A 128642-nucleotide genomic window follows, 5' to 3' on the forward strand; every position below is an offset into this window, starting at 1 on the left:
GAAGAAGTGGCGACAGCCATCTCTGCCCTCACAGAATTCCTTACAATGAACTTCATCAACACGCTGTCTTGTCTCCTGTGCTTCGGTGAGAAGCATATTCCTTATAGGGAAACAAACACTGATTACTAACCTAGCATAATTACAATAAAACACATTCAAACTGATTACTAATCTACAACTCGCATCGTAACAACTGCCTGATTACTAATCTAGTATATAATTACAATAACCCACCCCCCCCCGCCTCAAATCGTTGCACCTGATGAGTTGATGAGTTAATGATGACGTCACCCTGCTGCTGCTGCTCTATATAAGAACGGGAGATGGAGCAGAGCCTCACCATTCTGGCGAATTGCCCGATGATGCTGGATGCAATTACCAGCGAAACGTCGTACTCAAAAATTGTAAATGTTGTGGTTTCACGCTTCAACACACCGGTGGGCTAAAGCAGTGAACTATTTGTCTTTTGTCAACGTGACACTTTTTTACTGATTGGCCGTGTCGGGTGGTGGAGGGTTACAACACATTTATAAATAACGCGATCTAAACCCAAAAACGTTGATTATGAATAATATTGGTCGCGAAAGCCTGCTACGTGTTTAACTGAGAAGCATAACGTTTGAACCCCCCCCCCGCCCACGCGATCGGGTCCTTCCACCCCCCTCTTCGTGCACGTTTACCGCATTCTCCCACACCCAAGGCGCTGTAATACGACATGAAAAGCGGACACTGGGAAGTGGGCGTGTCTTTGCCCACACGTGGTGTCATGGCGGCAAAGGGGGGCGTTGCTGCTTTAAGTGCTTGGGGATTGCTAATTGGACACAAACTCTTTGGTTCTTTCGGTAAAGTCACGTAGGTAGAAAAATAAAACTAAATAAATATAATATAATAGAAATAATAATAAAAAAGTTAATGAAATACAAATTAAAGAAATATTCAATCATACTTTTTTCTATAAAGAATAATTGTATTGCTTTATTTGATTTGATACATTTTTATTTCAGTAAAGTTAAGAAAAATGTATTTATTTATTTTATATCAACTTAATTTTTTTCTATCTACGTGACTTCACCGAAAGAATCTAGATTTGAAGCTTTCGTGACTGCAGGAATCCATACTCTTTGGTTCTTTCGGTAAAGTCACGTGGGTAGAAAAAATAATAAAAGATCACCACGTTTCGATCGCAACACAAGCGGTCGTCCTCAGGCAGATAAAATAATAATCCAGCAGTGGGACTGCTCAACCAGCGAGAGAGCTGTTACAACAAGGTTATAGAATCTAGATTTGAAGCTTTCGTGACTGCAAGGATTCATACTCTTAGTTTTTTCGGTAAAGTCACGTAGGTAAAAAATGAAATTAAAATTAATAAAAAATAAAATAAAAATCACGACGTTTCGGAGGCAACACAAGTCTCCGTCATCAGGTGGGACCGTCACAGCCAGATTTGCTGTATCTCACTTGATACAGCATCTCACTTGATACAGATTTGCTGTATCTCACTTGATACAGCAAATCTGGCTGTGACGGTCCCACCTGATGGAGACTTGTGTTGCCTCCGAAACGTCGTGATTTTTATTATTTTATTTATTTTAATTTCATTTTTTACCTACATGACTTTACCGAAAAAACTAAGAGTATGAAGGTTATATATGTGGCAATTTCTTGTCCATCGCCACATATATAACCTTGTTGCAACAGCTCTCTCGCTGATTCAGCAGTCCCACTGCTGGATTTTTTTTTTCCTCCGCCTGAGGACGACCGCTTGTGTTGCGATCGAAACGTCGTGATCTTCTTCTTGGTTCTTTCGGTAAAGTCACGTAGAAGGGAAATAATAAAATAATAAAAATAAAAACATAGTAAAATAATTCTCACGACGTTTCGGCCACAACGCAAGCAGCCGTCCTCAGGTGAAGAACAGGTCTGTCGGAAAGACAGCGTCTGAATGAAACACCACCAGGCTTGGAGCGTATATTTAAGCTGGGATGGAGGGGGAAGAGCGCCTTGACAAAAGAATTTGCATATCAAGAGGAATTTAGCATATTTATGGGAAATGCAGATATGGGATTAGTCATTATTTGTGGAATTCGTAGGAGGTGGGCGGGGGGTTTCAAAGTCATATGCCCATGCATTATGCAGGATTAGCAGCATCAAAGGGAGGGAGTAAGATTAGCATTAATAAAGGAAAGGAATGTTAATAGTATGGAGCTGCAGCAACTAATATGCTTAGGATGACCGCTTGTGTTGCGATCGAAACGTCGCGATCTTTTATTATTTTTTCAACCTACGTGGTCACTTTACCGAAAGAACTAAAGAGTATGGATTCCTACAGTCACGAAAGCTTCAAATCAAAATTGGACACACTTTTGGTCTATAAACAGACATCAAATAACATGAAAAAGCAAGGACTTTAACACCTGTTTAAGATCAAGTAAGTATTTACACTAAATAAATACCCTATTTCTGCTTAACAGCAAGAGCGGGGGCATGGATCGAGACTCGTGATCGAGTGGCACGCCCCCTTATTTCCCTTCCTTTGATTGGCTAAGACGCCGTTCTTCGCCGGGGCTGTAATACTATAAAAGCCGACATGAAATAAAAGCGGACACTTAGAAGCAGAGGTCGCAACCGGGTACCCGATACCTGTACCCTACCCGATACCAGGCTACCTGTACCCGGCCGGGTACGGGTAGCCCAGGGGTCTGCAACCTTTAAGACATAAAGAGCCACTTGGACCCGTTTCCGAAGGAAAAAATAGACTGGGAGCCGCAAAACCATTGCAACATTTAAAACAAATATAACACTGCATATATTGTTTCTTACCTTATTGCTATATACAGGATCGTGCAGTCAGCTGTCAATCTGAATAAAAAAAGGACTTTTTCACTTAACAATGTAAAATATATTTTTGCAAATAGCTAAATTACCTGGTTAATGGGATTTTTGCTCCTGAACCTCAGTGCACAGTGTCTGCACATCAGGGCTGTAAGACGTCACCTTCATTTTCACACAGGCTTGCAAGCTGTCATCTGTGAGGCGTGATCGATGTTTGTTTTTAATATAGTTCATGTTGGAGAAGACCTGCTCACATACATATGTGGAGCCGAAGATCGACAGGACTCCAAATGCATACTTTTTCATGTTTATATAAGTGTTGGGGATGGCATTCTATGTTTCGAATACAAGTTTGTCCTGTTTGGGAAGGTTTTCAATATCACTCCATTTATGATTCTGAGCCAGAATGGCCTTCTGACGGGCAACATCCTCAAGAGTAGCGGTCAAGCATTTGAACTTGGACACCCATATATCTTTGTCGGCTATATCGGCCAGTTCCATCTCAAGATCAGGTTGACTTACACCTGCAAATGCAGTCATATTCAATAGGGATGGATCGATCGCCAGGGGAGTGACAGGGAAGGATAATGTCGTTTTTTCCTCTCTGAACTCACAGAATCGTTTCCCAAACGAACTTTGCATTGTGGTGATTGCAGACTTGAAATATTCCAAATTTATCGTATCATGACTTTGTTTGAACTCTCTCAAAGAGGGAAAGTGAGACAGTGTACCTCTCTGTAAATCTTTGACAAACACTGTCAACGTGTGCTCGAATGCCAAAACCTCCTCCAGCATGTGCAGGGCTGTGCCTCCTTTCCCCTGAAGGGTTGTATTTAGCGTGTTTAGATGTGCTGTCATGTCTACCATAAAATGTAATTTTTCCAGCCACTCTGGCTGTTCCAGCTCAGCAAAGGTGAGCTCTTTGCTGCCCAGGAAGGTTTTTACTTCTTCCAAACATGTGACAAAGCAACGGCAACGTTATTGCCTGTCACCGGGCGGGCAGTGTGGAGCGGAGCGGCGACCTGTCAGCAGCGGCAACGCCACAGCAGGTGTCACAGTGCGCCTCCTCCCCTCGCTAGCATCCGCCCCGGAACCGCGGTCAAGGTTCAAAAGAGCCGCATGCGGCTCCGGAGCCGCAGGTTGCCGACCCCTGGGGTAGCCGTTTGCGACCCTGGTGCGGCCGGGTACGGGTAGGCCGCGAGTCACTGGTGAGTCACCGTTTGTCACTCATTTCGGGTAGGGTACGGGTAGGGAACGGGAACCCATTTGCGACCCTGGTGCGGCCGGGTACGGGTAAGGAATCAAAACCCGTTTGCGACCTCTGCTTAGAAGTAGGCGTGTCTTTGCCCACACGTGGTGTCATGGTGGCAATGGGGGCATGCTTTGGGCGGTTGGGGATCGCTAATTGGACACAGGAACAAGAGCGGGGCGCGGATCGAGACGGTTACGTCGTGGTCGAGAGGCACGCCCCCTTATTTCCCTTCCTTTGATTGGCTAAGACGCCTTCCACATCGACGAAGGTCATCCCCCCCCACCCCATGCTGCTACGGGGCGCATCATCTGACATTGACGTCACCCTCATGGGCCTCCCTTGAAGTGTCGCGGGCGGCATGAGAGCCATTGATGCGGTGTTAAGGGTTTGTTGTTGGTATTTTTTCAAAGAAAAGCCTAACAATGTCTTCTCAATTGTACAGCCGTTCTTTATTTCTATTTAATTGCCCGTTCTTAAGTCTTTTCTGAACTATATGCAATGGTACCAATAGGTCAGGAAATATCTGAGACTAAACTGTTTAAATTTAATCTGGTATGGCCAACCACTGAGCTATGTAGCTGGTTTTTTTTCACAGCGACCTGGCTATCACAAATGATAGATCAACGAAGTGGCTGATATCACCACGGGCAAATTTATAGCAGCAGCCAAATACTCTAAATGTGGAGGGGAAAAAAAACTGAGAAAAATCCACGCATGGTGATGGGGGGGCGGTAGGCTGGTGATACATCTCAGAGTGGCGGGATGTTAACTACTTCGCCTGGTGTACAGGAGGTTCGTGGGTTCGATCCCAAACCCTGACGCCTATTTGGAGTCTGCGTCTCTCTCTCCCAGTGGTGGCCGTGGATTTTTCTCCGGGTCCGCCGTTCTTTTCCCCCTTTTCACATTGAGAATCGACGTCACCGCGGTTTCGAGTTTTCGCCCCCCCCCCCCCCACCTGCTGTACATGTCCACGCGACGACGATGACATCTTCCACTTTGTTGAGGTGCTGTCATTCACGATAGCCAGGGTCCCCCCTTCCGAAGAGGAGCTACGTAGGCCTCACGCCCGCTAACAATGAACAGAGTTTCATAGTTGAATGGCTGTACCTTCGAAGCCGACCTTGTCTCAGCTGAGGACTCTCTTTGGAGTTCCCACTTCGTGACGGATTGGGGCTATGGGAAGGCACCGGACCTTCTGATTCTGCTTTGACTGCCGGCCGTGCCTCACAGCCGAGGGCTCTCTTCGGTTTCCTGATTCACGACGGACGGAGCGACGGACGGCGCTGGAATTGGCGCCGGAACTGGTGCCGGAACTGGTGCTGGAACGTCCGCTTTGACGACTTCTTCCTCTTCCTCCTCTTCCTCCTCCTCTTCCTCCTCCTCTTCCTCCTCCTCTTCCTCCTCCTCTTCCTCCTCCTCTTCCTCCTCCTCTTCCTCCTCCTCTTCCTCCTCCTCTTCCTCCTCCTCCTCTTCGGCTTTCCCCTTCACGGTGGGCCGGCCGTCGCGCTCCGCCTTCGGCCCCGAGTTGTGTCCTCCTCCACCCGCCACGAACGCGGCCGCCTTCGCCGCCACCGCCTTCGCCTTTGCGCCCCCCCCCCCTCCGCGGCTTGCCGTCGCCCGCGTGGATCCGGGCGTGCACGACGAGCGTGCCGGACTGCGTGAACGCCTTGCCGCAAACGCCGCACCGGTAGGGCCTCTCTCCCGTGTGCACGCGCTGGTGCGTGACGAGGTTGTCGGAGCGGGCGAACGACTTGCCGCAGGCCGAGCACCGGTACGGCCTCTCCTTGGTGTGCACCCGGTTGTGGCTGCGGAGGTGGTTGGTGCGCGTGAACTCCGCGCCGCACACGCTGCACTGGTAGGGCTTCTCGCTCACGTGCACCCGCTGGTGCGTGCCGAGCGCCTCCGCGTAAGAGAAGGCGTCGCCGCACACGGCACACACGTGACGCTTTTCATCCGCGTGCGCCCTCTGGTGGACGCGGAAGTCCTCCGACACGGAGAACGCCTCGCCGCAAACCTTGCACTCGTAGGGTTTCTCGCCCGTGTGTGTCCTCTGGTGGTTGATGAGGGCGACTGCCTTGTCCGTGCTGTACGGGCAGTGGGGGCATCGGAAGAGAGCGGGCTCCGTCCAGCCCTTGTGGCGCTTCATGTGGTCCTCCAGCGCGGGCAGGCTGACCACCACCCAGTTGCAGACTGGGCAGAAGATCTTCGTGTCTTCCTCCTCATCGTCTTCGTTCATTTTGGGGGAGCACGAGACGGAAGTGAATCCCCCTCCCTCCCCTTCAATCCTTCGTGTGTAGTACCACAGTTTAGCACGAACCTAGAAAACACAGACACGAGAAGGGCATTCATTTATCCTCGCAGCGGCGGCGGCGGCTTTGGGCTCACCAATAGCTTCCGGTCGCCACTTCCACAAAGCAGCCTTAATAACGAACACGTTAATCAGGCCGCACTCATTACACGCACAAAGCAGAGGTCGCAAACTGGTTTTGATTCCTTACCCGTACCCGGCCGCACCAGGGTCGCAAACGGGTACCCGTACCCTACCCGATACCCGGATACCCGTACCCGGCCGGGTATCGTGTAGGGTACGGGTACCCGATTGCGACCTCTGGGATGATGCCATATTGCAGGCACGGGTGGGTTGATTCTAGGAACTTGAATTGTGAGAAGAGACAAAACGTTGGGAAATGAGTGACAAACGGTTACTCACCATTGACTCACGGCCTACCCGTACCCGTACCCGGCCGCACCAGGGTCGCAAACGGGTACCTGTACCCGTACCCGGCCGGGTACGGGTAGCCGGGTATCGGGTAGGGTACGGGTATCGGGTACCCGATTGCGACCTCTGGCACAAAGTGCTGGCCGCCGGAAATGGATCACAACACCTCACTGCTGATCTCGTCAAGGAGCGTGGAACCATCATCACGCGAGCGGCAACTTTTGGCTGGCCGACGAACAAAGACGGTGCGTTCACATGCGCTGCTGCTTCTGCGGCCGTCTGGAACGCTCTTCCCTTGTGATATTAGGAGGCCACTGGGAGCCAACACCATGTGAGACTAGGCTCTAAGGAAAGCTGTCTTGGGTGTGGACCAATCAACTTCAAGGACAGTGCATACATTATCAGAGTTATGTTTTTTGTTTGCATTCCGACCACAGGTATTGTTGTCTATGCAAACATGACTCCTTGTGTAAAAAAGGTGTCAGTTTTGTTGCCATATAAAAGGGTAAAAAATTTTTTTCATATTTTGCTACTGGCAAATGAGGTTCCAATGGTGGAGCTATGATGCACTTTTACATCATCAACGATATTGACGAACTCGCTCGTAGCACGCTAACCGCTACACTACCGCTCCCCACACACACAGACACCACAGAGGCAGGCACAGACAGACAAGCACAGAGGCACACACACACAGAGACACACACAGAGACGCACACAGACACTCACAAACACACAGAGACACGCAGAGGCACAGAAACACACAGACACACACACAGAGACACACACAGACACACACAGACACTCACAGACACACAGAGGCACAGAAACACACAGACACACACACAGACACAAGGACTCTCAGAGACATACACACAGAGACACTGAGAAAAATACAGACACAGAGACACTCGGATTCTCAAAAGTAATAATAGTAATAAAATAATAAATCACGTTTCGGAGGCAACGCAAGTCTCCGTCATCAGGTGGGACCGTCAGCTAAAATTACTGCATCAAGTGAAAAAAAACCTAAGAGTATAGACCACACACACACAGACCACACACACACACAGACCACACACACACACAGACAGACCACACACACACCACACACACACAGACAGATCACACACACAGACAGACCACACACACAGACCACACACACATACAGACCACACACACACCACACACACACAGACCACATACACACCACACACACAGACAGACTACACACACACCACACACACACAGATCACACACACACACAGACCACACACACAGACCACGCACACAGACTACACACACCACACAGACCACACACACACCACACAGACCACACACACACACAGACCACACACACACACCACACACACAGACCACCCACACAGACCACATACACACCATACACACAGGCCACACACACACAGACCACCCACACACACACCACACACACACAGACCACATACACACCACACACACACCACCCAACTTGCACTTGGTTTAAGGCTGAGTCGACGTAAGGGAAGGCCGCATTCAAATATTCGACACAGAGGGGGCGGTGGTGGTGGAGGTAGTGGAGGCGGTTCGTGGCGGTGATGGTGGTCGTAGTGGAGGTGGTGGTAGTGGTGGTGGTAGTGGATGCGGTGGTGGTGATAGTGAAGGTGGTGGTAGTGGAGGTGGATGGAGGAGGTGGTAGTGGTGGTTGGAGGTGGTGGTAGTGGTGATGGTGGTAGTGGTGATGGTAGTGGTGGTGGTAGTGTTGGAGGTGGTGGTGATAGTGAAGGTGGTGGTAGTGGTGGTTGGAGGTGGTGGTGGTAGTGGAGGTGGTGGTGCTGGTAGTGTTTGTGGATGGAAGTGGTGGTAGTAGTGGTGGATGGAGGAGGTGATGGAAGAGGTGGTGGTAGTGTTTGTGGTAGTGGAGGTGGTGGTGCTAGTGGAGGTGGTGGTTGTGCTGGTAGTATTTGTGGTGGTGGATGGAGGTGGTGGTGGTAGTGGAGGTGGTAGTGGAGGTGACGGTGGTAGTGGTGGATGGAGGTGGTGGTGGTAGTGGAGGAGGAGGTGGTGGTGGTAGTGGTGGTGGATGGAGGAGGTGACGGTGGTAGTGGTGGATGGAGGTGGTGGTGGTAGTGGAGGAGGAGGTGGTAGTGGAGGTGGTGGTAGTGGTGGTGGTAGTGGAGGTGGTGGTAGTGTCTGTAGTGGTGGTGCTGGTGGTGGTAGTGGAGGAGGTGGTGGTGGTGGTAGTGTTTGTGGTGGTGGTGGTGGTAGTGTTTGTGGTGGTTGTGGAGGAGGTGGTGATAGTGAAGGTGGTGGTCGTGGATGGAGGAGGTGTTTGTGGTGGTTGTGGAGGAGGCGGCTCGTGGCGGTGACGGTGGCCGTGAGCCGCAGGCCCCGCTGGGCACGCGGGGGGAGTCGAACCGGGTCTCTTGAGGCGGCTTCGTTCGCGGTCACTGCCGCAACCGCTGCGCCACCGCTCTCCCGCCTCGCTCCACAGCGAAACGGCGCACGCCGGTGACGTCACGGCTCGCGCCGACGAGCGTTCTGACGTCACGACTCGCTACGACGAGCGTTCTGACGTCACGACTCCGCTACGAGCGTTCTGACGTCACGACTAGCTACGACTCGCGCACGCCGACGAGCGTTCTGACGTCACTGTTCGCGTACGCCGACGGCAATGTGACGTCACGCGTGCCGACCGACGGCAGGAGGCGTTTTGACGTCACGTCTCGCGTACGCGAGCGAGTGACGTAGGGACGAGTCGCACCGATGCCCTTTAACTGACAAAATGGTTACGTGACGTCACGTTCACAACAACAGGCTACGTCATCATCACTGAGCCATTTTCAATCCACTGTTGGATGATAGGGTGGGGAGGGGCTGGGTGGGGAGGGTGGGGCTGGGTGGGGGGTGGGAGGGATGGGGCTGGGTGGGGAGGGTGGGGAGGGGCTGGGTGGGGGAGGGTCTGGGTGGGGAGGGGCTGGGTGGGCAGGGGCTGGGTGGGGAGGGTGGGGAGGGGCTGGGTGGGGAGGGTGGGGAGGGGCTGGGTGGGGAGGGTGGGGCTGGGTGGGGCTGGGTGGGGGGTGGGAGGAGTGGGGCTGGGTGGGGAGGGGCCGGTCACCCCGTGGTGCCCTTATAAAACTCAATGTTTAACCTACTCAAGCCGGATTGTGCCCGCCCTCACAGTCGGCCATATTTGCGGAATACACCACGCCGCCGTTGACCCTGGCCATTGACCGAGCAACCCAACGTTCCTACCAGCTCCCTCCGCAGGAATGTGTTGTTAAACTGCAATGGCGGGGAACCTTTTTTCTGCCAAGTGCCATTTGGATATTTCTGTAACATCATTCGCGGGCCATACAAAATGCTCAACTCAAAAATTCGCCCGTGAGATTTGGTCAAACATTTCATTAACTCACCCCTAATGCGATGGGCTGGAACTGCTTCTCTTTGGCGAGGCGTGGTGATGATGTTAGCTGCTGGTATTGATGATGTCGCTGCTACTCGCAACTGCTTTTCCAGGTTTATTGAATTTCGAGTCCTGCGTGTGGTTGCCTTGGCAGGGCCAGACCCGAATGATTCCGCGGGTCTTATACAGCCCACGGGCCGGACGTTCCCCACCCCGTTTGCACGGTTGGCGCGGTTGGCAACGTTGGCACGGGTGGCACGGGTGGAAAACGTTGGCACGGTTTGCACGGGTGGCAACGTTGGCACGGTTGGCACGGGTGGAAAACGTTGGCACGGGTGGAAAACGTTGGCACGGTTTACACGGGTGGCAACGTTGGCACGGGTGGCACGGGTGGAAAACGTTGGCACGGGTGGAAAACGTTGGCACGGGTGGCACGGGTGGAAAACGTTGGCACGGTTTGGACGGGTGGAAAACGTTGGCACGGTTTGCACGGGTGGAAAACGTTGGCACGGGTGGGACGGGTGGCACGGGTGACGTACTCAACACCGCTGCTATCCGTGCCAATAACCCACCGCTCGCTGGCAAAGTGACAGACTCACTCCGTGGGCCTCCGTGTTTTACGATTGTTTAATAAATAACGCGTGCACCAATATCGATGTTCGAACATCGGGGGCAAAACAACAGCGCGCACGTGTTGTGTGCGTGTGTTGGAGAGTTAAACCCACGTCGACAAAACGTGGCCAATTCTTTACCGGTTACAGCGCTACGCCGGTTGTGTGTTGGGAGAGTAAACCTACGACAACATTTACAAATATAGTGTAGTATATAGTGTCGTGTATAGTGTAGTGTATAGTGTAGTGTATAGTGTAGTTTACTAGTTCCAGCACTGCACCGGTTGTGTGTTGAAGAATACATCCACTACAACATTTACAATTATAGTGTAGTGTATAGTGTAGTGTATAGTGTAGTATACTAGTTACAAAACTCCACCGGTTGTGTGTTGTAGAATACATCCACTACAACATTTACAATTATAGTGTCGTGTATAGTGTAGTGTATAGTGTAGTATACTAGTTACAGAACTCCACCGGTTGTGTGTTGTATAATACATCCACTACAACATTTACAATGATAGTGTAGTGTATAGTGTAGTGTATAGTGTAGTGTATAGTGCAGTGTATAGTGTAGTGTATAGTGCAGTGTATAGTACAGTGTATAGTGTAGTGTATAGTGTAGTGTATTGTGTAGTGTATAGTGCAGTGTATAGTGTAGTGTATAGTGTAGTGTATAGTGGTGTATAGATTCGTGTATAGTTTAGTGTATAGCGTACTATACTAGTACAGCACTACACTATTTGTGTTGAAGAATACATCCACTACATTTACAGTGTAGTGTATAGTGTAGTGTATAGTGTAGTGTATAGTGTAGTGTATAGTGTAGTATACTAGTACAGCACTACATCAGTTGTGTGTTAAAGAATACATCCACTACAACATTTACAATTATAGTGTAGTGTATAGTGTAGTGTATAGTGTAGTGTATAGTGTAGTGTGTAGTCTAGTGTAAAGAGTAGTGTATAGTGTAGTGTATAGTGCAGTGTATAGTGTAATGTATAGTGTAGTGTATAGTGCAGTGTAGTGTATAGTGCAGTGTATAGTGTAGTGTATAGTGTAGTGTATAGTGCAGTGTATAGTGCAGTGTATAGTGTAGTCATGTATAGTGTAGTGTATAGTGTAGTGTATAGTGTAGTGTATAGTGCAGTGTATAGTGTAGTGTATAGTGCAGTGTATAGTGCAGTGTATAGTGTAGTCATGTATAGTGTAGTGTATAGTAGTGTATAGTGTAGTGTATAGTGTAGTGTATAGTGTAGTATATAGTGTAGTGTATAGTGTAGTGTATAGTAATGTATAGTGTAGTGTATAGTGTAGTGTATAGGTTGTGTGTTGGGGAGTGTAAACCAGCTACAACATTTACGATTCGAGCAGCCGTGACGTTTCGCCGGTAATTCCAGCTCAGCATCATCAGTCGGACAGCCACAGACTCCCTCCCGTTTTCTTCTTAAATCGACGGGGGGGATAAATGTGACGTTCATATTCTCGGTTCTTTTGCTAAAGCCGCGTAAACAGAAAACAAAAAACTCAAAGATAAATTTCGATTTAAAGCTTTCGTGACTGCAGGGATTCATCTTCTTGGTTCTTTCGGTAAAGTCACGTAGAAGGGAAATAATAAAATAATACAAATAAAACATTATAAAATAATTCTCACGACGTTTCGGTCCCACAACGCAAGCAGCCGTCCTCAGGTGAAGAACAGGTCTGTCGGAAAGACAGCGTCTGAATGAACACCACCAATCTTGGCAGCGTAACTGTTGATATGCAAATTCCTTTGTCAAGGCGCCCTTCCCCCTCCAACCCAGCTTAAATATACGCTCCAAGCCTGGTGGTGTTTCATTCAGACGCTGTCTTTCCGACAGACCTGTTCTTCACCTGAGGACGGCTGCTTGCGTTGTGGCCGAAACGTCGTGAGAATTATTTTATTATGTTTTATTATTTTTTTATTTCCCTTCTACGTGACTTTACCGAAAGAACCAAGAAGACTCAAAGATAACACAAGCGGTCTTCAATCAGGCGGAGAGAAAAGCGGGTGCAAGCCTCCAAATGTAGCTGCTTATCAGGGCCATCATTGGGATTCAAGATCGGCTGGCAGGGAGAGGCATCTTGATCTCCACGTTCTAACTCCACCCCATTCCTTCGGCCGTGTCTCAACTGAGGATTTCCTCCGGTTTCCGCTTCACACTCAACAGGGAGACGGAGGAGTTCTGAACCTCCGTTGTTCCAACTGTCCCCCTCGGCAGTTGTCCCACTACCGGGTGAGTCATTGGGACTCCCGATTCACGATCGGCTTGCAGGGAGAGGCATCTTGATCCCCACGTTCTAACTCCACCCCATTCCTTCGGCCTTGTCTCAACTGAGGATTTCCTCCAGTTCCCGCGTCACACTCAACAGGGAGACGGAGGAGTCCTGAACCTCCGTTGTTCCAACTGTCCCCCTCGGCAGTTGTCCCACTACCGGGTGAGTCATTGGGACTCCCGATTCACGATCGGCTGGCAGGGAGAGGCATTTTGATCCCCACGTTCTAACTCCACCCCATTCCTTCGGCCTTGTTTCAACTGAGGATTTCCTCCGGTTCCTGCTTCACACTCAACAGGGAGACGGAGGAGTCCGGATCTCCGCGTTCCAACTTTACCCGCGGCTCCGTCTCGCTCCCGTGGCCGTCTTCCGGCTCCCGCTTCACGATCGGCAGAGAGGGGGGGCGGCACGGAACGACCTCGCCACCGGGCTCCACCTTCACCCCCGGCCACGCCTCGAAGCCTCCGACGTCCCCTTCCCGTTCCTCCTTCACCTTCGCCGAGGAGGCGTCTCCGCCTCCGCTCTCCGCCTTCATTACCTCCGGGCGTGTCTCGACGAAGCCGGCGGGCTTTTCCCGGCTTTCTTCTTCCGACGCGGCGGACGCAGGAGGAGGAGGGCTCGCCGCCGCCTCTCCGGGGAAAGTCGCGCGCTCACCCCCAGAGTCAGGCGGCTCCGGTAGGGCGGCCGTCGCCCCCTTGCTCGCGATGCATCCCCGGCGTTTCCCCTTTCCCGTCACGCTCCCTCCGTCTGCGCCCTCGGGAGCGCCGCCCGACGGCATCGTCGACGCCTCTCCGCCCTCGCCGCGGGGCCCCTTCCCCGCCGCGGCCGTCGCCGCCCCGTGCACCTTCTGATGCACGACGAGGGACCTCCGCTGAGCGAACGAACGGCCGCACGCGCCGCACGCGTACGGCCTCTCTCCCGTGTGCGTCCTGCGGTGGACCGCGAGGGCCCGCCGCTGCGTGAACGTCCTCCTGCACACCGCGCACCTGTAGGGCCTCTCGCCCGTGTGGACCCTGCCGTGCGCACGAAGGGCCCTGGGGTCCGAGAAGGCCCTTCCGCACGTGCCGCAAGCGTACGGCCTCTCTCCCGTGTGCGTCCTGCGGTGCGTGCTCAGGGCGCCGGACCGCTGGAAGGCCATGTCGCACGTGTCGCACTTGTACGGCTTCTCGCCCGTGTGCACCATCCGGTGGGTGTTCAGCGCCCCAGCGCACACGAACGCCTTGCCGCAGACGGGGCACGCGTACGGCCTCTCGCCAGTGTGGATCCTCTTGTGGATGTAGAAGCCACCGGGGTTCGTGAACGCCTTGCCGCACACGTCGCACGCGTACGGCTTCTCGCCAGTGTGGATCCTCGCGTGAGTCGACAGGGTGCCCGGGTGGGCGAAGGCCTTGCCGCAGGTGACGCACCTGAAGGGCTTCTCGCCCGTGTGGGTCCTGTGGTGGCTGCGCAGGTAGTCCGAACGCGTGAAGTTCTTGCCGCAGACCGTGCACCCGTAGGGCCTCTCACCCGTGTGGATTACCTGGTGGCTGCGGAAGTGGTCGACGCGGGTGAAGTCCATGCCGCAGACGCCGCAGCGGTACGGCTTCTCGCCCGCGTGGAACCTCTGGTGAGAGCGGAGAGCTTCCGGCTCAGCGAAGGCCTTCTTGCACACGGGACAACGGTGAGGCCTCTCCTCCACGTGGACCCGCTGGTGGGAGCGGAAGTCCTCCGGCTCGGCGAACCCCTCCCCGCACACGCGGCACTTGTAGCGCCTCTCGCCGCCGTGAGTTCGCTGGTGGCTCATCAAGGTGAAGGGTTTGTCCGTCCGGTACGGGCAGTGGGGACACTGGTACATCACCGGTTCGGTGCGGCCCCGGTGACGCTTCATGTGGTCCTCCAGCGCCGGCGGGTTGACCACTACCCAGTCGCAGACCGGGCAGTGGAGCCTCGTCGCTGATTCGTCGTTCATTCTGGGTGCTGGGGGAGGGCGGAGGAAGGGAATTAACAGGAATGATGTTGATGCCTTCGTGGTGAGTGCCGGGACACAGAGAGGGCAGACGCTCACAGTGTAATAGTAGTGTAGTGTATAGTGTAGTGTATAGTGTAGTGTATAGTAGTGTAGTGTATAGTAGTGTAGTGTGTAGTGTATAATGTAGTGTATAGTGTAGTGTATAGTGTAGTAGTGTAGTGTATAGTGTAGTATATAGTGTAGTAGTGTAGTGTATAGTAGTGTCGTGTGTAGTGTATAGTGTAGTGTATAGTAGTGTATAGTGTAGTGTATAGTAGTGTATAGTGTAGTGTATAGTAGTGTAGTGTATAGTAGTGTAGTGTATAGTAGTGTAGTGTATAGTGTAGTGTATAGTGTAGTGTGTAGTGTAGTATGTATGTTCAACTTTATTGCACTGTACATAGCCAACCGCGCAACAAACGGAACACAACAACAACAAGCAGCAGTTCTAGATAGTTTGTCAATCTCGATGATGATGACGATGATTTACAAGTGCATCGCAACTCCCAGTGGTACACTAATATCGGAAGGAAAAAACGTTCCAGACGGCCGCACAATCCGCAGCATCCGAAAGTGCCACACGATGCAGTGGCTGTTTTCACTTACAAAGACAAAGATCCCCCAGGTAGCCTTGAGCAGGCTGTTGGGGCAAGTGCTGTTAGTAGCGAGTAGCAGCAGAACCTACACACAGACAAAGGTCCCCCGTGTAGCCTTGAGCAGGCTGTTGGGGCAAGTGCTGTTGGTAGCGAGTAGCAGCAGCACCTATACACAGACAAAGGTCCCCCGTGTAGCCTCTAACAGGGCTGTAGGGGCAAGTGCTGTTGGTAGCGAGTAGCAGCAGCACCTATACACAGACAAAGGTCACCCGTGTAGTCTCTAGCAGGCTGCAGGAGCAAGTGCTGTTAGTAGCGAGTAGCAGCAGCACCTATACACAGACAAAGGTCACCCGTGTAGCCTCTAGCAGGCTGCAGGGGCAAGTTCTGTTAGTAGCGAGTAGCAGCAGCACCTATACACAGACAAAGATCCCCCGGGTAGCCTTGAGCAGGCTGTAGGGGCAAATGCTGTTGGTAGCGAGTAGCAGCAGCACCTGTACACAGACAAAGGTCCCCCGTGTAGCCTCTAGCAGGCTGCAGGGGTAAGTGCTGTTAGTAGCGAGTAGCAGCTGCAGCTATACACAAAGGTCACCCGTGTAGCCTCTAGCAGGGCTGTAGGGGCAAGTGCTGTTAGTAGCGAGTAGCAGCAGCACCTATACACAGACAAAGATCCCCCGGGTAGCCTTGAGCAGGCTGCAGGGGCAAGTGCTGTTAGCGAGCATGAGGTGGGTGGCCAGCACCACGCCCGACCGCCTTTGTATCTCCGATGTCGACTACTACACACCGAGCCGCGTACTCATTTGAGGCCGAGTCAACCTAGGGGAGTCCCAGCCGTGAGCAGGGCAATCGAACCCGGGACCCTGCAGGGTCCGTAGGGCGGCAGCGCTGCGCTAACCGCTGCACCACCGCTCCCCAACTCACACAAAGACAAAGGCGCCCACCCACGCGCGCCACCCGGTATAGCCTCACCAGAATGTCGGGGCAAGTGGCACACGACACAGAAGGGGGGGGGTGGTGTGGGTGGTCAGCACCACGCTCGCCCGGCCGCCTTTGTCTCTCCGCCCCCCCCCCCCCCCCAGTGGCGATGTTTAACGACTACGATACACACCACGGCTCAACCACGTAACACATTTGAGGCTGAGTCGACCTAGGGGGCAGGTGGTCCAGGACGCGGTTGTCGTCTCGCCGGTGACGTCAATCCAGCCAGCTCGTGCGTGACGTCCACCCCCACACACCGACGGCGCCCAAGTGACGTCATGTCACCGTAACGGCGACTGGGAATAGGGTGTGACGTCACGGACGCACACAGTGGAGAGCGATTGGGTGGTTGGGTGAGTGAGTGGGTGGGTGAGTGAGTGGGTGAGTGGATGGGTGAGTGGGTGGTTGGGTGAGTGGGTGGTTGGGTGAGTGGATGGTTGGGTGAGTGGGTGGTTGGGTGAGTGAGTGGGTGGTTGGGTGAGTGGTTGGGTGAGTGAGTGGTTGGGTGACTGGTTGGGTGAGTGGTTGGTTGGGGGAGTGGTAGGGTGAGTGAGTGGGTGGGTGAGTGGTTGGGTTAGTGGTTGGGTGATTGAGTGGTTGAGTGAGTGGTTGAGTGGATGTGTAAGTGGTTGGGTGATTGAGTGATTGAGTGAGTGGTTGGTTGGGTGAGTGGGTGGTTGTGAGTGTTACTGTATCATTCCGCTTACTGCATCGTACCGTTATAAGTGCACATTCCACGTGGTAGCGGAGCTCATTCCACGTTGTAGTGGAGCAAAATTCCACGTTATAACGGAGCACATTCCACGTTATAACGGAGCACATTCCACGTTATAACGGAGCACATTCCGCTTTCGGGTTAGATTGCGTAAGTAGAAATGTGTCGTAACCCCCCACCGCCCGACACAGCCAATTAGTAAGTCTGTCGCGAAAGCAACACACCAATCAGTTACCTAACCGGTGTGTTGGAGAGTAAATCCACAACATTTGCGACCCAAAAACCTTTCCTCTTTGGTTCTTTCGGTAAAGTCACGTAGAGGGCCGTCCATAAATTACGTCACGCGATTTTGGACCATTTTTGACCCCCCCCCCGCCTTCGTCACACGACGTCACAAAAAGTCAGACCCCCCCCCCCCTCAAATTTGACGTCACAAAGCTCTGCCCCCCCAAAAAAATATAAAACACTAGCGGAAGTACCCGGCTTTGCCCGGGTGAAAAATATATTTCTTAAAAACCTTACATATATATACACAGATACTAAGGTATTGTCAAAGCCCGTGGGCTGTTTGTACATTTCTCCACCAACAAATATATGAGGCTTTCACAAGTCCAAAAAGTTGTAGAAAGTGTGGGGTAAATAGTTGATGTCAAAAGGTTTCCGAAAATTGTGGTCTCCCCCCCCCCTCAAAAAATATCTTTACCCCTCGTAGGTATATATACTAATAACACCTTACATATGTAATAAACGACTGGACCACGATGTCTGGCTCAGTGTCCTTTATTATTCGGTTCGTGCTGTACACCCACACGGCTGTCTTTACTCTGTAGCTTCTCCACGGTGCTGACTCCAATGTCGGCCCGATCCACAACAGCAGCTCCGCTGCTGTTTCTCTCACACAGCCCCCCTTGGCTGTACTCTCTGCTGCTCTTCTCCCTCCGCAGCTCTCACAGCTTCTTGCTCTCTCTCTCTCTCTCCGCAGCTCCTCCTGGCAGCCACACCGCTGCCTCTCACACGCAGCCCTCCTGGCTGTCTCTCCTCCCCAGCTGCACACCACTCCGCAGCTTCCTCTTATCTTCGGGGTTGGCTCCCGATGGCCGTCGGCGCCCCCCCCTCTCCACACTTGCCCGCGTGGCCTCACTCTTTTCCGCTCACACCCCGACTGCCTTCCCCTTCCGGTTTACCCGCTTAAGGCCCCCGAACCTTCCCCCCACGTCACATGACTCCACCCCCCGTGACGTCACCTCCGGAAGGTCGCTTACGCCCGCATTACACCACCCTCCCCCGTAGAAAAATCCCAGCCGACCTCGGCTGACCAATAGCAAATCGTAATGCGGCGAACCGAGCTTCCCCCCCTAAAGGACACTAAGCATATAGTGTAACAGCAAGAACAACAACAACGCAATTAACATCAACGAACGTACAAAAGCATGCAATAAATACAACTGTAAGAAAAAAATAACAAGACAGCAACAATCAACGAAACGTAAGCGATTTGGAACGTGTGCGGGTCGCCGGCCCGTCCCGGACGGTCGGCGGCCCACTCGCAGAACGGGAACGCGATGAAAGTCGAGGAATGACAGGGGGTAATCCCCCTGTCGTAGCCGGAAGTCCACCGACGTCCCGTGTCCCTAAAGAGTTAGTCTTGGGCTTGTCCTGTGACCGTGCCCGCAGCTGGGTCGGAAGAGCTGCAGGGCTCGAAGGTCCCGCAGACCTGGCAGGCGTCCTCCGAGCAGGGCCCCTCGTCCCCCGCAATGTCACGGCCGGCCTGTCTGGAACAGGTACGACAGGCGCTCTAGCGAGATCAATGGACGCAGGCAGGGGAGAGTCAGCAGCAACAGACCCCGGCAAGGCAACATTGGGGGATGACGCATCATGTAAGGGAGCAACATATGGTTTCAAGCGCGACGTATGCACAACCCAGCGACGAGACCCAATCTGGACGCGTGCTGACTGTGGGTTGGGAACCGCAATGAGGCGTACGGGACCATGCCAGGGTTTGTGCAATTTCGGCGAGGTCCCCGGACGTACCTGTGGACAATGAAGCCAGGCTAGGTCCCCAACCTTCCAAGGGCACTCCCCCTCAGACCGTCGCGCATATCGCTCGTTCCGGGCCTGGGCTTTGGCCGTAGCCACGCGGGCATTCTCCCGCGCCTCCGTGACTCGGCGAACCGTGTCCTGAATGTATTCAGGAAGTGGTTTACGCGGTCCCTTCACCCCAGTTCCCAATTGCACATCCACCGGCGGCACGTTTTCCCGACCATACATAAGGTAAAACGGCGAATATCCTGTAGCCGCATGAGGCGTCATCCTGTACGCCGAAAGCACCCCGGGGATGTGCAGATCCCAATCTGATTGTTGTTCACTCACGGTATGGCAAAGCATGGCAGACAACGTCCTGTTCAGCCGTTCAACCATACCATCCGTCTGCGGATGGTATGGGGATGTCCGTACTTTCTTAGTCCCAAGGCCCGCGCACACTTCCGCCAATAATTTAGAAGAGAAATTCCTGCCCTGGTCCGTGAGGAGTCTCTCAGGCGCCCCCTTATCCATAATATACCCAAACAAAAAGGCGTCGGTAATGGCCGCGGCCGACTGATCGGGCAACGGCCAGGCCATCGGCCAACGGGAGAGGTACTCAACCCCTACCAGCAAATATTTATTACCCCTCGCCGATGGTGGAAAAGGTCCCAATATGTCCAGCGCCACCAATTCATTGACTCGAGACACCTGAATCGACTGGAGAGGCGGCACGTAAGGATGTTTCGGCGGCTTACGTTGTGCACACGCAGGGCACGCGCGCACGTGCCCTACGACATCTGTCGCCATGCCGTGCCAAAAATAATGACGTTGCAACGTCAACAAGGTCTTCTGCACCCCTAAATGTAAGAGAGTGTCACAATGGAGGGTTCTAATCAACTCGAACCGCAAGGACGTTGGTACCACCAGGCGCCAACGTTCCTGGAACCCCTCCCGCCACATAAGCAGACCATCTCGGAGAGCGGTTTGCGGCCCCACAGCCGTACTCGGACTCCCATTGTCCTTAGCAGACCGCTTCCGCAAGGACACCAATGACTCATCCATCATCTGTTCCCGGATCCAGACAGACCGCGGCAGATTCAAAACCCCGTCAGCCGGTCCCGGTTCCATCGGAGTGTCCGACTTCTCGACAGCCAACGTGAGCGGCTGAGGGGGGTTTGGAATCGGCGAACACCTATGCGTCCCCGACTCACATTTACAAGGGGCGCGCCGCGGTAATCTGGAAAGTGCGTCAGCGTTCGCATGGCGCACTCCCTTCCGATGTTGAATTTGGAAGGAAAATTCCTGTAGCGTGTCCAACCAACGTGCTAACTGTCCGGATGGCTGGTCAATTTTAAGGGCATATTGCAAGGCCGCATGATCCGTACGCACAATAAAAGAACGACCGTAGAGGTATGGTCGAAATTGCCGTAGGAAAAAAACAACCGCCAATAGTTCTCTGCGAGTGACACAGTAGCGGGTTTCCGCAGGAGACAAGACTCGGCTACCATACGCCACGACACGCTCTACACCCCCTTTAGACTGTGATAACACCGCCCCAATACCTGTGTCACTCGCGTCCGTATCAAGAATGAATGGGTGATCGAAATCGGGATAATCCAATGTTGGGGCCGTGGCCAATAGATCACGCAGACTCCGAAAGGCCGCCTCCTCCGGCTGTCCCCAAACAAACTTCCGTCCTTTACCCGTAAGGAGATGCAAGGGCCTCGCAATCGTCGCAAAACCCGGCACGAATCTTCGGTAATACGAGGCAAATCCCAAAAACCGCCGAACATCCCCCACGGTGGCCGGAGTCGGCCAATCCCGGACGCACGCCGTCTTTTCCGGATCCGTGGACACTCCCTCAGCGCTCACGATGTGCCCCAAATAGCGGACGGACCGTTGCAGTAGGTGACATTTCTTTGGTTTGAATTTCAATTTGGCAGAACGCATCCTCGTGAACACTGTCTCCAGCCGCGTCAAATGTTCATCGAATGTGCGGCTGAAGACAATGATATCGTCCAAATATATAAGACATGTCTCCCACTGCAACCCCGTCAAAACGAGCTCCATCAATCTTTGAAATGTAGCAGGGGCCGCATTCAATCCCATCGGGAGACAGTTGAATTGAAATAACCCCTGCGGCGTACGGAATGCGGTTTTCTCCCGTGAGGACTCGTCAAGGGGAAGCTGCCAAAATCCCGAAGAGAGGTCCAGTGTGGAAAAGAACTTAGCCCCCGACAATGCGTCGAGGGAGTCATCCATACGCGGCAGGGGGTACGCATCTGCCACCGATATCTTATTCAATTTGCGGAAATCAACACAAAATCGCAATTTGCCATCCTTCTTCTTAACCAAAACGACTGGAGCGCCCCATGGGCTGTTAGATGGCGATATAATGTCCGCAGCCAACATGTCTTCCACTGCCCCCCGTACGTGTTCTCGCTCCGCAGGACTCATCCGATGCGAATTTAATCGAATAGGGGCAGCATCGCCCGTCTCAATGTGATGGTAAAGCAAGGAAGTGCGGCCCAAATCCAAATCATCGGAGCTGAACACATCGGAATATGTCAACAACAATTTACGCAGCGCACCACGTTGCTCCATGGACAGGGAAGAATTTTCGTCACATAAATGAGCAACCCAACGATCATCCGAACTCCTTGGCTCGGAAACCCCAGCAACAACTCCCCGGCTATGTGGACAATCATGGGTCGCAAACGCCGTAGTGGCATGTGCCACAACCGTACCGGCCGGGACACGGACGTTTTCTCCCCCCGCATTAAGCACCTGTAAAAACGGTAATTGATCCGGCCGGACGATGGTCTGTGCCCCCACTAACGCCAACCCGGTTGATATCGTGGCGGACGGTGACAACAAGACCCCTACTGCTCCTAGCCGATCAGGCAGGGGCTTCCGATACCGCAAGGGTATAAGCATCTGTGTACCAGGTGGGATGTCCACAGATGCGACGGACAGCGCCTGCACTTGTACGGCCGAAACAGGTCGCCCCCAGGGCGACGGCAGGAACGAGATTTGACGGCCCCCCGGCAGTTCAATACAATTCTCATTGATTTTGATCAAAATGGGCATCTTAGCCAAAAAATCGGTGCCTAACAAACAAGGAACCGCCAAAGATCTCGATATCAACACAACACCCGAGGCCGACACATCCCCAATAGATATCTTAGCATCCACCTGACCCACGATACCCATGCTACCCCCGTTCGCAGCGACGCACGACCCATAAACCGGACGCACAGCCCCCGACGGAATGCCCAACAGATGGAAAATGACATCCGATATAATAGTCGCAGACGCCCCCGAGTCAACCAAAATGCGCACGTCCACACCTTGTATGGACCCCGGTACAGTGGACGAACCCGTAGCGGCCGCGACAACTCTCCGTGCCAATTTGCGCCACTGCGTAACTGAATGAAAAGGCCCCGTCGATGGCCTTTCTTTAACAACAACAATAGGATCGCGCAACACAGGTGGTGGGTGAGGTGGAAAGCCTTGCCGAGTGTCTGGTGCGTGCCGACATGCCTGTTTCGGAGGATCTTTAGCCGACTTGACCGGTGCCGAGGCCTCCTGCTGCGGCGGAGCCGGGAAGCGGGCCCAGCAGTCTCTGGCGTAGTGGCCCCTACGCCCGCAGCGGAAACATTCGGCCTCGTTGCGCCGAAGCGCAGGCCTCGCCTCCTGACGGCCCCGTTCTGGTAGCACCGCGCGCGGTCTCGACCCGCCGCGTCCCGTCCATGGAGCAGAGGCGGCCGTCAGTTGTTGAGGGCCCCGGTCATCCGGAACATAGACGGCCTGCGCAGGGTTCCACCCCAGTGCCTCCCCTTCTTTGACGGGCCCCCCCGTCCACGCCGTCACTTGTTTCCAGCGACGGAGGTTGAATTGCGCATCGAGACACTTAGCAGCCATCCGGGAAGTTAGCTTCTCATGCCCACACACAGGCATGGGGATCCCTAGATCCCGAGACAGCTCCAACATTTTCCCTAATATGAGAGGCTCAAGCAGGTCCTGTGGCGTCTCAGGATAAGCTGCCATGGCCAGCTCCAGCACCGCACCCCTGAACGCCACGGGCGACTCCTCTGGTGCTCGTTGTCGTTGAGCGAATCGCCGATGCGCATCATCTGGTGGCTCATAAGCATCGGCCATTTCTTGAAAAACACCACATAAAGTTGCCTTCTTATCGGTCGCTATGGAACGGAAGAATCGGACAGATTCGTCGTCCAGGAGAGTCGGCAACACCTCCAAAGCCTCCGCATCGGTCCATCTTGCTGTGCGTACCGCCGCCAAGAAGCGGCAGGCGAACGCGCTCCAGTCCCCACCGACGGAAAATTCTTTAACGGTTGTAAGGTGGCGACTCCGACTCCTCTTCCCGCCGTCTTCCAATGGTGGTGGTTGTGATGGCAAATTCAAAATGGCGTCGGCCCGCGGCGTGGCCAAGATGGCGGTTTGGCGCCACGGAGCGCGCAAAATGGCGGCCTCTTGCCGCGTGGGCAATGGCGGCGGCAGGACAGGCAACGAGGCGGCCCGCGGAGCACCACTTGCATCATCCATCGTCCCTGGCGCGACGAGATGGCATAGATGCGCCAGGACGTCCTTAAGTGCCTCCAGTTGTACCGCCATCGCTTGCCATCGTTGATCCGCGTCTGATGATGTGGACGGACCCGCCACCGCGCCAACATCCTCCACTCCTGTTCCCGTGGTCGCCTCAGCCGGGCTCTCCTCCACCACCCCAACAGGATCCGTGGTTGGAGGGAGTTCGTCGTCGTCGGACGAAGAAGCCGATGCAGGCGCCGGAGTAACTTTCTTCCTCACTTGTTTCGACATGCCGTTGCACTTCCGACACCAGTGTAATAAACGACTGGACCACGATGTCTGGCTCAGTGTCCTTTATTATTCGGTTCGTGCTGTACACCCACACGGCTGTCTTTACTCTGTAGCTTCTCCACGGTGCTGACTCCAATGTCGGCCCGATCCACAACAGCAGCTCCGCTGCTGTTTCTCTCACACAGCCCCCCTTGGCTGTACTCTCTGCTGCTCTTCTCCCTCCGCAGCTCTCACAGCTTCTTGCTCTCTCTCTCTCTCTCCGCAGCTCCTCCTGGCAGCCACACCGCTGCCTCTCACACGCAGCCCTCCTGGCTGTCTCTCCTCCCCAGCTGCACACCACTCCGCAGCTTCCTCTTATCTTCGGGGTTGGCTCCCGATGGCCGTCGGCGCCCCCCCCTCTCCACACTTGCCCGCGTGGCCTCACTCTTTTCCGCTCACACCCCGACTGCCTTCCCCTTCCGGTTTACCCGCTTAAGGCCCCCGAACCTTCCCCCCACGTCACATGACTCCACCCCCCGTGACGTCACCTCCGGAAGGTCGCTTACGCCCGCATTACACATATGTAGTGGTGATACGTGCTGGCAGGGAGGATCGTGAGACAGCGCGTGGTGGGTGGCTACATCACGGTCCGCAGGCGGGTGCCCACATCGCGGTCCGCATAGGCCCCACCCCCTGGAGCGGAGGGCTATCTAAGGCGATGCGCGGAGGCACTCGGGGAGTTGGTAACCGGCGAAGACAGAAGACGGAGGAAGAGAGGCCCTGGGACCCCTAGCCCCGCTGCCCTTGTAAGGGCCAGGGCTCTGTGAGGCTCAGAGGCGAGGCCTTGGGATTCACGGCCCGACGCCGTTGTAAGGGCCGGGCTGTGTAACTCAGTGGTCGAGACCCGTGGCCTGGCAAGGGGAGAGCGTAGCCGGGGAGCCTGAGTGCAAGGCAGAGTTAGGCACGCGTACCCTACGGGAGAGACTGAGTGCGTGGCCGAGCCGGGCGCGCGTAGGGGTCTGATAGCTCCCCGTGGGGAGAGCGTAGCCGGAGAGCCTGAGTGCAAGGCAGAGTTAGGCACGCGTACCCTACGGGAGAGACTGAGTGCGTGGCCGAGCCAGGCACGCGTAGCATAGGCGTTATCTCGGTTGTGCCTGTCACTGTGCAACCATTGTGAATAAATAAGTGCTGCCCCCTCAACTCGTCTCCCGCCATTATTGAAGATATTTCACATACAACAGAGGAAGTGGTATCTATTGACTCTGTAGTAGTATCTACTGACTGTACCGTAGTATCTACTGAGCCAGTAGTAGCTACTGACTGTGTAGTAGTATTTAGTGACTGTAATAACTACTGACCATAGTAGTATTTACTGGGCCTACAGTAGTATCTACCGACTATATACTCGTAACGACTAACTGTATAGTATCTGCTGACTCTATAGTTGTATCCACTGACTATAGTAGTAACTACAAAATCTATAGCAGTATCTACTCACTCTATAATAGTATCTACTGACTCTAGTAGTTACTCACCGTGGTAGTATGTACTGACTGTATAGTAGTATATACTGACTGTAGCAGTATTGACTGACTGTAGTGGTGTATACTGACTGTTTTAGTATTTACTATAGCGGTATCTACCAACTCGATAGCAGTATCTACTATCACTACAGCAGTGTATACCGACTGAGGTCGTACCTGCTATCACTACAGCAGTGCATACTGCTGTGTTGGTACCTGTTATGATGACAGCAGTGCATATTGTGGTGGAACCTGCTATGATTACAGCAGTGCATACTGCTGTGGTGGTATCTGTTATGATGAGAGGAGTACATATTGTGGTGGTGGTACCTGGTATGATAACAGCAGTACATACCGAGTGTGGTGGCACCTGCTATGACGACAGCAGTAGATACTGTGGTGGTACCTGCTATGATGACAGCAGTACATACTGTGGTGGTGGTGGTACCTGCTCTGATGAGAGCAGTACATACTGTGGTGGTGGTACCTGCTATGATAACAACAGTGCATATTGACTGTACTCATCATTCACCCTCACCATTCACCACTCACAACTCACCCTTACCACTCATCCTCACCACTCACCACGCCCACTCACTATTCACCATTCACCCTCACAACTCACCACTTACCAATCTCCCTCACCAATCTCCCTCACCACTCACCCTCACCACTTACCCTCACCACTCACCAATCACCACTCACCCTCACCACTAACCCTCACCACTCTCCCTCACCACTCTCCCTCACCACTCACTCTCACCTCACCCTCACCATTCAGCCTCACCACTCACCTTCACCACTCACCCTCACCACTCACCGTCACAACCACCACTCACCCTCACCACTCAACCTCACCCTCACTACTCACCATTCATCCTCACCAATCACCACTGACCAATCACCACTCTCCACTAACCCTCACCACTCAACCTCACCACTCACCCTCAAAACTAACCACTCTCTCACCACTCACCCTCACCACTCAGCACTCACCCTCACCACTCACCCTCACCACTCACCCTCACCACTCACCCTTCACCGCTCACCACTCACCCATCACCACTCACAACCGCCACTCACCCTCACCACTCATTCTCACCACTCACCCTCACAACAACCACTCACCCTCACCGCTCACCACTCACCCTCACCACTCACCCTGACCACTCACCACTCATCCTCACCAATCACACCCTCACCAATCACCAATCACCACTCACCCGCACTGCTAACCCTCACCACTCACCACTCACGCTCACCCTCACCACTCACCCCTCACTAATCACCACTCATAACCGCCACTCACCCTCACCACTCACCACTCACCCTCAACACTCACCCTCACCACTCACCCTCACCACTCACCCTCACTACTCACCACTCATCCTCACCAATCACACCCTCAACAATCACCACTCACCCTCACCACTCACCACTCATCCTCACCAATCACACCATCACCAATCACCACTCACCCTCACCACTTGCCACTCACCCTCACCACTCACCCTCACCACTCACCCTCACTACTCACCACTCATCCTCACCAATCACACCCTCAACAATCACCACTCACCACTCACCCTCACCACTCACTCTCACCACTCACCACTCACCCTCACAACAACCACTCACCCTCACCGCTCACCACTCACCCTCACTACTCACCCTCACCACTTGCCACTCACCCTCACCACTCACCCTCACCATTCACCACTCACCACTTGCCACTCACCCTCACCACTCACCCTCACCATTCACCCTCAGCACTCTCCCTCACCACTCTCCCTCACCACTCACCAGTCACGCTCACCAATCACCCTCACTACTCACCACTCACCCTCAACACTCACCCTCACCGCTCACCACTCACCCTCACCACTCACCCTCACCACTCACCCTGACCACTCACCACTCATCCTCACCAATCACACCCTCACCAATCACCAATCACCACTCACCCGCACTGCTAACCCTCACCACTCACCACTCACGCTCACCCTCACCACTCACCCCTCACTAATCACCACTCATAACCGCCACTCACCCTCACCACTCACCACTCACCCTCAACACTCACCCTCACCACTCACCCTCACCACTCACCCTCACTACTCACCACTCATCCTCACCAATCACACCCTCAACAATCACCACTCACCCTCACCACTCACCACTCATCCTCACCAATCACACCATCACCAATCACCACTCACCCTCACCACTTGCCACTCACCCTCACCACTCACCCTCACCACTCACCCTCACTACTCACCACTCATCCTCACCAATCACACCCTCAACAATCACCACTCACCCTCACCACTCACCCTCACCACTCACTCTCACCACTCACCACTCACCCTCACAACAACCACTCACCCTCACCGCTCACCACTCACCCTCACTACTCACCCTCACCACTTGCCACTCACCCTCACCACTCACCCTCACCATTCACCACTCAACCTCACCACTTGCCACTCACCCTCACCACTCACCCTCACCATTCACCCTCAGCACTCTCCCTCACCACTCTCCCTCACCACTCACCAGTCACGCTCAGCAATCACCCTCACTACTCACCACTCACCCTCAACACTCACCCTCACCGCTCACCACTCACCCTCACCACTCACCCTCACCACTCACCCTGACCACTCACCACTCATCATCACCAATCACACCCTCACCAATCACCACTCACCCTCACTGATCACCCTCACCACTCACCCTCACCACTCACCCTCACCACTCACGCTCACCCTAACCACTCACCCCTCACTAATCACCACTCACAACTGCCACTCACCCTCACTACTCACCCTCACTACTCACCACTCATCCTCACCAATCACACCCTCAACAATCACCACTCACCCTCACCACTCACGCTCAACACTCACCCTCACCACTCATGCTCACCACTAACCCTCACCACTCACCCTCACCACTCACTAATCACCTCTAACAACCGTCACTCACCCTCACCACTCACTCTTACCACTCACCCTCACCACTCACCCTCACAACAACCACTCACCCTCACTACTCACCCTCACCACTCATCCTCACCAATCACACCCTCACCAATCACCACTCACCCTCACTGCTCACCCTCACCGCTCACCACTCACCCTCACCACTCACCCCTCACTAATCACCACTCACAACTGCCACTCACCCTCCCCACTCACCCTCACCAATCACCACTCACCCTCACCACTCACCCTCACCACTCACTACTCACCCTCACCACTCACCCTCACCATTCACCCTCACCACTCACCATTCACCCTCACCACTCTCCCTCACCCCTCACCCTCACCACTCACCAGTCACGCTCACCACTCACCCTCACTACTCACCACTCACCCTCAACACTCACCCTCACCGCTCAACACTCACCCTCACCACTCACCCTGACCACTCACCACTCATCCTCACCAATCACACCCTCACCAATCACCACTCACCCTCACTGCTCACCCTCACTGCTCACCCTCACCACTCACCCTCACCACTCACGCTCACCACTCAACCTCACCACTCACCAGTCACGCTCACCACTCACCCTCACTACTCACCACTCACCCTCAACACTCACCCTCACCGCTCAACACTCACCCTCACCACTCACCCTGACCACTCATCCTCACCAATCACACCCTCACCAATCACCACTCACCCTCACTGCTCTCCATCACTGCTCACCCTAACCACTCACCCTCACCACTCACGCTCACCCTCACCACTCACCCCTCACTAATCACCACTCACAACCGCCACTCACCCTCACCACTCACCCTCACCACTCACCACTCATACTCACCAATTACACCCTCAACAATCACCACTCACCCTCACCACTCACGCTCAACACTCACCCTCACCACTCATGCTCACCACTAACCCTCACCACTCACCCTCACCACTCACTAATCACCTCTCACAACCGTCACTCACCCTCACCACTCACTCTTACCACTCACCCTCACCACTCACCCTCACAACAACCACTCACCCTCACAACAACCACTCACCCTCACTACTCACCCTCACCACTCATCCTCACCAATCACACCCCCACCGCTCACCACTCAACCTCACCCTCACCACTCACGCTCACCCTCACCACTCACCCCTCACTAATCACCACTAACAACCGCCACTCACCCTCCCCACTCACCCTCACCACTCACCCTCACCAATCACCACTCACCCTCACCACTTACCACTCACCCTCACCACTCACTACTCACCCTCACCACTCACCCTCACCATTCACCCTCACCACTCTCCCTCACCACTCTTCCTCACCACTCTCCCTCACCACTCTCCCTCACCACTCTCCCTCACCACTCACCCTCACCAGTCACGCTCACCACTCACGCTCACCACTCACCCTCACTACTCACCCTAACCACTCACCACTCACTCTCAACACTCACCCTCACTACCACCACTCACCCTATTCCCGTTTTAAAAACTTACTTACGTGTCGCCAAGTATGCTTGAGGGTGATTGGTGATTGGTGAGGGAGAGTGGTGAGGGTAAGTAGTGAGGAATAGTGGTGAGGGTGAGTTGTGAGGGTAAGTGGTGAGGGTGAGTGGTGAGTGGTCAGTGATAGTGAGTGGTGAGTGATAGTGAGTGATAGTGAGTGGTGAGGGTGAGTGGTGATGGTGAGTGAGGGAGAGTGGTGAAGGAGAGTGGTGAAGGTGTATATATTTTTGCCTATGATGACAGCAGTACATGCTGACGTTTTGTATGTTAAATGTAAAAGCTAAATGTGTGAATGTGTGTGTCGGAAATGTTAAGCAAACGTGGCGACACGTAAGTATATTGAACGGGAATAGGGCGATCCTAATTATATTATTGCCCCGGTCAACGCTGGGTATATCGAGTTTATACCACAAAGTCGTCGCCTGAGACGTGTGGGGTGTCGAGGCCTAGTACCGTGCAGAGCCTCCGGCCTCGCCTAGATTGCCCACCCGGCCGAGGCTGGGTGTTGTGTGCGTTACCCTCCCCCCCACGCTACAATAATAATGTCTTATCGCTATAATTTTATTATCTACCGACTCTATGATAGTAATTGCACACATTGGGGTGGGGGGGGGGAGTGAAGAGGACGTGAAACTTTGATGAATTTACCTCAGCGTCGCGTGTTAATGAGTGCGCATATTTTTAACGGGAATTAAAAATGGCGTCCACCCCGCAGCGACGGCGTTGCTGCCCGTTGCCAGGGGCCACCGCCCGTTGCCAGGGGCAACCGCCTTCGCGCATGCGCAACGGCGTGCTTCGTTATGTGCCGGTCGGCAATAATAAATAAATAAATAAAGAGCAATCGCACTAAATCGATAATCGGTCTGATTTAAAGTTTAGAGACGAAAAATCGGAAATGCCTAAGTTTACCGCGGGGCCGGGGGCGTGCCCACCTGCAAAATTTAATCTCGGCGAACCCCACGGTCCGAGAGCTAAATCCCCCAGAAGCGAGCGTACGCAGACGGACAGACAGACAGACGGACAGACAGACAGACAGACGGACAGACAGACAGACAAAAAGTGACGTTTATAGGTAAGATTGCCGACCGGCACGTAACGAAGCACACCGTTGCGCATGCGGGAAGGCGGTTGCCCCTGGCAACGGGCGGTTAGCCCATGGCAACGGGCAGCAACGCCGTCGCTGCGGGGTGGACGCCATTTTTAATTCCCGTTAAAAATATGCGCACGCATTAACACGCGACGCTGAGGTAAATTCATCAAAGTTTCACGTCCTCTTCACTCCCCCCCCACCCCAATGTGTGCAATTACTATCATAGGGTCGGTAGATAATAAAATTATAGCGATTAGACAGTATTATTGTAGCGCGGGGGAGGGGGGGGGTAACGGCCACAGCACCCAGCCTCGGCCGAGTGGGCAATCTAGGCGAGGCCGGAGGCTCTGCACGGTACTAGGCCTCGACACCTCACACGTCTCAGGCGACGACTTTGTGGTATAAACTCGATATACCCAGCGTTGCCCGAGAGGCACGTCCCTTGCCCCGCGGTGGGAATCGGCATGTCCGTTTTTCATCCGTCACCTTTAAAGTGGTTTAATGATCGATTAAATGATATTCAACATTATTTATTTTCCCCTGCCGCTCCGCGCGCGACATTTGCGCATGCGCGAAACGCTGACCGGGGGTTGCCCCTGGCAACGCACACACGCGCCATCGGTGGAAGGGGGAGGGGGATTTTCATTCCGTGGACAAGCTTACAAGGTGAGTCGCGCTTATTAACAGCTCCGTTAAAACATAGCTAGATATTACTGTTTACAGTACTACTTTTTCTTACTCTGAATTATTAGGTAAGAAGATGATAGAGGTTGAGCAATGTTTGATGATCGTACACGATGTAACACGATTTTTTCCCCTGGGTAATCAATGTTACCTTTTACGTGCTTATGCCTCAAAAGTTCAAAAAAGGCTATAATTCCCCAGAAACTTTGCTTTTGTGACCAGGACTTTACGTGAAGGAATGACACAAATGCACACCGCGTTTTATCATTGAAAATAGCTATACAGTATTTCTAAATGTCACTGTCTTTGTCACAAAAGCTACGTTTGAGGGGAATTATAGTATTTTTGGTACTTTTGAGGCATAAGCTTGTATAAATTAACACTGACTACCCAGGGACTAAAACACTAATCACTTTTCTGTTGCAGTGTTTATTATCGATACAAAATTTGATCTTTTAAGAGTTTTTTTAAAAATAAATTATAAATAAATCTCTTTTTTTTTCGCTCCAGTTTATTCACACTTCCCTCCTCCTTGCGAGGGTTGGTCAGTGAGATTTGTTGATTCGGGTTTATTTGTGTGAATTTGGACAGTTACAGGTAACATAAGTTTATTAATGAGTAACTTTTTATTTCACACTTTCGCTCGCGGTAAATTTAAAAATCAAAATGGCGGATAATGTATTATCGGACTTAATTATTTAAAACAGGTGGCTTTCATTTTATATTTGCCTCTTTCGGTAATGTCACGTAAATAGAAACAAGTACAATACATTCAGTTTGTTTTAAGCATTTTTTTTAGGTGTGTAAGTGTGTGTGTAACGCTTAATACCCAGGGACTAACAAACGTGTACTTTTTGGTAAATAAATTGTAAATATTTACGATAAAATGTTATCACTGTTTGTGTCACAAAAACTAAGTTTGAGGAGAATTTTCGCCTATTTATAACTTTTTAAATGTCAGCGCATAAAAAGTAACACTACCCAGGGACTAACAAATGTGTACTTTTTGGTAACATTTTTTAAAATATTTACGAATAAAATTGTGATCACTGTCCGTGTCACAAAAACTAAGTTTGAGGGGAATTTTAGCCCTTTTTTAACTTTAGAGATGTCAGCGCATAGAAAGTAACACTTACTACCCAGGGACTAACAAATGTGTACTTTTTGATAAAAATTGTGAGGATGAGTGGTGAGGGTGATTAGTGAGCAGTGAGGATGAGTGGTGAGGGTGATTAGTGAGCAGTGAGGATGAGTGGTGAGGGTGATTAGTGAGTGGTGGTGGTGAGGGTGAGTGGTAAGCGTGAGTGGTGAGGGAGAGGGTGAGTGGTGAGGGTGAGTGGTGAGCGTGAGTGGTGAGTATTGTCAAAGCCCACCGGGCTTTGACAATACCTTAGTATCTGTATATATATGTAAGGTTATTAAGAAATATATTTTTCACCCAGGCAACGCCGGGTACTTCTGCTAGTCTTATATATAAAAGTCTCCGCGCGTTCGCGCTTGCGGGGGATTTGGCTCTCGGACGGTGGCCTTCACGTAGAAAAAAATTTGCCGGGCGGCACTCCCTAAACCCCACGGTGGGAACAGGCTATTCCGTTTTCCCATCCGTAAACGTTAAAGTAGTTTAATTAACACATTTGTGCCATTTCTATTATTAATTATTTACTTATTGCTCCACATCGACCATACCAACTGATGCCAATTGCGTGGGGGAGGGGTGGACCCTGCCAAGTGATGCGCCTTCGCTCGAGCTCACGGGGGACATTTTCTTTCACGTGTTTTACAGACAATACATACACACATAACGCTGCGGATATTTTTCACAGTGTCATGTCCTCTTGCCCCCCCCCCCCAACACGATGCCTCCAGTTTATACTACAGACCAGAGGTGGGACAAAGTCATTGTTATGCAAGTCCAAGTCGAGTCGCAAGTCATCAAATTCATGACTCGAGTCTGACTCGAGTCCAAGTCACATGACTCGAGTCCACATCTCATAGGTGGGACAAAGTCATTGTTATGCAAGTCCAAGTCGAGTCGCAAGTCATCAAATTCATGACTCGAGTCTGACTCGAGTCCAAGTCACATGACTCGAGTCCACACCTCTGCTACAGACTCCATAGATAATAATATTTTACTGCTTACATAACATTATTCTTGCACGGGCGGGGATGCTGGGGGTGGGTAGCGACCCAGCCCCTAGCCTGGCAACGTGCCAACTCTGCCGCCTCGCCAATGTAGGCCAGGACGGGGGCTACGCATGGCACAAGGCCTCAACATGGCTATGGTAAGTACAAATTTCCTTGCTTCTTACGCTAACAACTCAAGTCCATTGTTTACTATTGTTAAACACATTAGTTCACAGACATTACAATAATAATGTTTGTGTGCAAATAATTAATCACGTTCATTGCTTATTATTATTAAACAAATACGTTGCCAGATATTGTGTGCAGATCACAATTCAGGTTCATTGTTTACCATTATGAAACAAGTTGACAGATGTTACAATAATTATTTTGTGTGCACAAAAGTCTTTTTGGATTTTTACGTTGCTCAATTTTCCACGGTCTACTGCCAGTCTGTGATTTCTGATTATTTCTTCAATACATTTCTATTGTTTCCATTGCTCACGTCATGCTATTTCCTCATACGTAGTACTGCCATACTGATAGCTGTGCCATCATCGGGGATTGCTGTGCCCGTCGATGTGTGTGTCTTTGAGTCCATATGTGTGTGCGTGTAGAGCCATGCGTGTCTTTAACTCCATGTGTGTCTGTCTTTTTCGAACGGACAACACCCCGTGTGTGTGTACGTCAAAGTGTTTATGTATGTGTGTCAGTCCAAGTGTGCGTGTCAGTCCATTTGTGTGCATATCAGTCGCTGTGTGTGTAAGTCAATGTGTGTGTGTCTTAGTCCATATGTGTGTGTGTAAGTACGTGTGTTTACGTCAATGTGTGTGTGAGTCCACCTATCGCTGTGTGTGAGTCTGTGTGTGTGTGTGTGTGAGTCGCTGTATGTGTGTACATCCATATATGTGTGTGTAACTCCATGTGTGTGTATCTCAAGTGCATCTCTATGTGTGTGTGAGTCCATATGTGTGTGTGTGTCTGTAAGTCGATGTGTTTGTGTGTGTGACTCGATATGTGTGTGTGTGTCTCAGTCCATGTGCGTGTGTGTTAGTCGCTGTGTGTGCATGCCTCCATGTTAGTCAGTGTAACTCCATTTCTTTGCGTGTCTGTAGGTCCATGTGTGCATCTTAGTCCATGCGTGTGCTTTATTGACCTGCTCAAGGCCTATGATACCATCAGTAGGCCTGGCCTCTGGGTTGCTCTTCGTGCTTTCCGAGTCCCTGACCCACTCATCACCATCCTTAAGGACCTTCATGATGGTGAGCGGCCCCGCGTCTAACTACGTGGCCGTGAGTCAGAGCCATTCCCTTTACACCTGGGGTGCAACAGGGATGTTCTCTGGCTCCCACATTATTTTACATATATTTGGACCACGTAGTTCGTCAAGCCTTCAATGCCTGTGTAATATGAGGATACACCCGGGGGGTAACTGATAGGCTCTGCCGGCCTCAGCCCGCAGCCAATGGGACGGCGAGCCAGGGGCGTAGCCCTGTGGCTGCATAGCAACATCTGGAAGGTTCCAGGGGAAAGGCTGAGGATTGGCTGGGGGTATCACGTGGGCCAGGGGATATAAGGGGTGGAGAGAGACAGCACTTGGCGGAGTGGAGAGGGGCTGAAGAGAGAGACCACGTCTGTGCCTCCGACACGCCAGCGGCCACGTGGCAGACCGGAGGCTGTCTCCCACACGCTGTCAGCCGGCGGCGTGAGGGAGCGAGGAGGCGAGCGACGCCACGCTCAAGGAACGGGAAAAAGGGACCCGGCGTGTGAGGGAGCCGCGTAATTAGAGAACGAATAAAGAAAAGACAGCAAGACACAATATCGTCCGGAGGAGGTTTATTACACCTCTACCAGAACAATTCTGATCTGCTACAGATACAATGGGAGGCTGATCGATGCCCGGGTGCGGTCAAGGGATGGCTCCCTATTGCTCAACCACGTTATGTATGCCGATTATCTGCTAATTGCTGCTCACTCGGAGGAGGAGTTCGAGGTGCTGCTGCTGAACCTGGAGCTTGCCACCAACAGGTGGGGCCTAACCATCAGCCCCACCAAAGCTAAGCACCTGCCTGGCTATGTTGTACCATCGGACACTCCACCCCCACAACTTCTAATTGGTGATGGGGCTGTTGTGGCGACAGTGGAGAGTTTCCCATACCTTGCCAGTGTGCTAATGACCGGCTCCGGTTTAACAGCAAAGGTCTCACTCCGAATAAGTCGAGCTGCATTATCTTTTCATTGGCTGCGTAATGCTTTGTGGAAGCTACCTGCTCTATCACTCCGTACGAAGCTTCAGGTCTTCTCGGCCACGGTCATTCCCTCCGAACTCTACGCTTGCGAAACTTGGACCCCCCTAATGGAACATCTTCGCCGGTTAGAAACATTTAGGATGGCCTGCCTACGATCCATCCTGGGTTTAACCTGGCTGCATTGTGTGAGCTCACAAATCCTTGAAAGATGTGGACCAAGTCCCATCGGTGACCTCCGCCAGGCAAGGCTGCGTTGCCTGAGTCATGTAGCCCGCATGGCCAGCCACCACATGCCTAAACAGCTTTTGTCCGGCCGGATCCAGGGGGCTAAACGGGCGCGGCACGGGCTGGAGAACACATGGAGTTATGTGGTACAGGAGGACTTGGAGCTGAGTCCACTTGCGGATGACTGCTACCAGCCGTGTCAAGAGTGGCCTCTGTGGAGGAGGCTCCTGAAGGATGCTACTGGGCAGTTGGAGGCAGTCACCCTCCAACAACAACGGAGGGCGAAGGAGCGACGCTCACAACAATGAGCAGAGCGCCGGGTGTCTAAAGCACAGAAAGTTGCCACAGTAGGGGCCACAGGTGGTGCATCAGCCAGTCGTCTCAGTCAGTCGACCTGTGCCATCTGGGTTTGCCCCGTGACCTCCTGCCAGCGGGCGTTCGACACTTCACGTGGCCTCAAGGTGCACATAGCCTGGCACAAGCGTTGTCGTGACGTCACCGCCACTTAGTGGCGAATGGCGGTTGTTGTTGTGCAGTCTATGTATGTGTGAGTCCATTTGTGCGTGTAACTCTATGTGTGCATGTCAGTCGATTTGCGTGTGTAACTATATGTGTCTGCCTTTTTTGCCCGGGCAACGCCGGGTACTAACCGCTAGTTTATTATAAATATTGGTCGCGAAAGTCAACGTGTGAAATTTGTGCGGGTTTTTACACGCTTTAATTTAACTCGCTCTCTGCTTGCAACTCAATTTTTACCCACTTCCCAATGTGGAATCGACTGCAAACTTGGTATACTTATGTCATACTGATGACAATACTATATTCTATCATTAAAAATAAAACATTTTTTTAAACATTCTCTTTTATATGTTTTGTTTCAGCTTGGCTCTAATTGTCCACGGTAAACTGACGTTGGCTGTTAAATCACCACGGCCCCTTATGTTATGGCAAACTTCGGGGCCACTTCCTGGAGTCGTGGAGTTCTTCCATTACGAGTACGGTACATTTCATTAAAGCGTATTTTTTAAATAGTTTTATTTAATATTACTTATTTTTTCTTTCGGTGCCTGGACAGCAAAAATCTTCCCCCACCCCCCACCACCGCTAAAGCCGCACACAGAGAGCCCGCCCAGAGCCCCGCCCAATTGCGCTCCACCTCTGTAGCTCGCGAGATTCCTGCTACACGGCATAGCCACGTCACTGCTCGCTGTGACGTTGCTGCTGCTGCCGCCATCTCGTGTCTATCTCGTCACCGTCGCCATCTTGTTTCTGTCTCCATCTTGTCTCCGTCGTCTTTATCTCGCCTCTGTCTCATCGCCGTCTTTTTCTCCGCCATTATCTTCGTCTTGTCTCCGTCTCGATATCCATCTTGTCTCGTCTGTGTTGTGTAGTGTATAGTAGTGTATAGTGTAGTGTATAGCAGTGTATAGTGTAGTGTAGTGCCTCAATGGAGCTCAATGTGTTCGCTTACCGATATTGTATATGCCGGATTATGAAATTTTGATAAAAAGAAAAAATAATTAATGAAATTACGAAAAATGTGTAAAGCGCATAAATTATGTTAATGTGTGTAATTATATGCATACATTATGATAATCACGGAGATATTCGTATTCATTTATGCGAATGCTTGCGATTATGTTAATGTGTGCAGTTATGATAATTAGGCTTAGCTTCGTTATCCAGAGTTGTATCAATCAGGATAAAACGATTATCTTTGATTAAACATTTATTGAGTATCTTAGTGTGTTTATGTTGTTAGGTCTCCAAATTCATATCTCATCGCAGGTTACAGTTCTTATGAATAAGACAGTTTTGCATGGACTGGGAAAGAAGTACTCGAACACTTGGTGTTAAGCAATTTTAATTCTAAACAAACATGACACTCTAATATGCAAAGGCAAAAGTATACGTCAATAGATTCATCAGCAAGATTATGCAATCAACGAAAATAAATGACTCAAACATTTCTTATTCATGCAACTCGACGGCAGCAACTGCTTTGCACGATCAGTTGATATTGAACGCACCACCTTGAAATGGCAACCCTTTTTGAAACACAAAGATAATCTTATTCGTGTGCGTGTTGTGTGTGCGTTGTCCCCTTGTAAAATTAATTACAATTTTCTTAGAGCCGGGAGTTGTGTCGTTAGCTTGTGGGGTGGGGGAGGGAATATACAAACAGCGGCCAGAGAGCTTCTCTCTGTCTTGGGCGTGGCCGCAGCGAGCCCGTTCTGCTTTCTCTCTCCACTGCTCGATTGAGCGGCGTTGGCACGATGCTCGCCGTCGTGGTGCGCGATGATTCCGTCGTCGGATAGCGCGCAGCTCCTCCACGAGTCGGCACGACGCTCGGTGACGCCCGAGCCGTGCTGCTCGTGCGCTCTCTCTCTCCGCTGCTGGATGACGAGTTGGCACGACGCTCGCCGACGTGGTGCGCGATGATTCCGTCGTCGCTGCTGGACGTCTTGTCTGTTCTCACTGGGTGTTGGTCGGTGTGTGTGTATCAAACACACGGCACATTCGATGGCGCTCTCTCTCTCTCTTGGTGGCAGCTCCAGGCTTCTCCACTGCTGGATGATTGTTGAGTCGGCACGATGCTCGCCTTCGGCGGTGCTTCTGCTGCTGTCCCTCTCTCCTTGATCGCTGCCAACTTCACACGGACACCCGCCCTTCAGGCTGTGTTGGCTCAGGCTTCTGGACGACGCGGCTGTGCGCGCTCACCAGCTTGGAGCGCTCTGGCGATGAACGATGGCTCTTGTTGCTCATCCGCTGCTGCTCATCCTTTCCGATGCTCGCTTGGTCGACGCTTGGCGATTTCCGCCCTTTCTACAGGTTGATTGCTTGTTGTCACTCTCTCTTCTCCGTGCTTTCCTTTGTTCGTGCAGCTGCCAGCTTCACTCGCACTTAACCACACCTCGACACTTCGTTCTGCGAGAAGCGACACCTGCCATCGGTATCGGTGTTTGCTCTCTCACGACGCTCCGCCGGCCGGAGCACGGCTGAACCCAGCCTCGACCCAGGTTGAACTCAGATTTCTGATACTCGAACGACCCCTCCTCGTTCCATTTCTCATCGAGGCACGACTCGCCCCAGCTCCCTTGCGATGCCCTGTCGCAATGCCGCGTCGCAAGCCGGGTTGCAAGACTGAGCACAACTCGAACCAGACTGCTCATTCGTGATGTGTGCTTGTGCTTAAACTCAAAAACGTGAACACCCTCCCCTCTCTGCGCGTCTCTTGCGAGAGGAAAACAAACAAAACGAAAAAAACCAAAATCAGACACCCTCCCGACCCCTCCTCGCGACCTTTTCTAACCCCCCTAAGTATTTATGGTGCCATCTGTTTGTGCCGGACCGTTGGAGACAAAGGTGGCTGAGGAGATTTTTGCAATACATTTATGTGGTCCTGTGTGTTACATTTATTCTTGATATTTCTTATGAGTTCCCTCGGTCTTAGTATATCGTGGCTATTATTCGGTCTATGTTTAATGAATATTCGTAATGATCCTCGTTACATCATTATTTTGAGGGCTTGCCAAGTTTGGTTATGCGTTTGTCTCCAGGGATTGGTGTTTATTCTGAGTTATATTTTAATGTCCTGAGGTTAAGTGTAATTAAGTTTCCACTTAAGCTTTCTGGAATTCGTATTCTTTAGTTTTTGGTAAGGTCATGTAGATAGAAACATACAATACAAAATAATATATATGCGGTGAATACGAGTAATATGAGGGAATATCTAATAACAAGCCCCTATTGTAGACTGCAGTCTTATACCGTTGATTTTATTTTTTGTTAAGTTTCTACTTTTCGTTAAGGAAAACGTTAAAGAAAACGCGAGTTGCAATAGTTGTTTTTCTCTGCTCTGCACCTTATCCGTGCATCTCCAGACATCTTGGGAAGGTTAGGCCATCGACCTTTTGTCCATCTGGATGTCTCTGACCTCTCTGTGCTCTGAAGTCTTGTCGTTTAATGGCCCTCCCCATTTCACATATTCCTCCTGTGCTTGTGAGGAGTAGAGGCTGTTTTCAATATTTAATGAAAAAAAAATATATGTATAATTACAAAAATGTTGGCCTAGTTATTCTTAATATTAATTTTTGAAAAACAGGGCATAGATACAACACCGGCCATTCCCCTGTTAATGAAGGGCTGTTGTAGGTACAGTAAATATTCATTAATGCATTAACCACGTTTCTTTTAACGTTATGTGTTCATACTATTGGTAGTATGAGAATAGGGTTTCCCCTTTTTTCTGACAACAAAACAGCTGTGTTAAGATGTTAAAATGCCAAACTGAAACCTTTTACAAGGCATCATGTCTGCATTAACCACAATATTTGTGGTCAGAATGCAAAGATAGACAAAAACTGATGCCAGATTTGGAATCAGCACCCAAAAATTACCTTAAAACCGTTGGAATACCTTATGCCAGAAAAAGTGTGTTGACCAGTGTTATCAAAGTACGGTTTTTGTTTGTATTCTGACTACAAGTATTGTGGTCAATGCAGACATGATTCCTTGTAGAAGGTTTCAGTTTGGTGTTTTAACATCTTAACACAACTGTTTTGTTGCCAGAAAAAAGGGGAAAACCTACTCTCAAATTTTGGTACTGGCAAAGGAGGTCACCATGATGTTGGTAGTATCTTTACGTATTCATATCCATCGTTCAAATATTATATAAGTTAAATTTTTGGGGTGAAAATGGGTTAACTTGAGGTCCTGTCGTAAAGGATTAAGCCTTTAACGTGCATTTCCTATAGTTGCTTAACGACCAAATCACTTAACAATAAATATTTACTGTACCTACAACAAAAATCTTACCTTGGGCTAAGAGAGATTTCTCCTGTATTGGTCCAATTTTGTTTCAGAAATGCATTCAAATTTTTGTAACTTACATTTCATTGAAATGAAGTTGTTAGGTAAACTACCCCCTGTGATTAAAACTAAAACTATACCCTAAAATCAAAACGGGGCCACCCCCTCTAAACCCCCCCCCCCTCCCCGATATCTTAGTTTTAAAAAAAGACTGACAAATGTTCTGGTAATAATAATTATTTTAGTATATGTGGTGTTTAGAGGTCAAGAGAGAAAGAAAATTGAATGCGTTTTTGTCACCAGGGGTGGCTGGGCAGTCCCATGTGGAAATGTTTGCATCGGCCGCGGAGGCCAAATTATTTTTAAATAAACCGCCGCGCGACGAATCACACCTCCAATCAGCACGGTTGGCTACGTATGGTGCGAAAGAAGTTGAACATATGAAAAAAAAATACAAAGATCCCCCGTATATCCCGTAACAGACTGTTGGGACAAGTGCCATTAGCCAGCACCTATGAAGGCCAGCAACCACGCCCGGCTGCCTTTTGTCTCCCCAGCGACGATGTTTACACATCGCATCAGGTACTCATTTCATGCCGTGTAGACCTAGGGGAGGCTTAGATAATCGTCACCGGTGTTGGCCGTGAGCGGGGATCGAACTCGGGTCACCGGGTTATTAGCGCAGCGTAGTGATAACCGCTGCACCACCGCCCCCCATGCACACACAGACACGCACACACTCACATTCCTGGTGCTTCTGCACAGATCGAAAGGGGTCTGTCCTCTGCTCCACGTGATCCACCCTCCACCCTCTTGTCTCGACCCCATTCTTTAGCGATATTTCCACGCCAACGGCGGTCCATGGCTGTCCGGCGTCTTCCTCCCATCTCCACGTCGTTCGCATCGACCTCGACATCGCTTCTCAAACGAGGGCCTCATCCTTCCAGTTCCCGTTTCGCGACCGACAGGGAGACCGAGCGATCTTGAGCTCCGAGTTTTAACTTGACCCCTTCCCCTTAGCCGAGTCTCAACTGGGGATTTCCTCCGGTTCCTGCTTCACACTCAACAGGGAGACGGAGGAGTCCTGAGCTCCGCGTTCCAACTTTACCCGCGGCTCCGTCTCGCTCCCGTGGCAATCCTCGGGCTCCCGCTTCACGATCGGCAGGGAGGGGGGGCGGCACGGAACAACCTCGCCACCGGGCTCCACCTTCACCCCCGGCCACGCCTCGAAGCCTCCGACGTCCCCTTCCCGTTCCTCCTTCACCTTCGCCGAGGACACGTCTCCGCCTCCGCTATCCGCCTTCATTACCCGCGAGCGCGTCCCGACGAAGCCGGCGGGCTTTTCCCGGCGTTCTTCTTCCGTTGCGGCGGGCGCGGGAGGAGGAGGGCTCGCCGCCGCCTCTCCGGGGAAAGTGGCGCGCTCACCCCCAGAGTCAGGCGGCTCCGCTAGGGCGGCCGTCGCGACCTTGCGCGCGATGCACTCGCGACGCATCCTCCTCGTCACCCTCCCTCCGTCCGCTGCGTCCGCGCTTCCGGCGTCGGGGGAGCCGCCCGACGGCGTCGACGCCTCGGCGCCCTCGCCGCAGGCGCTCTCCCTCGCGTGGACCCTCTTGTGGACGACGAGCGTGTGGGAGCGAGCGAACGTCTTCGCGCACACCGTGCACCTGTACGGCCTCTCTCCCGTGTGGATCCTGCTGTGCGTGGAGAGGGTCCCCGGATCTGCGAACGCCTTCGCGCACACCGTGCACGCGTAGGGTCTCTTGCCCGTGTGGGTCCTCCTGTGCACGCTCAGGGCCCACGAGTCGGCGAATGCCTTTCCGCACGCGTCGCACACGTAGGGCTTCTCGCCCGTGTGGATCCTGTTGTGGATGACGAGCGCCCCCGAGCGAGCGAACCGTTTTCCGCACGTGTCGCACCCGTAGGGCTTCTCGCCCGTGTGGATCCTGTTGTGGACGAAGAGCGTCCCCGAGAGAGCGAACCGTTTTCCGCACGTGGCGCACCCGTAGGGCTTCTCCCTCGTGTGGATCCTCTGGTGGTTGCGGAGCTGCTCCGAGCGCGTGAACTCCATCCCGCAGACGGTGCAGTGGAAGGGCTTGCCGCCGGCGTGCGTCTTTTGGTGCTCGTGAAGATCCTTCGAGCGGTTGAACGCCAGTTCGCAATCGGTGCACTTGTAGGGCTTCTCCTCGGCGTGCGCCGCTTGGTGCTCGCGGAAGACCTCGGCGTCGATGAACACCTTGCCGCACTGGGAGCACTTGTGCGACTCGCGCGCGTCGTGCGTCGCCTGGTGCTCGATGAAGACGTTCAGTGTGTCCGTGTTGAACGGGCAGTGGGGGCACTGGAAGAGCGTGGGCTCCGTCCACCCCCTGTGCCGCTTCATGTGGTCCTCCAGGGCAGGCAGGCTGACCACGAGCCACTTGCAGATCGGGCAGAAGATCTTCATCTCTCCGTCCGTTCTGTTCCGCGTAGGCACTGGGGCACGCAGGGAGGCAGGCGGAAATTCCTTCCTTTTACATGTTCGACACAACGGGTAGGGTTACGTTCCTAAAAGCCGCCGCGTTTGGCAATGCCAAGGCCTCGTGGTGAATGGGGGACTAGGACAACAGGCTTCCATGTTCACACTCGCCGAAGCCTAAGTAACGTTGTGCCATTCATACTCTTTGGTTCTTTCGGTAGAGTCAGGGAGGTAGAAAAAATAATGGCTCACGACGTTTCGATCGCAACACAAGCATTCCCACCACCATCCATCCCAGAAGAACTCCCTCATCAAGACTCTATACCATAGAACCCAATGCATCTCCAACCAGGAACACATTGCCAGTGAACTCAAACACGTACGCCAAGCTCTTAAGGCTAATGGTTACTCCGACTACACAATCCGTAAAGCCATCACTCCAACCATCAAGAAGGATCCTGTTGAGGACCCTTTCAAAACCATCACCTTACCCTACATTGCTGGGGTCACAAAAAAGATCTCCAAAATCCTGATTAAACACAAGATTCAGGTCCGATTCAACACAGTACATAAAATCCGTGATCTGGTCCCGTCTGTAAAAGACGTGGTTCCAGACATACAGTACCCTGGCGTCTACAAACTAAGTTGCCTCTGTGGTAGCAGTTACATTGGAGAAACCAAACGACATGTCTCGGACCGCATCCGTGAACATAAAGCAGACCTGAAACACGGTAGGACAAACACCTCAGCCGTGGCAGATCACTGTTACAATTCAGTGGGCTCACATGACATTGACTTCTCCAAGACAGAGGTTCTCTGCAAGTCATCTGGCTACCATGAGAGATTCGTTCATGAGGCGATCCACATATACAAACACAGAGACAATTTCAACCGAGAAGATGGATTCTGGCTCAGCAATCATTGGAAGGACGTAATAAACCATTTCGGATCTTAACTGATTGTTGTTCACGTTTACGGTGACTTTCAGACCGCAGTCCACTCACTGGCATTGACTGTGTATCTTGTGTTCTCCACAGGGAATGCATTATTTGCTCCGCTGCGGGTCTCCTTTCATCGCTCTCCCATTGACATGTTTCATTGCTTCTACATACTATTAACATTCCCTCCCTTTGTTAATGCTACCCCCTACCCCCTCCCTTTGATGCTGCTAATCCTGCATAATGCATGGGCATAATATGACTATGAAACCGCCCCGCCCACCTCCTACGCATTTTCCATGAATATGCTAAATTCCTCTTGATATGCACATTCTTTTGTTAAGGCGCTCTTCTTACACCTCCAACCCAGCTTATATATAAGCTCCAAGCTTGGCAGTGTCTCATTCTTCACCTGAAGATGGCTGCTTGCGTTGTAGCCGAAACGTCGTGAGAATTATATTATTATGTTTTATTTTTATTATTTTATTACTTCCCTTCTACGTGACTTTACCGAAAGAACCAAGAAGATGAATCCCTGCAGTCACGAAAGCTTTAAATCGAAATATAACCGCCTCTACGGGGAGGGATTCCACATAACTTTGAGATCCTTCAACAAGCTCCGTGATAAGAAGGCTCAGCTAATCGAGTCTCTCACCTTTCTGAAGAGATACCGCGACTCTAAGGTAATACCAAACGCATTTACACTAACATCTGCTGCTGTAACTTCTTCTAATGCTAAACGAATTCTGTCTAGAACTAGCTTAGCTCTTATCTCAGAGAAAATCAGACTTACGCGCACCGATCTTGATCAGTTAGACAAGACACTCTACAAATCACACTTATCTTTGAGTGCAACAATGTCCACATCAGATTGGGAACATGTAGACAAAATGACAAGCTCTTCAGCTGCCGCTATGTCGAACAAATGTAAGGACAACTTGATTTCCAAATTCAACCGCCTCTCAAACAAGAGACCGGACCCAAACATAGAAAAGCTAGACGTTAACAAAGTCGTAATTAATCGCAGTAACAGTTCTATTTCTGGTCTGAAATCCGTTTTAGCTAAAGGACTAAACTTTGCAGTCACACCTAGACACATACCAGTTAATGATATAATTGCCCGAGTAGATGTAGCTCTCAAGGGCCTGAGTCACATCGCTGCAGACGTAGCAAGATCTGAAATCTCTGCAACCCTCAAAAACGCTAAGATGCTTGCTAGCAACATCAGCAAAGATGAGCGTTTTGAATTAGCTCAATTAAAAAAGAGGGATGACATTGTCATCCTCTCAGCCGACAAAGGCAATGCCACTGTCATCATGGACAAAATAGAATACAACAACAAAATTCAAGAACTACTCAACGATGGCAGCTATACAAAAATAAAAAGGGACCCCAACAACAGCCTCGTCTCCAAAACCAACAAAATCATTTCTGCTTCAACCGCATTAATTGATCAGACCAAACAGTTCTCGTTGAAACCTTCTGCAGCCAGGCCACCAAGATTATACGGCTTGCCAAAGATACATAAAGAAGATACACCTCTTCGTCCCATTGTCTCTACTATCAACTCCCCCACCTACAAACTGGCTCGTTTTTTGTCTGAAATCATACGGCCTTTCACTGGAAAAACCACCTCTGCGGTACTAAACTCTACTGACCTGGTATCGACAATCAAGGGGATTTCCCTGTCCCCAGACGACCTGCTTGTCAGTTTTGATGTGGTTTCCTTATTCACCAAAGTTCCTGTACCTGACACCATCGCAATCATTGAAGACTTGGTTCATCAAGGACTGAATACTGGGGTACCCCCCCTGGTGAGACACTGCTTAACCAATACATACTTCACCTGGAATGGAACTTTCTACAAGCAAACTGAGGGCACCCCAATGGGCTCCCCCTATCTCCGGTTATAGCCAACATTTTCATGGAGAAATTTGAGACTGACGCCATCCAGACTGCCACTCTACACCCGACCTTATGGAAGAGGTACGTAGATGACACTTTTGTCATCTGGCCACATGGCCGGCCTGCTCTAGACCAATTTCTCGACCACATCAATTCCATACACCCAGCCATCAGATTCACCATGGAAGTTGAAAAAAATGGCAAGCTACCCTTTTTGGATGTCCTAATTAAAAGGAGACCTGATGGTTCAATGAGCCATTCTGTCTACAGGAAAGCCACCCATACGGATGCCTACCTAAAACCGGATTCCCACCACCATCCATCCCAGAAGAACTCCCTCATCAAGACTCTATACCATAGAGCCCAATGCATCTCCGACCAGGAACACATTGCCAGTGAACTCAAACATGTACGCCAAGCTCTTAAGGCTAATGGTTACTCCGACTACACAATCTGTAAAGCCATCACTCCAACCATCAAGAAGGATCCTGTTGAGGAGCCTTTCAAAACCATCACCTTACCCTACATTGCTGGGGTCACAAAAAGATCTCCAAAATCCTGATTAAACACAAGATTCAGGTCCGATTCAACACAGTACATAAAATCTGTGATCTGGTCCCGTCTGTAAAAGACGTGGTTCCAGACATACAGTACCCTGGCGTCTACAAACTAAGTTGCCTCTGTGGTAGCAGTTACATTGGAGAAACCAAACGACATGTCTCGGACCGCATCCGTGAACATAAAGCAGACCTGAAACACGGTAGGACAAACACCTCAGCCGTGGCAGATCACTGTTACAATTCAGTGGACTCACATGACATTGACTTCTCCAAGACAGAGGTTCTCTGCAAGCCATCTGGCTACCATGAGAGATTCGTTCATGAGGCGATCCACATATACAAACAGAGACAATTTCAACAGAGAAGATGGATTCTGGCTCAGCAATCATTGGAAGGACGTAATAAACCATTTCGGATCTTAACTGATTGTTGTTCACGTTTACGGTGACTTTCAGACCGCAGTCCACTCACTGGCATTGACTGTGTATCTTGTGTTCTCCACAGGGAATGCATTATTTGCTCCGCTGCGGGTCTCCTGCCACCGCTCTCCCATTGACATGTTTCATTGCTTCTACATACTATTAACATTCCCTCCCTTTGTTAATGCTACCCCCTACCCCCTCCCTTTGATGCTGCTAATCCTGCATAATGCATGGGCCTAATATGACTTTGAAACCCCCCCGCCCACCTCCTACGCATTTCCCATGAATATGCTAAATTCCTCTTGATATGCACATTCTTTTGTTAAGGCGCTCTTCTTCCACCTCCAACCCAGCTTATATATAAGCTGCAAGCTTGGCAGTGTCTCATTCTTCACCTGAAGACGGCTGCTTGCGTTGTAGCCGAAATGTCGTGAGAATGATTTTATCATGTTTTATTTTTATTATTTTATTACTTCTCTTCTTCGTGACTTTACCGAAAGAACCAAGAAGGTGAAGGGTTAGTTGAATTTATCCAACAACAAAAAATGTGGCACTCTGGCGTGTCGCAGCATTGTAAATGAGGCACTGCTGAGAAAGTCACCGCGTCTGCTCAGCAACTCATGACCACCACTCATCTGTGGATTTGTCGCACGGCAATGTGAAGCGACAATCTGGACTTCCCACCGGTCTTGGCTAAGCCAAACTAAACGATGTTCCCTTACTTCTAGATTTGAAGTTTTCGTGACTGCAAGGATTCATATTCTTGGGTTTTTTCGGTAAAGTCACGTAGGTAAAAAAACACAACACAAGCCTCCGTCTTCAGGTGGAACCGTCACAGCATGATTGCTGTATCTTACTTGATACAGCAATCGTTAGCGCTACGCTGTATCTTACTTGATACAGCTATCGTGCTGTGACGGTTCCACCTGAAGACGGAAGCTTGTGTTGCCTCCGAAACGTCGTGATTTTTATTTTTATTAATTAAAACAAAAATTACCTACGTGACTTTACCGAAAAAAACCCAAGAATATGTTCCCTTACTCTTTGGTTCTTTCGGTAAAGTCACGTAGGTGAAAAAAAATAGAATTTAAATTTTTATTCTTATTTTTTCACCGACGTGACTTTACCGAAAGAACCAAAGAGTATGGTACCTTGCAGTCACGAAAAATTCAAATCTAGGATGTTCCCTTGTTACCAGGTGCAAGGCCCCAGCTACGGGGTAGCTCTTTCTCACAAGCGCCTGCGGCCGTCGCAGATGACAGCCCAATGACGAAGTGGCTTATCCTGCGGACATTTATTTTACCGCCAAATACTCTCTGAACGTGGAGGGGGAAAAATAACCGGAGGACCCGGAGATAAATCCACGCTGACCACGGTGAGATACATGTAAAACTCCAAATATACAGCAGCAGCAGGCGTCAGGGGTGGGATCAAACCCACAACCTCCTCCATACCAGGCGAGGTAGTCAACATCTCCTAGTCACCGTGATGATGAGAGAGAGACACGCAAACTCCAAATCTACAGCAGCAGGCATGGTGCATGGTAAGGGTCGGCATATGACCCACGACCTCCTGTATTACAGACGAGGTAGTCAACATCTATCCACCGTTATGATGATGAGAGAGAGAGAGACGCAGACTTCCAAATCCACGACCTCCTGTACACTAGCCACCGTGATGATGATGAGAGAGAGACGCAGACTCCAAATATACAGCAGCAGTAGCAAGCATCGTCAGGGTCGGGATCGAACCCACGACCTCCTGCACACCAGGCGAGGTAGTCAACATCTCCTAGTCACCGTGATGATGATGGTGAGAGAGACACGCAAACTCCAAATATACAGCAGCAGGCATCAGGGTTGGGATCGAACCCACGACCTCCTGCACACCAGGCGAGGTAGTCAACATCTCCTAGCCACCGTGATGATGATGAGAGAGAGACGCAGACTCCAAATATACAGCAGCAGTAGCAAGCATCGTCAGGGTCGGGATCGAACCCACGACCTCCTGCACACCAGGCGAGGTAGTCAACATCTCCTAGTCACCGTGATGATGATGGTGAGAGAGACACGCAAACTCCAAATATACAGCAGCAGCAGGCATGGTAAGGGTCAGGATCGAACCCACGACCTCCTGGACACCAGGCGATGTAGTTAACATCTCCTAGCCACCGTGATGATGATGAGAGAGAGACGCAGACTCCAAATATACAGCAGCAGTAGCAGGCATCGTCAGGGTCGGGATCGAACCCACGACCTCCTGCACACCAGGCGAGGTAGTCAACATCTCCTAGCCACCGTGATGATGATGAGAGAGAGACGCATACTCCAAATATACAGCAGCAGTAGCAGGCATCGTCAGGGTCGGGATCGAACCCACGACCTCCTGCACACCAAGCGAGGTAGTCAACATCTCCTAGTCACCGTGATGATGATGAGACACACGCAAACTTCATATATACAGCAGCAGGCGTTAGGGTCGGGATCGAACCCACGACCTCCTGTATACCAGGCGAGGTAATCAACATCTGCTAGTCACCATGATGATGATGGTGAGAGAGACACGCAAACTCCAAATATACAGCAGCAGGCATCAGGGTTGGGATCGAACCCACGACCTCCTGCACACCAGGCGAGATAGTTAACATCTCCTAGCCACCGTGATGATGATGATGAGATTCCTCACCACCGCTCACCGGGAATTCCTCACCACCGCTCACTGCAGCGAGTCTCGCACACGGAACGGGTGACGTCACTCACTCGCAGCCCCAACGTGCGCGTGACGTCATCGCGCCCGAAGATGGCTGGGTGACGTCGCGCTCGGGATGGAGGGGTGCGGGGCGGGGGGAGGTTTCAGCTGGAGACGGTAATATGACGTCATCTATCGGGCTCGAAATTCAACTGGCCTGGTACGGGCGCCGCGTTGACGTCACCGTCGCTCAGGGTACGGGAAGGGGGATCTTTGTAGCGGTGACGTCACTCGCATCCAGCCCCTTGGTGACGTCACCCTACACCCCCCTCACCCTGGCAGGCGCGCGCCGGTCTAACGTCGTGTCGTAAATCTCGCTGCGAGCGTGACGTCACGTCACTGGTGGCGGGCCGCTGGGAGACGCGAGTGACGCCATCCCCCTACCCGGCACGTGACGTCGTCAATCCTTTGCGGCGGGGGGGGGGGTGACTTTAATACGAAGGATGACGTCATTTATATTCTTAGGTTTTTTCGGTAAAGTCACGTAGGTAAAACATTAAAATTAATGAAAGTAAAATAAAAAAAATAAAATTTTTAATGTTTTACCTACATGACTTTACCGAAAAAACCTAAGAATATGAATCATTGCAGTCACGAAAGCTTCAAATATAGAATGACGTCATTTGCTCGCGACTGCGGGTTGCGTGACGTCATGTCACCAACGCCCAGGGGGGGTGCTGTGGACACCGTGAATGACGTCACGCACAGAGACAGAGAATCGAGGCCTCAATCTTAATTTTGGAGCTTTCGTGACTGCAGGAATTATTCTTTGGTTCTTTCGGTAAAGTCACGTATAAAGATAAAATAATAAATAAATAGCATACTACGAAGTTTCGATTGCAACACAAGCAATCATCATCAGGTATAAAAGAAATAGCAACACAAATCTAACCAGAAAACTATAGACAGACATACAAGCAGACAGACATCACAAAGACACACAGAGAGAACACGTATCGGCACAAAGAGAGAGGTCGTCTCTGTGACGGGGCCTTAAATATAGAGAGGGGGCGGGGGCGGAGAGAGGGAGGGGGCAGAGAAAAAATTTGCATGTCAATGAGTGAGTAATCTATACGAGGGATCTTTTTACATTTTCGTGTCTGCGTATCTGTCCTGTGACCTCCTGCCAGCAGCGAGGCCTGGACACTTCATGTCACGGCCTCAAAGTGCACCTAGCCTGGCACAGGCGCCGTGGTGACATCACCGCCATTTTGTGGCGAATGGCGGTTGTTGTGTCTGCGCCGGTTTGCAACTTGCAAGCCGACCCTGCCTACGATCCATCGTGGGTTTAACCTGTAGGCTGAGTCGCAGTGTGAGCTCACAGATCCTTGAAGGATCTGGACACGGTCCCTATCATCGGCGAGATCCTCCAAGGCTGCTTTGGCTGGGTCATGTAGCCCGCATGCCCAGCCACCGCACGCCCAAGCAGCTTCTGTTTAGCCCGATAGAGGGGGGCTAAACGGGCGCGGTACGGGCTGGAGATGAGATGGCGCTGATGCGGTACGGGATGATGTGGAGCTGAGTGGACTTGCTGACGACTGGTACCAGCGGTGTCAAGATCAGCCTCTGTGGAGGAGGTTCATTAAGGACGCTGCTATTGGGCAGTTGGAGGCAGTTGCCCTCCAGCAACAACGGAGGGCAGAGGATCGACGCTCACAACAACAAGCAGAGCGCCGGGCGGCTAAAACGCAGTAAGTTTGCACAGTAGGGGGCACAGGTGACATCACCGCCATTTTGTGTCGAATGGCGGTTGTTGTTGTTGTGTCTGCGCCGGTTTGTAACTTGCAGGCCGACCCTGCCTACGATCCATCGTGGGTTTCACCTGTAGGCTGAGTCGCAGTGTGAGGAGCTCAGTCAACTCAGTCAGAATCAGAATCTTTATTGAGACTGTAGGAGGATTCTGGTGAGATATAAAGCTCTTTTCTACAGATGTCCAGTATGGGCACGGGGAGTCCGCGATATGCAACGGCAAACACGATACACACAAACACACGATACACACAAACACACGATACACACAAACACACGATAAACACAAACACACAATACACAAACACGATACACACAAACACACGATACACACAAACACACACAAACACACGATACACACAAACACACGATACACACAAACACACGATACACACAAACACGATACACACAAACACACCATAGGAGTGCAAAATAGAACAAAAGGTAGGCAAGTCGCACAGTCAAGGGTCCTCGTCATACACGCGAGGACCCACACGGGCGAGAAGCCCTACAAGTGCTCCACGTGCTGCAAGTGCTTCGCCCAGTCGGGCAACCTGGGCATCCACAAGCGCACCCACACGGGCGAGAAGCCGTACGCGTGTGACGTGTGCGGCAGCTCGTTCACACAATTGGGCACCCTCCGCGTGCACAAGAGGACGCACGCGGGCGGGAAGGCCTCCTCCGGGTCAGGGAGCCTCCGGTCACGCCGGCAGGTCCGCGCGGGCTCAAGCGCGTCGACGCTGCCAGCCAGTCCTCCCCTCCTCCGCCACTGCACCCGTGGGAGGGCCGGGCGTCACGAGGGCGCGACTGCCGCTGGGGAGGTCGTGGCGAGCCTCACGGGGTGAGGGTCCCGCGGCGACCCCCTCGGCGACCCCCTCGGCATCGCTAACATCAGAACATGGAGAGACCCTCAGCTTTGAGACGTGGCCGGGGTTTAAGGTAGAATGCGACGGTGAAGATCCTACTGTCTCCCTGCCGATCGTGAAGCAGGAGCGCGGAGAGATCGCCAGCTCCGAGACGTGGCCAGGGGTGAAGGTGGAACATGGCAGGGGGGAGGATTCTTCAGTTCCCCTCTCGATCGTGAAGCAGGAACAAGAAGAAAGCCCTGGCTGTCAGACGCGGCTGGGGTTAAGTTGGCACACGGGAGACCGAGTCTCTGCTTTGGGAATGGATGTTGAGGTCTACGTGGAAAGAGTGAAGGAGGAGGCTCCAAGCAAGCATGTCGAGTGAGAGTCAGTCTTCGACTGGGACCTTTGTTAATTTGGTGGCACAGGTGGAGGATGTGTACTACACAGGGGGCAGGTCTCGTGGAGCGGAGATTGAACACTCGAGAAGCTGACAGAGAGAAAAATAAATGTTGAGAAAATGCCGCGCGACACATTGGCCGTTCGAAAGCACGAGCGTGTCTGCACGACTGTGAAGGTACACAACGTGGAGGCAATATTTTTAAATCCTTTATATTAAGTTCACTTGCTTGCGCGCTTACGACCGTGCAAATCTTTCAGTCGTTTGTTAACCCACTTCCCGTGATCCAATCGAGCTGACATTTTGCACACAGACTCGTTGTGCGTGACAATTTATTTTCGTGAAAATTTTTTTCCAAAATGTTACACTTTTTAGGAAAAAATAAATTATATTTAATTACCAATTGCTTAATGGTGGCAGGCAATCATCTGACCCAGAGGTGGCAGCCATCTCAAGCCAGAGGACGAGAGGACTCTAGCCGCCACGCATATAAAGGATTTATAGTGAAACATTTGTTTTTACGGGTTAATTTTTTACACGCTTTAATTTAACTCGCTCTCTGCTGTTGTTGTTGTCCTTGTTGTCGTTGTTGTATCCTCAAATCTTGCAACTCAATTTTTACCCACTTCCCAATGTGGTATCGACTGCAAACTTGGTATACTTATGTCATACTGATGACAATACCATATTCGATCATAAAAAAATAAAAACATTTTAAAACTATTATTTTTGAAATGTTATGTTTCAGCTTGGCTCTAATTGTCCACGGTAAACTGACGTTGCCTGTTAAATCACCACGGCCCCTTACGTTATGGCAAACTTCGGGGCCACTTCATGGAGTTGTGGAGTTCTTCCATTACGAGTACGGTACATTTCATTAAAGCGTATTTTTAAAAAAGTTTTTAAACATATCACTTATTTTTTTCTTTCGGTGTCTGGACAGCAAAAACCTTCCCCCACCCCCCAGCGCTAAAGCCGCACACAGAGAGCCCGCCCAGAGCCCCGCCCAGTTGCGCTCCACCTCTGTAGCTCGCGGGATTCCTGCTGCACGGCATAGCCACGTCACTGCTCGCTGTGACGTTGCTGCTGCTGCTGCAATGGAAGAAGGCACGCGGAGCCGTCCCGTGTCCGTCTAGTCTTCGTCGCCATCTTGTTTCTGTCTTCATCTTGTCTCCGTCGTCTTTATCTCGCCTTTGTCTCATCTCCGTCTTCTTCTCCGCCATTATCTTCGTCTTGTCTCCGTCTCGATATCCATCTTGTCTCGTCTGTGTTGTGTAGTGTATAGTGTAGTGTAGTGCCTCAATAGAGCTCAATGTGTAGTGTATAGTGTGGCGTATAGTAGTGTATAGTGTAGTGTAGTGCCTCAATAGAGCTCAATGTGTAGTGTATAGTGTGGCGTATAGTAGTGTATAGTGTAGTGCCTCAATAGAGCTCAATGTGTTCGCTTACCGACCATTCCCCTGTTAACGACGGGCTGTTGTAGGTACAGTAAATATTCATTAATGCATTAACCACGTTTCTTTTAACGTTATGTGTTCATACTATTGGTAGTATGAGAATAGGTTTTCCCCTTTTTTCTGGCAACAAAACAGCTGTGTTAAGATGTTAAAACGCCAAACTGAAACCTTTTACAGGGCATCATGTCTGCATTGATAGACAAAAACTGATGCCAGATTTGGAATCAGCACCCCAAAATTACCTTAAAATCGTTGGAATACCTTATGCCAGAAAAAGTGTGTTGACCAGTGTTATCAAAGTACGGTTTTTGTTTGCATTCTGACCACAAGTATTGTGGTCAATGCAGACATGATTCCTTGCAGAAGGTTTCAGTTTGGTGTTTTAACATCTTAACACAGCTGTTTTGTTATTTTGATACTGGCAAAGGAGGTCCCCATGATTTTGGTAGTATCTTTACGTATTAATATCCACCGTTCAAATATTGTATAAGTACGTTTTTTGGGGTGAAAAAGGGTTAACTTTAGGTCCTGTCGTAACGGATTAAGATTTTGACGTGCATTTCCTATAGTTGCTTAACGGCCAAATCACTTAACAGTCTTAATAAATATTTACTGTACCTACAACAAAAATCTTACCTTGTGCTCAGAGAGATTTATCCTGTATTGGTCCAATTTTGTTTTAGAAATGCATTAAAATTTTTGTAACTTACAATTCATTGAAATGAAGTTGTTAGGTAAACTAGCCCCTGTGATTAAAACTAAAACTATACCCTAAAATCAAAACGGGGCCACCCCTCTTAAAAACACCCTCCCTCCCTCCCCGATATCTTAGTTAAAAAAAAGACAGACAAATGTTCCGGTAATAAGAATTATTTTAGTATACGTGGTGTTTAGAGGTCAAGAGAGAGAGAAAATTGAATGCGTTTTTGTCACCAGGGGTGGCTGGGCAGTCCCATGTGGAAATGTTTGCATAAGCCGCGGAGGCCAAATTCTTTTTAAATAAACCGCCGCGCTACACATGGCACCTCCAATTAGCACGGTTGGCTACGTATGGTGCGAAAGAAGTTGAACATACGAAAAAAATACAAAGATCCCCCGTATAGCCCGTAACAGACTGTTGGGACAAGTGCCATTAGCCAGCACCTATGAAGGCCAGCAACCACGCCCGGCCGCCTTTGTCTCCCCAGCGGCAATGATTACACATCGCACCAGGTACTCATTTCATGCCGTGTCGACCTAGGGGAGGCTCAGATAATCGTCCCCGGTGTTGGCCGTGAGCGGGAATCGAACTCGGGTCGCCGGGTTCTTAGCGCAGCGTAGCGCTAACCGCTGCACCACCGCCCCCCATGCACACACAGACACGCACACACTCACATTCCTGGTGCTTCTGCACAGATCGAAAGGGGTCTGTCCTCTGCTCCACGTGATCCACCCTCCACCCTCTTGTCTCGACCCCATTCTCTAGCGATACTTCCACGCCAACGGCGGTCCATGACTGTCCGGCGTCTTCCTCCCATCTCCACGTCGTTCGCATCGACCTCGACATCGGTTCTCAAACGAGGGCCTCATCCTTCCAGTTCCCATTTCGCGACCGACAGGGAGACCGAGCGATCTTGAGCTCCGAGTTCTAACTTGACCCCTTCCCCTCAGCCGAGTCTCAACTGTGAATTTCCTCCGGTTCCTGCTTCACACTCAACAGGGAGACGGAGGAGTCCTGAGCTCCGCGTTCCAACTTTACCAGCGGCTCCGTCTCGCTTCCGTGGCAATCCTCGGGCTCTCGCTTCACGATCGGCAGGGAGGGGAGGCGGCACGGAACAACCTCGCCACCGGGCTCCACCTTCACCCCCGGCCACGCCTCGAAGCCTCCGACGTCCCCTTCCCGTTCCTCCTTCACCTTCGCCGAGGACGCGTCTCCGCCTCCGCTATCCGCCTTCATTACCCGCGAGCGCGTCCCGACGAAGCCGGCGGGTTTTTCCCGGCGTTCTTCTTCCGACGCGGCGGGCGCGGGAGGAGGAGGGCTCGCCGCCGCCTCTCCGGGAAAAGTGGCGCGCTCACCCCCAGAGTCAGGCGGCTCCGGTAGGGCGGCCGTCGCGACCTTGCGCGCGATGCACTCGCGACGCTTCCTCCTCGTCGCCCTCCCTCCGTCCGTCGCGTCCGCGCTTCCGGCGTCGGGGGAGCCGCCCGACGCCGTCGACGCCTCGGCGCCCTCGCCGCAGGCGCTCTCCCTCGCGTGGACCCTCTTGTGGATGACGAGCGTGTGGGAGCGAGCGAACGTCTTCGCGCACACTGTGCACCTGTATGGCCTCTCTCCCGTGTGGATCCTGCTGTGCGTGGAGAGGGTCCCCGGATCTGCGAATGCCTTCGCGCACACCGTGCACGCGTAGGGTCTCTTGCCCGTGTGGGTCCTCCTGTGCACGCTCAGGGCCCCCGAGTCGGCGAATGCCTTTCCGCACGCGTCGCACACGTACGGCTTCTCGCCCGTGTGGATCCTGTTGTGGATGACGAGCACCCCCGAGTGAGCGAACCGTTTTCCGCACGTGGCGCACCCGTAGGGCTTCTCGCCCGTGTGGATCCTGTTGTGGACGAAGAGCGTCCCCGAGAGAGCGAACCGTTTTCCGCACGTGGCGCACCCGTAGGGCTTCTCCCTCGTGTGGATCCTCTGGTGGTTGCGGAGCTGCTCCGAGCGCGTGAACTCCATCCCGCAGACGGTGCAGTGGAAGGGCTTGCCGCCGGCGTGCGTCTTTTGGTGCTTGTGAAGATCCTTCGAGCGGTTGAACGCCAGTTCGCAATCGGTGCACTTGTAGGGCTTCTCCTCGGCGTGCGCCGCTTGGTGCTCGCGGAAGACCTCGGCGTCAATGAACACCTTGCCGCACTGGGAGCACTTGTGCGACTCGCGCGCGTCGTGCGTCGCCTGGTGCTCGATGAAGACGTTCAGTGTGTCCGTGTTGAACGGGCAGTGGGGGCACTGGAAGAGCGTGGGCTCCGTCCACCCCCTGTGCCGCTTCATGTGGTCCTCCAGGGCGGGCAGGCTGACCACGAGCCACTTGCAGATCGGGCAGAAGATCTTCATCTCTCCGTCCGTTCTGTTCTGCGTCGGCACTGGGGCACGCAGGGAGGCAGGCGGAAATTCCTTACTTTTACATGTTCGACACAACGGGTAGGGTTACGTTCCTAAAAGCCGCCGCGTTTGACAATGCCAAGGCCTCGTGGTGAATGGGGGACTAGGACAACAGGCGGCCATGGTCACACTCGCCGAAGCCTAAGTAACGTTGTGCCATTCATACTTTTTGGTTCTTTCGGTAGAGTCAGGGAGGTAGAAAAAATAATGGATCACGACGTTTCGATCGCAACACAAGCAAAAAAAAAGTGCTGAAGCAGTTTTTTTTGTTGCTGTGGTTGTCCCACCTGATGACGATCGCTTGCGTTGCGATCGAAACGTCGTGATATTTTATTATTTTTTCCACCCACGTGACTTTACCGAAAGAACCAGAGAGTATGGATTCCTGCCGTCACGAAAGCCTCAAACCAAGGTTGCCCCATTCCTTCACCAAAACACAAATAAAATACGCAGTAGCATCATAAAAAAACAACACACCATAATTATATGAACTTTGAAAGTTCATGTCGGCCTGCAGAAGTACAGGTCGACATCCAGCGTTCACACAAACCGGGGTGGCCGTCCAGATAAAATTCATTTTAGTTTATCTTCCGGTTTCATTCCAATGACACGCACGCTCGCATACGAGCGTGCACGTCTTCGGAGCTGTGGAGGGTTAGTTGAATCTATCCAACAACAAAAAATGTGGCACTCTGGCGTGTCGCAGCATTGTAAATGTGGGCCTGCTGAGAAAGTCACCGTGTCTGCTCAGCAACCCATGACCACCACTCATCTGTGGATTTGTCACGCGGCAATGTGAAGCGACAAAGTGGACTTCCCATCGGTCTTGGCTAAGCCAAACTAAACGATGTTCCCTTACTTCTAGATTTGAAGTTTTCGTGACTGCAAGGATTAATATTCTTGGGTTGTTTCGGTAAAGTCACTTTGGTAAAAAAATTAATAAAAGTAAAATAAAAATCACGACGTTTCGGAGGCAACACAAGCTTCCGTCTTCAGGTGGAACCGTCACAGCACGATTGCTGTATCTTACTTGATACAGCAATCGTTAGCGCTACGCTGTATCTTACTTGATACAGCAATCGTGCTGTGACGGTTCCACCTGAAGACGGAAGCTTGTGTTGCCTCCGAAACGTCGTGATTTTTATTTTATTTTTATTTAACTTTTATTAATTTGAATTTTTTTTACCTACGTGACTTTACCGAAAAAAACCCAAGAATATGTTCCCTTACTCTTTGGTTCTTTCGGTAAAGTCACGTAGGTGAAAAAAAATAGAATTAAAATTTTTATTCTTATTTTTTTTCACCGACGTGACTTTACCGAAAGAACCAAAGAGTATGGTACCTTGCAGTCACGAAAAATTCAAATCTAGGATGTTCCCTTGTTACCAGGTGCAAGGCCCCAGCTATGGGGTAGCTCTTTCTCACAAGCGCCTGCGGCCGTCGCAGATGACAGCGCAATGACGAAGTGGCTTATCCTGCGGACATTTCTTTTTCCGCCAAATACTCTCTGAACATGGAGGGGGAAAAAAACGGAGGACCCGGAGATAAATCCACGCTGACCACGGTGAGATACATGTAAAACTCCAAATATACAGCAGCAGCAGGCGTCAGGGGTGGGATCAAACCCACAACCTCCTCCATACCAGGCGAGGTAGTCAACATCTCCTAGTCACCGTGATGATGAGAGAGAGACACGCAAACTCCAAATCTACAGCAGCAGGCATGGTGCATGGTAAGGGTCGGCATATGACCCACGACCTCCTGTATACCAGGCGAGGTAGTTAACATCTCCTAGTCACCGTGATGATGATGATGAGAGACACGCAAACTCCAAATATACAGCCGCAGGCATCAGGGTTGGGATCGAACCCACGACCTCCTGCACACCAGGCGAGGTAGTCAACATCTCCTAGTCACCATGATGATGATGAGAGAGAGACACGCAAACTCCAAATATACAGCAGCAGGCATGGTCAGGGTCAGGACCGAACCCACGACCTCCTGCACACCAGGCGAGGTAGTCAACATCTCCTAGCCACCGTGATGATGATGATGAGATTCCTCACCACCGCTCACCAGGAATTCCTCACCACCGCTCACCGCAGCGAGTCTCGCACACGGAACGGGTGACGTCACTCACTCGCAGCCCCACCGCGCGCGTGACGTCATCGCGCCCGAAGATGGCTGGGTGACGTCACGCTCCGGATTGAGGGGTGCGGGGCGGGGGGAGGTTTCAGCTGGAGACGGTAATATGACGTCATCTATCGGGCTCGAAGTGCACCTGACCTGGCACGGGCGCCGCGGTGACGTCACCGTCGTTCAGGGTACGGGTAGGGGGGTCTTTGTAGCGGTGACGTCACTCGCATCCAGCCCCTTGGTAACGTCACCCTACACCCCCCCCCACCCTGGCAGGCGCGCGCCGGTCTGACGTCGTGTCGTCAATCTCGCCGTGAGCGTGACGTCACGTCACTAGTGGCGGGCCGCTGGGAGACGCGAGTGACGGCATCCCCCCTACCCGGCACGTGACGTCGTCGATCCTTTGAGGCGTGGGGGGAGGTGTCTTTAATACGGAGGATGACGTCATTTGCTCGCGACTGCGGGTTGCGTGACCTCATGTCCCCGACGCCCGGGGGGGTGCTGTGGACACCGTGAATGACGTCACGCACAGAGACAGAGAGTCGAGGCCTCAATCGTAATTTTGGAGCTTTCGTGACTGCAGAAATTATTCTTTGGTTCTTTCGGTAAAGTCACGTATGAAGATAAAATAATAAATTAAAAAATAGCATACCACGACGTTTCGATTGCAACACAAGCAATCATCATCAGGTATAAAAGAAATAGCAACACAAATCTAACCAGAAAACTATAGACAGACATATAAGCAGACAGACATCATAAAGATACACAGAGAACACGTATCGGTACAAAGAGAGAGGTCGTCTCTGTGACGGGGCCTTAAATATAGAGAGGGGGCGGGGGCGGAGAGAGGGAGGGGGCAGAGAAAAAATTAGCATGTCAATGAGTGAGTAATCTATACGAGGGATCTTTTTACATTTTCGTGTCTGCGTATCTGTCCTGTGACCTCCTGCCAGCAGCGAGGCCTGGACACTTCACGTGACGGCCTCAAAGTGCACCTAGCCTGGCACAGGCGCCGTGGTGGCATCACCGCCATTTTGTGGCGAATGGCGGTTGTTGTTGTTGTGCCTGTGCCGGTTTGCAACTTGCAAGCCGACCCTGCCTACGATCCATCGTGGGTTTAACCTGTAGGCTGAGTCGCAGTGTGAGGAGCTCACAGATCCTTGAAGGATCTGAACACGGTCCCTATCATCGGCGAGATCCTCCAAGGCTGCTTTGGCTGGGTCATGTAGCCCGCATGCCCAGCCACCGCACGCCCAAGCAGCTTCTGTTTAGCCCGATAGAGGGGGGCTAAACGGGCGCGGTACGGGCTGGAGATGAGATGGCGCTGATGCGGTACGGGAGGATGTGGAGCTGAGTGGACTTGCTGACGACTGGTACCAGCGGTGACAAGATCAGCCTCTGTGGAGGAGGAGGTTCATTAAGGACTCTGCTACTGGGCAGTTGGAGGCAGTCGCCCTCCAGCAACAACGGAGGGCAGAGGATCGACGCTCACAACAACAAGCAGAGCGCCGGGCGGCTAAAACGCAGTAAGTTTGCACAGTAGGGGGCACAGGTGACATCACCGCCATTGTGTGGCGAATGGCGGTTGTTGTTGTTGTGTCTGCGCCGGTTTGCAACTTGCAGGCCGACCCTGCCTACGATCCATCGTGGGTTTAACCTGTAGGCTGAGTCGCAGTGTGAGGAGCTCAGTCAACTCAGTCAGAATCAGAATCTTTATTGAGACTGTAGGAGGATTCTGGTGAGATATAAAGCTCTTTTCTACAGATGTCCAGTATGGGCACGGGGAGTCCGCGATATGCAACGGCAAACACGATACACACAAACACACGATACACACAAACACACGATACACACAAACACATGATAAACACAAACACAATACACACAAACACGATACACACAAACACACGATACACACAAACACACAATACACACGATACACACAAACACACGATACACACAAACACACGATACACACAAACACACGATACACACAAACACACGATACACACAAACACACAATACACACAAACACACGATACACACAAACACACGATACACACAAACATGATACACACAAACACACGATACACACAAACACACGACACACACAAACACACGACACACACAAACACACGATACACACGATACATACAATACACACGATACACACAAACACACGATACACACAAACACACGATAAACACGAACACACAATACACACAAACACACGATACACACAAACACACCATAGGAGTGCAAAATAGAACAAAAGGTAGGCAAGTCGCACAGTCAAGGGTCCTCGTCATACACGCGAGGACCCACACGGGCGAGAAGCCCTACAAGTGCTCCACGTGCGGCAAGTGCTTCGCCCAGTCGGGCAACCTGGCCATCCACAAGCGCACCCAAACGGGCGAGAAGCCGTACGCGTGTGACGTGTGCGGCAGCTCGTTCACGCAATTGGGCACCCTCCGCGTGCACAAGAGGACGCACGCGGGCGGGAAGGCCTCCTCCAGGTCGGGGAGCCTCCGGTCACGCCGGCAGGTCCAAGCGGGCTCAAGCGCGTCGACGCTGCCAGCCAGTCCTCCCCTCCTCCGGCGCTGCACCCGTGGGAGGGTCGGGCGTCACGAGGGCGCGACTGCCGCTGGGGAGGTCGTGGCGAGCCTCGGGGGTGAGGGTCCCCCGGCGACCCCCTCGGCGACCCCCTCGGCATCGCTAACATCAGAACGTGGAGAGACCCTCAGCTTCGAGACGTGGCCGGGGGTGAAGGTTGAATGCGACGGTGAAGATCCTCCCGCCTCCCTACCGAACATGAAGCGGGAGCGCGGAGAGATCGCCAGCTCCGAGACGTGGCCAGGGGTGAAGGTGGAACATGGCAGGGGGGAGGAATCTTCAGTTCCCCTCTCGATCGTGAAGCAGGAACAGGAAGAAAGCCCTGGCTGTCAGACGCGGCTGGGATTAAGTTGGCACACGGGAGACCGATTCTCTGCTTTGGGAATGGATGTTGAGGTCTACGTGGAAAGAGTGAAGGAGGAGGCTCCAAGCAAGCATGTCGAGTGAGAGTGAGTCCTCGACTGGGACCTTTGTTAATTTGGTGGCACGGGTGGAGGATGTGTACTACACAGGGGGCAGGTCTCGTGGAGCGGAGATTGAACACTCGAGAAGCTGACAGAGAGAAAAATAAATGTTGAGAAAATGCCACGCGACACATTGGCCGTTCGAAAGCACGAGCGTGTCTGCACTACTGTGAAGGTACACAACGTGGAGGCAATATTTTTAAATCCTTTATATTAAGTTCACTTGCTTGCTTGCTTGCGCGCTTACGACCGTGCAAATCTTTCGGTTGTTTTTTAACCCACTTCCCGTGATCCAATCGAGCTGAAATTTTGCACACAGACTCGTTGTGCATGACCATTTATTTTCGAGGTCGATGCGAACGACGTGGAGATGGGAGGAAGACGCCGGACAGCCATGGACCGCCGTTGGCGTGGAAGTATCACTAAAGAATGGGGTCGAGACAAGAGGGTGGAGGGTGGATCACGTGGAGCAGAGGACAGGCCCATTTCGATCTGTGCAGAAGCACCAGGAATGTGAGTGTGCGTGTCCGTTTGTGTATGGGGAGCGGTGGTCATCATCTGACCCATAGGTGGCAGCCATCTCAAGCCAGAGGACGAGAGGACTCTAGCCGCCACGCATATAAAGGATTTATAGTGAAAAACTTAGTTTTTACGGGTTATTTTTTTACACGCTTTCATTTAACTCGCTCTCTGCTGTTGTTGTCGTTGTTGTATCCTCAAATCTTGCAACTCAATTTTTACACACTTCCCAATGTGGTATCGACTGCAAACTTGGTATACTTATGTCATACTGATGACAATACCATATTCGATCATAAAAAAATAAAAACACTTTAAAATATTATTTTTGAAATGTTATGTTTCAGCTTGGCTCTAATTGTCCACGGTAAACTGACGTTGCCTGTTAAATCACCACGGCCCCTTACGTTACGGCAAACTTCGGGGCCACTTCATGGAGTTGTGGAGTTCTTCCATTACGAGTACGGTACATTTCATTAAAGCATGTTTTTTAAAAAGTTTTTTTAAATATCACTTATTTTTTTCTTTCGGTGCCTGGACAGCAAAAACCTTCCCCCACCCCCCCAGCGCTAAAGCCGCACACGGAGAGCCCGCCCAGAGCCCCGCCCAGTTGCGCTCCCCCTCTGTAGCTCGCGGAATTTCTGCTGCACGGCATAGCTGTCGGGGTCGCTGGCCCCCGAGATCCCTCCCTCGATAATGCTAACGGCTGGGCTAACATCATCACTCGCCCCCCCGCTGCTATGTGAACCGCTGCTGGGTTCCTCATCCATGGTGTGGGAGCCGTCGCTCGAGGATTCCCCTCCACCGCGTGTCCGCGTAATAGGCATGGTTAGTTACCGAGTAGTATTCTGCCCCTCTTCACGCTACTACGATACCTCCCTTTCCTAATTGCGTACCTGCAACCCACACGGAGCGAACGTACGCACACCCACACACACACACGCAGCTCCGCGCACTCCAACTCAACACGGACTACTCACGTTATGATCGCGCACCTGTATCGCACACGGAGTGAACGCACGCGCACACACGCAGCTCCACACGCGACACACTGCTCAACAAGATCACACGAGACCACGCTTCGCTATTAATGATTTATTGTTTGCTACCTGGAACTGGTTGTTGAGTCAGTGCGTATCGACGAGGCTGGCCTATCCTACTACCCCTGGACCTATTCCCTATTTATCGGCTTACGATACCCTTTCACCTTGCTACTCACGGTTCGAAGTATTCGGCGTCCTGTGGCTTTTCCTTGATGCTGTCGGGACACGTCACGCGGACGTCCGGAGGGAAGAGCTGGGAGCCGACTTGAACGCGGGCCTCTTGAAGAGAAGTGAGACCTCTCTACCTTGCTACGGTCCCTTTTATCCTCTCTCCTGGACTCCCCGAACACTCTCCGCTCATGTGCGGCACATATGCTAATCAATGTGCTGCGTGCGCGGCGTAAATTCTAATTAATCCCTTTCTCACGTATGCCTTTATTATTGCAGATTATGCGGCGGCGTCCATCACAAAGGCTCGCCGTGGGAATTTGTGCACGTGCTCCCCGCGTGCCTCCGCTCTCCTGATTATTCATACTTTCAGCTTAATCCTTTACCTTCCCTAACAATGGTGCCTGCGCGCTCAAGCGTAATTATCCTAACCATCAGCGACTACGCGCAAGAGCCCCTGCAGTCCTGCTAATCATGCCGTCCCGTCCCTCCCCTACTTGCCTCGTCGATACGTGGGGGGTGTGTGTGGGGGATGCGTTTCAACTGCGGTGGCCGAATGCCCCTCGCCGCGACCATACCATCTTAAGGCCGGTCGCAGCGCCGCGGTGCAACGTAGCGTCGGGGGAGGTCGTCCAATTCCCTGGTCGCCGGAAACCGTGAAAATCAATCCCGATATGGGCTTCTCGGATAAAAACCGGTCGATCAGGTGACCTCCCCTTCCAGCTCTATGGGTGGGGGGAAAATGCGTGCGGGTGTGTTCATGTGAGGTGAGGTGAGGGGGACGCGGGGTCGGCTCCATCGCTTGGTGGTGGCGAGGTCGTAGATGGGGCGCCTGCTGAACGGCTTCGTGGCGGCGGCATCACATAGCCACGTCACTGCTCGCTGTGACGTTGCTGCTGCTGCCGCCATGGAAGAAGGCACGCGGAGCCGTCTCGTGTCCATCTAGTCTCCGTCGCCATCTTGTTTCTGTCTCTATCTTGTCTCCGTCGTTTTTATCTCGCCTTTGACTCATCTCCGTCTTCTCTGCCATTATCTTCGTCTTGTCTCCGTCTCGATATCCATCTTGTCTTGTCTGTGTTGTGTAGTGTATAGTGTAGTGTAGTGCCTCAATAGAGCTCAATGTGTAGTGTATAGTGTAGTGTATAGTAGTGTATAGTGTAGTGTAGTGCCTCAATATAGCTCAATGTGTTCGCTTACCGACCATTCCCCTGTTAACGACGGGCTGTTGTAGGTACAGTAAATATTCATTAATGCATTAACCACGTTTCTTTTAACGTTATGTGTTCATACTATTGGTAGTATGAGAATAGGTTTTCCCCTTTTTTCTGGCAACAAAACAGCTGTGTTAAGATGTTAAAACGCCAAACTGAAACCTTTTACAAGGCATCATGTCTGCATTAACCACAATACTTGTGGTCAGTATGCAAAGATAGACAAAAACTGATGCCAGATTTGGAATCAGCACCCCAAAATTACCTTAAATCCGTTGGAATTCCTTATGCCAGAAAAAGTGTGTTGACCAGTGTTATCAAAGTACGGTTTTTGTTTGCATTCTGACCACGAGTATTGTGGTCAATACAGACATGATTCCTTGTAGAAGGTTTCAGTTTGGAGTTTTAACATCTTAACACAGCTGTTTTGTTGCCAGAAAAAAGGGGAAAGCCTACTCTCATATTTTGATACTGGCAAAGGAGGTCCCCATGATTTTGGTAATATCTTTACGTATTAATATCCACCGTTCAAATATTGTATAAGTACGTTTTTTGGGGTGAAAAAGGGTTAACTTTAGGTCCTGTCGTAACGGATTAAGATTTTGACGTGCATTTCCTATAGTTGCTTAACGGCCAAATCACTTAACAGTCTTAATAAATATTTACTGTACCTACAACAAAAATCTTACCTTGTGCTCAGAGAGATTTCTCCTGTATTGGTCCAATTTTGTTTCAGAAATGCATTCAAATTTTTGTAACTTACAATTCATTAAAATGAAGTTGTTAGGTAAACTACCCCCTGTGATTAAAACTAAAACTATACCCTAAAATCAAAACGGGGCTACCCCTCTTAAAAACACCCCCCCCCTCCCCAATATCTTAGTTTAAAAAAAAGACAGACAAATGTTCCGGTAATAAGAATTGTTTTAGTATATGTGGTGTTTAGAGGTCGAGAGGTCAAGAGAGAGAGAAAATTTAATGCGTTTTTGTCACCAGGGGTGGCTGGGCAGTCCCATGTGGAAATGTTTGCATCAGCCGCGGAGGCCAAATTCTTTTTAAATAAACCGCCGCGCTACACATCGCACCTCCTATTAGCACGGTTGGCTACGTATGGTGCGAAAGAAGTTGAACATACGAAAAAAATACAAAGATCCCCCGTATAGCCCGTAACAGACTGTTGGGACAAGTGCCATTAGCCAGCACCTATGAAGGCCAGCAACCACGCCCGGCCGCCTTTGTCTCCCCAGCGGCAATGATTACACATCGCACCAGGTACTCATTTCATGCTGTGTCGACCTAGGGGAGGCTCAGATAATCGTCCGCGGTGTTGGCCGTGAGCGGGAATCGAACTCGGGTCGCCGGGTTCTTAGCGCAGCGTAGTGCTAACCGCTGCACCACCGCTCCCCATACACAAACGGACACGCACACTCACATTCCTGGTGCTTCTGCACAGATCGAAATGGGCCTGTCCTCTGCTCCACGTGATCCACCCTCCACCCTCTTGTCTCGACCCCATTCTCTAGCGATACTTCCACGCCAACGGCGGTCCATGGCTGTCCGGCGTCTTCCTCCCATCTCCACGTCGTTCGCATCGACCTCGACATCGCTTCTCAAACGAGGGCCTCATCCTTCCAGTTCCCGTTTCGTGACCGACAGGGAGACCGAGCGATCTTGAGCTCCGAGTTCTAACTTGACCCCTTCCCCTCAGCCGAGTCTCAACTGGGGATTTCCTCCGGTTCCTGCTTCACACTCAACAGGGAGACGGAGGAGTCCTGAGCTCCGCGTTCCAACTTTACCCGCGGCTCCCTCTCGCTCCCGTGGCAATCCTCGGGCTCCCGCTTCATGATCGGCAGGGAGGGGGGGCGGCACGGAACGACCTCACCACCGGGCTCCACCTTCACCCCCGGCCACGCCTCGAAGCCTCCGACGTCCCCTTCCCGTTCCTCCTTCACCTTCGCCGAGGACGCATCTCCGCCTCCGCTCTCCGCCTTCATTACCCGCGGGCGCGTCCCGACGAAGCCGGCGGGCTTTTCCCGGCGTTCTTCTTCCGACGCGGCGGGCGCAGGAGGAGGAGGGCTCGCCGCCGCCTCTCCGGGGAAAGTGGCGCGCTCACCCCCAGAGTCAGGCGGCTCCGCTAGGGCGGCCGTCGCCCCCTTGCGCGCGATGCACTCGCGACGCTTCCTCCTCGTCACGCTCCCTCCGCCCGCCGTGTCCGCGCTTCCGGCGGCGGGGCAGCCGCCCGACGGCGTCGACGCCTCGCCGCAGTCGCAGGCGCTCTCCCTCGCGTGGATCTTCTTGTGTGCGCTCAGCGCACCCGATTCGGCGAAGGCCTTCCAGCACACGGCGCACGTGTACGGCCTCTCTCCCGTGTGGACCCTCTTGTGGTTGACGAGCGTGTCGGAGCGAGCGAACGTCTTGCCGCACTCGGCGCACGCGTACGGCCTCTCGCCCGTGTGGATCCTGCTGTGCGTGGAGAGGGTCCCCGGATCTGCGAACGCCTTAGCGCACACTGTGCACCTGTAGGGTCTCTCGCCCGTGTGGGTCCTCCTGTGCACGCTCAGGGCCCCCGACTCGGTGAACGCCTTGCCGCACGCGGCGCACACATAGGGCTTCTCGCCCGTGTGGATCCTGTTGTGGATGACGAGCGCCCCCGAGCGAGCGAACCGTTTTCCACACGTGGCGCACCCGTAGGGCTTCTCGCCCGTGTGGATCCTCTGGTGGTTGCGGAGGTGCTCCGAGCGCGTGAACTCCATCCCGCAGACGGTGCAGTGGTAGGGCTTGCCGCCAGTGTGAGTCTTTTGGTGCTCGTGAAGATCCTCCGAGCGGTTGAACGCCAGTTCGCACATCGTGCACTTGTAGGGCTTCTCCTCGGCGTGCGCCGCCCGGTGCTCGCGGAAGACCTCGGCGTCGATGAACACTTTGCCGCACTCGGAGCACTTGTGCGACTCGCGCGCGTCGTGCGTCGCCTGGTGGCCGATGAAGACGTTCAGCTTGTCCGTGTTGAACGGGCAGTGGGGGCACTGGAACAGAGCGGGCTCCGTCCACCCCCTGTGCCGCTTCATGTGGTCGTCCAGGGCGGGCAGGCTGACCACGAGCCACTTGCAGATCGGGCAGAAGATCTTCATCTCTCCGTCCGTCCGTCAGCGTCGGCACTGGGGCACGCAGGCAAGCACGCGGAAATTCCTTCCTTATACATCTTTTCGATCGCAACACAAGCATTCCCACCACCATCCATCCCAGAAGAACTCCCTCATCAAGACTCTATACCATAGAGCCCAATGCATCTCCAACCAGGAACACATTGCCAGTGAACTCAAACACGTACGCCAAGTTCTTAAGGCTAATGGTTACTCCGACTACATAATCCGTAAAGCCATCACACCAACCATCAAGAAGGATCCTGTTGAGGAGCCTTTCAAAACCATCACCTTACCCTACATTGCTGGGGTCACAAAAAAGATCTCCAAAATCCTGATTAAACACAAGATTCAGGTCCGATTCAACACAGTACATAAAATCCGTGATCTGGTCCCGTCTGTAAAAGACGTGGTTCCAGACATACAGTACCCTGGCGTCTACAAACTAAGTTGCCTCTGTGGTAGCAGTTACATTGGAGAAACCAAACGACATGTCTCGGACCGCATCCGTGAACATAAAGCAGACCTGAAACACGGTAGGACAAACACCTCAGCCGTGGCAGATCACTGTTACAATTCAGTGGGCTCACATGACATTGACTTCTCCAAGACAGAGGTTCTCTGCAAGCCATCTGGCTACCATGAGAGATTCGTTCATGAGGCGATCCACATATACAAACACAGAGACAATTTCAACCGAGAAGATGGATTCTGGCTCAGCAATCATTGGAAGGACGTAATAAACCATTTCGGATCTTAACTGATTGTTGTTCACGTTTACGGTGACTTTCAGACCGCAGTCCACTCACTGGCATTGACTGTGTATCTTGTGTTCTCCACAGGGAATGCATTATTTGCTCCGCTGCGGGTCTCCTTCCGTCGCTCGCCCATTGACATGTTTCATTGCTTCTACATACTATTAACATTCCCTCCCTTTGTTAATGCTACCCCCTCCCTTTGATGCTGCTAATCCTGCATAATGCATGGGCATAATATGACTTTGAAACCCCCCCGCCCACCTCCTATGCATTTCCCATGAATATGCTAAATTCCTCTTGATATGCACATTCTTTTGTTAAGGCGCTCTTCTTCCACCTCCAACCCAGCTTATATATAAGCTCCAAGCTTGGCAGTGTCTCATTCTTCACCTGAAGACGGCTGCTTGCGTTGTAGCCGAAACGTCGTGATAATTATTTTATTATGTTTTATTTTTATTATTTTATTACTTCCCTTCTACGTGACTTTATCGAAAGAACCAAGAAGATGATTCCCTGCAGTCACGAAAGCTTAAAATCAAAATTTAACCGCCTCTACGGGGAGGGATTCCACATAACTTTGAGATCCTTCAACAAGCTCCGTGATAAGAAGGCTCAGCTAATCGAGTCTCTCACCTTTCTGAAGAGATGCCGCGACTCTAAGGTAATACCAAACGCATTTACACTAACATCTGCTGCTGTAACTTCTTCTAATGCTAAACGAATTCTGTCTAGAACTAGCTTAGCTCTTATCTCAGAGAAAATCAGACTTACGCGCACCGATCTTGATCAGTTAGACAAGACACTCTACAAATCACACTTATCTTTGAGTGCAACAATGTCCACATCAGATTGGGAACATGTAGACAAAATGACTAGCTCTTCAGCTGCCGCTATGTCGAACAAATGTAAGGACAACTTGATTTCCAAATTCAACCGCCTCTCAAACAAGAGACCGGACCCACACAAGAAAAGCTACACGTTAACAAAGTCGTAATTAATCGCAGTAACAGTCTATTTCTGAAGGTCTGAAATCTGTTTTAGCTAAAGGACTAAACTTTGCAGTCACACCTAGACACATACCAGTTAATGATATAATTGCCCGAGTAGATGTAGCTCTCAAGGGCCTGAGTCACATCGCTGCAGACGTAGCAAGATCTGAAATCTCTGCAACCCTCAAAAACGCTAAGATGCCTGCTAGCAACATCAACAAAGATGAGCGTTTTGAATTAGCTCAATTAAAAAAGAGGGATGACATTGTCATCCTCTCAGCCGACAAAGGCAATGCCACTGTCATCATGGACAAAATAGAATACAACAACAAAATTCAAGAACTACTCAACGATGGCAGCTATACAAAAATAAAAAGAGACCCCAACAACAGCCTCGTCTCCAAAACCAACAAAATCATTTTTGCTTCAACCGCATTAATTGATCAGACCAAACAGTTCTCGTTGAAACCTTCTGCAGCCAGGCCACCAAGATTATACGGCTTGCCAAAGATACATAAAGAAGATACACCTCTTCGTCCCATTGTCTCTACTATCAACTCCCCCACCTACAAACTGGCTCGTTTTTGTCTGAAATCCTACGGCCTTTCACTGGAAAAACCACCTCTGCGGTACTAAACTCTACTGACCTGGTATCGACAATCAAGGGGATTTCCCTGTCCCCAGACGACCTGCTTGTCAGTTTTGATGTGGTTTCCTTATTCACCAAAGTTCCTGTACCTGACACCATCGCAATCATTGAAGACTTGGTTCATAAAGGACTGAATACTGGGGTACCCCCCCTGGTGAGACACTGCTTAACCAATACATACTTCACCTGGAATGGAACTTTCTACAAGCAACCTGAGGGCACCCCAATGGGCTTCCCCCTATCTCAGGTTGTAGCCAACATTTTCATGGAGAAATTTGAGACTGACGCCATACAGACTGCCACTCTACACCCGACCTTATGGAAGAGGTACGTAGATGACACTTTTGTCATCTGGCCACATGGCCGGCCTGCTCTAGACCAATTTCTCGACCACATCAATTCCATACACCCAGCCATCATATTCACCATGGAAGTCGAAAAAGATGGCAAGCTACCCTTTTTGGATGTCCTAATTAAAAGGAGACCTGATGGTTCAATGAGCCATTTTGTCTACAGGAAAGCCACCCATACGGATGCCTACCTGAAACTGGATTCCCACCACCATCCATCCCAGAAGAACTCCCTCATCAAGACTCTATACCATAGAGCCCAATGCATCTCCGACCAGGAACACATTGCCAGTGAACTCAAACACGTACGCAAAGCTCTTAAGGCTAATGGTTACTCCGACTACACAATCCGTAAAGCCATCACTCCAACCATCAAGAAGGATCCTGTTGAGGAGCCTTTCAAAACCATCACCTTACCCTACATTGCTGGGGTCACAAAAAAGATCTCCAAAATCCTGATTAAACACAAGATTCAGGTCCGATTCAACACAGTACATAAAATCCGTGATCTGGTCCCGTCTGTAAAAGACGTGGTTCCAGACATACAGTACCCTGGCGTCTACAAACTAAGTTGCCTCTGTGGTAGCGGTTACATTGGAGAAACCAAACGACATGTCTCGGACCGCATCCGTGAACATAAAGCAGACCTGAAACACGGTAGGACAAACACCTCAGCCGTGGCAGATCACTGTTACAATTCAGTGGGCTCACATGACATTGACTTCTCCAAGACAGAGGTTCTCTGCAAGCCATCTGGCTACCATGAGAGATTCGTTCATGAGGCGATCCACATATACAAACACAGAGACAATTTCAACCAAGAAGATGGATTCTGGCTCAGCAATCATTGGAAGGACGTAATACACCATTTCGGATCTTAACTGATTGTTGTTCACGTTTACGGTGACTTTCAGACCGCAGTCCACTCACTGGCATTGACTGTGTATCTTGTGTTCTCCACAGGGAATGCATTATTTGCTCCGCTGCGGGTCTCCTATCACCGCTCTCCCATTGACATGTTTCATTGCTTTTACATACTATTAACATTCCCTCCCTTTGTTAATGCTACCCCCTACCCCCTCCCTTTGATGCTGCTAATCCTGCATAATGCATGGGCATAATATGACTTTGAAACCCCCCCGCCCACCTCCTACGCATTTTCAATGAATATGCTAAATTCCTCTTGATATGCACATTCTTTTGTTAAGGCGCTCTTCTTCCACCTCCAACCCAGCTTATATATAAGCTCCAAACTTGGCAGTGTCTCATTCTTCACCTGAAGACGGCTGCTTGCGTTGTAGCCGAAACGTCGTGAGAATTATTTTATTATGTTTTATTTTTATTATTTTATTACTTCCCTTCTACGTGACTTTACCGAAAGAACCAAGAAGGTGAAGGGTTAGTTGAATTTATCCAACAACAAAAAATGTGGCACTCTGGCGTGTCGCAGCATTGTAAATGAAGCACTGCTGAGAAAGTCACCGTGTCTGCTCAGCAACCCATGACCACCACTCATCTGTGGATTTGTCGCACGGCAATGTGAAGCGACAATGTGGACTTCCCACCGGTCTTGGCTAAGCCAAACTAAACGATGTTCCCTTACTTCTAGATTTGAAGTTTTCGTGACTGCAAGGATTCATATTCTTGGGTTTTTTCGGTAAAGTCACGTAGGTAAAAAAACACAACACAAGCCTCCGTCTTCAGGTGGAACCGTCACAGCACGATTGCTGTATCTTACTTGATACAGCAATCGTTAGCGCTACGCTGCATCTTACTTGATACAGCTATCGTGCTGTGACGGTTCCACCTGAAGACGGAAGCTTGTGTTGCCTCCGAAACGTCGTGATTTTTATTTTATTTTTATTAATTAAAACTAAAATTACCTACGTGACTTTACCGAAAAAAACAAAGAATATGTTCCCTTACTCTTTGGTTATTTCGGTAAAGTCACGTAGGTGGAAAAATAAAAAATAATAAAAATAGAAAAAATCTAATTTTAATTTGTATTATTTTTCTTTTTTCACCGACGTGACTTTCCCGAAAGAACCAAAGAGTATGGATCCTTGCAGTCACGAAAAATTCAAATCTAAGATGTTCCCTTGTTACCAGGTGCAAGGCCCCAGCTATGGGGTAGCTCTTTCTCACAAGCGCCTGCGGCCGTCGCAGATGACAGCCCAATGACGAAGTGGCTTATCCTGCGGACATTTATTTTTCCGCCAAATACTCTCTGAACGTGGAGGGGGAAAAAAAACGGAGGACCCGGAGATAAATCCACGCTGACCACGGTGAGATACATGTAAAACTCCAAATATACAGCAGCAGCAGGCGTCAGGGATGGGATCAAACACAACCTCCTGTACACCAGGCGAGGTAGTCAACATCCCGTAGCCACCGTGATGATGATAAGAGAGAGATACGCAAACTCCAAATATACAGCAGCAGGCGTTGTCATGGTCAGGATCGAATCAACGACCTCCTGCACACCAGGCGAGGTAGTCAACATCTCCTAGTCACCGTGATGATGATGAGAGAGAGACACGCAAACTTCATATATACAGCAGCAGCAGGCGTTAGGGTCGGGATCGAACCCACGACCTCCTGTACACCACGCGTGGTAGTCAACATCCCCTAGCCACCGTGATGATGATAAGAGAGACACGCAAACTCCAAATATACAGCATCAGGCGTTGTCATGGTCAGGATCGAACCCACGACCTCCTGTACACCAGGCGAGATAGTCAACATATCCTAGCCACCGTGATGATGATGATGACAGAGACACGCAAACTCCAAATATACAGCAGCAGCAGCAGGCGTCGTTAGGGTCAGGATCGAACCCACGACCTCCTGTACACCACGCGAGGTAGTCAACATCCCCTAGCCACCGTGATGATGATAAGAGAGACACGCAAACTCCACATATACAGCAGCAGCAGGCATGGTCAGGGTCGGGATAGGACCCACGACCTCCTGTAGACCAGGCGAGGTAGTCAACATCTCCTAGCCACCGTGATGATGATGATGAGATTCCTCACCACCGCTCACCGGGAATTCCTCACCACCGCTCACCGCAGCGAGTCTCGCACACGGAACGGGTGACGTCACTCACTCGCAGCCCCACCGCGCGCGTGACGTCATCGCGCCCGAAGATGGCTGGGTGACGTCACGCGCGGGATGGATGGGTGGGGGGCGGAGGGAGGTTCAGCTGGAGACGGTAATATGACGTCATCTATCGCGCTCGATGTGCACCTGGCCTGGCACGGGCGCCGTGGAGACGTCACCGTCGCTCAGGGTACGGGTAGGGGGATCTTTGTCTTTGTAGCGGTGACGTCACTCGCATCCAGCCCCTTGGTAACGTCACCCTACACCCCCCCCCACCCTGGCAGGCGCGCCGGTCTGACGTCGTGTCGTCATTCTCGCCGCGAGCGTGACGTCACGTCACTAGTGGCGGGCCGCTGGGAGACGCGAGTGACGCCATCCCCCCTACCCGGCGCGTGACGTTATCGATTCTGTGCGGCGGGGGGGGGGGTCTTTAATACGGAGGAAAACGTCATTTGCTCGCGACTCCGGGTTTCGTGACGTCATGTCACCAATGCCCGGGGGGGGGGTGCTGTGGACACCGTGAATGACGTCACGCTCAGATACAGAGAGCCGAGGCCTCCGTGTAGCGTTGTGAAGTTCAACATCGCCACTGGGAGAGAGACAAAGGCGGCCGGGCGTGGTGCTGGATACCGACCCCCTTCATAGGTACTGCTACTCGCTACTAACAGCAGCACTTGCGACTGCAGCCTGTGTGAGGCTACCTGGGGCATCTTTATCTTTGTGTGCGCGCCTGCTCCTGTGGGGAGCGGTGGTGCAGCGGTTAGCGCTACGAACCCGGCGACCCGAGTTCGATTCCCGCTCACGGCCAACACCACCGGTGACGATTATCTGAACCGGTCCTGGGCCTCCCCTAGGTCGACTCGGCCTCAAATGTGTACCTGCTGCTGTTTGTGTGGTAAACATCGCTAACAGCACTTGCCCCTAAAGTCTGGCAAGGCTACACGGGGAATATTCTTTGGTTATTTCGGTCGATAGAAAATAAAATACAATTTTAAATAATTAAAACACAAGCGGTCATCTTTTCTCGCCGCCTGATGAAGGCTGCTTGTGTTGCGATCGAAACGTCGTGGGTTTTTATTTTATTTTACACGCTCTTTATTAACTCTTCTCTGTCTTTTTTATTTAAAGCTTTCGTTACTGCAGAGATTCATATTCTTGGTTCTTTCGGTAAAGTCACGTAGAAGGGAAATAATAAAAATATAAAACAATAGACAGAGAATATATTATTGGTTCTTTCGGTAAAGTCACGTAGAAGGGAAATAGTAAAAATATAAAAATATATAAAATATAAAAATTAAATCATAAAATATTGTCTGTTATTGTCATATCCTCAAATCTTGTAACTCAATTTTATCCCACTTCCCAATGTGGTATCGACTGCAAACTTGGTATACTTATGTCATACTGATGACAATACTATATTCTATTAAAAAAAAAGTATGTTTAAACATTCATTTTAAAATGTTATGTTTCGGCTTGGGTCTAATTGTCCACGCTCAACTGACGTTGGCTGTAATTGGCCACGATCCCTTACGTTGTGGCAAGCTTCGGGGCCACCTCCTGGAGTTGTGGAGTTCTTCCATTACTAGTACGGTACATTTCATGAACGCGTGTTTAAAAAAAAATATTTTTAAATACTATTTTACACTCTTTCATTTAACTCACTCTGTCTGTTGTTGACGTATCCCCAAATTTAGTAACTAAATTTTAACCCACTTCCCAATGTGGCATCGACTGCAAACTTGGAATACTTATGTCATACTGATGACAACACTATATTTTATCATAAAAAAGAAACATTTTTAAAAAAAATTTTTATATGTTATGTTTCGGCTTGGCTCTAATTGTCCACGCTCAACTGACGTTGGCTGTAATTGGTCAGGGCCACTTCCTGGAGTCGTGGATTTCTTCCATTCATAAAAGCGTGTTTTAAATAAGTTTTTTTAAATACTTACTTTATTTTATTTGTATTTTCTATCTACGTGGCTTTACCGAAAGAACAAAAAAATGTGAATTCCTGCGGTCACGAAAGTTTTAAGTCAAAATCTATGCGAGGGATCTTTTTACATTTTCGTGTCTGCGTATCTGTCCTGTGACCTCCTGCCAGCAGCGAGGCCTGGACACTTCACGTGACGGCCTCAAAGTGCACCTAGCCTGGCACAGGCGCCGTGGTGACGTCACCGCCAAATTGTGGCGAATGGCGGTTCTTGTTGTTGTTGTGTCTGCGCCGGTTTGCAACCTGCAGGCCGGCCCTGCCTACGATCCATCGTGGGTTTAACCTGTAGGCTGAGTCACAGTGTGAGGAACTCACGAATCCTTGAAGGATCTGGACAGGGTCCCTATCATCGGCGAGCTCCTCCAAGGCTACGTTGGCCGGGTCATGTAGCCCGCATGCCTAGCCACCATACGCCCAAGCAGCTTCTGTTTGGCCGGATAGAGGGGGGCTAGAAGGGCGCGGTACGGGCTGGAGATGAGATGGCGCTGATGCGGTACGGGAGGATGTGGAGCTGAATGGACTTGCCGACGACAGGTACCAGTGGTGTCAAGATCGGCCTCTGTGAAGGAGGAGGTTCATTAAGGACGCTGCTACTGGGCAGTTGGAGGCAGTCGCCCTCCAGCAACAACGGAGGGCAGAGGAGCGACACTCACAACAACGAGCAGAGCGCCAGGCGACTTAAACACAGCAAGTTTGCACAGTGGGGGCCATAGGTGGTGGATCTGCCAGTCATCTCAGAATCAGAATCTTTATTTAGACTGCAGGAGGAATCAGATGAGCTATGAAGCTCTTTTCTACAGATGTCCAGTATGGGCATGGGGAGTCAGTGATTTTCAACGGCAAACACACGATACACATAAACACACTATACACAAAAACACGATACACACAAACACGATACACACAAACAAACGATAGGAGTGCAAAATAGAACAAAAGGAAGGCAAGTCGCAAAATGGAAATTCATTGTTTAAGTTCGATTTATCTAGATTGGTCAAGGCAGCAAGAATAACAACAGAACAAGTAGCCAACCGCGCTAATCGGAGGTGCGGGGGAAGGACTACAAATTAAACACAACAACAAGCAGCAGTTCTAAAGAAATTAGTTTGTCAATCTAAAATCTAGATGATGATTTAAAAGTGCATCGTAGCTCCCAATGGCTTTCTGATACCGGAGAGGAAGAGCGTTCCAGACGTCCGCCACAAGCAGCAGCAGCATCTGAAAGCGCCACGCGACGCAGCGACGACCACTTTCTTTGTTCGACGGTTAGCAACCGGTGTCCGTGGTTTCTAGCTTCACGCCTTGTTTGCGATACTTCACAGGGGTGGGGCGAGGGAGATTCATTTTCTTTCGTGTGCCTCACTCTTTGCCGCAGTGCCAAGACAGGAACGATGAACGAGGGAGGAGAGATGAAGATCTACTGCCCGGTCTGCAACTGGGTGGTGATCAGCTTGCCCGCCCTGGAGGACCACATGAAGCAGCACAGGGGCCTGACCGAGTCGGTGCTGTACCAGTGCCCCCACTGCCCGTACAGCACGGACAAAGCAGCCACTCTGATCGGCCACCAGAGGAGCCACGCCAACGAGAAGCTCTACAAGTGCTGGATGTGCGATGAAGTTTTCGCGAATTCGGGAGACTTCTGCTCCCATCAGAGCGTGCACATGAAGCGGGCGCGACGCGGGAAGGCATTCGCCCCACCGCTAGGAGACGTCTCACCGGACGGGAGGATCTGCGCAGACGAGAGGCCCTACTGCTGCAATGTCTGTGGAGAGGATTTCACTCAGTCGCACCACCTCCTCAACCACCAGAGGATCCACACGAGCGAGAAGCCGTACCCGTGCACCGTGTGCGGCAAGGAGTTCACGCGCTCGGACAGCCTCGTCATCCACAGTCGGGTCCACACGGGCCAAAAGCCGTACAGGTGCGCCACGTGTGGCAAGGCATTCAACCAGCCGGGGACGCTCTTCAACCACGAGAAGACCCACGCGGGCGAGAAGCCCTACGGATGCGCGGCGTGCGGGAAGCGATTCGCACAGTCAAGGGTCCTCGTCATACACGCGAGGACCCACACGGGCGAGAAGCCCTACAAGTGCTCCACGTGCGGAAAGTGCTTCGCCCAGTCGGGCAACCTGGGCATCCACAAGCGCACCCACACGGGCGAGAAGCCGTACGCGTGTGACGTGTGCGGCAGCTCGTTCACACAATTGGGCACCCTCCGCGTGCACAAGAGGACGCACGCGGGCGGGAAGGCCTCCTCCGGGTTGGGGAGCCTCCGGTCACGCCGGCAGGTCCGCGCGGGCTCGAGCGCGTCGACGCTGCCAGCCAGTCCTCCCCTCCTTCGCCGCTGCACCCGTGGGAGGGCCGGGCGTCACGAGGGCGCGACTGCCGCTGGGGCGGTCGTGGCGAGCCTCGGGGGTGAGGGTCCCGCGGCGACCCCCGCGGCGACCCCCTCGGCGACCCCCTCGGCGACCCCCTCGGCGACCCCCTCGGCATCGCTAACATCAGAACGTGGAGAGACCCTCAGCTTCGAGACGTGGCCGGGGGTTAAGGTAGAATGCGACGGTGAAGATCCTCCCGCCTCCCTACCGAACATGAAGCGGGAGCACGGAGGGATCGCCAGCTTCGAGACGTGGTCAGGGGTGAAGGTGGAATGCGACGGTGAAGATCCTACTGCCTCCCTGCCGATCATGAAGCAGGAGCGCGGAGAGATCGCCAGCTCCGAGACGTGGCCAGGGGTGAAGGTGGAACATGGCAGGGGGGAGGATTCTTCAGTTCCCCTCTCGATCGTGAAGCAGGAACAAGAAGAAAGCCCTGGCTGTCAGACGCGGCTGGGGTTAAGTTGGCACACGGGAGACCGAGTCTCTGCTTTGGGAACGGATGTTGAGGTCTACGTGGAAAGAGTGAAGGAGGAGGCTCCAAGCAAGCATGTCGAGTGAGAGCGAGTCCTCGACTGGGACCTTTGTTAATTTGGTGGCACGGGTGGAGGATGTGTACTCCACAGGGGGCAGGTCTCGTGGAGCGGAGATTGAACACTCGAGAAGCTGACAGAGAGAAAAATAAATGTTGAGAAAATGCCGCGCGACACATTGGCCGTTCGAAAGCACGAGCGTGTCTGCACGACTGTGAAGGTACACAACGTGGAGGCAATATTTTTTGCTCTGAGAACAGATACACGTGAATTGAAAACTATGTAGACTCTTTGTTTTATTTGACCAGGTAAGGCCCACCACTGAGCCACGTAGCTCTTTTTCAGAAGCGACCTGGCCATCAACGAAGTGGCCTATCATCAGTGGCGGCACTGTGGCGTGCAAAACAAACAGTGCAGGAGCAATACATACATACATACAAATTAATAAATTAGCAATATTTTAAAATACTGTTTTTAAAAACACGCTTTAATGAAATGTACCATACTCGTAATGGCAAAACTCCATGACTTCAGGAAGTGGCCCCGAAGCTTGCCATAACGTAAGGGACCGTGGTGATTTACAGCCAACATCAGTTAAGCGTGGACAATTAGACTCAAGCCGAAACATAACATATAAAAAAGATGGTTTAAAAATATATTTTTTATGATAGAATATGGTATTGTCACCAGTAAGACATAAGTATACGAAGTTTGCAGTCTATACCACATTGGGAAGTGGATTAAAATTTAGTTAAAAGATTTGAGGATACGACAACAACAACAGACAGAGTGAGTTAAATAAAAGTGCGTAAAAATACTATCTAGAATTGAGGTTTTTATGGGTTAGATCGCTTAAATATGAATGTCGTTAAACCCACCACCACCCGAAAGCACATTAGTAAGGTTTGTCAAGTAAACAGAACATGCCAATTCGTTACTAGTGTAATGTCTCTCAGACGACACAAACTGTAGAGGGCTTGCTTTAATTTGAGATTAGCCGACCGTACCCTAGAGCACGCAACCTTTGCAAATGCTCCTCAAATGTGCGACCAAACACAGTGATATCATCTAAGTAAATCAGGCAGGAGTCCCATTGCAGTCCCGCCAGGATCAATTCCATTAGTCTCTGGAATGTGGCAGGCGCTGAATGCAATCCTATTGGGAGACAAATTTGGTAGAGTCCCTGAGGCGTTCGAAATGCAGTTTATGTTCGAGAAGACTCATTCAGGGGTAGTTGCCAAAACCCCAACAGGTCCAATGTTGAAAAGAATCCGAGCGCCCGACAACACGTCCAGGGAATCGTCCATACGTGGAAGCAGATCAGCGTCTGCCACTGAGACTTTGTTCAATTTACGAAAGTCGAAGCAAAACCTTAAACTTCCGTCTGGTTTTTTCACCAACACCACAGGGACTCCCCAAGGGCTGGTTGATAGTGAAATTATATCAGCCGCCAACATTTCCTCCAACGCCTGCTGTACATGTTCCTTTTCTACAGGACTCAAACGATATGAGTTCTGTCGAATAGGAGCTGCGTCGCCCGTATCAATATGGTGTTTCAGCAACGAAGTACGACCAATGTCAAATTTGCTCTTACTGAAAATGTCGGAAAATTCCCTTAGCAAAGATCGCAATCCGTTCCGTTGCGCCTGGGATAAATCAGGATTTCCCACACAATTTATCTGCCCATGTCCCATCTGACTCGGCTCTCTGTTCCACTCCCTGCAGCAGAGATAATAGCCTAAAAACATGGAGGCATCGCGTGAGCTAACACTGTGTACCTGCCTGGACCACAGCTGTTCCCACACCTACATTTAAGACCTGTAGAAATGGCTCTTGGTTCATCCGAAGGATTGTCTGCACACCCACCAGCGTAAGCCCACGGGTCGCTGTTTTGGACGGTGTAAAGAGGACTCCCGCCTCGGCGTCAGCTGATTGAAGCTGCGGTAGCGGAAAGGGACCAATATTTGCGTGCCTGGCGGAATCTATTGATTCCTTTGCCAAGGCCTGAACTGTAACGTTCGCCACAGTATTTTTACATGGGGAATCCAAAAAGAACAATCTTTGCCCTGACGGCATCTCGACACATCCTTGGTCTGTCAGAATCTTTAGGGGCATCCTGCTAAAAAAATCGGTACCCAAGAGGCAAGGCACCGCCAGAATTTTTTAAATCAATACGGGCCCCGACATTTCAATTACCCCACTTCTGACACCAGTTGTAATGATTCTCGGGCGACACGAACTGTAAAGGGCTTTAAACTTAATTTGGAGCTTTCGTGACTGCAGGAATTACTCTTTGGTTCTTTCGGTAAAGTCACGTATAAAGATAAAATAATAAATTAAATACTAGCATACGACGTTTTGATTGCAACACAAGCAATCATCATCAGGTATAAATGAAATAGAAATACAAATCTAGTATACTTAGAAATGTAATGTAATACAACAGAGAGTCGGATAACATAAGTCAACACCCTACCTGGTTGATTACGTTCTTCCTGAGAATGCTAAATTTGAGAGAGAGATAAAACACAGAACCAGAGACATATAGACAGACATATAAGCATATAAGTAATATAAGTAGAGGGCTTTCTTTATTTTGATCGGGCGCTGCACGCAGATAACTTGGCCAGGGATGACACGCAGATCACTTGGGACAGGGATGACACACAACTCGCGACGCGAAGATAGCGACGATGTGAAGACAGCGGCGACGCGAAGACAGCGATGACCCCGATCCCACGGCAGCCCCGAACCTTGCTCGTCGCCTCCTTTTATGCTTGGCGTGGCCCTGACTCCGCCCCAGGCCATGGCCCCGTTCCCGAACTTCCCTGGCGATTCCCCCTTGTGACAACTCGCCCCCTATTATTTATCAACCCTGTAATTTCTGCTCGTGACCACTAGTCCACGCACTGTCTTTGCACCTGCACTGTCTCCACAGACGTACTGTCTCCACACACGCACTGTCTCTACACTAGTACACCACACGGGTGTGTTGGAGAGTAAATCCACATTCACAATCTGATTACGACGTTTCGCCAGTAATTACGAGCATCATCAGACGACAGCCATATTTGTGGAGAAATCCTGTTTCGTTCCTAGATCCCTCTGCCCTTCTGTGCGTACCTCCTTCCCGGCTGCGTTCCTGCGGTGAGCAGGCATTTTCTGTGTCTGCGCCTCGGTCGTGGAATTCTCTACCATGGAAAATTCGTTTAACCGACAATGTAGATGAAACCATATCTTAAGTCAGTTTATTCGATGTAGCTCTCATCTTCTCTTGGCCTTTCCTTAAGCTTAATCTTACAAGGCGCTTTGAGACAGTGGAAAGCGCCTTTCAAATAAATTACCGACATTTATATTTGCGCAATCTAACAAAAAAAACTCATGGATATTGGTCGCGAAAGCCAACGTGTTAAAATGAAAATACTGCACGTCTATACATCACCCCATGATGCAGAGCCTGAGAGATGAGTGTTAAGTATGGTGCAGTAAATGCGATAAGTTTTTGTCTATTTGTATTGTTTCTTTATGCCAACTTCATATAATAAACGAATATAAAACACGGAAAAAAACAACACCTACAAACATGTCGAACAATAATGTGCAAAAATAAGTTATTTTAGACAATGATGACGATTTAGTGATTGTCCGATGTTTTTGAAAATCTGGCGCCTCCTCCCCCAACCCCGCAAGCCGGTGCAGTTTTCAAGTGTTTGCGTTTTAAGTAACTGTTACTCAAATATATACAGCACAGATACTCCTCTACTTATGAACATTCGACTTATGAACTTTCAGAGATTGGAACAAACCCGGTCCGGTGCGTCCAGTTGCCTGTTCAGACCGAGAGTCGTAAGTTCAACCGCCCCGCTCAATAGATGGCGGTGGTGGCATCTACATCTGCAGAACCTGAAGAACCAGTGGCATGCCATCTGTAGAACGAGAAGAACCAGTAGCATCTACATCTGCAGAACTTAAAGAACCAGTGTCATCTACGTCTGAAGAACGTTAAGAATTAGTGGCATCTACATCTGCAGAACGTAAAGAACCAGTGGCATCTACATCTCAAGAACTTGAAGAACCACTGGCACTATGTCTGCAGAACATGAAGAACCAGTTGCATCTACATCTGCAGAACATGAAGGACCAGTGACATCTACATCTGCAGAACATGAAGGACCAGTGACATCTCCATCTGCAGAACAGGCATCTACAGGAGAGCACACAACTTTCAAAGACATTCCCCGTGTTTAGTGTACACGCCGTACAACACGTTTGGAATCGACAAGAGTAAAGTGGGGACTTACTAACAAAGCAACTTACCTCTGGAACATAACTCATTTGTAAGTAAAGAAGTCGCTGTATAGGGTATATATATGTGTGTGTGTACACGGGGTATATATGTGTGTGTACACGGTGTATATATGTGTGTGTACAGGGTGTGTTTGTGTGTGTTTGTGTTTGGAGCCATTGAAGAGGGTTCTACAATGTCTTCTTCGTTCTTTCGGTAAAGTCACGTAGAAGGGAAATAATAAAAATAAAACATAATAAAATAATTCTCACGACGTTTCGGCCACAACGCAAGCAGCCGTCCTCAGGTGAAGAACAGGTCTGTCATTCAGACGCTGTCTTTCCGACATACCTGTTCTTCACCTGAGGACGGCTGCTTGCGTTGTGGCCGAAACGTCGTGAGAATTATTTAATGTTTAATTTTTATTATTTTATTATTTCCCTTCTACGTGACTTTACCGAAAGAACTAAGAAGATGAATCCCTGCAGTCACGAAAGCTTTAAATCGAAAGGTTCTACAATGGTCACACAGTGCTTGGCTACAACTAAACCGCGATACCCTCGTTGCTGATCTCGTCAAGGAGCTATAAACCATCGCCACGCGACACTCCGGTGGTCATACTCGTAGCAGTAGCAGCAGCGGCAGTAGCAGCAGCGGCAGCAGCAGCAACAGCAGCGGCGGCGGTAGCGGCGGCGGTGGTGGCGGCGGCGGCAGCAGCAGCGGCTTCGGGCTCAGCCGTCGAATCAAAGGCAGCAGCCACCGCATCATGGCTGCGCGACACTTTCCCATATGCTTCCGCGGCCGTCTGGAACACTCTCTTTCCAATATTAGGAAAACGATGAGAGCTATGCGTCATCGCCTAGATTGATAAACTCATTTCTTTGGAAGCTGCTGCTTGTTGTTGTGGTGTTTAGTTTGTTGTCCTTCCCCATCCCCCGAACCTCCTATAACACTGGTCAACAACAAAAAAACATTTTTTTCTGGCCTGTACTTTTGCAGCTGTTTTAGACTAATTTCAGGGTGCTGATTCCAAATCTGATCTCAGATTTGCTCTATCACATCTCATTTTATGCTATCGGCATACCCTATTTTCATTGATTTTACCCGAAATTAACTCTGTCACTTATGGTTGCAAGTTGTTGCGAGTCCGTGACTGCTTTAGTGTTAAACTATGGCGCTGTATTTTTAGGATAGTGTGTTTATAATATAATTTTATGTAGATATCCACATTTATTTAATATTTATCTTCTGCCGTTCTTATTGAAAATGCACTATTTTATATCTCAAAAACCTGATTTGATAAACAAAAACTGATGCCAGATTTGGAATCAGCACCCCAAAATTACCTTAAACCCGTTGGAATACATTATGCCAGAATAAGTGTGTTGACCAGTGTTATCAACGGTCGGCTATGTGCGGTGCGAAGGGAAGTTCAACGTACGTAGGTAAATCTGTTCAGACCTGAACGTTATTATCCGTCTTCATCTTCCCGCTTCACAATCGAGAGGGGAAATGAATAAACTTTCAGAGTCAGAATCGTTACTCATCCAGGGGCAATCCGATGAGCTATGAAGCTCTTTGTCACAGATGTCCAGTAGGGGCACGGGGGATCGCAAAGTTACAACAACAAAGTACAAAACACGATAGGAGTGCAAAGTATAGGAAAGGTAAATAAATTACTTAAAAACTATTTTTTATTGTTACCAGGTAAGGCCCCTACTGAGCTATGTAGAAGCTCTTTTTCAGAAGTGACCTGGGCCATCACAAATGATAGCAGCGCAACCAGGTGGCTGACATCATCATCACGTGGAAATGTATAGCAGCAGCTATGCATGTCCACATCATGCGTGGTGATGTTGATTCTCAATGTGGAGGGGAAAAACCGGAGGACCCGGAGAAAAATCCACGCGACCACGGGAGAGAGCGAGAGACATGCAAACTCCAAATATACAACAGGCGTCAGGGTCGGGATCGAACCCACGACCTGCGATGATCCCAATGCTGCTGTATATTTGGAGTCTGCGTCTCTCTCCCCATGGTCGCGTCGATTTTTCTCTGGGTCTTGTTTTTTTCCACACTGTGATGATGATATGTTGAGCTGGTATCATTTGTGATTGCCCAGGTCGCTTCTGAAAGAGAGTTCCTACATAGCTCAGTGGGGCCTTACCTAGTAGCAATAACCAAAAATAGTTGAGTTCATACCAGGCGAGGGAGGTTAACATCTCGCCACAGCGGCAGATCTGGGGAGGGGGGGGGGTGGTGGGGGACTCGGGGTCAGGAATTTATGACATCGACAAACGGCACTAAAATACAAACCTCTCTCCCGTGGTTCCATCAAAACGGCCGGAGTTTCATTCCAACTCCAAATTCACGGCCACGAAGGCCACACGAGGGGGGGTAGGGGTGGGTGGGTGATGGGGGAGCGTCCTCTGTCGTTGCCGCCACCGACGACGCCGCCATCGCCTTCACTGCTGCCGGCCGCGTTTCAAAGCCGGAGGAGGTGGTGGTGGGGGCGGTGGGGGGGGCGTTTCTGTTGGGGCCGCTGGCCCCCGCAGTCCCTCCTGGCTGCTCAAATATGTGGGGGCCGTTGGCCCCCGGGGTCTCTCCCTCACGCATCCCCTATTCCGTTCGCGTTGCCACACCGCCCTAATACCCGCTAGGGTGTCGCCGGCATTCGAACGCGAAGCCCCTACTCATCCAGCCTCACGCAGCGCTCCCCCGCTGCGAGCATACGTACGCACAGCATGATCAATCAAACGCCATACACCGTTACGTACAGCTCTCGCACGCTGCGAGCGTGTGCCCGTCTACCGCCCTGTGCAGCACTCGTCTCCACGTCGAGTACCCACGTTACCAATCGCGCACCTGTATCATACACGGAGCGAACGTACGCACACCCACACACGCAGCTCCGTGCACTCCAACTCAACACTGACTACTCACGTTATGATCGCGCACCTGTATCATACACGGAGTGAACGTACGCGCACACACGCAGCTCCACTCGCGACACCCACTCTCGCGCCGCTCTGCGCAGCGCTCTGCGCAGCGCTCCCACGAGGCGAGCCACTGTATACGCAGCACCACACGCGTTCACACTTCTCAACGAGATCACACGAGGCCACGATCAGCTATTAATGATTTATTGTCTGCTACCTGGGACTGGTTGTTGAGTCAGTATGAATCGACGAGGCTGGCCTACGCTGATACCTTTATGCCTATTCCCGATTTATCTGCTTATGATCCTAATGCACCTTCTTACTCACGGTTAGGTGCCCACGGAGGTCCGTTGATCCCGTGCTCGCAGCGTACCTCGATGCGTCGCACGGACGTCCGGGTCGCTGGGCTGGAGAGCGTCTCGTGGCCTGATCCTGGAGCAAGAGAGAGATCTCCCGTTTTCGCCCCCTTTTTATCGTCCCTACATCAAAGGGATGCTGCTCCGCCTGTCGTCGCCCCCTCCCAGTTTTTCTTTAACAATGGGCGCGCGCGCCCGTCAGGGCGCGTGCGGCGGTTCTGGGCGCCTTTGCTATGCTAATCAGATGCACTGCATGTTGCGGCGTTTATTCTAATTATGCTCCTCCATAACAATGCTTATGCCCCTCTGCCGGCCCCGTCGATACGTGCGTGTGTGGGGTGTGTGTGGTGCGTTTCACCCGCGGTGGCCGAGTGGCCCCTCGCTGCGACCTTGCCGGTCGCAGCACCGCACAGTAGCATCGGGGGAGGTTGTCCAATTCCCTGGTCACCGGAAACCGTGAAAGTTATCCCGATAAGGGCTTCTCGGATTAAAACCGGTCGGCCAGGTGACCTCCCCTCGGAGCTCTATGGGGGGGGGGGGGAAATGCGTGCGGGTGTGTTTATGTGAGGTGAGGTGAGGGGGACGCGGGGTTGGCTCCGTCGCTTGGTGGTGGCGAGGTCGTAGATGGGGCGCCTGCTGGCGGCGGCATCACATTTCTCTTCGCCTGCCTCGCTCCGGTGGAGAAAGAGTGGTCGCCACCGGACGTCCGCCGTCTTCTCGGTTCGCCTCCTCCGCCTCCGTTTCCGCGGGGAGCGGGAGCGTCGAACGTCTGAGCCGAGGCACCCTCCGGTTTGCCACTGGACGGGGGTCGCGACGGCAAGCCGTGGACGTTCTGGTGAATGTGAAGGGCCCTGGAGTCTGCAAACTCCTTGCCGCACGCGGCGCACCGACACGCCCTGCCACCCTCGTGAACCCGCCGGTGGGCAGCGAGGGTGTCCGACCGGGCGAATATCTTGCCGCACTCGGCGCACATGTAGGGTATCTCCTCGGCGTGCGCCGCCCGGTGCTCGCGGAAGACCTCGGCGTCGATGAACACTTTGCCGCACTCGGCGCACTTGTGCGACTCGCGCGCGTCGTGCGTCGCCTGGTGGCCGATGAACACGCTCAGCTTGTACGTTTTGAACGGGCAGTGGGGGCACCGGAACAGAGCGGGCTCCGTCCACCCCTTGTGCCGCTTCATGTGGTCGTCCAGGGCGGGCAGGTTGACCACGAGCCACTTGCAGATCGGGCAGAAGAACTTCATCTCCGCTCCGTTCCGTTCCGCGTCGGCACTGGGGCACGCAAGGGCAAAGCATCAATCATAACATGGAAAATTGTGTGACGCGCCGCCGCACGATATCCATTCACAGGTGAACCGCTACACCTCGCTGATGATCTGAGGAGCATGAACCGTTACGTAAACTCTCCAACCGTCATCCTCGTAGCAGCAGCGGCGCATTGTTGCGCGGCGCTTTGAGATCCGCTTCTTCTGCGGCCGTCTGGAACGCTCTTCCCTTCCGATATTAGGAAGCCACTGGGAACTATGATGCACTTTTAAATCATCATCTCGATTGACAAATTCACTTCTTTAGAACTGCTTTTTGTGTTTCGTTTGTTGTCCTTTCCCCGCACCTGCGATTAGCACAGTTGGCTGCGTCGTGGCGAGATGTTAACTACCTCTGCTGGTATACAGGTCTTGGGTTCGATCCCGACCCTGATACCTGTATATTTGGAGTTTGCGTGTCTCTCTCCCCATGATTGCGTGGATTTTTCTCCAGGTCCTCCGGTTTTTCCCTCCATATTTAGAATCAACATCACCACGCGTTCAGAGTACAGTATTTGGCTGCTCTAAATTGTCATACTATGATAAGCCACTTTGTTGAGTTGCTATAATTTGTGATGCCCAGGTCGCTTCTGAAAAAGAGCTCCTACATAGCTCAGTGCTGGGGCCTTACCTGGTAACAATAATAAATTGTTTACTTTTGGCAAGGTACGGTGCAAAATAATTTCAACGTACACACATACATAGAGTAGTGAGGAACCAAACATAAGCGGGGAAGGCAGCAGTCCAGCGTTGAGCCAAAAATATTTTCCCAAGCTCTGCGGTCCTTTATATAATAAGGTGTTATCAGCCAAGTCATGAGAGCTCATACGTGGGTGGAAACTGAAGCATCCGGAGAAAAACCCACGCATACGATGGAGTAGCGCCACCCCACAACAGACGGAACAGATGGAGATTAGTCCACACACTCTGCTACTGTACCGCCTTATCCCGGCAGAGCTAGGCGGTACAGCTCCTCCTCAACCGCCACCCACGGGTAGAAGGGAGTGAGATGGAACAGATGGAGATTAGTCCACACACTCTGCTGCTGTGCCACCTTCTACCTGGCAAAGCCAGTGGGTACGGCTCCTCCTCAACCTCCACCCACGGGTGAGAGCCTGGGCAGGTGAGAGGCTGTGCAGGTGAGAGGCTGGGCAGGTGAGAGGCTGGACAGGTGAGAGGCTGGGCAGGTGAGAGCCTGTGCAGTTGAGAGGCTGAACAGGTGAGAGGCTGGGCAGGTGAGCCTGGGCAGGTGAGAGACTGGGCAGGTGAGAGGCTGGGCAGGTGAAAGTCCCCCGTATGACCTTAACAGGCAAGTAAGTTGCTGTTAGCGATTAGCGGCCAATGAAGGCTGGCACCATGGCACACGAGGGGGTGGGTGGCCAGCACCACTCCCGGCCGCCTTTCTCTCCCCAGTGGTGATGTTTACTACACACCGCACCAGGTTACACAGACACACAGATGGACACAGATTTACACACCCCAGAGACACAGACTAAGATACACAGACTAAGACACAGACTAAGACACAGACACACATACACGGATGGAAACAGATTGACATACACCCAGAGACACAGACGGATACAGACACAGATGGCCACAGATTGTCACACAGCAAGGCCGTAATTATAATATATATTGGGGGGGACACATCCCCCTATATTCAAATATGCTCAAAATGTCCCCCCCAATATATTGCTATAAAATAGATTTCTGTTTATATTATAGTGGTTTATTGTTGTACTTTATTAATCCCTAATCTCTGCCATTACATACAATGAAACAAGAAAAGGTAAAAAATAAAAAACAGAGCAATGTAATACAATACACTATTAGACATTATACAAAATAAAATAAAAAGTCCATCCCATGTGTTAGTGAATTGTTTTACCGGTAGGAACGAAGTGGACCAGCCTACAATAGATTATATCGTCCGTCCGACCGTCCGTCCGACCGTGTAGCAACATCGCCCCCTACTGCAAACACTTGGCATGACCCTACAAAAACCTTTAGACTCAGTGACGCTTTCCTGGCTAAACAAGTGTAACATTCCCTTATAATTCCCTCAGATAGCTTTTAATTAAAACATTTAAATTAATGAGGCTTTCCTGGCTAAACAAGTGTAACATTCCCTTATAATTCCCTGAGATAGCTTTTAATTAAAACTTTTAAATTCAAATTTTACTCACAGCGCCCTAAAGCCTACAGCTAGGCCTAAAGCCTCGAACTACGCCTATCACTCTCCCTTCATATCGTACCCCCGCGTGTGTGCAAGGGAGTTAATGTTTAACAATGTTACATTCCCTGATGCTTTTAAATAGAAACATTTAAATTTAAAGCTTTTACATAAATAATAAAAACATTTAATTTTAAAATTAACTCACGGCGGCCTAAAGCCTACAGCTAGGCCTAAAGCCTAGAACTAGGCCTCAACCTCTCCCTTTGTATCGTACCCCCGTGTGTGTGAAAGGGAGTTAATGTTTTACAATGTTACATTCCCTGATGTTTTTAAATAGAAACATTTACATTTAAAGCTTTTACATAAATAATTCAAGCATTTAAATTACAAATTAACTCACAGCGGCCTAACGCCTACAGCTAGGCCTAAAGCCTAGAATTAGGCCTCACACTCTCCCTTCGTATCGTCCGATTCGGTGTAGCAACATCGCCCCCTACTGCAAACACTTGGCAGGACCCTACAAAAACCTTTAGACTCAGTGGGGCTTTCCTGGCTAAACAAGTGTAATAATCCATTATGTTTATATTCTTTGGTTATTCGTTCCTACCAGCCCACCCCGCAGGGTCCTATTACTGGTAGGAACGAAGTGGACCAGACCACCAATAGATTAATGTGTCCGTCCGTCCGTGTATCAACATCGCCCCCTACTGCAAACACTTGGCATGACCCTGTCCGACAAGATGGCCGCCCGCTCCCCCTGCGATGTGAATTAAACAAGATGGCCGTCGCTTCCGGCGCATCACGGCAAAACTTTAAACTTCGCTTCAAAATTACTTTACTGAAACGCAGCACGTTTATTTAAAAAAATACTTTACTGAAACGCAGCACGTTTTTTTAACACAGAGACAAGAAACTTTTATTAACACAGAGACGAGATACATTTAATCGCCTTATTTGTGCACGAAAAGCGCGGCTTCGCGAGGCCTAGTGCAGAGGCTTCGCGAGGCCTAGTGCAGAAGGCTTCGCTAAGTCTACTGCAGAGAAGGCTTCGCAAGGCCTAGTGCAGTAGGCTTCGCGAGGCCTAATGCGGCAGGCTTCGCGAGGTTTCGCGAGGCCTAGTGCGGCAGGCTTCGCGAGGCCTAGTGCGGGAGGCTTATTAACACAGAGACGAGATACATTTAATCGCCTTATTTGTGCACGATAATTTTTTCTTTAACTCCTCTATACCCGGTCGATATCCCTGTACCGGTACTAAGTATTATTCCTACCAGCCCACCCCGCAGGGTCCTGTTAATATTTTAGGCAGGAAATTCGTTTTCAAATTTAGATTTTTTTTTTCTGGGGGAGGGGGACCCCCAGACCCCCTGGAAGATTTGGTCCCCCCAATGTTGACTCCATGGCTACGGCCTTGTCACACAGACGAATACAGAGACACAAATGGCCACAGATTGACACACAGACATACAGACACACAGATGGCCACAGATTGACACACACAGACGGACACACACAGATGGCCACAGTTTGACACACAGACAGATTGACACAGATCGATACAGACAGACACACACAGATGGCCACTGATCGAAACACACAGATGGCCACAGATTGACAGACACAGACGGATACAGACACATACACAGATGGCCACAGATTGACACACACACAGACGGATACAGACACACACACAGATTGGAACAGAGACGCAGACCGATACAGACAGACACACACAGATGGCCACAGATTAACACACAGACGGACACGCACAGATAGCCACAGATTGACACACACACAGATGGATACAGACACACACACAGATTGGAACAGAGACGCAGACCGATACAGACACAGATGACCACAGATTAACAGACACAGATGGATACAGACAGACACACACAGATGGCCACAGATTGACACACACAACAACAACAACAACCGCCATTCGCCACTAAGTGGCGGTGACGTCACCACGACGCTTGTGCCAGGCCAAGTGTACCTTGAGGCCACGTGAAGTGTCGAACGCCCGCTGGCAGGAGGTCACGGGGCAGACCCAGGTGCCACGGGTCGACTGACCGAGATGACAGAGATGACTGGCTGATGCACCACCTGTGCCCCCTACTGTACACACAGACCGATACAGACACACACACACGGATGGCCACAGATTGACAGACACACAGACACGGGTGAAGATTCTCCCACAGCGACACAAAGACGCGGACTCACGCAGACTCGGGCGACTTGGTCGTGACGTCAGCATTTCCTGCTCGCCGTGACGTCACGTCTCTCTCCAACCCACCAGGCGCCCGCCGCGGGAACGTCTCCCCCCCACCACCACTTGGTGCAGTGTTGAGTCTATGGGCAGTGTTGAGTCTATGGGCAGTGTTGAGTCTATGGGTAGTGTTGAGTCTATGGGTAGTGTTGAGTCTATGGTGCAGTGTTGAGTCTATGGGCAGTGTTGAGTCTATGGGTAGTGTTGAGTCAATGGGTAGTCATCTTCTTGGTTCTTTCGGTAAAGTCACGTAGAATGGAAATAATAAAAATAAAACATAATACAATTATTCTCACGACGTTTCGGCCACAACGCAAGCAGCCGTGACGTCACGTCACTTCGTCCTCCACAGCTCGTGACATCATCACCCCCACCGGTCGTGACGTCACGCCGGCGTTGCTTGCTGCCACTTTTCCTCCCCCCCACGTCATTCGCACGCGACGGAAGGAAGCCGACGGAGAAGGAGCGGAGGCCGTGAGTGAGAGAGACCGTGGGTGAGAGAGACCGTGGGGGAGAGAGACCGTGGGTGAGAGACCGTGGGGAGAGGCCGTGGGAGAGAGAGGGAGAGACCGTGGTGGAGAGGCCGTGGTGGAGAGACCGTGGGTGAGAGACCGTGGGAGAGAGACCGTGGGAGAGTGACGGTGGGGGAGAGACCGTGGGGAGAGGCCGTGGGAGAGAGAGGGAGAGACCGTGGTGGAGAGGCCGTGGTGGAGAGACCGTGGGAGAGAGACCGTGGGGGAGAGACCGTGGGCGAGAGACCGTGAGTAATAGAGAGAGAGAGATCGTGGGAGATTGTGAGAGGGAGATTGTGAGTTGGAGATTGTGAGTGGGAGATTGTGAGTGGGAGATTGTGAGTGGGAGATTGTCAGAGGGAGATTGTCAGAGGGAGATTGTGAGTGGGAGATCGTGAGTGGGAGATCGTGAGATGGAGATCATGAGATGGAGATCGTGAACATGAGATACTTCTGCGCCGATTTTAGACTTGCAGGCCGGCCCTGCCTACAATCCATCGTGGGTTTAACATGTAGGCTGAGTCGCAGTGTGAGGAGCTTACAAATCCTTGAAAGATCTGTACAGGGTCCTTATCAATCTTGATTTGAAGCTTTCTTGACTGCAGGAATCCATACTCTTTGGTTCTTTCGGTAAAATCACGTAGGTAGACAAAATAATAGATCACGACGTTTCGATCACAACGCAAGCGACCGTCATCAGGTGAGAGGGATATCGGGTCGTGACGTCACGTCTCTTTCCAACCCACCAGGTTTATTTGAACAGTGAGAGACAGAATAACAACAACCAAATCCAGAAAAACGCATGTCAAAAATGTTATAAATTGATTTGCATTTTAATGAGGGACGTTTCTTGTAGTTGGTCACCAGGTTTGCACACATCTCAGGAGGGATTTTGTCCCACTCGTCTTTGCAGATCTTCTCCAAGTCATTAAGGATTCGAGGCTGACGTTTGGCAACTCGAACCTTCAGCTCCCTCCACAGATTTTCTATGTGATTAAGGTCTGGAGACTGGCTAGGCCACTCCAGGACCTTAATGTGCTTCTTCTTGAGCCACTCCTTTATTGCCTTGGCCGTGTGTTTTGGGTCATTGTCATGCTGGAATACCCATCCACTACCCATTTTCAATGCCCTGGCTGAGGGAAGGAGGTTCTCACCCAAGATTTGACGGTTCATCGTCCCTTTGATGCGGTGAAGTTGTCCTGTCCCCTTAGAAAAACACCCCCAAAGCATAATGTTTTCACCTCCATGTTTGACGGTGGGGATGGTGTTCTTGGGGTCATAGGCAGCATTCCGCCTCCTCCAAACACTGCAAGTTGAGTTGATGCCAAAGAGCTCCATTTTGGTCTCATCTGACCACAACACTTTCACCCAGTTATCCTCTGCATCATTCAGATGTTCATTGGCAAACTTCAGACGGGCATGTATATGTGCTTTTTTGAGCAGGGGGACCTTGCGGGCGCTGCAGGATTTCAGTCCTTCACGGCGTAGTGTGTTACCAACTGTTTTCTTGGTGACTATGGTCCCAGCTGCCTTGAGATCATTGACAAGATCCTTCCGTGTAGTTCTGGGCTGATTCCTCACCGTTCTCATGATCATTGCAACTCTACGAGGTGAGATCTTGCATGGAGCCCCAGGCCGAGGGAGATTGACAGTTCTTGTGTTTCTTCCTTTTGCGAATAATCGCACCAACTGTTGTCACCTCACCAAGCTGCTTGGCGATGGTATTGTAGCCCATTCCAGCCTTGTGTAGGTCTACAATCTTGTCCCTGACATCCTTGGAGAGCTCTTTGGTCTTGGCCATGGTGGAGAAGTTGGAATTTGATTGATTGATTGCTTCTGTGAACAAATGTCTTTTATACAGGTAACAAGCTGAGATCAGGAGCACTCCCTTTAAGAGTGTGCTCCTAATCTCAGCTCGTTACCTGTATAAAAGACAACTGGGAGCCAGAAATCTTTTTGATTGAGAGGGGGTCAAATACTTATTTCCCTCATTAAAATGCAAATCAATTTATAACATTTTTGACATTCATTTTTCTGAATTTTTTTGTTGTTATTCTGTCTCTCACTGTTCAAATACACCTACCATTAAAATTATAGACTGATCATTTCTTTGTCAGTGGGCAAACGTACAAAATCAGCATGGGGTCAAATACTTTTTTCCCTCACTGTACGTTGGCTGGGTCATGTAGCCCGCATGCCCATCCACTGCACGCCCAAGCAGTTTTTGTTTAGCCGTATAGAGGGGTGGCTAAACGGGCGTGGTACGGGCTGGAGATGAGATGGCGCTGATGCGGTACGGGAGGATGAAGCTCGTTTTAACAGTTGTTCAGTATGGCCATGGGGAGTCAGCGATGTACAACGGCAAACACACGATACACACAAACAAACGATAGGAAGTGCAAAACACAAGAAAAGGTAAGCAAGTTGCCAAATGGAAATTGTTTAAGTCCGATTTATCAAGATTGGGCAAGGCAGCAACAATAACAACAGAACAATAGCCAACCGTGCTAATAGGAGGTGCGGGGGAAGGGCAACAAATTAAACACAATAACAAGCAGCAGTTCTAAAAAAATTTGTTAGTCAATCCAGGTGGTGATTTAAAAGTGCATCGTAGCTCCCAGTGGCTTCCTCATACCGGAGAGGAAGAGCGTTCCAGACGTCCGCCAGAAGCAGCAGCAGCATCTGAAAGTGCCACGCGACGCAGCGACGACCATTTTCTTTGTTCTACAGTTAGCAACCGGTGTCCGTGGTTTCTAGCTTCACGACTTGTTTGCGATACTTCACAGGGGTGGGGCGAGGGAGATTCATTTTCCTTCGTGTGCCTCACTCTTTGCCCCAGTGCTAGGACGGGAATGATGAACGAGGGAGGAGAGATCAAGATCTACTGCCCAATCTGCAACTGGGTGGTGATCAGCCTGCCCGCCCTGGAGGACCACATGAAGCGGCACAGGGGCCGGACTGAGTCCGTGCTGTACCAGTGCCCCCACTGCCCGTACAGCACGGACAAAGCGGCCACTCTGATCGGCCACCAGAGGAGCCACGCCGACGAGAAGCCCTACAAGTGTTGGGTGTGCGGTGAAGTTTTTGCGAATTCGGGAGACTTCTGCTCCCATCAGAGCGTGCACATGAAGCGGGTACGACGCAGGAAGTCGATCGTCCCACTGCCCGGAGACGTCTCGCCGGAAGAGAGGATCCGCGCAGGCGAGAGGCCGTATGTGTGCACGGTGTGCGGCAAGGCGTTCGTGCGCTCGGACACCCTCGTCATCCACAGTCGGGTCCACACGGGCGAGAAGCCGTACAAGTGTGCCACGTGCGGCAAGGCATTCAACCAGTCGACGGCGCTCCTCAACCACAAGAGGACCCACACAGGCGAGAAGCCCTACGGGTGCACGGTGTGCGGGAAGCGATTCGCCCAGTCGAGGGTTCTCGTCAAACATGAGAGGACCCACACGGGCGAGAAGCCCTACAAGTGCACCACGTGTGGCAAGTCATTCGCCCAGTCGGGCACCCTGGGCATCCACAAGCGCACCCACACAGGCGAGAGACCGTACACGTGCGACGTGTGCAACAGATCGTTCACGCACTTGGGCAACCTCAAAGTACACAAGAAGACGCACGCGGGCGGGAGGGCGTTCACGTGCCCCACGCGCGGGAAGGCCTCCTCCGAGGCAAGAAGCCTCCGGGCATGCCGGAAGGCCCGCGCGGGCTCGAGCGAGTCAACGCCGCCGGCCCGTCCCCCTCTCCTCCGCCGCCGCGCCCGCGGTAGGGCCAGGCTCCACGAGGGCGTGACTGCCACTGAGGAGGTCGTAACGAGCCTTGGGGGCGAGTGTCCCGCAGCGACCCCCTCTGCGACTCCTTCGGCGACCCCCTCGGCATCGCTAAAATCAGAACACGGAGAGACCCTCAGCTTCGAGACGTGGCCAGGGGTGAAGGTGGAATGCAACGGTGAAGATCCTTCTGCCTCCCTACAGATCATGAAGCAGGAGCGCGAGACTTGGCCAGGGGTGAAAGTAGAACTTGGGGGGGAGGATTCTTCAGTTCTTCTTTCGATCGTGAAGCAGGAACAGGAAAAAAGCCCCGGTTGTCAGAGACGGCTGGGGTTAAGTTGGCACACGGGAGACCGAGTCTCTGCTTTGGGAACAGAAGTTGAGGTCTACGTGGGAAGAGTCAAGGAGGAGGCTCCAAGCAAGCATGTCGAGTGAGAGTAAGTCGTCGACTGGGACCTTTGTTAATTTGGTGGTGTGGGTGGAGGAGAAGCTGATCGAGAAAGATCAATTTAGAAAAAATGCCGTGCGTTACATCAGCCATTCGAAAGCACGAGCGTGTCTGCACGACTGTTATGGCACGCAATGTGGAGGCAATATTTTTTGCTCTGAGAACAGATACACGTGAAGTGAAAACTACGTAGACTCTTTGTTTTATTTTACCAGGTAAGGCCCACCACTGAGCCACGTAGCTCTTTTTAAATCCTTTATATTAAGTTCACTTGCTTGCGCGCTTACGACCGTGCAAATCTTTCGGTCATTTTTTAACCCACTTCCCGTGATCCAATCGAGCACACAGACTCGTTGTGCGTGACAATTTATTTTCGTGAATATTTTTTTCCAAAATTTTCCACTTTTTAGGGAATTTTTTTTTTCATATTTAATTTAAAATACCAATGTGATAAAAATTAAACTCTTACTCAAGAAAAACAGAAATGAATAATAAAATAAAACCGATGCCACGCATATAAAGGATTTATAGTGAAAAACTTTGTTTTTACGGGTTAATTTTTTAGAAGTGACTTGGCCATCACAAATGATACCTCAACGAAGCCGCCTACCATCACGTGGACACTTATAGCAGCAGCCAGTTACTCTCTAAACGCCTGGTGATGTTGATTCTAAATGCATAAGTTCCAATCGTGACAGGGAGTGCAGCAAACGCTGCTCAAAACGTGAACGGATAACATGGCGGTGGTGACGCACACCCGGACACAAGGTCTAGACTTCAAAGGCCCACAGCTGCTGCTTTGTGATAGCAAAATCAAAAGGTGTCCTGACCAATGACGAGCCAAGGAGCGGAATCAAAATAATTCTGGTGCTTTGTGAGAAGACAGAGCCGGAGATGAAAAATGTAGGATATAAGCGAAACGCTAAACCACAGAAGTCTGTTCTGCCAGAGGTAGGCTCCGGGACTTGTCCTCGTGACTGGCAATAATATTGAGCTCTAGACCGGTAGACTCCATGCATCACAGGGAGTTTTTCTTTTAATCTTATTTTCATACGTGTCATTGGGTGAGCCACTTCCAAGCAAAGGCTTGCACTCACAGCATTGCGATACAAGACGTGTGGGAGAGAACTGTGAACAAGACTTTCTACAGCCTACACACACGACCATAGTGTGAGAATCATTCCTATCGTGCTCCGATCAAAGTCAACATCTTTGAAGGAAGACCTAAGGCCACCACTACTCGTGAGTGTGCCCAGTACTTAGTCAACCCACAGGCGAAGGATAGTGAGGGTCGAACCAGAGACTGACACGGAACGATATAACCTGATCTGGAGCGTGTCCACTGAGCAGAGAACGAGACGTACAGACAACTGCTGGATGACTCTCGGAAAGAGGGGGGAAGACATGACGGGCACTGTCTCTCCCAGCCGTTCCTCACTCTGCAAGGGTCAACCGTGTCTGGTGCCAAGGGGGGTGACGCACTGCCGCCGGCGGACGAGCTGCAAGCGATATCTGGCGACGTGACCATCGCGCACATGACTGTAGACGGAGCCAGACCCATCGATCTCTGCTAGCACGGGCACCGCAGTCAGCGTGAGCAGCATGCCGACTCGACAACCACTGCAGCGGTGGACGCAGAGCCTGGCTGGATGCAGTCGAGTAAAATCACATGCCGTGTGCCGACATACACCCACCAACCCAGCGCATCCTGCTGGGGACCTGAGGTGTTTTCGTTTCAAGGAAAGACCGCTATCAAGCCGATCACTGCCTCTGGACCCCAGAACCACCAATAGCAGAGATCGTACGTGAACATAGTCAAACCATACTACCCGCTATAATTATTGGACCTCTTGGTGACTGCCCTCCAACACACACACACACACAATGCACATATCGGTACAAATAAGATTGTTCCGCGGGGTTTTGGTTTCGCATAAGGTTGCCATTCCAAGATGGTGTGTTACTGATTAACTGGTCGTGGAGAAGCATTGTTCTGTCCCTGAAGTTGCATGAATACGGTCGTTTAGCAGTATTTTAGTCATTTGTTTATTTTCATCACGTAATCTTGGTAATTAATGCATTGATGTCATACGGGCCATTGATAAACATCTATTAGCCAAATCTACACACTGGCATGTACGCTATTCTTTCTGGATATTTCTTTAATTGCATAATCATACCAATTCATTGATGTCATACTAGCCATTGATAAGCGTCTATTAGCCAAATCTACGCATTGGCATGTACACTATTGTTTCGGGATATATTTTTCTAATTGCGTAATCGTGTCGTTAAATCCACCACCACCCGACACAGCCAACTAGTAAGGGTTGTCACGTAAACAACATGCCAATTTGTCACTAGAACAGCTTGCAAGTGTGTTGGAGAGCCAAGCCACAACATTTACAATCTGAGTACAACATTTTGCCAGTAATTACAACTAGTTTCATCAGGCGACAGCCATATTTATGGAGAAGTCCACCTTTTCATTCCTTATATAGATGCGTAGATGTGGTGACGAAACTTCTGCGCTCTTGAGTCAACGTATATTATGCTTGCACATTATGCTGGCCCATTGATTTTGTCCTTCCTGTCCATTGTGTGTATTAAAATAGCCGTACCAACGGTAATCCCTATTGAAGTATGGTGGCCTGTATAGGCATGCATTTAAATAATGTATTTGATGATTCGCTTCCACACAGCACTAAGTCGGTAGCTATCCGAACGGTTAAAATTATTTTTATTTCTTTAAATATCGATGGATTCTCTAATTAGTCTTGGCCAGTAGTAGCTAGTTTTGCACAGAACATGATAAAAAATAAATTGAGTGTCCTTGTTGGCACGCGTGTTCTGCTACTGCTGACAGTTGTATTTGGGAGTATTTAATATTTATTTCGTGTTCTTTTAGTCTCGTGCTGATCATTCGCCCTAATTGCCCAACATAGCATTTGCCACAAGTGCAGTTAATCCGATACTCACCTTCTGTTGATAGCTTCGGTAATACCTCTTTTGTACCAGATATTAATTTCTGTATTTTATGTACCGTGCCAAATCTAATTCGAATGTTTTGTTTTTCCAAACATCTGGCTAGTTTATCAGTTACTCCCGCAATGTATGGTATTTTGATCGTTTTAATTACTTGGGAAGTTTCAATGCTCGTGTTATTTGATTTGATTGTGGCATTCAATGCCCTGTTGATTTGTGCATCATTGTAACCGTTCATTTGCAGCGCTTCCTTAACATGTTTAATTTCACTTCTCAGACTATCACCATCTGATACTTTCTTATCCCGATGAATGAACGTCTTGATGAGAGCAGATTTTTGTGTGGGGCGATGGTGTGACTCTGCATTCAGATAGGCGTCGGTGTGCGTTTTCTTTTGGCAAATGCTGTGTTATTTGACCATTTTGACCCCGTCCGAGCAGAATATCCAGAAATGGTAGAGTTCTGTCAGCTTCCACTTCCATGGTGTACTGGATGGATGGGTTTTGCGAGTTGAGATTTAGAAATTCGTTAAGTTTATCTTTGCCGCGTGGCCAGACCACCTTTGTGTCATCCACATCTAAACTAAACAGAGTGTTTTAGTGTACTTGAAGCTATTGCTTTTGTTTCAAAATCTTCCATGTACAAATTCGCTATCACAGGAGATAAAGGAGAGCCCATTGCTGCTCCTAGCAAGAAATAGATGTTCTTTAGACAGTGTTCAGCTAGTCTTGGGATATATTTGGCTAAACCTATGTTCGTTATCAGTGTCGAGTAATTTAATTGACTCGTTTACCGGAACCCTCGTGAAAAGAGAAGTCACATCAAAACTTACGAGGCTATCATTAGAGTTAAGCTTAATATGTTTAATTATATTTCCGAGATGTTCAGAGTTTGTGATGAACGAAGAGGTCCTACCGATGTTGGGCTGTATTTGTTTCCTTACGTATTGTGTTAATTTCTATTTGGCAGAGCCTATTGTACTATGGTTCTTAATGGGACATCAGGTTTGCGAATCTTTGGTAGCCCATAAAGTCATGATGGTTTTGATGCCCTTGGTTTGATCAGGAATTGCTCTTCCTTGTGTAGCCGGTATGGGCTTAATGTAAATGACCCACAAGTATAATTGTGAATGAATATAATAATGACCATGGATTAAGCCCATAGGGTCACGTGGGTGCACAGTAGGCCACGCCCACCAGTAGAGTAATTAATTCAGGGTACAGGACGCCTATTCAGATTCAGGTAGATGCCGTACAGACGCACGAATGCTCCTCAGAAGAACACTTTGAAATAAAGAGTTGCAGTCACACAATCCTATGGTGTCCCTTGGTGGTGGAGTCATCCAATTCTCAGGAGGGCAGATCACAACGCAGAGTATCCACTCATCGCCTCCGAACTCATCTACTATAATTGTTTTTTTTGTACTCATTAACCGGCCTGACCCCTCGTAATGAACACGGGAGGAGAGGGATAGGGCGGGCCGGTTACACTTGGTGCCGTGACTCTTTTCCTGATAAGCCATTGTCATTTGGCAGCCGAGGTTGTGTTGCAGAAAACCCTGGAGGAAATCTTCAAAAGGACTCATCAACTCGGGGACCCATGGGAGGTCAGGAGACCACCGACACATTGCACATAAGGAGGCTGATCAATAGGTTGGACAGGGTCTTGGAGCAGCAGGTACAAGTGTCTGGGATGGGACAACATCTGATGAGAGGAAACCTATTGCGATTACTCAAGGCGTGTGGTGTGTGCTATGAAGAAAACCACACAACACTACTGCACTGCAGTAGGGCCAACTTTTGTTTGTTGTGCTTTGCAGCTGGTCATTGGAAACAGGTTCGCCCCCTACAGAACAGACGGACAGCAGAGGGACCAGGCAATCGAATGTCTTCACATCAGCCGCCGTTAAACTAGATCACTCGCTTCGCAAAGAGGGTCTGTGTGGGTGTTAATAATTCCCTCTAACAGGTTGAAGTCGACGTACACCAATGGCATGCTGAGGTCCAAGGAGCATTGTCGAAGGACCACACACTAGTTATCCAGGGATCTCAGAGAACCCAAGACCTGTATACCAGGAGAGGTAGTTAACATTTCGCCACGGTGGAGTCAACTCTGCTAATTGCAGGTGCGGGGAAATGACAACAAACTAGACACACGACGCTTGCGAGTCGCACAAGTGCGGTGAAGACGTCGGCGGCGGCAAAACGTTGTACTCAGATTGTGATTGTGGATTTACTCTCCAACACACCAGTGTGCTGTACTAGTGTAGAGAAAGTGCATGTGTGGAGACAGTATGTGTGTGGAGACCGTATGTGTGTGGAGACAGTATGTGTGTGGAGACAGTATGTGTGTGGAGACAGTGCGGGTGCAAAGACAGTCCGTGGACTAGCGGTCACGATCGGGAATTACAGGGTTGATAAATAAGACGTCGAGTTGTCGCATGGGGGAATCGCCATGGAAGTTCAGGAATGGGCCAGAGAGTTCAAGAAAGGGGGCATGGCCAGGGGCGGAGTGAGTGATAAAAGGAGGCGACAAGCACGGTTCGGGCTGCCATGGGATCGGGGTCGTCTCCACGCCGTCGCTGTCTTCACACCGTCGCTGTCTTCATGTCGGTGCTGTCTTCGCGTTGCCGTTGTCTTCACATTGTCACGTCGTCGCTGTCTTTGCGTCGTCGTTATTTGCGTGTCATCCCTGTCCAAGTTATCTGCGTGAAGCGCCCTAATCAAAATAAAGAATGCCCTCTATACTTTGTGTCGTCCGAGAGTCATGAAACTAGTTTAGCGTCGGAAATGCACATCTTATACCGTCGGTATATATACTTACCTACAGTTGTGGGCACAGGCCCATAGGGGGTGCCACACTGAGCTGGGGAAGGTTAGAGAGAGCCGGACCGTTGAGGGGCCAGGGTCCCAGACACAAGGTGAGGGGTTGGGGGGTTCTTCCAGAGCCCCCTGGAAGGTTCCAGAGAGGGGGTGGTACCGGGGGCAGAGAGCCCCCGAGAGGTGTATAAAAGAGACACCTCTGGGATAAGTTCGGGGCAGTGTTCCCATGGGTGGAAAAACCCCGATTTTTCCAGCGGCAGGCATCGGGTTTTTTCTTTAATACAATTAAACCCGATTTCGGGGAATTAAAACCTGGTTTAATGAATACGAAACTCTGATAGGCTTAGGCTGCTTCCTCGGTGCTGCTATCATACTTGGAGCCGTCGAGCACGGGATAGTCGTAGAATGCGGGCAGGTTGGTCTTGATGAACACGAGCTTCTCCACAATCGTTAGGCGCCAGTGAGTTCCTTAGCTTGGAATGGATGAAGCCCATTGTTGAGAAGTGCGGTTCTCCCAATCTCAGATTATCGGGTTTAATATAAAAAGACAAACCCGATTGTAAAAAAACCGACTGTGGCACCCTTGAGTGTTCCGAAGAACAGAAGAACAGTCTAGCTAGTACCCTGGGACCCCGGGGCCCGACGTCCTTGTAAGGGCTGGTGCCGAGCGCGGACCAGTGGTCAGGACCCGTACCTTGGCTGGGTCGGGTCAGTTAGCCTCCCCTAGGGCACAGATAGCCGGAGGGCTGAGAGCCAGGATTACTGAGTGTGATGGCACGTTAGCCCGGAGGCTTACCTCCCTAGAGAGTGGGAGTTAGGGGAGTTATGTTGTAGTTTACAAATAAACCGTGTTGCCTCGAAAGACGTCTCAAGTCTCCTGGAACCCACTACACTAGTAACGAATTGGCATGTTCTGTTTACGTGACAAACTTACTAATTGGCGGTGGTGGGTTTAACGACACTTTGATATTTACGCGATCTAACCCATGAAATTTATGGATAGTATTTTTTATTAAGTTGTATGTATGTACTGCTCCTGCATTATATTCTTGGTTCTTTCGGTAAAGTTACATTGTTTGTTTTGCACGCCACAGTGCCGCCACTCTCTTTGTTTGTTTTGGAGGCATTTTTTCTCGTAAACAATATGACCACCAAATCTTTAACGCGGGAGAACCTCCCGTCGTCGCTAAACAACTGTGTTTGTGTTGCTAGGGGGAACTGCCAGTCGGCGTTGCACATGAGCAGATGCGTGCTTTGGCGCGGCTCAGTTATCAAGATGAGCGTACATTGTACAAAGTGTGATTTTCTTAGTTTAGATGGAACCAAGGGCAAAAACAAATAGCAAGTGTTCATCCAGGGACTTAGTTTGTTGTATTTGTGTACTCTGTTGAAACGTAAACCCAATAGTTTGTCAGTTAATATTATTACAAGGCGCACACACAGAGACATACAAACAGCCAAAAAATTACGTTTATAGGTTAGATTTACGGTGCGGTATTTGTTACAGTCCAGTATTACATGCAAATGTACGACGTTTTCTCTTAATTTATGAGGTATTAACGGTGCATCACCCTTTTTGTTGCGTTGAACCGTAACACGTTTCACAACACCGACCGTGCGGGCATTTAAATACGGCGCCGTACACGACTTACGAAACCGTGCTACGTGATGAACGGGAGGGGGGGGGGCGATTCAGATGGAGCCAGAGGTCGCAACCGGGTACCCGATACCCGTACCCTACCCGATACCTGGCTACCCGTACCCGGCTACCCGTACCCGTTTGCGACCCTGGTGCGGCCGGGTACGGGTAGACCGTGAGTCACTCGTGAGTAACCGTTTGTCACTCATTTCCCAACGTCTTGTCTCTTCTCACAATTCAAGTTCCTAGAATCAACCCACCCACGCCTGCAACATGGCTTCATCCCAGAGGTCGCAATCAGGTACCCGATACCCGTACCCTACCCGTACCCGGCCGGGTATGGGTAGGGTACGGCCGGGTACGGGTACCCGTTTGCGACCCTGGTGCGGCCGGGTACGGGTAAGGAATCAAAACCCGTTTGCGACCTCTGGATGGAGCTCATGGAGGGGGTGGGGCGGAGGGGTCACTCGGTGCGCCTCTTCCCCCTGCTGCATGAAACCGGAAGAGCGATGGTGCGGTATGCTACGCTCCTCCGCTTACTGGTCCTCCTGACGCATCATCTGGGCTAGACCACCTGGTGAATGCGAAATTACAGTAGTTTGTCTCTGCATCTACATCGGCAGCCGTACGACAAGAAGAATGTGAAGAAGATGCCAGCATGGACCAGAAGTCGCCAGCATGGACCAGAAGTCGCAAACGGGTTTTGATTCCTTACCCGTACCCGGCCGCACCAGGGTCGCAAACGGGTACCCGTACCCGGCCGTACCCGTACCCTACCCAGCCGTGTACGGTACGGGTATCGGGTACCTGATTGCGACATCTGGGATGAAGCCATGTTGCAGGCGCGGGTGGGTTGATTCTAGGAACTTTAATTGTGAGAAGAGACAAGACGTTGGGAAATGAGAGACAAGATGTTGGGAAATGAGTGACAAACGGTTACTCACCAGTGACTCACGGCCTACCCGTACCCGGCCGCAGCAGGGTCGCAAACGGCTACCCGTACCCGGCCGGGTACGGGTAGCCGGGTAGGGTACGGGTATCGGGTACCCGGTTGCGACCTCTGGCATCGACGCTTCCGTCTCCTTGGTGGTTGTCAAGCAGAGTCCTCAGGTTTCACCCACCCCCGCCCCGACGTTTAGAATCAACATCACCAGGCGTTTAGAGAGTACAGTAAAACCTTGGATTGCGAGTAACTTGGTCTGCGAGTGTTTTGCAAGACGAGCAACATTTTTAAATAAATATAAATTTGATAAACGAGCGAGGTCTTGCAATACGAGTAGTACGCTTTGTCTGCCAAGCGTCACGTGATCACAACTGATATAAGAGTGCTTTGATATACGAGTACTTTGGATTACAAGCACGTTTCCGGAACGAATTATGCTCACAATCCAAGGTTTTACTGTATTTGGTTGCTGCTATAAGTTCTAGATTTGAAGCTTTCGTGACTGTAGGGATTCATACTCTTAGGTTTTTTCAGGAAAGTCACGTAGGGAAAATAAATAAATAAGAAAATTTTATAATACAAATAGTAGAAATTATAATAGAAATAAAATAATAAATATGATGACGGAAGCTTGTGCTGCCTCCGAAACGTCGTGATTTATTATTTTATTTATATTGTTATGTATTTGTATTATTTATTTACTTTCCCCTATGTGACTTTACCGAAAAAACCTAAGAGTATGCTGCTATAAGTGTCCACGTGATCGTAGGCCGCTTCATTGAGGTATCATTTGTGTTGGCCAGGTCGCTTCTGAAAGATAGCTATGTGGCTCAGTGGTGGGCCCTTACCTGGTAAAATAAAAGTCTATGTAGTTCTCACTTCACGTGTATCTGTTCTCAGAAGAAAAAATATTGCCTCCACGTTGTGTACCTTCACAGTCGTGCAGACTCGCTCGTGCTTTCGAACAGCCGTTGTATCGCACGCCATTTTCTCAACATTTCTCTCTCTCGGTCAGCTTCTCGAGTGTTTAATCTCCACTCTAAGAGACCTGCCCCCTCTGTGTAGTGCACCTCCTCCACCCGCGCCACCAAATTAACAAAGGTCCCAGTCGAGGACTCACTCGACATGCTTGATTGGAGCGTCCTCCTTCACGCTTCCCACATAGACCTCAACATCCGTTCCCAAAGCAGAGACTCAGCCACCAGTGTGCCACCTTCACCCCAGCCGCGTCTCACAGCCGGGGCTTTCTTCCCGTTCCCGCTTCACGATCGGTAAGGAGGCAGAAGGATCTTCACCATCACATTCCACCTTCACCCCTGACCACGTCTCGAAGCTGGCGATCCCTCCGCGCTCTCGCTTCACGATCGGAATGGAGGTGGAAGGATCTTCACCGACGCATTCTACCTTGACCCCTGGCAACGTCTCAAAGCTGAGGGTCTCTCCGTATTCTGATGTTAGCGATGCCGAGGGGGTAGCCGAGGGGGTCACCGAGGGGGTTTCCGAGTCGGTTGCCATGAGACCTTCGCCCCCGAGGCTCGCCACGACCTCCCCAGCGGCAGTCCCACCCTTGTGGAGCCCGGTCCGCCCGCGGGCGCAGCGGCGGAGGAGGGGGGTACGAGCCGGCGGCGTCGACGCGCTAGAGCCCACGCGGGCCTGCCGGCACGCCCGGAAGCCCCCTGCCTCAGAGGAGGCCTTCCCGCGTGTGGGGCACGTGAGGGACCTCCCACCCGAGTGCGTCTTCTTGTGTACGTGGAGGGTGCCCAAGTGCGTGAACGACCTGCCGCACACGTCGCACGTGTACGGTCTCTCGCCTGTGTGGGTGCGCTTGTGGATGCCCAGGGTGCCCGATTGGGTGAAGGACTTGCCGCACGTGGTGCACTCGTAGGGCCTCTCGCCCGTGTGGGTCCTCTCATGTTTGACGAGAACCTTCGACAGGGCAAATCGCTTCCCGCACACTGTGCACCCGTAGGGCTTCTCACCCGTGTGGGTCCTCTTGTGGTGGATAAGAGCCGTCGATCGGCTGTATGCCTTGCCGCACGTGGCACACTTGTACGGCTTCTCGCCCGTGTGGACCCGAGTGTGGATGACGAGGGTGCTCGGGTGCACGAACGCCTTGCCGCACACGGCGCACACGTACGGCTTCTCGTTCGTGTGGATCCTCTGGTGTTTGAGGAGGTGTTGCGACTGAGTGAAGTCCACCCCGCAGACATTGCAGTGGTATGGCCTCTCGCCCGCGCGGATTCTCTTTTCCGATGAGACGTCTCTTGGCGGTGGGACGATCAACTTCCTGCGTCGCGCCCGATTGATGTGCATGCTTTGATGGGAGCAGTAGTCTTTCGAATTCGCGAAAACTTCATCGCACACCCAGCACTTGTAGAGCTTCTCGTCGGCATGGCTCCTCTGGTGGCCGATCAGAGTGGCCGCTTTGTCCGTGCTGTACGGGCAGTAGGGGCACTGGTACAGCACAGACTCGGTCCGGCGCCTGTGCTGCTTCATGTGGTCCTCAAGGGCGGGCAGGCTGATCACCACCCAGTTGCAGATCGGGCAGTAGATCTTCATCTCTCCTCCCTCGTTCATCGTTCCCGTCTTGGCACTGGGGCAAAGAGTGAGGCATACGAAGGAAAATTAATCTCCCTCGCCCCGCCCCTGCGAAGTATCGCAAACAGGTCGTGAAGCTAGAAACCACCGACACCGGTTGCTAACCGTCGAACAAAGGCAGTGGTCGCCACTGCGTCGCATGTCCCTTTCAGATGTTGCTGCTACTTGTGGCGGCCATCTGGAACGCTCTTCCTCTCCGGTATAAGGAAGCCACTGGGAGCAACGATGCACTTTTAAATCATCATCTAGATTAACAAACTAAATTCTTTAGAATTGCTGCTTGTTGTTGTGTTGTCCTTCCCCTGCACATCCTATTAGCGTGGTTGGCTACTGTTCTGTAGTTATTTTTGCTGCCTTGTCCAATTTGATAGATCGAACTTAAACAATAATTTCCATTTCACGACTTGCCTGCCTTTTGTTCTATTTTGCACTCCTATCGTTTGTTTGTGTGTATCGTGTTTGCGTGTATTGTTTGTGTGTATCGTGTGTTTATGTGTATAGTGTGTTTGCCGTTGTAAATTGCTGACTCCCCATGACCATACTGGACATCTGTGGAAAAGAGCTTCATAGCTCATCGGATTCCTCCTGCAGTCTAAATAAAGATTCTGATTCTGACTGAGTTGATTAGCAGATGCACCACCTGTGCCCCCTACTGTGCAAACTTGCTGCGTTTTAGTCGCCCGGCGCTCTGCTCGTTGTTGTGAGCGTCGCTCCTCTGCCCTCCGTTGTTGCTGGAGGGGGACTGCCTCCAACTGCCCAGTAGCAGCGTCCTTCACGAGCCTCCTGCTCCACAGAGGCCGATCTTGACACCGCTGGTGCCAGTCGTTGGAAAGTCCACTCGGCTCCACATCCTCCCGTACCGCATCAGCGCCATCTCATCTCCAGCCCGTACCACGCCCGGTTCGCCCCCCACTATCGGGCCAAACAGAAGCTGCTTGGGCATGCGCGGTGGCTGGACATGCGGGCTACATGACCCAGTCAATGTAGCCTTGAAGGAGCTCGCCGATGATAGGGACGGTGTCCAGATCTTTCAAGAATTTGTGAGCTCCGCACACTGCGACTCAGCCTGCAGGTTAAACCCACCATGGATCGTAGGCAGGGCCGGCCTGCAAGTTTCAAACCGGCGCAGAAATCTCTCATGGTCTCTCTACTCGCGATTTCGCCCTCGTGATGTCTCACAATCTCCCCCTCACGATCTCCCCCTCACGATCTCCCCCTCACGATCTCCCCCTCACGATCTCCCCCTCACGATCTCCCCCTCACGATCTCCCCCTCACGATCTCCCACTCACGATCTCCCACTCACGATCTCCCACTCACGATCTCCCACTCACGATCTCCCACTCACGATCTCCCACTCACGATCTCCCACTCACGATCTCCCACTCACGATCTCCCACTCACGATCTCCCACTCACAATCTCCCACTCACAATCTCCCACTCACAATCTCCCACTCACAATCTCCCACTCACAATCTCCCACTCACAATCTCCCACTCACAATCTCCCACTCACAATCTCCCACTCACAATCTCCCACTCACAATCTCCCACTCACAATCTCCCACTCACAATCTCCCACTCACAATCTCCCACTCACAATCTCCCTCTCACAATCTCCCACTCACAATTTGCCACTCACAATCTCCCTCTCTCCCACGGTCTCTCTCTCTCACGGCATATCTCCCTCAAAGTCTCTCCAATCACGAACTCCCACGGTCTCTCTCCTCTCGCCGTCTCCCACGATCACTCACAATCTGCCCCCACCTCCCCCTCTCTCACTCCCTCTCACTCTCTCCTTCACGGCCTCTCACCCACGGTCTCTCCACGGTCTCTCCCCCATGGTCTCTCTCCCACGGCCTCTCTACCCCCACGGTCTCTCACCCACGGTCTCTCTCCCACGGCCTCTCCCCCCGGTCTCTCTCCCCGGTCTCTCCCCCACGGTCTCTCACCCAGTCTCTCCCCCACGGCCTCTCTCCCACGGCCTCTCACCCACGGCCTCTCCCCCACGGCCACTCTCCCACGGTCTCTCCCCCACGGTCTCTCACCCACGGCCTCCGCTCCCTCTGTCGAAATCCTTCCGTCGCGTGCGAGTGACGTAGGGGGGGGGCGCGAGAAAAATGGGAGCATCCGACGCCGGCGTGACGTCACGACCGGTGGACGACGAAGGGACGTGACGATCCGACCGGTGGGGGTGAAGGGACGTGACGTCATGAGAGGTGGGTGGTTGGACGAAGTGACATGATGTCACGACTAGTGGGTGGGGGGGGCGAAGAGACGTGACGATGCGACCGGTGGGCAACGAACAGACGTGACGTCACAGCTCACTTGGCGTGCAAAATATATGCATTATTGCGCGCCCCCCCCAAAAAAAATACAAAAGTCTTTTTATACGTTTTGCATTGTGTACAGTCTGGAAGCTACCCACATGGCACATTTCAAGTTTGTTGCATGTCGGGAAGTACGCTAAACATTTCGAACAGACACATTCACAACTTTGCCTTTTCTATATATGTAGATTATCAGTATATAGTAACACAGTAACACGGTACGTAATATGAAACGAAATTTAGCAACATACAACGGATGACCGCTGCAAAGGAAGATCTTGAGTTTTGATTATAGTGTGCTGATCTTTAAAGGTGCATTGAAAATGTTTGATACTCCTGCTGCAAAGTTTGGTCGTACATGTTATGTAAATCGTTTATTGTTAAATTTGAATCAGTTCCTATGATCATTGTTACATTATTTTGATAGCTTTATTTTGGCGATTTCGAAAACATATGGTTTAGCCACGTTTGTTTGTTGAAGTACAGAGTTAGCCTGATAACTTTAATCTACATTGTCTTATGGTTGTTAGTGTTTGACTTGCATCCCACTGGTATTTTATACACAGCGGTGATATACTGTGTTTTTTTCTGGAAGACTTTGCTGTTTTTTCCTGGATTTTTCTGTTGTGCGTAGTCAGTTTAAGATGTTCTTTGTTCATGTTTTTGTTTGTTGTGGTTGCACCCGAGTCAAGAGCCGCATGGCTCACATGGCTATCTATCTTCTATATAAATAAAAGTAAAAAATTGTGCTTGGGTTTGTGTGGGTTTGTTTGTGGTCGCGTGCTTGGCTCTCCAACGGTGGAGTTTACATAAAAATTAAATAGCAAGGTACCACGCCGTGAGCAAGCGCTATTCCTTTTTCACATCCGTCAAATTTAAATTAGTTAAATTAGCGATTTAGTGCGATTTAGGCCTCGGCAAGGTAAGGTAAAAGGTAAAAACAACGAGTCTACCGTTACCCTACCTTTTACCTTACCACAATACAATCACTCTACCCATAATTTTACCCTTTAGCAAGGTAATGTAAAAGGTCAAAAGCAACGAGCCTGCCTTTACCCTACCTTTTACCCGTACCCCATACAAATTACCCGATTACAGGGTAATTACTGGGGTACTACACATAACAAGTAAATGCTAGGTAGAGCGCTTTATAAATTTATTTCTATAAAAGGGAAATTTGTGAATGTGTGTCTGTTCAAAATGTTTAGCATACTTCCCGACATGCAACAAAGTTGAAATTTGGCATGTGGGTACTTTCCAGACTGTACACCATGCAAAAATTTAATTTTTTTGATCTACTCCATTGGTGGGCGTGGCCTACTGTGCACTCACGTGACCCTATGGGCCCAATCCATGGCCATTATTACTTTCATGCACAATTATATACTTGTGTTTCGATTTAAAGCTTTCGTGACTGCAGGGATTCATCTTCTTGGTTCTTTCAGTAAAGTCACGTAGAAGGGAAATAATGAAAAATAAATTATTATGTTTTATTTGTATTATTTGATTATTTCCCTTCTACGTGACTTTACCGAAAGAACCAAGAAGATAAATTATACTTGTGGTTCATTTACATTAAGCCCATACCGGCTACACAAGGAAGAGTAATACCCGATCAAACCAAGGGCATCAAAACCACCAAGACTTAATGGGCTACCAAAGATTCACAAACCTGATGTCCCATTAAGAATCATAGTTAGCACAATAGGCTCTGCCAAATACAAATTAACACAATACGTAACGAAACAAATACAGCCCAACATCGGTAGGACCTCTTCGTTCATCAAAAACTCTGAACATCTCGTAAGTATAATTAAACATATTAAGCTTAACTCTGATAGCCTCGTAAGTTTTGATGTGACTTCTCTGTTCACGAGGGTTCCGGTAAACGAGTTAATTTAATTATTCGACACTGGTAACGAGCATAGGTTTAGCCAAATATATCCCAAGACTAGCTGAACACTGTCTATTTCTTGTGGAAAGGTGAATTCTATAAACAAAAGGAAGGAGCAGCAATGGGCTCTCCTTTTTCTCCTGTGATAGCGAATTTGTACATGGGAGATTTTGAAACAAAAGCAATACCTTCAAGCACACGAAAACCCTGTTTAGTTTAGATGTGGATGACACATAGGTGGTCTGGCCACACGGCAAAGATACACTTAACGAATTTCTAAATCATTGTGGCAAATGCTATGTTGGGCAAACAGGACGAATGATCATCCAAGACTAATTAGATAATTCATCGACATTGAAAGAAATACTAATTATTTTAACCGTTCAGATAGCTACTAACTTAGTGCTGTGTGGAAGCGAATCATCAAATACATTGTTAAAATGCATACCTATACAGGCCACCATACTTCAATAGGGATTATCGTTGGTACGTCAATTTTAATACACACAATGGACAGGAAGGACAAGATCAATGGGCCAGCATAATGCGCATGCATAATGTACGTTGACTCAAGAGCGAAGAAGCTTCGTCACCACATCTACGTCTCTATATAAGGAACAAATAGGTGGACTTCTCCACAAATCTGGCTGTCGCCTGATGAAACTAGTTGTAATTACTGGCGAAATGTTGTACTCAGATTGTAAATGTTGTTGCTTGGCTCTCAAACACACTGGCAAGCTGTACTAGTGACAAATTGGCATGTTCGGTTTACGTGACAACCCTTACTAGTTGGCTGTGTCGGGTGGTGGTGAGTTTAACGACGTGATTATGCAATTAGAGAAATATATCCCGAAACAGTAGTGTACATGCCAGTGTGTAGATTTGGCTAATAGATACTTGTCAATGGCTAGTATAACATCAATTCATTGGTGTGATTATGCAATTAAAGAAATATCCAGAAACAAAAGTGGACATGCCAGTGGCTAATAGATGCTTATCAATGTCTAGTATTACATCAATGAATTAATTGGCAAAATGACGTGATGAAAAGAAACAAATGACTAAAATACTGCTAAACGACCGTATCCATGCAACTTAAGGGACAGAACAATGCTTCTCCACGACCAGTTAATCAGTAACACACCAGCTTGGAATGGCAACTTTATGCGAAACCAAAACCGCGCGGAACAATCTTATTTGTACCGATATGCGCATTGTGTGTGTGTGTGTTGGAGGGCAGTCACCAAGAGGTCCAATAATTATAGCGGGTAGTATGGTTTGAGTTTGTCCACGTACGATCTCTGCTATTGGTGGTTCTGGGGTCCAGAGGCGGTGATCGGCTTGTTAGAGGTGTGCTTCCTCCTACCGAAAATACCTCAGGTCCCCAGCAAAGTGCGTTGGGTCGGTGGGTGTATGCGAGCTCTGCTTAACAAAGATTCGTGGCATGCAGTAATTGTTACCCAATATATTCTGAGGGTCCTATTAACCTTTGTTCCCCGTCTGTATCGCCAAGGATCCGCGCTTCTTATTCTCAAGTTATGTTTTGATATCCTGATGTTGAATGTATAGCTAAGCTTGTAACTCCACTGCTGAACTTTTAAACTTTCTCCAGCCCGGGCTTGTAATAATTATTACCCGCCCTTAGGTGGACCTCACTGTCTGGTGGAGGCCTCTGGTTCCCTATGGTTCTGTTATTGTTCCTCTCTGGTTTTGTCTTACCCTTTTGAACTGGTTGTCCAAGTTGCGTGTCATTTCCATCTAATATCTGTGTGTTTTCCTTTATTGCGGCTTCTTCCCAGAAGCCAATTTCAGGGCTTTCCCAGGACTCTCATCAGCCCATATTGGAACTTTCTGCCTCACTGCTTTTTTTTCATTATTCCTATGAGGTGATGGTAAATCCAGTTTTACAACTTTCCCAAGACAAGCTTGTAAATAATTAACCTCCAGATGTCTTTTGTTTTGGCGAGGCAGGGGGGGTGCTCCTTTGGTCTTTGTTGTCTCGAGGGAAGAGACAACTCCCTCGAGACAACAGATCTATAAAAACTATTAGATTAAGAATAGGCAAACTCACTCTTAATATGTTTGGAAAAGGGATATAGACAACACAATTCCAGTAGCGCAGTGGTTCTTAACCTGGGGTGCACGCACTCCCTGGGGGTGCGAGATGCCCTTAGTTGGGGGTGTGTGAGAAATGTCCAGATTTTAGTTTTAGAAGGTAAATTATAATCCATAAAACAAATTAAGCACGGGCACTTAAGTACACAACTTACTTTTTTTCATCAAGCCTTGTGTATTCATTTAACACCTCAAGATCGGCAAAGGTCCGGAAAAGGTGTTGCTTCAAAATCTGGTTTGGTGTCTCCTCCGTCGTTGGATGACATGGTGGCGAGATGTTAACTACCTCGTCTGGTATACAGGAGGTCGTGGGTTCAATCCGAACTCTGACACGGCCTGCTGTATATGTGGACTTTGTACGTGTCTCTCTCCCCGTGGTTCACGTGGATTTTTCTCCGGGTCCTCTGGTTTCCCGCCCACCCCCACCACCCGACATTTAGAATCAACATCACCAGGCGTGTAGAGAGTATTTGGCTGCTGCTATAAGTGTCCACGTGATGATAGGCCGCTTCGTTGAGGTATCATTTGTGATGGCGAAGTCGCTTCTAAAAAGAGCTACGTGGCTCAGTGGTGGGCCTTACCTGATAAAATAAAACAAATAGTCTACGTAGATTTTTACTTCACGTGTAGCTGTTCACAGAACAAAAAATATTGCCTCCACGTTGTGTACCTTCACAGTCGTGCAGACGCGCTCGTGCTTTCTAACGGCCGATGTATCACGCGGCATTTTCTAAACATTTCTCTCTCAGTCAGCTTCTCGAGAATTTAATCTCCACTCCACTAGACTTGCCCCCTCTGTGTAGTACACATCCTCCACCCATGCCACCAAATTAACAAAGGTCCCAGTCAAGGACTCGCTCTCACTCGACATGCTTGCTTGGAGCCTCCTCCTTCACTCTTCCCAGGTAGGCCTCAACATCCGTTCCCAAAGCAGAGACTCGGCCATCCGTGTGCCACCTTCACCCCAGCCGCGTCTCACAGCCAGGGCTTTCTGCCTGTTCCTGCTTCACAATCGAGAGGGGAACTGAAAAATCCTCCCCCCCCAGTTCTACTTTCACCCCTGGCCAAGTCTCGGAGCTGGCGATCCCTCCGCGCTCCTGCTTCATGATCGGCAGGGAGGTGGAAGGATCTTCACTGTCGCATTCCACCTTCACCCCTGGCCACGTCTTGAAGCTGAGGGTCTCTCTCCGTTCTGATGTTAGCGATGCCAAGGGAGTCGCCAAAGGTGTCGCCGCAGGACCCTCGCCCCCGAGGCTCGCCACGACCTCCTCAGTGGCAGTCACGCCCTCGTGGAGTCTGGCCCTACCACGGGCGCGGTGGCGGAGGAGGGGGGGACTGGCCGGCGGCGTCGACGCGCTCGAGCCCGTGCGGGCCTGCCGGCACGCCCGGAGGCGCCCTGCCTCAGAGGAGGCCTTCCCACGCGTAGGGCAGGTGAAGAGCCTCCCACCAGAGTGCGTCTTCTTGTGTACATGGAGGGTGCCCAAGTGTGTGAACGATCTGTTGCACACGTCGCACGTGTACGGTCTCTCTCCCGTGTGGGTACGCTTGTGGATGCCCAAGGTTCCCGACTGGGCGAAGGACTTTCCGCACGTGGCGCACCCGTAGGGCTTCTCGCCCGTGTGGGTCCTCTCATGTTTGACAAGAACCCTCGACTGGGCGAATCGCTTCCCGCACACCTTGCACCCGTAGGGCTTCTCGCCCGTGTGGGTCCTCTTGTGGTTGAGAAGCGCCGTCGACTGGTTGAATGCCTTGCCGCACGTGGCACACTTGTACGGCTTCTCGCCCGTGTGGACCCGATTGTGGATGACGAGGTTGTCCGAACGCACGAACGCCTTGCCGCACACGGTGCATGCGTACGGCTTCTCGTTCGTGTGGATTCTCTCGTGGTTGAGGAGGTGGTGCGACTGAGTGAAGTCCTCCCCGCAGACGTTGCAGTGGTAGGGCCTCTCGACCGCGCGGATTCTCTTATCTGGTGAGACGTCTCCTGGCAGTGGGACGATCGACTTCCTGCGTCGTGCCCGATTGATGTGCATGCTCTGATGGGAGCAGAAGTCTCCCGAATTCGCGAAAACTTCATCGCACACCCAGCACTTGAAGAGCTTCTCATCGGCGTGGCTCCTCTGGTGGCCGATCAATGTGGCCGCTTCGTCCGTGCTGTACGGGCAGTGGGGGCACTGGTATAGTACGGACTTGGTCAGGCCCTTGTGCTTTGTCATGTGGTCCTCCAGGGCGGGCAGGCTGATCACCACCCAGTTGCAGATCGGGCAGTAGATCTTCATCTCTCCTCCGTCGTTCATCGTTCCCGTCCTGGCACTGGGGCAAAGAGTGAGGCACACAAACCAAAATTAATTTCCAGCACCCCACCCTGTCCCCGTGAAGTATCGCAAACAAGTCGTGGAGCTAGAAACCACGGACACCGGTTGCTAACCGTCGAACAAAGAAAGTGGTCGTCGCTGCGTCGCCGCGTCGCCTGGGGCTTTCAGATGTTGCTGCTGCTTGTGGTGGACGTCTGGAACGCTCTTCCTCTCCAGTATGAGGAAGCCACTGGGAGCTACGATGCACTTTTAAATCATCATCTAATTTCTTTAGAACTGCTGCTTGTTGTTGTGTTTAATTTGTTGCCCTTCCCCCGCACCTCCAATTAGCGTGGTTACTGATATGTTTTTGCTGCCTTGCCCAATCTCGATAAATCGGACTTAAAACAATTAATTTCCATTTCGCGACTTGCTTACCTTTTGTTGTATTTTGCACTCCTATCGTGTTTGTGTGTATCGTGTTTGTGTGTATCGCTTGTTTGTGTGTATCGTGTTTGTGTGTATCGTGTGTTTGCCGTTGAAAATCGCTGATTCCGCATGGCCATACTGGACATTTGTAGAAAAGAGCTTCAGAGCTCATCGAATTCCTCCTCCTGCAGTCTAAGTAATTATTCTGATTCTGACTGAGATGACTGGCAGATACACCACCTGTGGCCCCTACTGTGCAAAATGTGTGCATTTTAGTCGCCCGGCGCTCTGCTCGTTGTGAGCGTCACTCCTCTGCCCTCCGTTGTTGCTGGAGGGCGACTGCCTCCAACTACCCAGTAGCAGCGTCCTTCACGAGCCTCCTCCAGAGCCCGATCTTGACACCGCTGGTACCAGTCATCGTCAAGTCCACTCAGCTCCACATCCTCCTGTACCACATCACTCCATCTCTTCTCTAGCCCGTACCGCGCCCGTTTAGCCCTCCTCTATCGGGCCAAACAGAAGCTGCTTGGGCGTGCGGTGGCCGGGCATGCGGGCGACATGACCCAGTCAACGTAGCCTTGGAGGAGCTCGCCGATGATAGGGACACAAATCTTTCAAGTATTTGGGAGCTCCTCACACTGCGACTCAGCCTGCAGGTTAAACCCAAGATGGATCGTAGGCAGGGCCGGCCTGCAAGTTTCAAATCGGCGAAGAAATCTCTCATGGTCTCTCTACTCGCAATTTCTCCCTCGCCATGTCTCCCACATTCTCTATATCATGGTCTCTCCTCACAATCTCCCTCACACGATCTCCCTCACACGATCTCCCTCACACGATCTCCCTCCCACGATCTCCCTCACACGATCTCCCTCACACGATCTCCCTCACACGATCTCCCTCACACGATCTCCCTCACACAATCTCCCTCACACAATCTCCCTCTGACAATCTCCCTCTGACAATCTCCCTCTGAGAATCTCCCTCACACAATCTCCCTCACACAATCTCCCTCTGACAATCTCCCTCTGACAATCTCCCTCTGACAATCTCCCTCTGACAATCTCCCTCTGACAATCTCCCTCTGACAATCTCCCTCTCAAAATCTCCCTCACACAATCTCCCTCACACGATCTCCCTCACACGATCTCCCTCACACGATCTCCCTCACACAATCTCCCTCACACAATCTCCCTCTGACAATCTCCCTCTGACAATCTCCCTCTGAGAATCTCCCTCTCAAAATCTCCCTCACACAATCTCCCTCACACAATCTCCCTCTGACAATCTCCCTCACACAATCTCCCTCTGACAATCTCCCTCTCAAAATCTCCCTCACACAATCTCCCTCACACGATCTCCCTCACACGATCTCCCTCACACGATCTCCCTCACACAATCTCCCTCACACAATCTCCCTCACACAATCTCCCTCACACAATCTCCCTCTGACAATCTCCCTCTGACAATCTCCCTCTGAGAATCTCCCTCTCAAAATCTCCCTCACACAATCTCCCTCACACAATCTCCCTCACACAATCTCCCTCACACAATCTCCCTCACACAATCTCCCTCACACAATCTCCCTCACACAATCTCCCTCTCAAAATCTCCCTCACACAATCTCCCTCTGACAATCTCCCTCTCAAAATCTCCCTCACACAATCTCCCTCTGACAATCTCCCTCTCAAAATCTCCCTCACACAATCTCCCTCACACGATCTCCCTCACACGATCTCCCTCACACAATCTCCCTCACACAATCTCCCTCTGACAATCTCCCTCTGACAATCTCCCTCTGACAATCTCCCTCTCAAAATCTCCCTCACACAATCTCCCTCACACAATCTCCCTCTGACAATCTCCCTCTGACAATCTCCCTCTCAAAATCTCCCTCACACAATCTCCCTCTGACAATCTCCCTCTCAAAATCTCCCTCACACGATCTCCCTCACACGATCTCCCTCACACGATCTACCTCACACGATCTCCCTCACACAATCTCCCTCACACAATCTCCCTCTGACAATCTCCCTCTGACAATCTCCCTCTGAGAATCTCCCTCTCAAAATCTCCCTCACACAATCTCCCTCACACAATCTCCCTCACACAATCTCCCTCTGACAATCTCCCTCTGACAATCTCCCTCTGAGAATCTCCCTCTCAAAATCTCCCTCACACAATCTCCCTCACACAATCTCCCTCACACAATCTCCCTCACACAATCTCCCTCACACAATCTCCCTCTGACAATCTCCCTCTCAAAATCTCCCTCACACAATCTCCCTCTAACAATCTCCCTCTCAAAATCTCCCTCACACAATCTCCCTCACACAATCTCCCTCACACAATCTCCCTCACACAATCTCCCTCTGACAATCTCCCTCTCAAAATCTCCCTCACACAATCTCCCTCTGACAATCTCCCTCTCAAAATCTCCCTCACACAATCTCCCTCTCAAAATCTCCCTCACACAATCTCCCTCACACGATCTCCCTCACACGATCTCCCTCACACAATCTCCCTCACACAATCTCCCTCACACAATCTCCCTCACACAATCTCCCTCACACAATCTCCCTCTGACAATCTCCCTCTGACAATCTCCCTCTGAGAATCTCCCTCACACAATCTCCCTCACACAATCTCCCTCTGACAATCTCCCTCTGACAATCTCCCTCTCAAAATCTCCCTCACACAATCTCCCTCTGACAATCTCCCTCTCAAAATCTCCCTCACACGATCTCCCTCACAAGATCTCCCTCACACGATCTCCCTCACACAATCTCCCTCACACAATCTCCCTCTGACAATCTCCCTCTGACAATCTCCCTCTGAGAATCTCCCTCACACAATCTCCCTCACACAATCTCCCTCACACAATCTCCCTCACACAATCTCCCTCACACAATCTCCCTCACACAATCTCCCTCACACAATCTCCCTCACACGATCTCCCTCACACAATCTCCCTCACACAATCTCCCTCACACAATCTCCCTCACACAATCTCCCTCACACAATCTCCCTCTGACAATCTCCCTCTGACAATCTCCCTCTGAGAATCTCCCTCACACAATCTCCCTCACACAATCTCCCTCTGACAATCTCCCTCTGACAATCTCCCTCTCAAAATCTCCCTCACACAATCTCCCTCTGACAATCTCCCTCTCAAAATCTCCCTCACACGATCTCCCTCACAAGATCTCCCTCACACGATCTCCCTCACACAATCTCCCTCACACAATCTCCCTCACACAATCTCCCTCTGACAATCTCCCTCTCAAAATCTCCCTCACACAATCTCCCTCTGACAATCTCCCTCTCAAAATCTCCCTCACACAATCTCCCTCTCAAAATCTCCCTCACACAATCTCCCTCACACGATCTCCCTCACACGATCTCCCTCACACAATCTCCCTCACACAATCTCCCTCACACAATCTCCCTCACACAATCTCCCTCTGACAATCTCCCTCTGACAATCTCCCTCTGAGAATCTCCCTCACACAATCTCCCTCACACAATCTCCCTCTGACAATCTCCCTCTGACAATCTCCCTCTCAAAATCTCCCTCACACAATCTCCCTCTGACAATCTCCCTCTCAAAATCTCCCTCACACGATCTCCCTCACAAGATCTCCCTCACACGATCTCCCTCACACAATCTCCCTCACACAATCTCCCTCTGACAATCTCCCTCTGACAATCTCCCTCTGAGAATCTCCCTCACACAATCTCCCTCACACAATCTCCCTCACACAATCTCCCTCACACAATCTCCCTCACACAATCTCCCTCACACAATCTCCCTCACACGATCTCCCTCACACAATCTCCCTCACACAATCTCCCTCACACAATCTCCCTCACACAATCTCCCTCACACAATCTCCCTCTGACAATCTCCCTCTGACAATCTCCCTCTGAGAATCTCCCTCACACAATCTCCCTCTGACAATCTCCCTCTGACAATCTCCCTCTCAAAATCTCCCTCACACAATCTCCCTCTGACAATCTCCCTCTCAAAATCTCCCTCACACGATCTCCCTCACAAGATCTCCCTCACACGATCTCCCTCACACAATCTCCCTCACACAATCTCCCTCTGACAATCTCCCTCTGACAATCTCCCTCTGAGAATCTCCCTCACACAATCTCCCTCACACAATCTCCCTCACACAATCTCCCTCACACAATCTCCCTCACACAATCTCCCTCTGACAATCTCCCTCTGACAATCTCCCTCTGAGAATCTCCCTCTCAAAATCTCCCTCACACAATCTCCCTCACACAATCTCCCTCACACAATCTCCCTCACACAATCTCCCTCTGACAATCTCCCTCTCAAAATCTCCCTCACACAATCTCCCTCTAACAATCTCCCTCTCAAAATCTCCCTCACACAATCTCCCTCACACGATCTCCCTCACACGATCTCCCTCACACGATCTCCCTCACACGATCTCCCTCACACAATCTCCCTCACACAATCTCCCTCACACAATCTCCCTCTGACAATCTCCCTCTGACAATCTCCCTCTGAGAATCTCCCTCACACAATCTCCCTCACACAATCTCCCTCACACAATCTCCCTCACACAATCTCCCTCACACAATCTCCCTCTGACAATCTCCCTCTGACAATCTCCCTCTGAGAATCTCCCTCTCAAAATCTCCCTCACACAATCTCCCTCACACAATCTCCCTCACACAATCTCCCTCACACAATCTCCCTCACACAATCTCCCTCTGACAATCTCCCTCTCAAAATCTCCCTCACACAATCTCCCTCTAACAATCTCCCTCTCAAAATCTCCCTCACACAATCTCCCTCACACGATCTCCCTCACACGATCTCCCTCACACGATCTCCCTCACACAATCTCCCTCACACAATCTCCCTCACACAATCTCCCTCTGACAATCTCCCTCTGACAATCTCCCTCTGAGAATCTCCCTCTCAAAATCTCCCTCACACAATCTCCCTCACACAATCTCCCTCACACAATCTCCCTCTGACAATCTCCCTCTGACAATCTCCCTCTCAAAATCTCCCTCACACGATCTCCCTCACACGATCTCCCTCACACAATCTCCCTCACACAATCTCCCTCTGACAATCTCCCTCTGACAATCTCCCTCTGAGAATCTCCCTCTCAAAATCTCCCTCACACAATCTCCCTCACACAATCTCCCTCACACAATCTCCCTCTGACAATCTCCCTCTGACAATCTCCCTCTCAAAATCTCCCTCACACGATCTCCCTCACACGATCTCCCTCACACAATCTCCCTCTCAAAATCTCCCTCTCACAATCTCCCACGGCCTCACCCTCTCTATTACCCACGGTCTCTCTCCCGCGGTCTCTCTCCGACGGTCTCTCCACTCACGAACTCCCAAGGGCTCTCTCCCTCTATCTCTCACGGTCTCCCACGATCACTCACGATCTGCCCCACCTCCCACTCTCTCACTCCCTCTCGCTCTCTCCTTCACGGTCTCTCCCCCACGGCGCACCGCTCCCTCTCCGTCGGATTCCGCGTGCGAGTGACGTGGGGGGGGCAAAGTGGGAGCAAGTAGCGCCGGCGTGACGTCACGACCGGTGCGGGGACGACGTCACGAAGCGACGTCGCAACCGGTAGGGGGCGTAGAGACGTTACGTCACGACCGAAGGGTGGTTGGACAAAGTGACGTGACGTCACGACCATTGGGGTACGACCAAATAGACGTCACGACCGGTAAAGGAGGACGAGAAGTGACGTCACGACAGGTTGGTGGCGAAGAGACGTGACGTCACGGACAACAAAGTCTGTTACATACTGTTTTTTTCGGTAAAGTCACGTAGGTAAAAAATAAATACAATCACGACGTTTCGATTGCAACACAAGCAATCATCATCAGGTGGGAAAACCACAGCAAAAAAAAAATTCTTGCAAAAAAATTTTCTTTCAAAAAAAAATTCTTGCAAAATTTTTTCTTGCTGTGGTTTTCCCACAGACTCAACACTGCCCATAGACTCAACACTGCCCATAGACTCAACACTGCACCAAGTGGTTGGGGGGGGGACGTCCCCGCGGCGTGCGCGTGGTGGGTTGGAGAGAGACATGACGTCATGTCGAGCAGGGAACGGTGACGTCACGACCGAGTCAGGTAACGTCACGAACGAGTCGCCCGAGTCTGCGTGAGTCCGCGTCTTTGTGTCACTGTGGGAGAATCTTCACCCGTGTCTGTCTGTGTCTGTATGTGTGTCAATCTGTGGCCATCTGTGTGAGTGTCTGTGTGTCAATCTGTGGCCATCTGTGTCTGTATTCGTCTGTGTCTGTGTGTCAATCTGTGGCCATCTGTGTGTGTGTCTGTCTGTATCCGTATGTGTCTGTGTGTCAATCTGTGGCCATCTGTGTGTATCTGTCTGTATCCGTCTGTGTGTGTGTGTCAATCAGTGGCCATCTGTGTCTGTCTGTATCCGTCTGTGTCAATCTGTGGCCATCTGTGTCTGTATCCGTCTGTGTCTCTGGATGTGTGTCAATCTGTGTCCATCCGTGTACGTGTCTGCGTGTCTTAGACTGCGTCTATTTGTGTCTCTGGGGTGTGTGTCCGTCTGTGTGTGTCTTAGTTTGTGTCTATCTGTGTCTCTGAGGTGTGTCCATCTGTGTGTGTGTTAGTCTGTGTCTATCTGTGTATCTGGGGTGGGTGTCCATCTGTGTGTGAGTGTCTGTGTCTATCTGTGTCTCTGGAGTTTGTGTCCACCCACCTCTGCATCCATCCGCCTGTCTCTGTCGAGTGGTGGAGGGTTACGACACATTGATAAATAACGCGATCTAACCCCAAAAACGTTGATTATGAATAATATTGGTCGCGAAAGCCTACGTGTTAAACTGTCTCTGTCTTCATTTGTCTTACAGTGTCCCTGTCTCAATCTGTATTCGTCAGTGTGTCAGTGTGTGTCTCTTGTGTGGGACCAGTGGTGCAAGCGGTCAGCGCTACACTGCGCAACGAACCCGACGACACGAGTTCGATTCCCGCTCACGGTCAACACCAGTGATCGCGATTATCTGAACCGGTCATGGACCTCCTCCCCTAGGTCGACTCAGCCTCAAATGAGTAACCTGGTGCGGTGTGTAGTAAACATCACCACTGGGTAGAGAAAGGTGGCCGGGCGTGGTGTTGGCCACCCACCCCCTCGTGTGCCATGGTGCCAGCCTTCATAGGCTGCTACTCCCTAACAGCAACTTGCCTATACTCTTTGGTTCTTTTGGTAAAGTCATGTAGGTAGAAAAATAATAGATCACGACGTTTCGATCGCAACACAAGCAATCGTCATCAGGTGGGACAACCACAGCAAGAAAAAACTGCTGAAGTAGGCGAGAGATCTGCTGTGGCCCAAGGTTTTATAGGCCTCGGCAGTATGGGGGGAAGAGCAGAGGTCGCAACTGGGTACCCGATACCCGTACCCTACCCGATACCCGGCTACCCGTACCCGGCCGGGTACGGGTACCCTTTTGCGACCCTGGTGCGGCCGGGTATGGGTAGACCGTGAGTCACTGGTGAGTAACTTTGTCACTCAATTCCCAACGTCTTGTCTCTTCTCACAATTCAAGTTCCTAGAATCAACCCACCCGCGCCTGCAACATGGCTTCATCCCAGAGGTCGCAATCAGGTACCCGATACCCGTACCCTACCCGTACCCGGCCGGTTACGGGTAGGGTACGGGTACTGCCGGGTACGGGTACCCGTTTGCGACCCTGGTGCAGCCGGGTACGGGTAAGGAATCAAAACCCGTTTGTGACCTCTGGCACCCGGGTCACTGCAGTAAAGTGAGAGATGCACAGAGAGAGAGAAAGACACACAGAGAATCGGAAATAACAGCTGACAGGTAGGATGGAAACATCACAGTCAGTTAAGACTTTACCTGGTTAATAACGTCCTTCCAATGATTGCTCAGTTTGTACCCATCCTCTAGGTTGAAGTTGTGCCTGTGTTTATTTATCTGGATGGCTTCATGAACAAATCTCTGATAATTGCCGGTGGGTTTGCAGAGTACCCTCGTCTTGGAAAAGTCAATTCCGTGCGAGCCCATTTAAAAGTGCATCATAGCTCCCAGTGGCTTCCTAATATCGGAAGGGAAGAGCATTCCAGACTGCCACAGAAGAAGCGGATCTCAAAGCGCCACGCGACAATGCGCCGCTGCTTTTGGTGCTACGAGGATGAAGGAGAGTTCACGTAATGACGGTTCATGCTCCTGGGCGAGATCATCAGCGAGGTGTAGCGGTTCACCCGTGAATGGATATTGTGCGGTGGCACATCACGCAATTTTTTCGTTTTATGATTGTTGCCTTTCCCTTGCGTGCCCCAGTGCCGACGCGGAACGGAACGGAGCGAAGATGAAGATCTTCTGCCCGATCTGCAAGTGGCTCGTGGTCAGCCTGCCCGCCCTGGACGACCACATGAAGCGGCACAGGGGGTGGACGGAGCCCGCTCTGTTCCGGTGCCCCCACTGCCCGTTCAACACGGACAAGCTGAACGTGTTCATCGGCCACCAGGCGACGCACGACGTGCGCAAGTCGCACAAGTGCGCCGAGTGCGGCAAAGTGTTCATCGACGCCGAGGTCTTCCGCGAGCACCAAGCGGCACACTCCGAGGAGAAGCCCTACAAGTGCACCGATTGCGAACTGGCGTTCAACCGCTCGGAGGATCTTCACGAGCACCAAAAGACGCACGCCGGCGGCAAGCCCTACCACTGCACCGTCTGCGGCATGGACTTCACCCGGTCGGAGCAGCTCCGCAACCACCAGAGGATCCACACGGGCGAGAAGCCCTACAGGTGCGCCGAGTGCGACAAGATATTCGCCCGGTTTGACACCCTTGTTGCCCACCTGCGGGTCCACGAGGGTGGCAGGGCACGTCGGTGTGCCGCGTGCGGCAAGGAGTGTGCAGACTCCAGGGCCCTTCACGTTCACCAGAACGTCCACGGCCTGCCGTCGCGGCCCCCGTCGAGCGGCGGACCGGAGGGTGCCTCGGTTCAGACGTTCGACGCTCCCGTTCCCCGTGGAAACGGAGGTGGCGAACCGAGAAGACGGCGGACGTCCGGAGGCGGCGGTGGCGACCGCTCCTTCTCCACCGGAGCGAGGCAGGCGAAGAGAAACGCCCCCACCACCGCCCCCACTACCACCTCCTCATCCTCCTTGCCGCCACGCGCGGTGGCTTTGAAACGCGGCCGGCGGCAGTGAAGGCGAAGGCGACGTTTCCACGTGATGATGGTGTCAGCCACCTGGTTGCGCTGCTATAATTTGTGATGGCCCAGGTCACTTCTGAAAAAGAGCTTATACATAGCTCAGTAGGGGCCTTACCTGGTAACAATAAAAAAAAAAGTTTTTAAGTAATTTATTTACCTTTCCTATACTTTGCACTCCTATCGTTTTTTTTACTTTGTCGTTGTAACTTTGCGATCCCCCGTGCCCCTACTGGACATCTGTGACAAAGAGCTTCATAGATCATAGGATTGCCCCTGGATAAGTTAAGATTCTAACTCCGAAGGTTTCTTCATTTCCCCTCTCGATTGTGAAGCGGATAGACAGATAATAACGTTCAGGTCTGAACAGATTTACCTACGTACATTGAACTTCCCTTCACACCATACGTAGCCGACCATTGCTAATCGGAGGTTCAGGGGACGGGGAAGGACAACAAACTAAACACAAAAACAAGCAGCAGCTTCCAAACAAATGAGTTTGTCAATCTAGGCGATGACGCATAGCTCGCAGCGTCTTCCTGATATCGGAAAGAGAGCGTTTCAGACGGCCGCGGAAGCATATCGGAAAGTGTCACATGACGATGATGCGGTGACCGCCGCCTTTGATTCGACGGCTGAGCCCGAAACCGCTGCTGCTGCCGCTGCCACCGCCACCGCCGCCGCTGCTGTTGTGAATATGATCACTGGAGTGTCGCGTGGCGATGGTTTATAGCTCCTTGACGAGATCAGCAGCGAGGGTATCGCGGTTCAGTTGTGGCCACGCACTTTGTGTGACCATTGTAGAACCCTCTTCAATGGTTCCAAACACACACAAACACACATATATGCACCCTGTACACACATATATACCCCGTGTACACACACACATATATATATACCCTATACAGCGACTTCTTTACTTACGAATGAGTTATGTTCCAGAGGTAAGTTGCTTTGTTAGTAAGTCCCCACTTTACTCCTGTCGATTCCAAACAAGTTGTACGGCGTGTACACTAAACACGGGGAATGGCTTTGAAAGTTACGTACTCTCCTGTAGATGCCTGTTCTGCAGATGGAGATGTCACTGGTCCTTCATGTTCTGCAGATGTAGATGTCACTGGTCCTTCATGTTCTGCAGATGTAGATACAACTGGTTCTTCATGTTCTGCAGATGTAGATGGCGCTGGTCCTTCATGTTCTGCAGATGTAGATGACACTGGTTCTT

General features: G+C 50.8%; 8 protein-coding genes across 11 annotated transcripts in view; 3 read left to right on the forward strand and 5 right to left on the reverse strand.

The window, feature by feature from the left end:
* LOC144948253 (uncharacterized) overlaps nucleotides 1-16927 on the reverse strand; it is a 28612-nt gene extending 11685 nt beyond the window's left edge. The window contains exons 1-4 of the mRNA XM_078877676.1: nucleotides 16665-16927; nucleotides 13960-15071; nucleotides 5216-6134; nucleotides 4184-4233 (exon numbers count right to left, since the gene is read on the reverse strand). Coding sequence (XP_078733802.1) covers nucleotides 4184-4233; nucleotides 5216-6134; nucleotides 13960-15063 — 2073 coding nt within the window. The 5' untranslated portion in view covers nucleotides 15064-15071; nucleotides 16665-16927. The remainder of the gene's footprint in view (nucleotides 1-4183; nucleotides 4234-5215; nucleotides 6135-13959; nucleotides 15072-16664) is intronic.
* Nucleotides 16928-41640: 24713 nt separating this feature from the next.
* LOC144948301 (uncharacterized) lies at nucleotides 41641-50488 on the reverse strand. Of its 3 annotated transcripts, none has more exons than XM_078877734.1 (2): nucleotides 50414-50488; nucleotides 41641-43910 (listed from the first exon to the last, which is right to left on the reverse strand). In XM_078877734.1, exon 2 carries the CDS (start codon nucleotides 43879-43881, stop codon nucleotides 42469-42471), a length of 1413 nt encoding a protein of 470 aa, XP_078733860.1. In that variant the 5' UTR covers nucleotides 43882-43910; nucleotides 50414-50488; the 3' UTR covers nucleotides 41641-42468. The 3 variants fall into 3 exon arrangements, with proteins under 3 accessions (XP_078733860.1, XP_078733859.1, XP_078733861.1); XM_078877733.1 differs by having other exon boundaries at nucleotides 50404-50482; XM_078877735.1 differs by having other exon boundaries at nucleotides 50407-50417.
* A 5292-nt stretch (nucleotides 50489-55780) lies between these two features.
* Nucleotides 55781-75202, reverse strand: LOC144948254 (uncharacterized). Its single transcript, XM_078877677.1, has 8 exons — nucleotides 75121-75202; nucleotides 67913-69344; nucleotides 64990-65077; nucleotides 62913-62976; nucleotides 62518-62774; nucleotides 60317-60321; nucleotides 60102-60170; nucleotides 55781-58016 (listed from the first exon to the last, which is right to left on the reverse strand). The coding sequence occupies exons 2-8, from the start codon at nucleotides 69315-69317 to the stop codon at nucleotides 56575-56577; spliced, it is 3330 nt and encodes a 1109-aa protein (XP_078733803.1). The 5' UTR covers nucleotides 69318-69344; nucleotides 75121-75202; the 3' UTR covers nucleotides 55781-56574.
* Nucleotides 75203-75704: 502 nt separating this feature from the next.
* LOC144948298 (uncharacterized) lies at nucleotides 75705-80529 on the forward strand. The gene is made up of 2 exons (XM_078877728.1): nucleotides 75705-75822; nucleotides 78549-80529. Exon 2 carries the CDS (start codon nucleotides 78565-78567, stop codon nucleotides 80107-80109), a length of 1545 nt encoding a protein of 514 aa, XP_078733854.1. The 5' UTR covers nucleotides 75705-75822; nucleotides 78549-78564; the 3' UTR covers nucleotides 80110-80529.
* A 6591-nt stretch (nucleotides 80530-87120) lies between these two features.
* LOC144948314 (uncharacterized) lies at nucleotides 87121-93534 on the reverse strand. Of its 2 annotated transcripts, XM_078877750.1 has the most exons (3): nucleotides 93370-93534; nucleotides 93140-93261; nucleotides 87121-88932 (listed from the first exon to the last, which is right to left on the reverse strand). In XM_078877750.1, exon 3 carries the CDS (start codon nucleotides 88902-88904, stop codon nucleotides 88221-88223), a length of 684 nt encoding a protein of 227 aa, XP_078733876.1. In that variant the 5' UTR covers nucleotides 88905-88932; nucleotides 93140-93261; nucleotides 93370-93534; the 3' UTR covers nucleotides 87121-88220. The 2 variants fall into 2 exon arrangements, with proteins under 2 accessions (XP_078733876.1, XP_078733875.1); XM_078877749.1 differs by lacking the exon at nucleotides 93370-93534 and having other exon boundaries at nucleotides 93140-93363.
* Nucleotides 93535-93872: 338 nt separating this feature from the next.
* LOC144948304 (uncharacterized) lies at nucleotides 93873-98422 on the forward strand. Its single transcript, XM_078877737.1, has 2 exons — nucleotides 93873-93909; nucleotides 96767-98422. The coding sequence occupies exon 2, from the start codon at nucleotides 96780-96782 to the stop codon at nucleotides 98127-98129; it is 1350 nt and encodes a 449-aa protein (XP_078733863.1). The 5' UTR covers nucleotides 93873-93909; nucleotides 96767-96779; the 3' UTR covers nucleotides 98130-98422.
* Nucleotides 98423-106627: 8205 nt separating this feature from the next.
* LOC144948255 (uncharacterized) lies at nucleotides 106628-118431 on the reverse strand. Its single transcript, XM_078877678.1, has 4 exons — nucleotides 118200-118431; nucleotides 116428-117780; nucleotides 111081-111143; nucleotides 106628-109124 (listed from the first exon to the last, which is right to left on the reverse strand). Exons 1-4 carry the CDS (start codon nucleotides 118334-118336, stop codon nucleotides 107747-107749), a joined length of 2931 nt encoding a protein of 976 aa, XP_078733804.1. The 5' UTR covers nucleotides 118337-118431; the 3' UTR covers nucleotides 106628-107746.
* Nucleotides 118432-124339: 5908 nt separating this feature from the next.
* LOC144948311 (uncharacterized) overlaps nucleotides 124340-128642 on the forward strand; it is a 6367-nt gene continuing 2064 nt past the window's right edge. The window contains exons 1-2 of the mRNA XM_078877745.1: nucleotides 124340-124369; nucleotides 126542-128642. The exon at nucleotides 126542-128642 is cut by the window's right edge and continues 2064 nt beyond it. Of these exons, the coding sequence (XP_078733871.1) occupies nucleotides 126570-127415 (846 nt within the window). The 5' untranslated portion in view covers nucleotides 124340-124369; nucleotides 126542-126569 and the 3' untranslated portion in view covers nucleotides 127416-128642. The remainder of the gene's footprint in view (nucleotides 124370-126541) is intronic.

Source organism: Lampetra fluviatilis, chromosome 48 (genome assembly GCF_964198595.1).
Source record: "Lampetra fluviatilis chromosome 48, kcLamFluv1.1, whole genome shotgun sequence".
Classification (NCBI taxonomy): Eukaryota; Metazoa; Chordata; class Hyperoartia; order Petromyzontiformes; family Petromyzontidae; genus Lampetra; species Lampetra fluviatilis.

Coding starts and splice junctions, on each gene's coding strand:
- LOC144948314 (XM_078877750.1), bottom strand. CDS start 88,904: ATGAAGTTCTTCTGCCCGATCTGCAAGTGGCTCGTGGTCAACCTGCCC.
- LOC144948301 (XM_078877734.1), bottom strand. CDS start 43,881: ATGAAGATCTTCTGCCCGATCTGCAAGTGGCTCGTGGTCAGCCTGCCT.
- LOC144948255 (XM_078877678.1), bottom strand. CDS start 118,336: ATGTCCAGTATGGCCATGCGGAATCAGCGATTTTCAACGGCAAACACA. Junction 117,781..118,199: donor AGTGCAAAATACAACAAAAG/GTAAGCAAGTCG, acceptor TCTTTGCCCCAG/TGCCAGGACGGGAACGATGA. Junction 111,144..116,427: donor TGTGAGACGCGGCTGGGGTG/AAGGTGGCACAC, acceptor ACCGTGGGAGAG/TGGCCGTGGGGGAGAGGCCG.
- LOC144948254 (XM_078877677.1), bottom strand. CDS start 69,317: ATGAAGATCTTCTGCCCGATCTGCAAGTGGCTCGTGGTCAGCCTGCCC. Junction 65,078..67,912: donor GGAACCGGAGGAAATCCCCA/GTTGAGACTCGG, acceptor CCCGCGTTCAAG/TCGGCTCCCAGCTCTTCCCT. Junction 62,775..62,912: donor GCCACGTCTCGAAGCTGAGG/GTCTCTCCACGT, acceptor CCACGGGTGCAG/CGCCGGAGGAGGGGAGGACT.
- LOC144948298 (XM_078877728.1), top strand. CDS start 78,565: ATGAACGAGGGAGGAGAGATGAAGATCTACTGCCCGGTCTGCAACTGG.
- LOC144948304 (XM_078877737.1), top strand. CDS start 96,780: ATGATGAACGAGGGAGGAGAGATCAAGATCTACTGCCCAATCTGCAAC.